The sequence below is a fragment of the Mytilus galloprovincialis genome, chromosome 2 (assembly GCF_965363235.1).
Source record: "Mytilus galloprovincialis chromosome 2, xbMytGall1.hap1.1, whole genome shotgun sequence".
Lineage (NCBI taxonomy): Eukaryota > Metazoa > Mollusca > Bivalvia > Mytilida > Mytilidae > Mytilus > Mytilus galloprovincialis.
Genome location: NC_134839.1, coordinates 112,574,739 through 112,698,384, shown reverse-complemented (window position 1 = coordinate 112,698,384; position 123,646 = coordinate 112,574,739). Strand labels below are relative to the sequence as shown.

At 33.2% G+C, this 123,646-nt stretch overlaps 4 protein-coding genes across 5 annotated transcripts; 2 read left to right on the top strand and 2 right to left on the bottom strand.

Moving 5' to 3' along the window:
* Positions 1 to 16,809: 16,809 nt before the first annotated feature.
* LOC143065421 (uncharacterized) lies at positions 16,810 to 46,045 on the top strand. Of its 2 annotated transcripts, none has more exons than XR_012975468.1 (16): positions 16,810 to 16,926; positions 19,062 to 19,933; positions 21,807 to 21,914; positions 22,357 to 22,452; positions 23,341 to 23,451; positions 23,711 to 23,800; positions 24,254 to 24,352; positions 24,776 to 24,868; positions 27,498 to 27,599; positions 32,814 to 32,900; positions 35,054 to 35,366; positions 36,018 to 36,197; positions 37,235 to 37,533; positions 38,104 to 38,645; positions 44,833 to 44,999; positions 45,643 to 45,779. XR_012975468.1 is itself a non-coding variant. In XM_076238979.1 (16 exons), exons 2-16 carry the CDS (start codon positions 19,161 to 19,163, stop codon positions 45,951 to 45,953), a joined length of 3,300 nt encoding a protein of 1,099 aa, XP_076095094.1. In that variant the 5' UTR covers positions 16,820 to 16,926; positions 19,062 to 19,160; the 3' UTR covers positions 45,954 to 46,045. The 2 variants fall into 2 exon arrangements, 1 of the variants encoding a protein (XP_076095094.1); XM_076238979.1 differs by having other exon boundaries at positions 16,820 to 16,926; positions 44,833 to 44,928; positions 45,643 to 46,045.
* A 1,639-nt stretch (positions 46,046 to 47,684) lies between these two features.
* LOC143065424 (uncharacterized) lies at positions 47,685 to 66,639 on the top strand. Its single transcript, XM_076238981.1, has 13 exons — positions 47,685 to 48,288; positions 52,693 to 52,859; positions 53,132 to 53,231; positions 54,158 to 54,243; positions 54,969 to 55,130; positions 56,239 to 56,332; positions 56,940 to 57,018; positions 57,678 to 58,047; positions 58,709 to 58,766; positions 60,148 to 60,362; positions 61,884 to 61,971; positions 64,603 to 64,717; positions 65,544 to 66,639. Exons 1-13 carry the CDS (start codon positions 48,114 to 48,116, stop codon positions 65,749 to 65,751), a joined length of 1,917 nt encoding a protein of 638 aa, XP_076095096.1. The 5' UTR covers positions 47,685 to 48,113; the 3' UTR covers positions 65,752 to 66,639.
* A 5,019-nt stretch (positions 66,640 to 71,658) lies between these two features.
* LOC143065412 (uncharacterized) lies at positions 71,659 to 86,137 on the bottom strand. Its single transcript, XM_076238967.1, has 5 exons — positions 85,989 to 86,137; positions 81,773 to 81,793; positions 75,542 to 75,665; positions 74,805 to 74,900; positions 71,659 to 73,514 (listed from the first exon to the last, which is right to left on the bottom strand). The coding sequence occupies exons 1-5, from the start codon at positions 86,016 to 86,018 to the stop codon at positions 73,378 to 73,380; spliced, it is 408 nt and encodes a 135-aa protein (XP_076095082.1). The 5' UTR covers positions 86,019 to 86,137; the 3' UTR covers positions 71,659 to 73,377.
* A 7,282-nt stretch (positions 86,138 to 93,419) lies between these two features.
* On the bottom strand, positions 93,420 to 111,279 carry LOC143065411 (uncharacterized). Its single transcript, XM_076238966.1, has 5 exons — positions 111,002 to 111,279; positions 106,825 to 107,151; positions 104,807 to 104,957; positions 102,653 to 102,725; positions 93,420 to 94,027 (listed from the first exon to the last, which is right to left on the bottom strand). Exons 1-5 carry the CDS (start codon positions 111,240 to 111,242, stop codon positions 93,677 to 93,679), a joined length of 1,143 nt encoding a protein of 380 aa, XP_076095081.1. The 5' UTR covers positions 111,243 to 111,279; the 3' UTR covers positions 93,420 to 93,676.
* Between the last annotated feature and the right edge of the window lie 12,367 nt (positions 111,280 to 123,646).

Below are 123,646 nucleotides of genomic sequence, written 5' to 3'. Positions count from 1 at the left end.
ACTAATCTCTGGAGGAAAAAGAAGAAGTTCGTTAAATATGTTTCAAACCTGAGTAACATTAACTTGAAATCTTATATCATAAAATATTATATTTTACCCGTGTGAATGAATTCTTAATCACAATTCTATATTTGATTATTCTTACTCATGTTTAAATCAGCATGCCTGTTACAACTGAAAATAAAAACAGGGAATATGTCAGTGAGACAACAACCCAACCAAAAAGCAAACACAGCAAAAAGCTGATTTTTTTTCATTGCATTTTAGCTACGCTTCGTACGGTGACATATAGTTGTTAATTTTTATTTTTTTGTCTTTTGTTGAGAGTTGTCTCATGGGTATTCATATCACACCTTCTTTTTCATATTGGATATTTTACAAAGTTGTATCATGATTTGTGTGTTCTGAATGGTTCATTAGAACTGGAATTGAATTGAAGAGTTCAGTGTCTTTTTTTTCATATTCAGTATTAATGGTAGTCACCACAGAATAACTAAATCGAAAAGTTCAAGAATGTTTCAAATAAAGAGCGATATACTCAAACATGTTTAATCCCGCTGCATTTTTGCGCCTGTCGGCCCAAGTCGAACCTTTGGCCTATGTTATAGTCTTGTAAGTTTTCAAATTTTAGTTTCTCTTTATATAATATTTCGAAGTTTAGTATAGGAAGTTCATTATCACTGAACGAGTACATATTTTATTTTATAGGCTAATGAGCGATCTGAACCTATTACACACTTTAATCTATGTCAGGTTTTTTCTCTTTCTGCTTTAGTTTTTGAGATGAAAGCCAAAAACCTCAATTGTCCCCTATATCTTTTTTTCAGAAACTGCCACCAGGTTTTTAAATTGAACTTATCCCTAAATACAATCTATTAACTAGACACCATAAGGAACATTCAATATAAGTGTTTAAGTATTTGGCCAAGAAGTTTCGGAGAAGAAGATTTTTGATCACGAAAAAGTTTAACAAAAATGTATAAAAAACGACAATTACTCCTCAAGGCGTCAATGGACTATTTTGATCATGTTGACTTATTTGTAGATCTCATTAGATGAACATTCATTGCTATTTATATTTTCTCTCTATCTATTATAATATAAAAAATAACAAAAACAGTGATATTTGATAAAAATTACTTACTTCCAACAATAACCCAACAATGGGTTGTCGAACTTATCTGAAAATTTTATAACAGAACAATTTATCACTTTTATCGCCTTTTCATTTTTGCTCTAACTGCTGTAGTTTTTGAGATATAAGCTAAAATCTGCTTTTGTCCCCTATGTTCTATTTTTAGCCATGACTGCCCTGTTTATTGGTAGATCATATAATCATGATAACTGTCGGGTACCACTTATAAACTAGATACGTATACCCTAAGGCATATTCAATTACAGTTTTGAAATATACGGCCAAGTAGTTAAATAAAAGAAGATTTTTGGAAAAAAGTAATAGACTTGCATGAAATAATGTAAAAAAAACACGTTTTAATTAAGGGCAATAACTTCTTTAAAAGGAGTCAATTTACTATTTGATCATAGACTTATTTGTAAATCCTACTTAGCTGAACATTTTTGCCATTTGCACTTTCGCAGATAATAACAAAAAACAGTAAAATTTAGTAAAATAAACTATTTCGGACAGTAACCCTACAATAGGACTGCTAAGGTGGTCCATAGCAGATAGATCTTGACTTTTTAATCACTCTATAACACTTTTTGCTTTTACTACTTTAGTTTTTTTGATGAAAGCAAAACACTGCATTTGACCCCTATCGTCGTATGTTTTGCCATATCGACCATGTTTGTTGATGGATCAAAACTTCCGATACAATTTATCATCAGTTACCCTAAAGAACATTCTGTTAAAGTTTGGAAGTATTAGGCCCAGTAGTTTCAGAGGAGAAGATTTCTAAATGTTAAAGTTGTGAATGGCAATTGAGAATATGTCAACGAAACCACAGCTCGACCAAAGAGCAACAGCTGAAGGCGACCAATGGGTCTTTACCGCTGCGAGAAAATCCTCAGATGGTCCCTAAATACAATTGTGTACTATTTCAATGAAAATGGACGTCACACTAAAGTCCAAAACATATAAATTAACTAAAATTAAAAATACACACAAGACTAACAAAGGCCAGATCCTCCAGTCCTTGGAAAAGCGGCCGGGGATAAACATGTTTTGTGAGATCTCCCATCTAGCCAATGTAGAATAAATAAACACATATAACAATATGCATAGAATAAATCAGATAATATAATGCCGAGTCCGATGTCAGAAAAGGTAACAAAAGAAGCTAAGCAAAATGACAATGATACATAAAGGAACAAAAGACTACTAGTTAAAATGATTGAATGATTATTTCTTCATTTTTATGTTAGTCTGTTATTCAGTGGTTTTCGTTTGTTGCTGTGTTACATATTTGTGTTTCGTTCATTTTTTTTTACATTGATTAGGCAGTAAGTTTCTCGTTTGAATTGTTTTCCATTTGTCATTTCGGGGCATTTTATAGCTGACTATGGGGTACGGACTTTGTTCAATTTTAAAGGCCGTACGGTGACCAATAGCTGTTAATTTCTGTGTTATTTGGTCTCTTCTGACGAGTTGTCTCATTGGCAAACATATCATATTACATTTTCTTCTTTTTAGGATGAACAATTGTTGTAATCCAATTTGACCCATATGTTCTATTTCAAGCCATGGCGCCCTGTTTGTTAATGGATCAAAACTTCAGATACACTTTATAAACTTGATACACTAGAACATTCGGTTAAAGTTTCTAGGTAATTGGTCCCGTAGTTTCAGAGGGAAGATTCTTGAAAAAGTGCACGACAGCGACGACAGACAATGGACGACTAGGGACGCTAAGTGATGGCAAAAGTTCACATGGCCATGTGATCCAAAAAGCACATTGGCTTTTTTTTATTAACAGGATTGTGACAACATCCGTTAAAATATGATAATAAAATGTTTAAATTCCTTAAAGGATTTCTGTTATTTTAGCATTTTTAACTTGATATGCAATTTTCCTGAAATCGGAATCATTTTTCTCCTATGTTTGTCCAATGTTTAACCGAATTGCAATAATAAATTACGCACAAAGTCTTGACTTAACAGTTTCCCTTTTATGTTTCGATTGATTGTGCAATTTTTGATCCGTCGAAGGGTTATCCTTATATAATATGATTGTCCAAATGCATAAAAGCTATTATTTTACTTGAATCAGAGAGTTGCAAATAGACAACAATATATCACGTACAACTGCTTGCAATTTATTGTGATGATTTAAAAGTTATACATAATGATTAATAAACACTTTTAAATTCTCTACATCTTTTAACAAAAACAAAAATGTTCTTACCAATAAATCGTTCCATTAACTATAGGACTAAAAGACAAAACTTTTAAGTAAATATCCATACCCGTTCTTGCCATTAAAATATTCAATATCATCAACTATAGTACTAATCAGTGTTCACAAATAAAAGCTAGTAATTCTGAATAACCAAAACATAGAAATAATGTTAAAATGTATTCTTGCTGCTCATGAGTTTACTGTTCTTTGACGCCTGCTTTTAAAGCTTCCATTTCCGACTGCAGTTTATTTAAGGATCCATTCAAGTTCAAGATATAAGTGCGATAAGTACGAGTTTCATCTAAAAATTGTCTTTGAATTAAGTTAATTGCTACCTTCATTTCATTCACTGAATTACCACGAGGCAAACTTAGGTCTATCTTTTCTTCAAGACTGCCCAGTCTACCTTCAATATTTTGCAAATTGGCGGGAGATCCTCGACTTTGTTCAGAAATTGTGTCGACTTTGGTCTTTAAGCTCTCGACTGTTTTAACTGTATCTTTTAAATTGTCAATGTCACGTGCATGTCTTCCGATAGAAGTGACTGTTTCCGCTAGCTGTCGTTGTAATGAACTGTAAATCGATGTTTGAACGGAGGACTGTGATTGAAATTTGGCGGCAATATCCAACATTTGCGATTGTAAAGTAGCTAGTTTTGGAGAACTTCCTTCAGAGAGACTCGATTTCCAGCTTTTAACCTCATCCATGAACCCTTCCAATCTAGCTATACTTTCTCTTGTAGAATCTAGTTTTGTCTTCATTTGTTTTGTCACTTCTTTTAAGTCCTTAGAATCAGAAGTTAGTTTTGTAAATTGACCACTGAAAACTTCAGTAATTGAGTTAAGTCGTGCATTTGTAGTATCGATCCCCGTCTGCATATGCATTATAGAATGAGGTTCGTCTTCAGCAGATACTGGTGTTCCAATGCTTTTGCATTTATTATCAGGAACAATAAATTCATACTTGCACATTTCAGCATTTGTCCCAAAGAACAGCACAATAAATAATCCACATTTAAGAAATAACATTATTAAAACTTTATCGTCAGACCCGTTTAATGTTATTTCAAAAACAAAACATGTTTCAGAATGTTCGATGCTTTTATATAAAACCGTAATCTTTAGTCTATAAAAAGATGGGGGCAAACAAAGGGAGTTAAATTCTTCCTCCATCCTACATATTATAGATATCACTGGAAATGATTGAAAGTTATTTCCTCACCCTAACACAAATCGTTCACTTTTCCTTTTACATATCAGTTTTAATTAAATTCAATTAGATACTGTTATTTATTTTTCTCATTAATGTCAGCCTAAATATGTACATGTCAATGAGAGAAAAATAACTGTAAATTTTGTAAACGAAATGTAATTATTTGACAATTCGTATTACACCTTTCCTCCCATTAAGTCAATGCGGGATTACACCGTTCCGCCAAATACCAGCATTGTCGAATTCATCGAAGGCATGTGGCAAGCTTCTCCATTAAATAATTGTTGTTTGCAAACAATAAAAAGGAAGGGCAGGATGTTTAAGTTTGTTTTGAACATTTTATCAGGTAATGTTTTGGTGAAGACAGCTTCCATGACGTTATGTTAAGCGACGGATTAAAATTACGAAAGACCAAATTCTACAATGCCATAAGTCGATTTTTTTAAAGTACGCATTAATTTTAGGAGTTTATACATCAGCATCACTGTTTGTACAGTAAAACCATAATAAATATGCGTTTGTTTTAGTAACTCGCATGTGAATCTGAAATAAGCATCTTGTTTAAAAATTACATTAGACTATTTTGCTTTTGTTTGGTCACGATTAAAGTGTTTATGCAATAAAGTAAGACTAAAATAGGATATAGGTTACATTTCTTTGCAACACCCTAAAATTACTGTCTCTTATTTTTAGTTCATTTGTACCAAAATAATCTCTAATAAAATTGGTGATTTATCATTGACTTGAGTCGTTTTCTTTGTACATAACTATAAATATTCATTAAACCAAACTGACGAGACCGACACAGTCAACACTGACTATTATCTTGCAATTGTTCGCCTTATTGATATACACATCTTCTCAAGCCGAGATCAGCCATGGGTTGAGCTTAGCTTTCCGTTTTCTGTGAACACAGAATAAAAACCATGACTAGCGAGGATGAAACATATATATGCTATGTTAGCTGCCTTTCCCTAGGGGGAAGTTGGAACTGCAGAGTTCGATGTAGCTTATCAGTATACAGACAGAACAATGATAGCATGCTGTTTGTTTGTTTTTTTTATTATTAAAATGACAATGTTATCAATGTAACATGTGTTTATTTTGTATTGAAGGACACGTACGTATGAATAACAGGATCTATTGGGTAAACTTCAATGAGATAGCTACTGAAAAACACACAGACAACAAAACAAGTGATCTAAGGTTCAACAAGTCGTCCTTTATTGTCATTATTAACCAGTAAAGTCACTGAATACGGTAACAAAAGTAAAGATACCCATACCTATAAAAACAAAGTAAAGATACCCATACCTATAAAAACAAAGTAAAGATACCCATACCTATAAAAACAGGTTCAGTCCACCATTTCCTACCTGTGCCTAGTCAGTTATATGACCACGGGTATCATTCGGTTTAACGAGATAAATGATCGTGAAAGAATATCTAACGGCGGTCAAGTATTGAGAGATATCGTGAAAGCTCTACTAACGGATCGTGAAAGACATTTAATGTAAATTCTAGTTCAGAATATTTGAAAAAATCCCTAAATTTTCAAAACGCGCAACAAATCCGAACAAAAAATTATGTCCGTCAAAATGGTTTAACTTCCTCAACATAACTGTGAAATAAGATTAAGAAAATATTCAGTACTTTATGAAAAAAACACAAAAGGCGTAATGCATGTCTATAAAATAAATTACAAATAACACACTTTATGTACCTATAATGGTCATATTTCAGTTTAGCATGATGTATTTGATATTTAATCTTTGGTGTATCTGATTGTACAGTAAAATAAAAGTATGTTTTTCCCTTAAAAGAATTAATTTGTATATGAAAACCTTGAATTTGTTGAATTTCTATCAAACTTGATCGTGAAAGATCAGGCAACGCATTATGTTGATCGTGAAAGATAATGCGTGACTAGACTTAATACTAGTAATCAGAAATCAGTATTTCTTTTACCATTTGATAAACCTGCGACTGGTTGAAGCCTGTAACTATATTGATAAGGATAAACATTAAAACTATCATTTTTTCTATTCAACACTTTATCCCGAAAGTTAAAAAACAACAACTCAAAACGTATCTAAATAAGTGTGAACGATTCAGCTCTGAGAATCGGTCAAGTGCAATTCAGGCAGACCGACATTATTTAGCCAATAATATGGATATTCAACCAAAATGATATCCATCAAACAAAACATTACAGCAAAACAGCATGCATCTTCCATGATTAATTTGAGATTGAACGATAACCAACATTTTGTGCAACAGTACTTTCTTAAGTTCTTTATATACAACGCAGATGTGGATTGATTTAACCATTTACTACAGACTATAGAATACCGGAGCGGAAATGCTGTAATGTCTCGTCTGCTTTACTTATGATAGTATATTTGTTGAACGTCTATAATATCAAGGGTTTTACTAGAAGTGTTAAATGCGCTTAAGATTGTCAATGGTTCATAAAGAGAGTTCAAGGTCAGAATACCATGCCATACAGATCTCAACTTATATCCCGTACACCAAATAAATGTGTTCCGATCCTTACAGTGCCTTAGAAACTGACTAATGTAAAAGTTATGATTGGCCAATTAATTCGGAACGTAAGGTAAAAAGCATATGAACCCTAACCGACAGCCAGACATAGACATCTTACTATCATTAAATATATAATATACAATTGACGTCATCATGGTCATAATATGAAACATGCAGACAAACATGTACACCATACACGAAATACCTTGGCGCTATAGCATACAGGTATATATCCAAAAGGCTAAACAACATAAAACGAACATCGCCGATTGATGCATGATAATGAGTTCGATGTTTTATTTGAAACCTTGTAGAAGTCGAAAATATACACCTTACAATCATAACAAATCCGCGATACGGACTTGACCACAAAAATGGATCTTTATCCATGAAATGAGGCAAATTTGGGGTCAGGTGAATCCTGTCTGACGGACATGTAGTTTATAGGATCCAATATACAAAATGTGGGTATCCTATAACTCGTGATAAGTGAGTACTTCACGAGACAATAAAAAGCTTCATCCTACAATCATCCAACTATTTTACATTTCATTTTCTGAAAATATAAATACATGTGTGTACTTTGAAATGCTTAAACCTATTGAGGATGTTAACCTATCTAGCTTTTCTCAATACCAATAACAAATATTAATTATGATATAATTGAAGAATAATTTGAACATCTTCGTAGCATCAGATCTTTCACGATCCTTTTCACGATCTTCAAAAATGCGGTACGTGATCTTTCACGATCCGAAAAATCAATGTTTGTGTAAATAGTTCTTCATTTACCAAGTTTCAGATTATGTTTATACAAAATAACTATGAGAACCATTTGATTAATTCAAATACAATGCCCTTATTCGGATAAAAGTAGTTTTTCTAGTCGAATTTGTGAAAAAATCAATTTTTGTTTACATTTTTTATGTCATTGAAATGTCAAGAAGCAATCTGCTTTTTGTTGTTTTGTAATAACTATGTACTTTTAAAACTGGATATTCTCACATACTGATCATAATGTTGAACCATTTTGACAGACAGTTTTATTTTGTCGTTAATTTGTCTGTGTAATTAATTAAATAAGAATATTTATTGACCTTTCATATGTCTTCTCGATTAAATGTCTTTCACGATCCGTTACCAGAACTTTCACGATCGTCTCTCAATACTTGACCGCCGTTAGATATTCTTTCACGATCATTTCTCTCGTTAAACCGAATGACACCCGTGATGACAGTTGTCTTAACATCCGTTCGTTTGATGTGTTTGAGCTTTTGATTTTGTCATTTTATTAGGGACTTTTCGTTTTAATTTTCCTCGGAGTTCAGTATTTTTGTGATTTTACTTTTTAAAGAACACAGTTCCTGTTTGTAAACATAATTATTAACAAAAAGATGTCGTTAAATGAGACTGGATCACAATGCATGAACGCAGTTATCATGCTTTTCAATAAGAAAGGATTAAATCGCTAAAAGACCCCTACCCCCCCCCCCCCTTTCCGCCCATTTTTTCTAACTTACTAAAAACTATCATATCTGCATTGACAATAATATCTTGGTGTAAGGAACCGGTCAAAATTTATCATCACATAGGACCGGTGCAAAAAATAAAAACATTTAATAAAAGTTACAACTCTTATGGGATTCTGACTGAAAAAAAAAATGATGTCCTATCCAACTTAGTAATAAAAAAATTGGTGTCCTATCCTACTTTTCCAATGTATTGTAAATAAAAGTATACTTAATAGAGGCGTTTAACATATGTTGTCTTTATAATATGATCAAAAGCAACAGTTTCATGTTTTATTTTGTTGATTCACATACAATTACAGGCATGTCATTATCATAAATTATACTATGAATATAGCATTGAAAAAAAAACCCAAAGACATTGCATAATGCAATCAAACCACAAATAGGTGTTTGTTAAACTGAAAAATTAATGAAGCTGCATGTATCTTTATAGAATTTTATCAATACCTTTAAATATTAATTATAAAAACAAGCAAATGCATAACTTTATTGACATTATTTTTTTAATTCAATTTATTAAAACATTACTGTTTACATGTCTATAGTTATTCCAATTATGTTAATAATTCCAATTTCATTAGATAGTTATATCTTCTTTTACATTTATATGTTATAGACTGTTATTTCAAGTTTTGTTATGATGTTAATAAAAATTATTTCAAAGTAATAGTTTGAAAAAAAACTTGTGTCCTATGGATATTATCTGTGAAAAAAGTGATGTCCCAACAAAAGCGATTCCGGAAAAAAGAATCTGTCCTACTGCACTTTGCACCGGTCCTATGTGTAGATAAATTTTGACTGGTCCCTAAATTAGGAATACGAATTCGAGCTAAGCTCTCAAGATTTATCGATGACTTACAACAACTATAATAAAAGTTCATAGTTTATACAATATTTTAAATTTCATCGACATTAAATATCGAAAAAATCATTGGCCGTTAAATTGCGGTCGGTTCTCTATATTCCGCTGCTTATGTAATGGGCTGGGTTTTTTTCGCTAACGTAGACGTTAAGGCTAAACCTGATCGAATTCCCTAAATTTGTATTGTTCATATCCAAGTTCGATATAATTAATCTGATACATGTATACAAAGTCTGAAATAAAAAGTAAAAACATTGAAATCTCTGGTCCAAAACAATGCTTTCAAAATATAAATTTCACGTTTGACTATTGTTCTTCCTAACGACAATATAAATACTTCCTGGTTACAATGAGAAGTCATTTAAAAGTCAAATATGGAAATTGTTTTGCAATCCACAATTTTGGATAATCTTCAACTATAATAATTCTATGCTTTCGGTTAAAAAGCAACGTTACCAAAAACATGACAACACAAGAACAATGTGCAATGGTATGTCAACTATGTGAAGTAGATCCAAAAGTCAAATGGAAATGTTTAAAATGTGAGTTATTGATGTGTATTAAGTGTAAAGACAAAATTCATGCTAAATTCAGGGCCGATAAGGAGCATAGAGTTATTGATATCAAGGAACTCCAATTAGATGACAATGAAGAGTATGATGAGTTTAACCTGGAAGAAGACGTAGAAATGATGACACCAAGATTAGAAGTAAAAATAACTAACATAAAAAAGTTCCCGACAATATTAGAAAATATCAAAGTTCTAGCAATATCATTGGATGATTCGCTTTGGATTGGTGATGGAAATGAACAAGAAGGATTCCATCCATTCTCTAAACCAACTGCACTACAAAAGGTCAAAGTCGAAGAACAAAAACTGAGGGTTATATCTACGTTTAACATTGATGTATGGGACATAGCTATAACCCATTGTAATGACCTTCTGATGGCTACACGGGAACCTAAGCTGAAGCAAATCATTACCTCCTGTAATAAAGTAACAGAATCTACGTATGAGGTACACGCAGATTCATTCCTAATTTCGTGTGTACACGTGACAAAGAATGGAAGAGTTATAATAGCTGCACATAAAAAAGATCCCGAGCACAGAGAAATTGTTGGTGTCATGGATACAGATGGTAGCCGTCTGACATGGCATGAAAACGATAAAAACCAAAAACCTTTATTTGAATGGCCAATGTCTATTACCAGTACAATCAACGAGAATGTATTTATTGCGGATTTACGCCGAGTTGTGGTGATAGGAAAGGTAGATGTGATTCGCGTTTACAATCCTATCATCAAACTATGTCCATTCAGACCAACATCAATTGTAACCACACCATTAGACAATGTTATAGTGGCCGACTGTAATAATCATACACTACACATACTAAACAATACTGGTCACAGCTTGACCACCTACAAAACCACTGACATTGGAGTATCACTGCCGTCCTCTCTCGCCATCGCTTCGGTAGGACAATTCACGGTTCTATTTATTGGATGCTCTACACAAGAAGATAGTTCTGAAAATGCAAATCTGTATAAAATAAACATCACAGGTTGTTAATATTCTCTATTTAATATAATACTAATCAGCAATTAGAACACTCGATTTATTAATTGATTGATTTTAACAACAGCTTAATTAACGCCACCAAAGACATTAAAGATTTCCGGTAGTATAGTCATGGTCAGAAAATATATTCAATAAAAATATTCGTAAAGGGTCCCGCGTCTAGTTGAACCAAGTATCTCGACTATGATTGCAGCTGTCGGTGGAAATGCATAATGTTGACTGCCTGCAAAACCACTTAATCTATGTTTCATTTTTTTTTGGTTTGTTGCTTTATTTTCAGCATGGCAAATTTATTTTACTATAGTGCTTCTGCTGCTTTGTGCTAATTTTAGAAACTTTATGTGCTTTTAATGTGCTTTCTATGTGCAAACCATTTTATTTGTGCTTTTGTTTTTATCTCATAATTGCATGTATCAGTATGTGTTTAACATATACGATGCTTAAAGAACTTTTGTGCTGCATGGTTATATACTGATATGAACTCTTGCTTTATATGTTTAATGTTGTGTGCATGCCTCGATATGTATGTTTTGTTTTACTTGTTGTTATGTCGGTTTTAAAAGCTCTTCAGAGCTTATGTTTGTAATTGCTTGCTTATACCGACTCTAAATAAAGCTTTATGTCTTATGTCTTATGTCTGTGACTGTCTGCCAAGAACAAAATTCATTGTTGACTGTCTGCCAAAAACAAAATTAATTGTTGACTGTCTGCCAAAAACAAATTCATTGTTGACTGTCTGTCAAACACAAAATTCATTGTTGACTGTCTGTCAAACACAAAATTCATTGTTGACTGTCTGCCAAAAACAAAATTCATTTATCAGTTAAATACACATTTTTTTGACAAAGTCGTTCTTTTATTATCTGCAGCTATATCTTGATCTTGATAACTATTATGTCAAGTTTTCCTAACATTCCGTGAAAGTTTAAATAAAGTCATTGATGTCTGAATATTTATGTGAGCAAATTTACAGCTTGCCTCAGAGTTAAATGATCTTTTTTTGTGTCAGTTCAGCGGTGTGCTGCTGTTTTCGATGATGATAGACCTCGGAAGTGACTTTGTCTGTTCCCTTAATGTCTAGTTCCTTATATCCTTGCTCGTATCACACACACCATTCTCGCTTGTATAGATCTACTAATAGCTAATGTTTTGAATCTTATGCCTCTAGAAGTCAATTTACAACAATTTTTTTTTAGCAAATTACCAGAGGGAACATAACAGATTCACCAGTATCGAAGGATTTAAGAAAAACAATTCAAACCCTTATGGAAATAAATCAAATCCAAGAAACAAGAAAATATAGGAGCATCACCCTGAACAAATATACCAGATCGAAAACCGACAGTAGAGAATCTTCAACAATTCATAATGACATAAAACCCCCAAAAGAGTAGTAACAATCTCAACACACAGATTATCATATTTTCACATACCCAAACACTTAGAAAAGTACAAAGTTCTCATCATCCTAAACCACGACTTAACATCACACTTCTCAGGCGCGACTCCGCTTTTACAAATAAAGGATCAAACATATGCTTCAACAACTACCATTCAACAAAAGGAATGATTTCACAATACTGGGAAAAAGTGTTTGTGTGATTCTGTCTTATAAGGAAATAAAAAAACAGATTTGACAATACTGGAATTGTTAATAGCTTTTGAAATAGAATCACACAAAACTTTCCACATATACAACAATATGGGATCAGAGACAAAAGCCATTAATGTATGACAAACTTTCTAACCAGGAAACAAATGAAAAAAAAAAAATGAAAAAAAGGCTTAAACCGCGTCTGGTGTATATTCTAAATTTAGTCCTGGTATCTATGATGAGTTTATTTACAACCACTGGGTCGATGCCACTGCTGGTGGAGATTTATTTCCCCGAGGGTATCACAAGCCCAGTAGTCAGCACTTTTTGTGCTGACATGAATTGTCATTGATATGGTTATATTTATAAATTTACTGTTTACAAATTTTTGAATTTTTTGAACTACTAAGGCTTTTCTACCTCAGACATAGATTACCTTAGCTGTATTTGGCAAAACTTTTAGGAATTTTGGTCCTCAATGCTCTTCAACTTCGTACTTAATTTGGCATTTTTAACTTTTTGAGATTCGAGCGTCACTGATGAGTCTTTTTTAGACGAAACGCGCGTCTGGCGTATATTCTAAATTTAGTCCTGGTATCTATGATGAGTTTATTTACAACCACTGGGTCGATGCCACTGCTGGTCGATTTATTTCCCCTAGGGTATCACAAACCCAGTAGTCAGCACTTTTTGTGCTGACATGAATTGTCATTGATATGGTTATATTTATAAATTTACTGTTTACAAATTTTTGAATTTTTTGAAATACTGAAGGCTTTTCTACCTCAGGCATAGATTACCTTAGCTGTATTTTGCAAAACTTTTAGGAATTTTGGTCCTCAATGCTCTTCAACTTCGTACTATATTTGGCATTTTTTACTTTTTGGGATTCGAGCGTCACTGATGAGTCTTTTGTAGACGAAACGCGCGTCTGGCGTATATTCTAAATTTAGTCCTGGTATCTACATAAGAAAATGCCTGTACTAAGTCAGGAATATGACAACCGTTATACATTCGTTTGATTTGTTTGAGCTCTTTATTTTGGCAGTTGGCTAGGGACTTTCCGTTTACAATTTTCCATCGAATTCGGTATTATTTTTTATTTAAAGTCATATGAAACCTCAAATTAAAAAAAAATATGCATATGTTTTTTAAAACTAAATGGTTAGTTTTCATTATACAACTTATGTACATATACTTTTTTCTGAGGAATTTTTTTTTAATTTGTCCACATTTAGAAGAAGTTTACTTATTTTTAATTGCTTGCTGCCAGGAAGCAATTCGCCGACATATTTTCAGTATGCATAGTGACCTAAGCGTGACCCTCCTCGTAAAAATCCGGTGATAGCAATACGCATGAATCTGTCATTAAAATAAACAATTACCTGATTTTAAACACGTGCTAAATACCCATGCTTTTTGTTGATTATTTACTATAAGGTGACAATCGGTAAACTTCGGCTTCAAAACACGGCATTTAATGAGTAGCCATATTTAAATCATAACAGACAAATAGAAAAAAAATTGACGATTATACGATAGATTTGCGTAAAAAATGATAAAATCGTGCACAGAGGACTAAGTTTATGATATATACATGCATTGGTTAAAGAATTGGATGAACATTATTTTTCACCAGTCACTCGTTTCTTATGACTTTAACTTTTTTGAATGTTGCAATAATTATGACTCTAAATCAAAATAATTGCATTGTATTGAAAACAGTAAAAAAAAATCGATTATACATATTTCTACCAAGGGAACTCACGAACCCATATATGGCCTTCAAATATATAATTACTTGAAATTAATGACAAGCATACACATGTCAAACCCAGTAAAGCGCCATGTCAACCATAGGCGTCATCGGATTTAAATTACAACACTGCTAAACTAGAGGCTCTTAAGAGCCTGTGTCGCTCACCTTGGTCTATGTGCATATTAAACGAAGGTCACAGATGAATTAATGACAAAATTGTGTTTTGGTGATTGTGATTTGTTTGTAGATCTTACTTTACTGAACATTCTTGCTACTTACAATTTTCTCTATCTGTAATGAACTTGGCCCTTTTAGTAACAGAGGAAAACATTTTGTAAAAACTTTACCAAATTAATGAAAATTGTTAAGAATTTTATTTTTGACTGTAAAGGGCAATAATTCCTTAAGAGATCAATTGACCATTTTGGTCATGTTGACTTATTTGTAGATCTTACTTTGCTGAACACTATTGCTGTTTACAGTTTATCTCTATCTATAATAGTATTCAAGATAATAACCAAAAACGACAAAATTTCCTTAAATATTACCAAGTAGGGGGCAGCAACCCAACAACCAGTTGTCCAATTCATCTGAAAATTTCAGGGAAGATAGATATTGATAAACAATTTAAACTCGCTTAGGATTTGTTCTAAATGCTTTTCAGAGTTATAAGCCAAAATCTACATTTTACCCCTATATTCTATTTTTAGCCTTGGCGGCCATCTTGGTTAGTTGGCTGGGTCACCGCACACAATTTTTAAACTTGATACTCTAATGATTGTGGCTAAGTTTGGTTAAATTATCCCAGTAGTTTCAGAGTAGAAGATTTTTATAAAAGATTACAAAAAAATTACGAAAATTTGGTAAAAAATGACTATAAAGGGCAATAACTCTTTAAGAGGTTAACTGACCATTTTGGTCATGTTGACTTAATTGTAGATCTTACTTTGCTGAAAATTATTGCTGTTTACAATTTATCTCTATCTATAATAATATTCAAGATAATAACCGAAAACGGCAATATTTTCTTAAAATAACCAATTCAGGGGCAGCAACCCAACAACCGGTTGTCCGATTCATCTGAAAATTGCAGGGCAGATAGATTTTGACTGAATAAACAATTTTACCCCTGTCAGATTTGCTCTAAATGCTTTGGTTTCAGAGTTATAAGCCAAAATATACATTTTACCCCTATGTTCTATTTTTAGCCATGGCGGCCATCTTGGTTGGTTTAGCGGGTCATCGGATACATTTTTAAAACTAGATGTACCCAATGATGTTTGTGGCAAAGCATGGTTAAATTTGGCCCGGTAGTTTCAGAGGAAAAGATTTTTGTAAAAGTTAACGACGACGGGCACCAAGTGATGAGAAAAGCTCACCTGGCCCAAAGGACCAGCTAAAAATTGAAGAAATATCCATATATCTTTTTGGTAAAATTTATAATGACATACAAATCATGATATATATGGAACCATATACAAAATTACCGAACCACCAAAAAAGCATATCGAAGTAAAACAAGGTTATATCACATAGGCGACGTAAGATCTGGACCTATCATCCCTATGTAAGATAGACAGAAACAGCAGAAGATGATATATTTCTGTAGAGGTTTGAGGACCACATCATGATAATCAAAGAACAAAATTACATAGAAGTCTGTGAAGAGTTTTCATCATTTTGAATGTGGGAGTATTTGGAAGAAGAAGAAAACTGTACGTGTAACATCAAATATATATAGGTGAAGGTCAATTATGAATACTTATAAACACTGTTAAAATATGAAAATCATCCAGCGACCGATATACAAACTTCCATCAAAACATTAGTACACTGTGCACTTGAGGAATAGAGAAGACAAAATTGTCAAAGTATACAGACCGGAATGGTCAAAAGCGGCATTTAATAGCCTCAAGACAACCCGTCTTATAGTAGTAGCGCTCCCCGGTCCATTGCATCAAAGGCCATAGGATTATGCAACGTATCAAGTTAGGTACAGATACGGGAGAGTGTTGCTGACTTTTTGCAATATCTATCATGCATTCATTTTGTAAACAAACTAATTAAATTTCCCTCCCATAGTCATAGTCAAGCACACATACATTTTTTTCTGTCAATCTATTAACACTTTCATGAACCCGAACTGTTTATGTATGTATTGACCAGTTGTTCGCAAAATATATGAAGTAAGTTTATCACACTTTTTGCCGATTCAGAACAAGTTTTAAAATATTGTAATATTTAGAACAAAGCTTTATGTTTTCGCATTACCACGAAAAATCAATTTTCAAACAAACAAGATTAAATCAGTTGCTATATTATATATGTCACAATGAGAAAGAATTCTAATCTGATTGTTTAAAATTATACAAAAACTATTTAATCTTAAGATTAACTTTAATACACTTGTATATTTCACAAAGTAATGTGTATTGGAATAAGACAATGAATTTAAATTGGAGTGCACAGATGAGGAAAGGTAAGTGAACTTTTTTTACATTGATTATGGCAAAAACAAAAGCATACAACTAGATTGTTATGCTAACAAAATAGACTATATTCGATATATAGTCGCAAAAAAAAAAAAAACGTTTCTGAATGAGAATATTTCATAACTCCACATATTATTGACCATTTACAGTTACTTATAACTATTGAAATATTTTGATGTTTTTCTCAGCATTTTTTTCTATAACGGTTTGCTTTTAATTTTAAATTCTCTTTTCTGAAAAAAAGTACTAGCATTTTTCTTTTTCTTTTCAAATACGAGCCTTATTGTCATGATAATTATATACATTTGCTTGTCTGGAAACGCCATTTATAAAATTAATTGATAAAATATTTTTTGCAAAATTGTTTCAACAAAATACAGGATAGTGCATATTCGGTCATCATGGTTGGTTAAATGTTGTTACTTCAGTATGACATTGAGACAACCACCGTCCAGAGTCCAAATGGCGTGGATTTAAGTAACGAACTAGTCTTCATCAAATCAAACAATGTTATAGAATATAGCATGCAAGATCAACCTTAGTCATCTCAAATCGACGAATTATAATTATCGGCCATTTTTTAAACGACCGAATAAACGAAAACGAAAAAAACTACGATATAAAGAACTCCTCAATTGGTACCAGGACAATCATGAGTGATAGGGATGATTAAACTAGTTAACTTATAAACTCAAACATTATACATCACCGCTTTGTAACCTGTATAGAACAAAGTTATTGACGGTTCGAACCTCTACTCGTAATCGTTTTGCCTGTTTGATCCTCTTGTTTCACTTTTTTACATGACAGTCGCGACAATCTGCTCACGCTAAGTAAAAACGTAGGCTCATCTTTTATTCACTTTATACGACAAAATTATGGAAATAACCGTCTTGGAATTTCCTCGGGTCCGGTGTTTTTGTTATTTTACTTTTGAATGTCCCCTTAACAATGAACAAAATCCACATACATAAGTTATAGTAAGCTATAACAGAATACGGGATGGTAAAAATTGTTATATTTAAAAAAAAGAGGGGCGAAATATATCAAAGTAATTGAGAGAAAGAAAAAAAAAGGATCCAATTAGGAATGCAATGGGTTATACTCAACCATTCACTACGACGAAATCGTTTTGTATCATCACAATATAATATAATTAGTTATGAAAGGTACCAGGATTATAGTTTTTATACGCCAGACGCGCGTTTCGTCTACATAAGACTCATCAGTGACGCTCAGATCAAAATAGTTATAAAGTTGAAGAGCATTGAGGACCAAAAATTCGAAAAAGTTGTGCCAAATACGGCTAAGGTAATCTATTCCTGGGATAAGAAAATCCTTAGTTTTCAAATGAATTCTAAGTTTTTTAACAGGAAAACTTTAAAAGTCAGTAAAAAGGAATAACTTATCATATCATTTAATATGCACATCAAAACTACCCCCCCCCCTCAAAAAAAGCTATTTCAAAGCCTAAACTAAACTAATACTTAGTATTATAACCATGTTTATTTTCAAACTGAAATTTCAGTCATTTTTCTCAAATATAGTGTAAACATGTCATTAGTAGTCAGCACGACCTTGTGCAAAACTTAGTATCAACAGGATGCAGGACTATCAGTTTTTTAAAAAAATAACTAATAAGCAATATACGTTTAGTTCTGTTGTATACCAAAATATTAAACATAAGGTAAATGCTTATTCATCCTGCTTGCTTTATTATGTGCATTATAGATAATATAAATAACTGCCTGTAAATCCATGATGAATGAAAAAATATATATAATGAAGTCAATGTTAGCACCAGTAACTACTATTTCAGAAAAGTAAGTTTACATGTAACATCAAAGAATGTGGTGACGAAATCCCTGACTTTCAAAAGATCTAAACATCACTTCAACCACGGATTGAGAGTACAAGAAATGAATAAAACACTCCGTAAAATAGTTCCATCGGAATACGGTTGCAAAAAAACGACAATTTACAACAGGGGACGAAAAACCTTTGTTTCTGACTTAATTTTAGAACAAATTTTCATTTGGTTGAACTACAAAATCAAAATCAAGAATATGTATATTAAAAAAAAAGTAAATACAAAAGTTACACTCTTTTTATTTTCTTCCAGAAACAGAAGTTCAACTCATTAGATACCTATAACTTACTCATAGTATAAAAGATCACAAGCATTATGACATTTTGATAACTGCTCTTATAAAACCTAAAAATGAGCGAAACAGGGAGAAGTACTATATCTTTGAGTGAGACAGGACAGAGTACTATATCTTTGACATTACCGACAGAAAGAACCTGGGACAACAATGAGGAAGGCGAAGACACTCAGATCACAGAACAACAAACTAACCAAACAAAATCTGAAAACATCCCATTAATCAAAACACCAGATCTACAGTTATTAAGTGATACCACTACAAAACAGGACCAAAATGTAACAACAAATTCTTCCAAGGAAAATCAACAAACAGCAGCAGATGAAACAGTAGCGTCAGGTGGGGAAATTAACGCAGAGAATATAGGCAAGCATGATGATAATATGGAGATTATTGAAAAAGTCGCGCAAAGTAATATAACTGATGACGTCTCCATAATTAATTTTACACAATCCGAAATTTCAGAGGAAACAACAGTATCAAAAGATTTAGGTTCTAACGATCAAATACCGCCTATTGACTTGAGTGGAAAGCGCAATAATAATGAAAACAATAAAAATGGAAGTCTTCGAAAGGATACTATCAAACGACACCCAAGTAGAAGGTTTCAGAAGGTCGGGTTTAGTCCTAGGCGCCAAACTATTGCCCTTCAGAGAGAAAAACACAAAAAAGAAGAAATCCGACGACAACCATTGGAATTAAAGCGACAGTCTCTCGACATAACAAGTTTGAAAGACAAACAAGAAGACAACCGTCGTCAGTCGAGACTTCCATCACTTCAAAGTATGGGATCAAACATTGCTAATCTTCTTAGATCCGCTCGACAAAGGTAAGTAAAAAACAACACTTTAAAGGAATTGTATGCGTTCTGCGCGCTTTTCTTCATTTACTTTAGTCACGAACGATCAAAGCCAAATAAATAAAAGCCAATGTTGTATAAGTACCAAAAGCAACTGAAGAGCTTTATGAATAAAAGGGACGCATACAATTATAGCACCGCCATGTAGAGAAAAAAAAGTCCCTTTAATGGCTTTATATTTTTTTATGAACATTTTTACTTGAAACCATTCCAATTAAAGTTAATTCCCCCGTTCTGTTATGTCGCGCATCAAGGACACACATTACAATATGATATTTAACCTGCAAATGACACATGGGATTAATATATATACACACATTCTAGTTTGTTCTTTTCACAAAATAAACAGGAGTGATTTTTAAAATCGGATTAAATAATTAACAAAAGAAATAAAGATATTTTGCTGCAAGTATTATGAAATCTTTGGCCTTTTTGGCAGCCAAATTGTGGTTGCATTTTAAAAACCTATATCAATTGTATGTGAAATTAAAGTGAAAACTAAGAAAATGATGAATCATTTGGAATAAATATAAAACAATTGTTTACATATGTACAAAGCTCGTTAATGGAGGAGGAATTTGATATAACATTAACACCAGATAGGTAGGGATATTACACATTGCATAATAGACACGTATTCAAGCTCTCGCCAGATAGGTAAGGAGCGTAAACCTGGCATAATAGACAGGTATTTTAGCGCTCAGCAGATAGAAAGGGAACTTAAACATGGCTGTTGTCTGTTCTATGGTCGTGTTGTTGTCTCTTTGATTTATTCCCCATTTCCATTCTCAATTTTATTTTCATTATAGACAGGTATTCAAGCTCTCACCAGATAGGTAGGGAACTTTAACATTGCATAAAAGACAGGTATTCAAGCGCCCAGAAACATCTCGTGGCATAACACACAGGTATTGCTGCTGCGCTCTTATACAGGTAAGGGAACTTTCTCGAGGTACACACGTGTTATTTTGATTAGTAGACAGACAAAATATCTAACTCATGACGTAAAAGGTGATGCAATGATGAAATAGTTAATAGGGATACTTTTGTTCATATTTTTTTCCTGTTAATAGGGATACTATGTGTCCATATTTTTCTATCAAAATTCCCCATTTCCATTCTCAATTTCATACTTTGTGTTCACAATTTCTGTTATCACGGATACTTTGTGTTCACATTTTTTGTTGTTGACAGGAATACTTTGTGCTCACTGTTCATAAGAATGCTTTGTGTTCACGTCATCTAATATAGTCGGTAGTCATTTAGTCCGTTAACTGTGATTATGCTAGGGTTGTGTCTTGTGTACTTATTTGGCTGTTGTTCTTTTTCATTTTAAGCCATGGGGTTGTCAGTTTATTTTCGATTAATGAGTTTGACTGTCCCTCTGGTATCTTTAGCCCCTTTTTTATGACTGTACATTGTCAGTTATGTTGTCTAATTATTTGTCAAAGGTACCAGGATTATAATTTAATACGCCAGACGCGCGTTTCGTCTATATAAGACTCACCAGTGACGCTCAGATCAAAATAGTTATAAAGCCAAGCAAGTAAAAAGTTGAAGAGCATTGAGGATCCAAAATCCGAAAAAGTTGTGCCAAATACGGCTAAGGTAATCTTTGCCTAGGATAAGACAATCCTTAGTTTTTCGAAAAATTCAAAGTTTTGTAACTAGGAAATTTATAAAAATGACCATATAAATGATATTCATGTCAACACTGAAGTGCTGACTACTGGGCTGGTGATACTAAACTTTGATATGGTGAAACAGTTCCTTCTTTCTAATAAGAAGAAATAAAATAGGAAGAGAAAGGGAAAGACAGATTGACTATTGATGTATCTTGTAGTGTAATACATGGGATTGGTTTAAGGAAACCGGAAGTTGACGACAATAAAGTCAAGTTAGAAGTGGATAGATTATGGAAGATAAGAACAAATCTAATAAGAAAAGAAAGGTAACCGTTTATTAGGAACTACAATTATATTTCGTAAAGGACTGATTTTCTAAAAAAAAATGTAATCTAGTTATATAGAAAATAGTTAAACGGTTTTTGTGTCTATTTTCAATTTTCAAATGTTTGAAGTTTGCATTCACAAACAAATATGCTGCTTACTTTAATATACATACAGTCAAATAGAGATAACATATAGTTAGCTTGAAGATATTTTGGTATTTGCTATGAACCTTAATCTGATTAAAATTCAGACCTATATTAACATATGATTTCATACAAGGATAACGAAATCAGAGATCTACATTTTAAGTTAGATTGTACCTACCCCAATGAAATGGGAAACATAATAAAAAGGGCTATGCTAATCATCTCATAAGAAAAAAAAAAGCCATATAAATTCATATTTACGATTTTTAAAAATTATTTCATTTATTTAACACAGTCATGGAAGAGAAAGCATTTTGAAGCTGAAGTCCCTTATAACAGACACAGTTGAACTACTGGGACGAGTCCGGGTCAACGTCAGAGAAAAGGAAATGTATGTTCAAACCACTTTTTTGTTTTCTTGTATTATTGTTTTTGTGCCTGTACCCTACATGAATGAATTTATGTTAGAGGGGCATACGCTGTAAAATTCGTGTTCTCCGAGTTGACTTCTCATATTTGATTTATAACATACTAAAACGTATCTCCAAATTACAATAAATTTAAAATAAACAGTTAGAAATGCATTTACTCAAATACTATATATCATCATTTCGTATGTATTTTTAGTCTACCATCGAGATGACATCTGAAGACTGCCAACAGTCACATAACCTGATATAAACAAAAACATATATATAAACAGATAACAACCTCGTGCAATTGGAGTTTTCTAGGTCTGTTTGGTTTCATGTTATAGGTGAACAAAATAATTTAAACATTGTTTTATCTGTAAAGAAATGACTTTTTTTGTGTGGGTCGAATCAGTCAACAAAATATTTCACCTTCGTTTTTCTTTCAATGTTGATATTGTTTTCCCTTTTAATGGCAGAACAAGAACTAATAGACACAAAACCAATATCTAGGTAAAGGGTTGAATTAAAGATCACACTAATATGGGTTCAATGAGGTCGAAAAAATCATAGAGAAGAAAATAATTAATCTATTACTTTTACGGGTGCTTCTGTTTTGTCATGGCGTCAGCTTTTCTCTCTTTGACGTATGAGTTCGAAACTCGCTACCAACATTACTGTTATAATTTGTGAGTAAATATGACTGGTAAGGTAAAGTTATTATTAACATTTGTATCAAGTTAAATCACTATTTTGTATTGTTTTTCGTCAAGTCGAAACAAATGTTTAAAATAATATTATTTATACATATTGGTTTACATATTTTCCGTACGGTACTTATATTTAAAATCTATTTATATTTTTGACAGATATTCAGATGAAGATGTAGAATTTCATGCCAGAGAGTTAAACAGCTTACAACTACTCTTTCATGGCATACTGGAAATATGGCTAAAAGTAAAAGATACGGACAAAATTGAGTAAGTTGAAGATGAATGGTAACCTGAGAAGAATATTAATTTTTGATTTCTGTAAGCATGCTCAAAGCTTTATATCTCTAACACCAGGTCAAGGTAATTTTTTTCGGTGCATTTTGTTTTAAATAAAGAGAAAGGAATATATAACAAACTTGACGTAGAAATGATTATAACATTTATTTGGTATTTAAACAACAAATCATACATACCCCTGGTTTCGTTAGAATCTATGTGTTTTGTATTAACTTAGCTTTAATTTCAGATACAAGAATATGATTCTGCCTGACATGATGGAACTCGCCACTGATATGACTTCTTTATATGGAGAGGTGATGGCCTTATTCTTACAAAGGTAATAATCATTATATGAACAATGTACATTTTCTTATATCAAGTTATTGTATTTTTATTACGAAGTTACTTATCTGGATCTGGTTTGTATAAAATAGCATTTTACAGAACGATAAAGCTTTTCATAATGTTTGATATTAGAATTCAAATGCAGGAGGAATGAGCTATCGATTAGTAACAAAAAAAACGTTAGAGAAAGAACTAACTCATTTTTCTAAATAGCAAAAGTAAAGAAGAAAACAATATCTAAATAAAGAATACAATCAAAGCAACAATCTCACGATTTACTTTATTTTACGTAATTCATAATTTATATTTTGGTATGTTTTAGTCTTCTTATAATATTGACCTTCAAGTCTGACACAACTAGTATAAATTCACCAAATGGTCAAACTGGTATATATAATAGTGATATATTCTTCAATGTTATAATAAATTTTACAATGTGTTACAGGTTTGATTTAAATATAATCCCAATGTTGCGACCTGTCCATGGATTATACTACGGGTTAGGTCTACACTGTCGATATAACTGTCTGGACAAAGATATTATGTAAGCATCTAGAAATAAAAGGAGATGTCGGGTAAACGTTAATGAAATAGCAACCTTACAACACAAGATGTTGTACAACACAAATAACCAAAAGGCGTCTTACGAGCAATCAAATCAAACACTTCAATTCGTCCCAAGTTTAAATCAGTTAACAGTATAAGATAAACCTTAACTTCTAAAACATGTCATCAAATAGAAAAATTTTGCAAAAGACTACCACAGAGGTTCATGACTCTGAGAGAAAAATAATCACACACACACATATGTAGGAACAGGGATAACTATTTTTTACCTCCAAGCTTTAGTTTTTAATTATTGAACAGGACTATAAAGTTTACCTAACGAATGACTTCACACAAATAAGCTACGAAGACATTATTCTATTTCAAACACTATCTTAATGTTCACTGAATATTATTTTAGTTACAGAGACGGTGCTTCTACGGTATACTCTGGTTTTATATCTGGTATCCTGAGCCTTTTGAGGGGAACAAAAGTACTGCTTAAAAGACTAAAGTGAGTCCTGGTATAAATCGCTTGTATGTCTTAATCTATAGAAACTCTCAATAGTTCTGGTATAGAATCACTAGTATGTCGTTATATGTAGAACCTCTCAATAGAGAGATACACGCACTTCAATGTGAACTCATTTAGAATAAAACACTTATCTTAAGGCTAAACACTTTGAATCTTCGTTATTTTGATCTGGTATAAAACAAAAATCATCCCACAGATTCACGTCTGTTCCACTTGTCTTCTTATCCTTGAAAATTTGTCGGTATGTTTGTTTGTGGCTAGACCTGGTGTTTTATTTACTTTAAATAAGAATGTCAGTATGTGGTATGACAATTTTGTTGTCTGTAATTCTACGGAACATATTTAATCGGCTTTTGAAACTTCTTTCTTGTAATGTTGGCCAGTGAAGTGTGTTAAGCATGTTTGTTACACTTTCAGTATACTGGTACTTAGAGTATACGTATCTTGCTGCACGTCTTTGGATTTTTTCTTTAATTCTAATTCCGGAAAATAAACCTCAGTTTGATGAAAAACATAACTAAGTAGAATGAAAGAACGAATATAAGTGTTTTCTTGTCTGTATGGATTCTGCTTAAGTATATGATAAAAAGAACATAACAATCTATATATATCAGCATGGACGAAATTGTCAGTCAACTCCTTATTGGAGTTATTTCCCCTAAATGACGATGTTTACCCTTATATGTGCAAGTCAAACATTATCAAACATGAATAACTGTAAACAAAGAGGATTAACACGACAAGATCTACAAACAAATAAGCCGAAATTTGCAGTCCCCTTCTTATAAAAGTAATTGCTCTTGAATGACGAGTTTTATCCATCAGAAACAACTAAAACCAGCTCTCAAACTGATGGGAAAATGTAAACATTGAAATCCGATATTTTGACGTAGGAAACAAACTCATTTTCATGGTCACCGATTAAAGGACATTGCGCACAAAAAGTCATGTGCAATATATCTTTTAATTAGTTTTCTACACTCACTTTTCTATGTTTTAGTTAATTTAAAGTTTTGATTTCCTACAGAACGGAACATCGTTCTCAGACACCGTAGAAAAAATATAGGTGGCGCTGTTTGTGGGAGTAAACATTTTACATTCGGGTTCTTTTTTGTGTCGACAGATAGACCTTTATCTGTCAGATTCAGGCGTTTGTGTTCAACTGAAACAAGTAAAATTTATCAGCAATATAAGAGTAACAAAAAGGAGATCTTAGTCATGAATTATATTCATAGTCTTCAATTTTGGAAAAACAAATAGATCCAGATGAGCAAAAGAGACTCTAAAGAATATAGATATTATCATTATCAATCATTATCATTATCATTATCATTATTATTATCATTATCATTATCATTATCATTATCATTTTTATGTTTATTGTAGTAAATAGTATTATTAATATCAAGTTGCAAACTATTTCAAATAACTTTTAGAAAACAAATGTGAAATTATTAAGTCCATTTACGATCATTTACGTTTAATTACCAAACTTGGTGTACCAACCTTCATTAAAAATACCTTTAACACTCTAATCCGATTACATATTGATTTTATATTAGAACATTTAATTCATCTCAATAAAAAATTCAAGAATGGTAAATAACTGTTTATCAGGTTTAATTTGTTTATTTAAATTTAAATGACACATGCTATATAATAGTATCTATCTCGTTATACCAATAATATCTTTCTTAAAGAAATTACAAATACACTGTATAATACTTAATTTAAACATGAACGAGGTACACTATATAGATAGATGTATGTTATTAAAGGCATTATATATATTTAGAAGTCTATAATGAAATGAAATATTTTAGTATTTTTCAAAAAAGTTTGGATTATGCGTATCAGTAAAATGGTATGTATACATTAGCATTGAGATAACTTCATTTATTATTGCCAGTTATAACACTAGTGGTACTATTTTTCTGCATCAAATGCGCTTTCAGACAATAAATGTCACGATCTTTAGTGATGATCTAAGCTAAAATATTTGAAAATCCAAAGCTTATCAAAAAGAAGAAGAGCTATAACCAAAAACGACAAAAAGTATAGCTAAAGCCGGGCAAGTAATCAGAGCTATAATTTCTAGTTCCATTTATTGCGTGGTAAATCCGTATTGATATACCTAATACAGAATTCCAGAACACTTTTCAATACTGTCTATATTGAAACAGTATATTCGTATTCAGATGATAGATTAAAACGGTAGAGCTCACACACTATTGTTACAGTATCAGTATGTTGAAGGTCCTGAGTAAACAAGAACAAGATTTGACAAAAACTGAAATCACCACTGTCTGAATACGTAATGGTATTCAGGAGTGGGGTGGGGTGGTTGGGGGTAGGGTGTGCTTCTAAAGGTAATGATATTCCGAAATGGTGGTTGCATGGGTGGTGGGGTTTTGTGCTTCTGAATAAGAAGTTTATGTCCACATGATGTCTTAGTTTATCATATTTCCGACAAATTTCCATTCTAATTCATTCTACCGTTGACTGTATTCTAATAAGTATAACCCAGTAAGTTTAATATTACATACTCATTAAGAAATTTACAATTGATTCTGTTAGTATTTACTAAGTCAAAATTACTCTTCTTCAGATTTGAAGACGATAATGGAAGAGAAAGACGACGACTTGTACAGTCAACAATATGCAGATTTACAAAAGATATACAATCGGTGTTAACTCATGGTCTTCATTCGTAAGTATTTAGCTTTTATTGTTTATTAGTATTTTATATTTTACTTACTATAATACTATTTTTTAAGTTGATTTATGTCACATGATAATTTTTTCTCATTTACTATTTCTACATATTACCTTGTAAACATCAAAGGAATGCTAATCCAATTCCATCATCAGGTGGGGTCCTCCTTCCTTGGCTGTTTCGGCGCTATTCCACAACAACCTCCAGAGGTGCGCCGGCTCAGGTGATCAATCTGAACCTGGAACTGGATGGCCTACACGGCTCCGATGTCTCAGCTGATGTCATTGCTGTTCTTCTGTAACTGAATGCTGTTCTGTATATCTAAATCTGTCCATTATCTACACAATAAATGTTCATTGTTCTAACACTTTGTACTTTTCCACACTTCGTCTCTTTTCCTCCAAATCCACTGTGATGCCACTTCTGCTTCTCTACACACTTCTGTAATCAGTTTCTTCCTCTCTGCTCCTACTACTCCCAAGGTCCTAAGTGCCCGCCACATTGACTGTCCTGCAAAGCCCCTGCATCCGACTTCTATTGCTATACACCACGTCCTCCATCCCCGCTGTTTGCAATCCTCTACTAGCTGCTGGTATTTTGCCATCTTTCTTTCATAAGCTTCCTCTATTCTGTCTTCCCATGGGACTGTCAGTTCCAGCAAGACCGCCTGCCTAGTTCCCTGTGACCAAATGACTATATCTGGTCTTAGCGATGTTGCTGCTATTTCTGCTGGGAAACTCATGCGTTGATGTATGTCTGCTGTCATCTGCCAGTCTGATGCTGTTCCAAGTATCCCTAAACCTTCTGCCTGGTTGTCTTTCTTTTCTCCAGCCCTCACAAAATTTACAAATGTGATGTTCTTCTGCATCTTTCTCTTCTTTCTCCTGGTGGTATCCAACTTTGCTGCTATTGTTTTCAATACACTGTCATGCCTCCATGTATATCTTCCATCTTGCAATGCGACTGGACATGCTGACAACACATGCTGTAGAGATGCTGGTTTGTCTTTGCATAAGGTGCACGTTGGGTCTTCTATCAACCCCCAGGTATAGAGGTTTGATGGGCTTGGTAAAACATCATACACTGATCTTAGTAGAAAACTCAATCTGTATCCCTCCATACTCCAAATCTCGCTCCAGGTCAAAGCCCTGCTTCTCGCTCCTTGCCAATTCAACCAACTACCCTGCTGTTTCATTCCTACTGCCTTAACATTCCTACTCTCTTCTTCCATCTGTCGTATTTCCTGTTGCACCAGTTCCCTCCGTCCCTTCTCATTTGCTGTATCCCACCTTGGTTTTGTTGTCATACCAAATCCCTGTCTACCAACTGCTGTTACACCAACGATGACACTGTGCTTTAGTCTAGTCTCAGCTTCCTTAACTGCTTCCTCTGCTTTCCATTTTCTTCCTGTCCTGATCTTTACTTTGGCTCCTCTCACTTTAGCATCTTTGCTGTCTCTCAACGTCATAACCTGTCTTGTCTTTGTAACTTTATACTCTTCTGTCAATGCCTTCATTGGTAATTGTAGCTTTGTTCCTGTGCTGTACAATCCAATGCTGCTGAAACTTCTTGGCACACCCAACCATCTTCTTAGGCATGCACTGATCTTTCTCTCTAAGGCCTCAACTTTGGACAATGGGAACTCGTAAACTAGTAATGGCCACAATATCCTTGGTAAGACCCCATGTTGATATATCCAGGCCTTATATCTTCCTGGGAGCCCACTTTTGTCTATCTTCGTCAGCCATTCTACCAATTGCACTTGAACTTCACCCATGTTTACCATATCTGCTAGTGTTGCATCAAACTTTTTACCTAGGCATTTCACTGGTTTCTCTCCAACTGTTGGTATCTTTTCACCTGCTAACTCAAATGTCTCATCTTGCACTTTGCCTTTCCTCACTATCAAACTTCTAGATTTACTTGGTTTGAACTTCATCCTGGCCCACTTAATCATCCTTTCCAATTCCTCTAAAGTCCATCTTCCCTCTATGACTGTTTTTGCTGTCACTGTCATATCATCAATAAAAGCTCTTACTGGTGGTTGCCTGACCCCTGATGACAATAATGGTCCTCTACTTGGTTTTTCTACTGATTTTACAATCAAGTTCATTGCTGCTGCAAACAGGACTACTGATACTGTACACCCCGTTAGTATTCCAACCTCAAGTCTCTGCCAAGCTGTGGTGAAGTCTCCAGCTGTGAACCTCATTTCAATCTTGTCAAAATACTCTCGCAGCATAGTTCTGATAGTTGGGGGAACATGATACCTCTCCAATGTCAGGTCTACTAGTTTGTGAGGTATGGACCCATAAGCATTAGCCAGATCTAGCCAAAACACTGCTAAGTCACTTTTCTTCTCCTTTGCTTCTCTTAAAATCTGTGTAATAACGCTGGTGTGTTCGATGCAACCAGATACTTCAGGCATGCCTCCTTTCTGGACTGCGATGTCTATATATTCGTTGCCAAGCAGGTACCTCGTCGTTCTCCTTGCTAAAACTGCCAGGAATATCTTCCCCTCAATGTTCAATAGGGAGATGGTTCTAAACTGTTCAACTTTCCTGGAGTTCTCTTCTTTTGGTATAAAACATCCTTCAGCCTTGTACCATGACTCTGTCATCTTTCTCCTTCTCCAAATTACTTTTAATAGCTTCCACAACCTTCTGATCAGTCTGGGACAGTTCTTATATACCCTATATGAAATACCATTTGGTCCTGGTGCTGACCCTGTTCTTGCCTTTCTCACTACGTCCTGCACTTCTTGGAACTTCAGGTCTGACTCATCAAACTGTTCTTTTGGCTCCTCTGGTGTTAACAATTTCTCACATTCTTCCAGGTCTTCTCCTCGTCTCTCATCACTGTGGGTCTTCCTGAGATGTTCTTCCACTTCTTCCCTCGAGTTTTCCAGTTTGCCAGATCCTCTCGCTCCAAATAATCGCTTCATATACTGAAATGGGTTTGCTGTAAATGTTGTTCTCTCCTTTGCCTTTTTCTTTCTATCTCTTCTATGCGTTTCTGCTCTTGTAAGTGTTTTAAGTTTCTCCCTAGTTTCCTTTCTTAACTGCTGTAATGGTAACCTTTCATTCTCATTGGCGACTTTGTACCTCTTCTTTAACCTTCTCAGGTCTCCTCTCAATTCCTTGATCTTCTTCTGTCTCCGGTTACTATGGCCTAGTTTTGTTGGTTGTTTCCCTTGTGGTACCACTCCAAATCTGTCCTTTCCTACGCTGTAAATAATGGACGTCATTGCTGTTATCTTTCTGTCTACACTGCCTGCTAATGTTGCCTCTAAGATGTTTTCCAAATCTTCGTCAAGCGCTTTCCAAGCTGCTTTGTCTGCATTCGTTGGCCATTTGATCTTCTCTTTGCGTGGCTCATTCTCTTCTCTACGGGTTGTTGGTTCTATCCTGTCTTCTTTACGGACTGTTGTTTCTATCCCGTCTCCTCTATGGACTGTTGGTTCTATCCTCTCTATCTCTTCTGCCTCGTCAAGTTGTTCTACCTCTGTAGGCTGTTCCTCGTGCTCATCCTCACCCTGGGTCACAGGGAGGCTATCATCACTGTGGTTTGCTTCCTGGATGGTCTCCTCCTCCGTCTGACCAGATCTCTCTGTGCGTTGATTGCCAGAATGGGGTTTCACACATTTCATTCTACTTTGATGGATCTTCAAACCTCGGTTCCATAGTCGTTTCCTGGTCCTGTCCTATGGGCTGTTCATCCTCCCTCGCTCTCGCACAGCCCCGAGGGTGTCTTAGTATATATCGTTCCATAGCGTGTAAAATGGGTTCCCCTTCACAGGAGATGCACTTTGACTTGCCAAGCCTCATGCCCCGGTTACCAGTCTCTCCTGGCTGCCTCCTGTCTCTCCAGGTTGCCACTGTTCTCTTCACAGTCGTCAACCAGACTTTCCTGGTGGTCACTGGGTTTCCAGAAGTTGATTACCTTGTAAACATCAAAGGAATGCTAATCCAATTCCATCATCAGGTGGGGTCCTCCTTCCTTGGCTGTTTCGGCGCTATTCCACAACAACCTCCAGAGGTGCGCCGGCTCAGGTGATCAATCTGAACCTGGAACTGGATGGCCTACACGGCTCCGATGTCTCAGCTGATGTCATTGCTGTTCTTCTGTAACTGAATGCTGTTCTGTATATCTAAATTTGTCCATTATCTACACAATAAATGTTCATTGTTCTAACACTTTGTACTTTTCCACACTTCGTCTCTTTTCCTCCAAATCCACTGTGATGCCACTTCTGCTTCTCTACACACTTCTGTAATCAGTTTCTTCCTCTCTGCTCCTACTACTCCCAAGGTCCTAAGTGCCCGCCACATTGACTGTCCTGCAAAGCCCCTGCATCCGACTTCTATTGCCAAACACCACGTCCTCCATCCCCGCTGTTTGCAATCCTCTACTAGCTGCTGGTATTTTGCCATCTTTCTTTCATAAGCTTCCTCTATTCTGTCTTCCCATGGGACTGTCAGTACCAGCAAGACCGCCTGCCTAGTTCCCTGTGACCAAATGACTATATCTGGTCTTAGCGATGTTGCTGCTATTTCTGCTGGGAAACTCATGCGTTGATGTATGTCTGCTGTCATCTGCCAGTCTGATGCTGTTCCAAGTATCCCTAAACCTTCTGCCTGGTTGTCTTTCTTTTCTCCAGCCCTCACAAAATTTACAAATGTGATGTTCTTCTGCATCTTTCTCTTCTTTCTCCTGGTGGTATCCAACTTTGCTGCTATTGTTTTCAATACACTGTCATGCCTCCATGTATATCTTCCATCTTTCAATGCGACTGGACATGCTGACAACACATGCTATAGAGATGCTGGTTTGTCTTTGCATAAGGTGCACGTTGGGTCTTCTATCAACCCCCAGGTATAGAGGTTTGATGGGCTTGGTAAAACATCATACACTGATCTTAGTAGAAAACTCAATCTGTATCCCTCCATACTCCAAATCTCGCTCCAGGTCAAAGCCCTGCTTCTCGCTCCTTGCCAATTCAACCAACTACCCTGCTGTTTCATTCCTACTGCCTTAACATTCCTACTCTCTTCTTCCATCTGTCGTATTTCCTGTTGCACCAGTTCCCTCCGTCCCTTCTCATTTGCTGTATCCCACCTTGGTTTTGTTGTCATACCAAATCCCTGTCTACCAACTGCTGTTACACCAACGATGACACATATATACATATTACGATTTTCATTTTAGAATATCTTTGGAAGAATATAGAAAGTTGATCCATAAGTTGGGAAACCTGTGTTCCGATGCTTTTTTCACTATTGGGAAAACCAAGGGGTTAGTATAATTGAACTGTAATGAGAAACATTTCTTAGTATATCAGTATACCATGAGGAACGTTTGCATATCAACCAGCCTAAGAGTATTTCCTTAATTATCAGAATATAATAAAGAACAATTGCTAATCAACCTGGTAAAAGTATTTCGTATTTTATAATTATACCATAAAAAACTTTTGCATACCAACCAGGCCAAAAGTATTTCTTAAAAATATATCAGCATCCAAGACAGTCATCAGGAGTAAGTAAATATAGATATAAGGGTAGTATCAGAAACGGAAAAACGATAGACAAATCGTAAGGACAAACACAAAACGTTAGAACAATGGAAAAATTTAAGAACAATAGACAAAACATAAGGACAATAAGACAAAACGTAAGAACAATGGACAAAACGTAATAACAATAAGACAAAACGTAATAACAATAAGACAAAACGTAAGAACAATGGACACAACTTTGGAACAATAGAAAAAACTTCAGAACAATGGACTCAACGTAAGAACAATAGACACAACGTCATTTGTTCTTACGTTTTGTGTATTGTTCTTTCGTTTTGTCTTAATAATATAATCTTTATTGCAAAATTACACCCATGAGGGTCAAGCAATACAATCAAACAATAATTTTATACTATACAATGCAATACAGTGAAATACAATGTAATACAATGAAATACAAAATAATACAATACAATATATAGAATAATTATAGAACATTAGAGTTCAATTATAAATGTATGTAAAAAACACCATCATAAGGGAGCTACCATTTGATTTTTATGGGGGGCTAGGATGCAATTTGAAAAAAATAGGCAGGACAGGAGTTTTGAGTAAAAAAAAAGGCAGGATGAGACACTTTGCAAAAAAAAAAAGGCAGAATGACAATTTAGGTAAAAAAAAGTCAGGATAAACTTATAAAAAAAAAGGCAGGACCGAATAGAGTGAAAAATAAAAAGGCAGGACAGAGATTACAACTAAAAAAAAATGCAGGACAAAATTTTTCATCCTAGCCCCCCCATAAAAATCAAATGGTAGCTCCCTAACCTTGCCTGACACGGGTCTTTACGTGTATTGTTCTTACGTTGTGTCTATTGTTCCTACGTTGTTAAATACAAATACAATATTATAATGAAGAATTTATTATTATTATTATTATTATTATAACGTAGTACAATAGACACAACGTAAGAACAATAGACACAACGCAAGATCAATAGACAAAACGTAAAAACAATGGACAAAACGTAGAAATAAAAGATTATACGTAATAACAATGGACAAAACGTTAAAACAATAGACAAAACGTAAGAACAATAGATACAACGTAGGAATAAAAGATTAAACGTAATAACAATGGATAAAACGTAAGAACAATAGGCAAAACGTAAGAACAATAGACACAACGTAAGAACAAAGGACAAAACGTAAGAACAATGAACAAAACGTTAGAACAATAGACAAAACGAAAGAACAATAGACAAAAACGTCATAACAATGGACAAAACGTTAAAACAATAGACAAAACGTAAGAACAATAGACACAACGTAGGAATAAAAGATTAAACGTAATAACAATGGACAAAACGTAAGAACAATAGACAAAACGTAAGAACAATAGACACAACGTAGGAACACTATACAAAACGTAAGACAACGTAGGGACAATAGAAAAAACATAAGAACAATAGGCAAAACGTATGAACAATAGATAGACAAAACGTAATAACAGTGGACAAAACGTAAGAACAATAGACACAACGTTAGAACAGTAGACACAACGTAGGAACAATAAAAAAAACGTAAGAACAATAGACACAACGTAGGAACAATATACAAAATGTAAGAACAATAGACACAAACTCTCCTTTATGTGCAATGACTCTATTAAAATGGAAACTTACTGTTATCAAAGTCCAACTTGAATCTTCTTCAATAGTCTTTACTAGCATGTTTCGTTTATAGAGGGTCCGAACCCTTGAGCGTCATAGATGGCTATGGGTATGCTCATATTGTACGTAATTCAATTAATTTGATTAAAATCGAACTCGTTTTTTTAAGGTTTCTAAATTAAAATAATATCTTATTTCTACTGAACATTCGTTCAAAAGTATAAACCCTATATGATATATCTTTCTCTCTTTATTTATAGAATTCTGGGTTCATTAGAAATGGGAGAAGGTGTAACAGCACTGCAGCCGACAAAATTATTAGGAAATATATCACATTGTGACGTAGTAAGGTGCGCAGTAGAAGACCGACCAGAAATTATCAATGGTCTTGTATTCCAAGAAGGACAACAATTAATGTCTGATATATTTCAAGTGACAGGAGCACCGTTTTGTACATCAGAAAAGATTCTTTTGCGATTTCCGTTATCTACTGGTGCTTTACCACCGTCTTCAATGGTTAAAGTGAAAGTTAAATATGGCACTAAGTGGACCGATCTCAATGGAGAAATTAAGGTAAAGTCAGTTAAAAAAAAAAGTATGGTAGGGTATAATTGCCAATGAAACTCTTCACAAGAGACTGAATGACATAAAAATTAACAACTATAGGGTCTATGTATGACCTTCAACAATGAGCAAAAACCATACCGCTTAGCCAGCTACAAAAGGTTTCGAAATGAAAAGGTAAAACAATCCAAACGAGAAAAGTAACGGCCTGATTAATGTACAATTTTTTTTTACAAAAAATAAATACGATATACAGCAACGTACAGACGACAGTCACTGAATGACAGGCTCCAGACTTGGGACAGGGTCATACAGAATAAGGCGGGTTTAAACAAGTTTGAAGGCGATAATCATTCACCTTACCTGACAGCTAGTTCAAAGCCAATAACAACTAAAAAAATAAGATAAAACAAGATGCATCCAAATGAGAGTGACACATCATAAACATAAAAAAAACCAATTCAGCAGCAGAAGACTAATCCAGTTGCAGTCTGTACAAAACTCGACATGAGTGACGGACACATTAGATATATCAATTAACAATGATGACTTTTTTCATCATTATTTCAATTTAAAGCTGTAGTGAAAACCGAGTGATACTGAATGTTATAAACACGCTAGAAAATGTTATCGAACTCACTGATTGGTGGTTATTTTCAGCACAACTACATTGAGTTCGAAGCCAAGATGGTATCTGCGTTTGTGGCAGTAGTAGGATTTCGTGGTATACATAGAGAAGTAACTACAGCAGGCCACTCGTTTGTGTCAGATGACGATACACGTGTTAGAATGAGTATACCCAAAAACTCGTTTAGCGTCCCTTGTATTACTAAGTTTCGGGTAAGCATCTAGATGAGATTTGAAAACAGCATGTTACAGATCTCTTTTGAGATATTTTTAAAGGCTGCCAATGGGACAACCTATTCAATATATTTATCCGTATCACACACAACAAACTATAGTGATATATCTTGCCACAACTCAGCCGTTCCCATTTATAGAAAACACACAGTTCTTTTCACTTTATCGATTGTTCTTGCAAGAAGAATTTGTATGTAGCAATGCAACGAATAAGACGTGATAAAGCGACTACTAGCAATGAACTAAGTTTTGTGTACACAATTTTAGAAAGAAAAACAAAGAAATTACAACTTGTTTTTACATATAGTGATATTGATAAGTGATGAAAACATAATTGAAATAAATTACAAAAAGTAAACAACAATTGAACAATTACGATACTAAATTAACAAACAAACACATTTTAGATTAAGTTTGTTTGCTTCATAAAGAGTAACAAGAAAGAAAAGAAAAATGATTTATGAAAGTAGACTGTAAATTATTTCCTTTAACTTACCCAATAAAGACCTAGAAAAATACTCTTTGATATACTCCCCATTTCCATTCTCAATTTTAGACTTGTTGAAATCTTAAACCTGCATATTGAAACCAAATACGCAATTAACAATCCATAAGAAAGAGTCTTGTATACGACGCAAACAAAATATTTGTTGATTTTTTAAAGATAAAAAAATCGTTGCCTTCGAATAGAAAAAAATTAATATGCTGTAAAAAAGATGTGAATTCCGTAAAGACAGTAGCAAGTTCAAAATATTAGCAATTACAAATACGATGTCGGTATCTAACCAGTGATATGGGATAGCACTGATCGTTTCTCGATGAGGCTTTTGTTTAAGAGACAGGACTTTCGTCTTTTTCACATTGAAACAAAACTAAAAACAACATCCAGAGAGTTGAAAACAATATGTCCAAAGATGACATAATCCATCTAAGGTCAACTTTGGCTGGGTGAAATGTTAAATTCTATTTTATTATTGTGTTCACTGTCTACTTTACGTCAATGTTTCTAATTTCAGTTCATTCAAATCAACAGGAACAGAATGTATGGTTATAAAGAGACATGTAAAGAAGACTGTCATGGGATTGTGGCGTGTTCTGACATTCTAAATGTAACACATGACGAGAATGTAGCGATTAATAAGCCGATTCTTGTTCATCTACCAATACTTCATGATATAGAGGATAGTAGTTCAGAAATAGTCTTATTCGAGAGAAATCTAGAAGGCAGTTTATCACTTCGAATTGTAAATGACGCCATCCAGTGTGAACCTCACGGGAATTGTTATACGTTTGCAGTGTCTTGTTTGAATAACAGGTACGACTACTACTGCTTGTATATTACAACAACAATTCATAAAAAGAGATTACAGTGTTATTTGCTATGTGCGACATGTCCTTCTTTATTTTACTGAACATAGATGTTCTCTATAGGCCAAAGGTTTGAATAACTAGAAATATGCCTAGTTATTTGCTGTGATTGGGCTTTAACTTATTCAGGTCACAGTTTTCCCAGCAGCTTGCAAGAATTCTAAAATGCAGTCTTATTCTAAATTTTTAGTTTGTAAATTATTTTACTAGTACCTTTTCACCTATATCAAGTACAATTTACTATTCTTTGGTTCATTTATTTTTCTTACAAAACTCTGTGTTCTCGATCGGCTTTTAGAAACCTTCAGATTTTAGCTTAGTAATCTTATAAATTGAAACATTAGGTATATATCCTATAAGTTCTTATTATATAAGAAGCTTATTTAGATCATTGCTTTTTTATGAGTTTACAAGAATTAAGGTCCTGATCGTTAGAAAATCATGTTAATTATTACATAATATTCTACAACATTTTGAATTGAGCTAATGTAACTGTTAAGTTATGCTTTATTTACAGTATTGCACTAGCAAAGGTGAAAAGGAAAATTCTAAAGAAGAATAAAAATAAGTTACTTGAAGAATTTGATTTATACTGTGGTTTAGAACATATATGTAATATAATGACTTATATGGATAAGAACCTTCTAACTGTTGGAGTAGTAAAATTGTGGGTAGAAATAGTGGAAAAACGATTTACAACTAGGATATTAAGAAAGCGCGCAAATGAAGGACTTTTTGAGGTTCCAGGAAGCCGAAGTCCAGATATTCGTATGAAAGAGCAGGATGTTGTTCGAATGGAAATGGATGGAACTATTCAGAAGATTCGTGAAATACCTTCGGAACATTATTCTATTGTATATTTGTCAACAGCACGTGATAATTACCGGTCTTTCCACGTCGAAGAACGCCGTGATCCAAGAGGACGGCAAGTGGGAATTTTGAATTTTATCAGTGATACTTATGGCGATGGATTTATATTACATTCAGCAACAATTGATATTAATCGATATCTTATTAGTCTGTCAAGAATTCCTACATCACATTCAGATGTTCGGCCAAGTAAGTTATGTTTATCGATATCATAATTCAGTCAAAAATCCAAACATCATATTCTGATGTCCGACCAAAAAATATTTTAATGGATATTTTGTAAGTCTGTCAACAATCCCAACCTCACATTCTCCTTCTTTTTCTTATTCTCCAAGGGACGGGATCGGAATTAAAACTGAATGTGATTGGTTCCGCAAAAAAAAAAAAAAAAAATTGCGCAATTTCGTGCAACACATAAAGTTCTCTGTTGGGTATTTACGTTTAAAAACTGTTCACAATATAATACAATTAAATTGTTTAGAACTTGTGTTGCCTACTTCCGTTCAGAGCTACATTAAGGGCAGCCTTGAATCCCTCAACTATGTTGGCCGATGAAACTGTTTTTGGAAAGATGTTCCAATCCCTGATGGTCCTCGAGAAGAAAGATTGGCCGTAGGCATCTGTACATAAACTTGTAGAAGCAGTTTTTACCTCTGGTCCGGTTATCATTTGGGGTTAAATATTTGCGAGGTCTATGTCAGTAAGATCATGCTGGAGCTTGAATAGCATGCAGTCTGTTAGTTTCCTCCTTTCATTGAGGATTCGCATTTTAGAGGTTTTACCATATTTTTGACACAGCCAGGTGTTCGGTCTTTGATATTCACAAATCGTGCTGCTCTTTTCTGTATTGTTCTATTGCCTTGACCTTATATTAGGTTATTGTATCCCATACTATTCATGTATATTCCACTGCAAGTCTTGGAAACATGTGCAGCTACCTTTAAAGGTTTTGTAAAGCCTTTGAGATTTCTGTGAATAAATCCTAAAGTTACTTTTGCCAACTGTTTTATCTATGTGTCTATCCCAGGTTGGGTTCTTGCTTATTGTTACTTCTAGTTATTTGCTAGCTTCAGTTATGTCTAGAGCATGCACATGTAGTTTGTATGATGTTTGTATCACTGATCGATTTTTATGCCCCACCTACTATAGTAGAGGGGCATTATGTTTTCTGGTCTGTGTGTCCGTCCGTCTGTTCGTCCGTCCGTTCGTTCGTTCCACTTCAGGTTAAAGTTTTTGAATTCCAATCAACTTGAAACTTAGTACACATGTTCCCTATGATATGATCTTTCTAATTATAATGCCAAATTAGAGTTATGACCCCAATTTTAAGGTCCACTGAACATAAAACAAGAATGTGTCCAAAGTACACGGATGCCCCACTCGCACTATCATTTTCCATGTTCAATGGACCACGAAATTGAAATGGAAATATAATAAGGCATTGAAATTAGAAAGATAATATCATAGGGAACATGTGTACTAAGTTTCAAGTTGATTGGACTTCAACTTCATCAAAAACTACCTTGACCAAAAACTTTAACCTGAAACATGCACTTTCATTTTCTATGTTCAGTGGACCGTGAAATTGGGGTCAAAAGTTTAATTTGGCTTTAAAATTAGAAAGATCATATCATAAGGAACATGTGTACTAAGTTTCAAGTTGATTGGACTTCAACTTCATCAAAAACTACCTTGACCAAAAACTTTAACCTGAAGCGGGACAGACGGACGAACGAACGGACAGACGGACGGACGAACGAACGGACGAACGGACGCACAGACCAGAAAACATAATGCCCCTCTACTATCGTAGGTAATGCCCCTCTACTATCGTAGGTGGGGCATAAAAATGATAGTGCAAGTTTCAGGTTAAAGTTTTTGGTCAAGGTACTTTTGGATGAAGTTGAAGTCCAATCAACTTGAAACTATACATGTTCCCTTTGATATGATCTTTCTAATGTTTATGTCAAATTACAGTTTTTACCCTAATTTCATGGTCCACTAAACATATAAACTTACAAATATAGATTTATTTCGTCGTCAAGCCATTGTTCCACTACTAAATTGTCTATTCTTCTCACCAGCACACCTGGTACAATTAAAAACCTAATAATAAATTGTTCAAATAAGGCCTTCGAAAATAGTGGAATTAATTACTTTTGGAGTGTCAAGAACTCGTTGGAAGTACTTGATAAATTGCATGCTTATATTGGTGATTTTGAATCTGTTCAAAGTTTTGATTTTTCTACCCTGTATACCACATTGCCTCACATTCTCATTAAGAAAAAATTCACACACCTGATTAAATGGGCATTTAAAAAGTCAGAATGTGAATATATATATGTTCAAACTCTTCTAGGTCATTTTTTAGTAGCAATAAACAAAAAAAACTATGTCAATTGGACATGTTTTGATACTATATATGCCCTTGAATTTTTACTAGATAACATTTTGTTCGATTTGGGGATTCCGTATATCGTCAGATTATCGGAATTCCAATGGGGACTAACTGTGCACCACTTATTACGGACCTGTTTTTGTATTGCTATGAGTTACAGTTTATCACAAAAATAAGCAAAAACCCATCGAAACAACATTTGATAAACAAATTTAATAATACTTTTAGATATTTGGATGATATTTTGGCTCTCAATAATGACGACTTCAATATGTATATTAAAGAAATTTATCCTGTTGAACTTACTTTAAATAAAGCTAATACTAACAATGACCACTGCCCTTTCCTCGATCTTGATATCTATATCACTAACGGAAAGCTGAATACTAAAATTTATGATAAAAGAGATGATTTTTCATTTCCTATCGTTAATTATCCATTTTTAGATGGTGACGTTCCCTTGTCACCATCTTACGGTGTTTATATATCTCAACTTGTACGATTCGCTCGTGTATATATGTAACAATGTTTTAGATTTTAACGAAAGAAATTTATGTATTACTGAAAAATTATTACACCAGGGTTTTCGATATCACAATTTAGTCAAAACATTTACTAAATTTTATCATCGGTATAAGGACATCATTCGTAAATATAGCTCAACATGCAGACTTCTTATACGTTCAGGTATTTCACATCCAATTTTTTATGGAAATATTCTTTATAAAGCACAATGGTGTCAGTATTCACCTCAAAAACTTACAAAACCTTTGAATAGACTTATTCTTAAGAAGGGATATAGTTACGATACTGTTGTCAGGTCATTAAAGATTGCATATTTTGGCGTTAATATTTATTCACTTATAGGGTCTTTGCATCGGAACTAAACACATTTATTCAAAAACCAGTTGTTGGCATGACACGGGTTATGTTCTTCTCATATATGTTATGATGGTATGATACTAAACCCCTAACGGGAAGGATTGTGCTTGATGTTCATATAATGAAATCATAATGTTTCAGTCAGTTCAATTGAAGTCTGGAGCTGGCATGTCAGTTAACTGCTAGTAGTCTGTTGTTATTTATGTATTATTGTCATTTTGTTTATTTTCTTTGGTTACATCTTCTGACATCAGACTCGGACTTCTCTTGAACTGAATTTTAATGTGCGTATTGTTATGCGTTTACTTTTTTACATTGGCTAGAGGTATAGGGGGAGGGTTGAGATCTCACAAACATGTTTAACCCCGCCGCATTTTTGCGCCTGTCCCAAGTCAGGAGCCTCTGGCCTTTGTTAGTCTTGTATTATTTTAATTTTAGTTTCTTGTGTACAATTTGGAAATTAATATGGCGTTCATTATCACTGAACTAGTATATATTTGTTTAGGGGCCAGCTGAAGGACGCCTCCGGGTGCGGGAATTTCTCGCTACATTGAAGACCTGTTGGTGACCTTTTACTGTTGTTTTTTTCTATGGTCGGGTTGTTGTCTCTTTGGCACATTCCCCATTTCCATTCTCAATTTTATATAAAATGATAGTGCGAGTGTGAGGAATCTGTGTACTGTGAACATATTCTTGTTCGGTGATCTTCTTGACAAGGCTTATTTTTGGCATTGAAACTCATCTGTCATTTGTTTTCCCAGTCTTCCAATGCTGAAAAGTCTTTCTGGAGAAGTTCACTGTCTGCTTGGTTGGTGATGGTAAGCGAATAATTTGGTCACTGATGTAGATGCTGTTTCTGGAATGTCGTTAATGTAGGCCAGGCAAAGTAATTTTCCAAGGACTGTGCCTTGGTGTACACCAGAAAGTATTAGTACTTGTGTGGAGACAGCTCCCTATATTACGTTCTGCTTTCTGTTATGTAGGAAGGAGCGAATTAATTTGTTGGTTTTGGCGGTTGACGCCATAGTATTCCAGCTTGTTTAGTAGGCGAAGATGTGGTACCTTGTCAAATGCTTTTGCAAAGTCTAACAGGGTGATGTCTTCTTGGCTGATGCTTTCTAATTTTGATACAATGTTGTTGATGGTTATGAGTTTGGATTCGCAAGATCGTCATTTGCGGAATCCGTGTTGTGCATAAGTAAGTTTTTAGTTTTGTCCAAGTGGTTCATGATGTTACTATGTACAATATGTTCTAAGACCGTACATGTGATGTGATATACTGGTCTGTAATTAGATGATACGTGTCTTTCGTCTTTTTTTGAAAAGGGGAACTACATGGGCATCTCCCCAATCTTGTGGGACTTCCCCAGTGTTCAATGATGCTTGGTATAAGTCTGTAAGTATAGGAGCAAGTTGTTCTGTTGCTGCTTTTAGTATAAAGGATGATATTGAGTCGGGACCAGTAGCTCTATGAGGTTTCAGGTTTTTCAACAGTTTGTAGACTCCGTTGGTGCTAATTTTTATGTCCTTCATGGTGGAGTATGGACTTCTTCCTTTATTTGGGAAGTTATTAATGTTTTCTTTGGTAAAAACTGACTGAAACGGTGCAACTCCTGTCCATTCTTGACCTTTGCTCTTGATATAAGACCAGACATTATTTGCGTTATCATTATAGTCGGCGCTGACTTCTTCCATATATTTATTTTGGCTGGTCTAATTTCTCAGTGTACTTCTTGTTGTCAGGAAAAAGACTTACAAAACGGCAAATAATGATTGAAGAAACAAGAGAGCTGAAAAGAGCATACCACAGAAGACAGAAAGAAGTGCAACAAACTAAAAGTTAATTTTTTGTACAAATGAATTTTTAACATTTATATTAGTAATCTTTCTGTTAAATTGGAAGTATTAATAACTCATATCTTTTTTTATGATTTACAAAATTACAAGCTGTCAGTAACTGCGATGCACAAGTACTCGGCCATGTCCACTCTGTGGTTTTGTTATATGTATTTGTATTCATCTGATGAGTTAAGACTTTTTCAATTTATTTTTGTTAAGATCCTGGTAACATGTTTAACCTTGCCACTTTCTGTATGTATGTGTCTGTTCCGAGTCAGAAGTCTATAACTCAATGGTTGTCGTTTGTTCATGTGACGATCATGTGTTACATATTTGTTTCTCGTTCCCTTTTTTTTTTTACATTAATTAGACCGTCGGTTTACTCATTTTACATTCGTCATTTAGGGGCCTTTTATAGCTGACTAAGCGGTATGGGATTTGCCCGTTGTTATAGGCCAAACGGTGACATATAGTTGTTAATTTCTGTGTCATTTGGTCTCTTGTGGAGAGTTGTCTCATTGGCAATCACACCACAATTTTGTTTTCACCACGTAACGATTATAATCTTTGGCATTATTATGTTTAAGCTATATGTTGTTTTAAATTGGGCACTTTGTACAAAACTCACTAATTTGTTGTTACTTGTTTTAAAGACGTTTTATTTTCAATAAATTAAAGCGCACAACTACTTTCTGTTTACCTTGCAAATAACTAATCATGGTTGTATACTCTCTGGTATACTTCAGTGGCGGATCCAGGGGGGGGGGGGGGGGTTCCGGGGGTGCGCACCCCCCCTTTATTTTTGCCGATCAATGCATTTGTATCGGGACATATGTTTTGCACCCCCCCTGCACCCCCCCTTTGCCCTGGGTTAGCACCCCCCTTTCGAAAATTCCTGCATCCGCCCCTGTACTTAATAAAGCAAGAGTTCAATTCTGAACGGCTGACACAACACATGTCTGTAATTTGTGAAGACTGTTTGCTAGGTTCATACATCACTAATTGTTTTGTCTGGTGTTATTTTGTTTTAGCCATAAACCTTTGTATGCATCAACACTTTCAGCTATGACCAAATTCATTTTACTTTCATGAAACATTTAAACTAGTTATTACCAACGTGGAGATTTAATGACATTGAACATTAACTAAATAATTATGCCATAATTGTGCTCATTATATCATTTGCATAATTACAATAATTGGCTTAAGGTATGACTTTAAATACAAGTATTACAACTGTGTTATTTATATTGGCAGATACCTATGGAAGATTGACGTTTTCCCGCCAATCGCGATCATCGAGGTCGTCAGGAAGATCAGTTAAGTCAACATTAGCATACAAAGCTATATTTGGTAAGTTTCATTCATAATGTCCACAAGTATAGTTCCACCGAAACAGGAAAATCTTAAACAGTTTATTAAAGGTAGGTTTATACTTCGTATATACACACTTTGTATTAATAAGAGCCTTCTTATATTAAAATCGTTCTTTAGATCTATCGCTAATTTGTACATACGTTAAATCGGATGCTGAATGGAGGGTAAAATATGTTCAGCTGCTATACTACATTTGAGATGTGAACAATAAGAAGTGGTGGATCTACAGGGAGGAGGAGTTCCGAAGATTGGATCACCTTTATTACGATCAATGCTTTTGAATGGGGACATATGGTTGGACACCCCCTTTTATCCTGGGTTGGAACTCCCTCCCGCTTTTAAAATTAAAAAAAATGACTGGATCTGCTCCTGATTGGTGTCGCATATTGTCAAGTAGATCTTATGCCTCGTAGTAACAAACCGTTTTTCTACAAATTTATGCCATTTTACTTTGATAGACCACCTGATGATACAAATTTAGCACAAGAAACTTTGTAACACAAAACGTTATTGTAATAAAGAATTGTTTTATTTTGTTTTCTGATAGCAATTTTGACTTGACATATACATCTTTCTTTATTAAAACATACAAAATGAATGTTTAAATGTTGAAAGTGGAGGTGATTTATCTTTATTTAATTTTTTTTTGTGGAGTGCATTCTTTAATCTACAAAATGTGTAATTTTGTAGAGGAAGTGCCAGTACTGAGTCACCAGAGCTTACTCATACTTGCCGGCGCAATGTCCGTAGAAACGGCGCAGATGTTGGGTGTCGAGCTCGGACTTCAAAATGAAGATATACTTAATTTAAAGACAGTCAACCAGCCGACCGTTCTTACCGTCTTTGAGATACTTTGGATGTGGCGAGGAAAGCAAGTCAATAAAAACGACGCTGACCAACTCATAGAATGTTTAAAGAGAATAGAATCGGTTCATTTATCAACGGTTGTAGCTAAAGCAAACAGAGAAAAACGTTATTTAACTAGAACAGACTTAAAGTGAAAAGCATTTCACTATGTATTTTTTGTATATAGCGTTTGTAGTTTTCATCTGTTCATAAATAAAAAAAGAAGAACATGTTGCATATACTTTGGTGTGTGAAATGTGACTGTCAACAAATTATTTTTACAAAACGATGAAAAGGTATATATGTCATATACAGTGTCAAATTCTATTATATTGTTACCGATGAGTGAACAAAACAAACAGACGCAATAGGTAAAAAATTTAAATGTCAAAAATAGGGGTACAGCAGTCAACATTGTGTTATCATCTTAATCACTATAAAAACAACAAATGTAACGAAGAAGCACAAAAAGGCATACATCAAATTTAACATCCTCATTTTGCTTATATTATACGATTTTATTTATCTATGTAAAATGCACCCATATAGGATGGAAGTTATAAGTACTGGTGTAAAATTGCGCGTTTAAGGGAAAACGGTAGTATTAAATTTTCCCAGCATTAGGTTGGCCTTTTGTGTACCCAAGGCAGGTGAAGGAAGTCAAATTATGAGCGCTGTGATTGGATGTAAGGGTACAATATATTTTTTATTTATCTATGAATAACTGCAGTGTGTATATTTACAATATAAATTTTGAAACCTATTGAAATATTTTCTAGAGACTTATTCGAAAAGACTTGCAAAATTTCATAAATTTGGTGCAAAATGACGGTGGGCATGGATAACATAAACAAGCTCCGTTGGAAGTTGGTCATGATACTATTTGGCTTTAATTTTTAAAACAGAGTAATAAAGTACTAACACAACATATAACTGTTTTATCCAGGTTTTTATCTTAAAAAGTGGTTAATTTAGAAAATGTTGATATTGTCGCCTATGGCAGAATAAATAGTACCGTTTTCCCTTAAAATTCGCACAGGTAGACATAAAATAATTTTGTCGTTCAAAGTATGACGGGATACATAAATACAGTCACGTAAAATAGATATAACAAAAAACAGACTTAACAGTAAAAGTAATAATGATAAATAAAATAATAGTGTGGTTCAAAGAATGACTGGATACATAAGTACAGAGTTACGTCAAATGTAAATCACAAAAAACAGACTTAACAGTAAAAGTAATATTAATAAATAAAATTATTTTGTCATTCAAAGTATGACAAGATCATTCCTTTGCAGAAACTACTAACGCCTTCCGAAAAATATAATTATTTGTAGATCTTGTAAGCTAACCTGTATAGGAGTGATCTTAGGTTATGATTGGTTTTACCCTTTTATTTTAAGCTCACCCGGCTTTTCTCATCACTTGTCGTCCGTCGTCCTTCGTCGTCGTCCGTTAACTTTTACAAAAATCTTCTCCTCTGAAACTACCAGTCAAAATTTAACCAAACTTGGCCAAAATCATCACTAGGGTATCAAGTTCAAAAATGTGTACGATGACCCGGCTAAGCAACCAAGATGGCTGCCATTTCTAAAAATAGCACATAGGGGTAAAATGTAGATTTTAGCTTATTTCTCTGAAACCAAAGCATTTTAAGCAAATCTTACATGGGGATAAAATTGTCAGGTCAAGATCTATCTGCTCTAAATTTTTCAGACAAATCAAACAATCCGTTGTTGGGTTGCTGCCCCTTAATTCGTAATTTTAAGGAAATTTTGCAGTTTTTTGTTGTTATCTTGAAAATTATTACAGATAGAGATAAACTGTTAACAGCAGTAATGTTCAGCAAAGTTAGATCTACGAAAATGTCAATTAACAAATTTGCGTATTAAAATTTTTGTAATCTTACAAAAAATTTTCCTGTTAAACTACTGAGACAAATTTAACCAAAGTTGATAGCGGGGTTATAACATTTATATATATAATTATTCAGTGCAGCATAGGTATATATGCAACTATTTTACAAAAACTTTCATTTTGTCTCAGGTGGATATTTGTCTCATTGACAATCAGTACAATCTTTTTAATCTTATTAAGAAACATCAATACAAAACCACAAAATAACCGTATGTATTCTAAAAGTTATGATAGAAATCGCTTTCCATCATGTTTTATGTAGATATAAGGTCAACAAGAACTTCAATCCTTTAAATTGTGTTTACTCTCAAAACACTTACAGGTCTCTTACTGTAGCTATATAACTTTTATGATACCATATATGTATATATATATCTCATTATCTTGAAACGTCAATGAGAGAAAAGAAATTCTCCAAGATGGCAGCGGATTGCTATTCCTCTCCAGGTTGTTCAGAGTCAGAATTTATATTTCGTAACATCAACCTTAGTCTTAACGATAACCATATCATTCGGAATGTATCAGGGATGGTCCAAAAAAGAGAAATTCTCGGAATCTTTGGACCAAAAGGTAAGTAACTGATTTTCAAAAATTGATAAAAACCTAGACACATAAATCATCAAAGGTAATATTCATAAAAAACTTTGAACGCCAGACGTGCATACCAAGACTCTTTGAAAGAAAATTGATAATGTACTGCATGTTGCACGCAAACTAAAGCAAACTATTTATTACTTTTATAGACATATGCACATTCGTGGATCTACATGTAATTGATAATTTAGTCTTAGATGCATGATTATTTTAGTTGATATTTGAACTAACTGTCAGTAACTACGAGTACTCTCAGGTCGTACTTAGTGTCCTTTTATTGTTGGGATGTACAAGTACCCGGGCACGTCCACTCTGTGATTTTGTTATATCTATTTCTATTTGTATTCACCTGATGCGTAAAGCCTTTTCCAACTGATTTATATAGTTCGTTCTTATGTTGTACTGTAAAACCACTGTCCCAGGTTGTGGAGAGGGTTGGAATCCCGCTAACATGTTTAACCCCGCCACATTCTGTTTGTATGTCCCAAGTCAGGAGCCTGTAATTCAGTGGTTATCGTTAGTTGCTGTGTTACATATTTGTTTTTTTGTGTACCTAAATTAGGCCGTAAGTTTTCTCGTTTGATCTTTTTTACATTTGTCATTTCGATGTATTTTATAGCTGACGATGTGGTATGGATTTTGCACATTGCTGAAGGCCGTACGATGGCCTATACTTGTTAAATTCTGTGTCACTTGGTCTCGCGTGTGAAGAGTTGTCTCATTTGAAATCAAACCCAACATCTTCTTTTATATATTGAACAATTATCACATTGTCTTGTGGCATGATAATTTTGACACAGTGATATCATTGTGACCGTCATCTATGAATATCATTCTTTTTTTTTTTATTTCTATTAATTTCATTAACTTTTAAGAAGTTGACCTTTATCTTTCTTTCCATTTCATCAGGATAAGGGGACTGTTTTAGATATTAAAGAACTTAAATGGCGGATGATCAAAAACACTAAATAGGAAGATGCGACAATCCCATTTGTGGATTACCTTAAGAAAGACGTATGCTTAGCTAATATTTAATTAACCTCAAAATCCTGTGACTTCTCGTGTTTATATAGGACGTAAGTCATGCTGTATTGATTATAAAATATTTAAGGTGCACTTCAAATTTGATGTGAGAAAATTGATAGTTACTTACCTTTCCAAACTTCTCTTCATTTCGTTAGGAAAATAAGGATGAGCCTTAAATGAATGAAATATACGAAATGCACTAAATTCAACAAAAAGAAGCAATGCAACTATCAACAACAGTAACGATACACAAGTTAGAACTTCAAATTATCAAATGGGGAAACTGTTCAATTATCCAACGAAAAGCTTTCATTTGCAAAGCTAATGCTTTGATTAAAAGAATCAGACCAAATTTGAAAGAGAGAAAATACCGTTATATTAAACACAGGCCTGAGGGGTCAAAATTATTTTGCGGAAAATAAAAAATCGGCACTTAAATTCTAAGATGACAATTACGTATTCATATATCATTAAACTCACTCACGGTAAAGGCATTCAAAATTTTAAGCAGACCATGTTAAAGTTTTAAGTGTTAAGTTCTAATATCAATTTTTGAAATTTGGGTGAAAATAGGATTTCTGAAATAACAAAAATTGCAAAAAAAATAGCATAATTTTCCTCAAATCAATGGTTCTGATAAGATTGATAATAGTAAATAAAAGATAGATTTGACAGCTACTTACCTTGGTTCAGTGTATCTTCTTCTTTTCTTCGTAACTTGGATGGAGAGTAATTCATTTGCACTCATATCACATCTTCTTATATCTATTCATAGGGAAGGCTAAATAAATCAAAAAAATGAATGAACAAAACAATATGAACATTGCAACATCAAATCTGAACATCTGAACATTTGTTTTAACATAATTAAAATTTATACACATTAAGACTCTTTAAAAAGGTAAGACATCGCTATAATAAAACAGTTAACATTTTATTTCATTAACATTTCATTTTGGAATATCAATGTCTTCACTTGTTTGTGTTTGAAACGTTTCCCACATATCCACGTTCATCACAGTTCCATGACTATAATTTAAAACAATAGGACAAGCCACAAGTATAAAGGGAATAATGATATTGTAAATCTTGACAAATAACATACAGACTAGGTGACTATTGTAAATCTTGACAAATAACATACAGACTAGGTGACTACTGAAATTGTTCAAATTCATACTGTTTATCATGGGATTTAATGTCATTTGACAGTAAATGAAAATAATTTAGTGATAAGTAAGGGAGAAAGTAAATGAACATCTATAAAACGATAAAACAATATATAATATTTGATATATCACCATTCTATTGACTGGTGCTCAATACTTAAGGTTATCATTCCGACCACTTCAATTGATTTTTTTTTATGAAATTTCATTTAAAATTATAAAACAAAAAGACATGAACAACGTCATGTTTTTGAAATACAATAACATACACCTATTGACTGGTTATGAGGGTAATCGCAATAGTGTTGTCCCTGAGACACCAACTGTTGCTCGAGGCGAAGCCGAGAAAAGTATTAAGAATCGAAGGGACAACAAACTTGTTATTATCATCATGACCAGTCATTTTAAGTGTTTCATTATACTGAACAAACCAACTTTTTAAAATATAAAAAAGAAGATGTGGTATGATTGCCAATGAGACAACTATCCACAAAAGACCAAAATGACACAGACATTAACAACTATAGGTCACCGTACGGCTTTCAACAATGCGCAAAGCCCATACAGCATAGTCAGCTATAAAAGGCCCCGATAAGACAATGTAAAACAATTCAAACTAGAAAACTAACGGCCTTATTTTATGTAAAAAAATGAACAAAAAACAAATATGTAACACATAAACAAACGACAACCACTGAATTACAGGCTCCTGACTTGGGACAGGCACATACATAAATAATGTGGGGGGGGGGGGGGGGGTAAACATGTTAGCGGGATCCCAACCCTCTCCCTAACCTGGGACAGTGGTATAACAGTACAACATAAGAACGAACTATAAAAATCAGTTGAAAAAGGCTAAACTCATCAGATGGACAAAAATACAAGTGGACGTGGCCCGGTACTTATACATCCCGACATAAAAAGACACAATGAACAGATCTGAGAGTACTCGCAGTTATCTGACAGCTAGTTCAAAGCCACTAACAACTAATAAAAAAATCATGCAACTAAGACTAAACAATCAATCTGTACACATCCAACATCCAATGGATTTAGGGTAAAGACGTCATAAACAGCCAGAGATAAACATGACTTTGTGCAATGCCAAGTTACAGGTATCGACAGATTGTAGATCCATGAATATGTATATACATCACATACTAGGAATATTTAGTTAGCTTTTAATTTACTGATAACAAAATCAATATTTATACCTATAAAAACAATATTCAATGATCTTATTACAGTGTTGAATATGTAACCTTTTAGAATAAGTTTATTTAAAGGAGCGACAAGTTTACATGGATCATTTCTAAATTTCCGGGCACGGTTAACAACATTTCCGTAAAAATGAGGATGTGCTATCCCGTTTGAAATAAGTTTTCTACAACCAAACTTCAAAACCAAATCTTTATATCTATAGAAAATTTAGTAAAGGTTTTAAGTAATTTATGGTAACGATATCCCTGGTTTAATAATTTACCAGTAATACATAGGTTGCGTTCGTTAAAATCAAAAAAAGTCTACAGATATCCTCTGAAAGAAAAATGTCACATAAACATGCATAAGATGAACTAGTTTTTATACAGTCAGTGTTGCATTTGTCAATATTGCATTTACTGCAATCAATACTGGGAATACTTGTGTAATGATTTATGTGCATTTAATACATTTAAGCTAAAACACTGTACACCAAACGCAAATACCGTTTATGAAAACGACGATAGACATTAACTATATTGTAGGTTTTTTTTAAATGCGTCGCGAAGATTTTTAATACTGGCTTCTGGTTAGTGATATATTCAATAAATTCTGTTCATTATAAAACTAATATTCATATTTTTAAGTTTAGTCTTAGAGTCATAAGGAAGCATCACTTTAAATAAACAGGGAATATAGAATGTTATCAAATTGCAGTTATTTTTCTATGCATTTGTATCATAAGAATGTTTTGTTGATTCTGAACTTTCTCCCAATTTGTCACATACAAATAGACTTAGAATGATATAATTACAATAATCTTACAGTAACTAGCGGACGCCTATCTCTTAGATCGTATGATGAGTTTTTAGTGTCTGAGCAAGAGGAAACTTGTTTATTTTCATAACAATAAATATATATAAATCCAACATGATTATTGTAACATAACGATAAATGTATAATGTTCTCATCTTGTAACTTGTAGGATCTGGAAAATCAGCTTTAGTATCAACACTTGCAGGGCATTTAAAGCCATATATAGGCGAAATACTTCTGAACGGGGAACCAGTAAACGCATGCCGAAACAGAATAGCCTTCGTCCAATCAAGAGACTTATTTCTTCCTACCTTGACAGTATATGAAACGCTATATGTAAGATGCCACAGTGACTTAAATACCTTAAATAACACATTTTACATGTATATTTAAGATGTGGTATGATTGCCAATGAGACAAATTACGCTTAGTCTATTTCAATTAATGTGAAAGAACGAGAGAAAACTTACATTGTAATTATTTTCCTTTTTACTTTTGGAAAGTCAACTTTTAAACACCAACCATGGACGGATTTTAAAATCAAATATTTGCTGCATCTATGGTCTGATCAATTAATTTTTGATTCTTGTAATATTACTTTTTTTTAGTTTACTGCTAAATTGAGGCTTTCATCAAACGAAGTAAACATCAAAAACAGAGTTAAACAAGTAATTGATCTGCTTCATCTACAGATGTATCTGGACTTTAGTAAGTTAACACGAGATTTCAGTTAGTTAACACGAGATTTTAGTAAGATAACGCGATAATTCAGAAAGTTAACACGATTTTTAGTGAGATACAAGATGACTTAAAAAATGCAAACACTTAGTGAAGTCAAATATTGTCTTTAAAGACAAAAATCTAAAATCATGACGTATTAAAATGTCACGTTGAAGTAACTGTCAATTTAAATATCGATGAAATACATTACAAAGTCAATTTGAAGAAGGTTTAATGTGTTTATCCTGCGTTTATATAAAACTTTAAGTCATTTATCCGACGATTAAAGCTACTCTCACGACTTTGTCATGTAAACAATGTGCTGTTATACTTCTTACTAATTTTAGAAAATAATCTCTAGGAGAAATTATTCATTGGTGTATTGAAGAATCAAGAAATTCTGAATGAATCTATAAACGGTTTACAACAAATGCCATATCGTATGTAATCTTTAGCTAAATCTAAACTAAATAAATATAACAGTTGAACTAAAGATTGACACCATCTTAACTAATGACTGTGTAATGAATAGTCTTTATTCCATACAGTGGTACAAGTCGTTAGGTAATGACTGTGTAATGAATAGTCTTTATTCCATACAGTGGTACAAGTCGTTAGCTAATGACTGTGTTATGAATAGTCTTTATTCCATACAGTGGTACAAGTCGTTAGCTAATGACTGTGTTATGAATAGTCTTTATTCCATACAGTGGTACAAGTCGTTAGCTAATGACTGTGTAATGAATAGTCTTTATTCCATACAGTGGTACAAGTCGTTAGCTAATGACTGTGTAATGAATAGTCTTTATTCCATACAGTGGTACAAGTCGTTAGCTAATGACTGTAATGAATCCATACAGTGGTACAAGTCGTTAGCTAATGACTGTGTAATGAATAGTCTTTATTCCATACAGTGGTACAAGTCGTTACTACAGCTGTCAAAAAGAAGCTTAGCATAGCTTGTGAAATGCTGATAGACCCGAAAGTTATAGTTATTGATGTAGGTATAGCTAATCTTATAACGCTATAGTTAAAAATAGCACAATGTAAAAAACCAAAACATACAAAACAGGGAAAGATTTTTTTTTAACTTAATATGATCCAACATGTATAACTGTATATAAAAAATAATGCATACATATTATCAAATCGACAAAATAAATATTTACCAGAAACAGTGTCCGCCATCTTTGAATAGAAGCAGAGACATATAATACATGTTTTGTATGTCTCTGATATAAGTAACTACAGTAACGAATATTAAATGTAACCCAGTGAAACATGAACCACAGTAAAGGATATTCAGTAGCATTATATGAATAGTTAAGAAATGTATAGCCGATGAGTATTTTTCAACGTTGATTTATTAATTTTGATATTTTACGAGCTATAATTCTTGAATTTAGTTGAAAACAATACTTCATTTACCATATAAGCATCGCACGTAGTAATACCTTTGTAATAACTGAGAGCCATAGACAAAATGTACGTTTCAATTAGCGCATATGGTACATCAACTCTTAAGACTTTCATATTATTTTGAATACCTACTGTATATCGTTGTTTGCTTCGGAATTTTGAGAACTGATATCAAGATTTTTAGGAACTGATATCAAGATTTTTAGGAGCTGATTTCAATATATTAATGTGTAATTTTAAGAACTGATTTCAATATTAATGTGTGACTTTAGGAACTGATTTCAGTACATAAATGTGTAATTTTAGGAACCTACTACAGACTTAGATTATAAAGATGCATTAGATTTGATGAGGTTTTTAAGGTATTACACGATTCAATTTGAAAAGATAGGAATTGTCTCTCTACGGGCTTGTCCAAGTGGTATATACCAAACCTGCTCCAAATCCTTGTTTCTTTATAATGGCCATGTAAGTGTTTTACAAATACATATATAAAAAGTAAAATCACAAAAATACCGAACACCGAGGAAAATTCATGTCGGAAAGTCCCTGATCAAATGGCAAAATCGAAAGCTCGAACACATCACACGAATGGACAACAACTGTCATATTCCTGACTTGGTACAGGCATTGTAGTATGTAGAAAATGGTGGATTAAACCAAGTTTTATAGCTAGTTAACCTCTCACTTGTATAACAGTCGCACCTAATTCAATTATATTTACAACGATGTGTGAACAAAACAAACAGACATAATAGTAAAAATGTCAAAAATTGGGGTATAGCAGTCGACATTGTGTACAATCTTAATCACTATAAAAACAAAGAAACACAACAAGACATATAGACAACGCACATTTAAAATGAAAGACTTACAATAGCAAATTAACACAATGACGGGATGTATAAGAACAAAGCTACGTCATTTGTAACCAAGAAAGACAAAAACGCATAAACGCAAAGCATATTAGTAAAAATGAAAAACAAGATTATAAAAATATATATAAAAAATTACCATAGCACAATAGCTATTATATTTCATATAGAATAATGAAACAACGATACAAATTGAAGTATAACAACCGCAAGTATAGAATAATGAAAAGTGTTTTAATTATGCAGGGAACAAAATTTGTCTGAATGGTCTTTCTATCACTTTATTGAAATATTTATGGGGAAATAAAAAAAAAGGCTATTTCTGAAGCATACATCAATTCCTACATTGAAAATATAATACAGTCACAAAAAGGTAGGTTTCTGGTCACGATCACGTGCGCATAACGCACACCTTTGCCTGTCTAGAAAAAGTCGGACATTCAAGATAAAAATCGCTTCCAAACGATAACAGTACTGCCAATAAAATAGAATTGATACTTATATGTTTCATTACTTTGGGGGAAAATGGGTTATTCTTACGATGAAATATAATACTTATAGGATAAATATGATATCTGCAGCAATAAAAAGAACAAAGTAAAGTTTTTGCCCGAATTTTAAGTATCTTATTAGATACTCATCACATTATACCAACAACTGCTTCTTGATTTTGATTGAACATAACATATTGTATCTAATAGACAGCGTTTTACGGAACCTCAGCACAATGTGACAGTTTCTTACAACAGTTAGACACAGCTCCACCTATTGGCCATCATCCTATGGATTATATGTGTAAGTTCATTAAAAATAGTTGTTTCAATATCGAATAGTATATCTATTCAATTGGAAAGATTGATTATTGACGCAAAATCAGAGCATGGACAAAAAATACATAAAAAGAAAAGGACCAACGCTTTTATTGCTGTTCTCTATCTCAAAGTCTCAGTGAGACCTTCAACATAGAGCAAACACGTTCACCTCGCTGCAGTTTGAAAGACGATTTGAGCAGAATTCATTGCAAGCTTATGATCATGTCACAACTGTGAATTAAAAAACGAAGCTATGAAGTATAAATACAATAGATCTGGCAAAGAAATCAAACATGTACTGTCATAATTGTATACAATACAATGTGAGAGATAGAATTGATACATAAAAATATCATTGGATCTGATATGAAAGCCAATAAAACAACTAGTCAGTAAGATAAGAAAAATGATATGAACAACTACAATTCCCTGGCTTTTCAGTTAGCAAATCCCTTACCATACAGTAAGTCGTAAAAGGTTCATTTTGAAAACATGTCTATGTGCCAAACGGAGGAAAGATTTTAATGAAATGTATTAAAGGATTTAAGGATATTAACCCTTGTTTTAAATAGTCAATTAACTCTCTTCAGTAGAACTTCTTAATGAAGATTGCTTGGATGACACAATCCCTGTCCAGGAAAAAATTGTTGAAGCCGCATACAAGAGAAGGTACTGTAAATGGCGTTATAAATTATGAATATCACACCGAAGGTAGTGTTATCAATTTTACTAGGTTTTTTTAAGCTTCAAATCGGCAGCAAATATGAGTTTTTTTTTTATAATTAACTATTTTTACATTAAGAAACATACAGTCCAACAAATAAAAAAAAAAAAAAAAAATAACCAACTACAAAACATAAGCTCTTTCAAAATGATTAAAATAATAATAAAGATAAAAACACAAAAAAAAACTTCTGCTATTTTATTTTATTGAGGAAATGCAGAGATGCTGCGGAAAGATGTTTTGGGCTTATATTTGTTTTCTGCGACGAATATGAAAATCAGGAAATCACTGTTTTTTCGAGTTCTTGTCTCGTATTGAACGAACAATTTAGCATAGCAATCAGGTATCAAAACTTTAAGGTTTTTCATTTAACAACTTCTACAGAATACAAAACAGAATTATTAGTTTAAGCCTTCGTTTGATTGTCGTTAACCGCCTTTTTAAAAATAGAATTTTGGTAAATTTTGCGCATTGACATCACAGCAATTATTTATCAATCCTTAAATGATTGGACTGACTTTGTGATCGTTTTTCAAATTTCTTTACACGATAAACAAATTCTTTAATAGGATACTATTGTTTAGTCTCCTATATATTTTTTCAGGAACACTCATGACTGGCCTGATTATTTCCATTTGACAAAATATCATGCTAAATCTCCTAAGAGTAGTAAAAGTTCACTGAGCAAGGATAATAACAACCATACCAAACCCGTCAAATACGACGCGGAGGAAATAAAAGTATTAATAGAAAAAACAAAGGACACAACACTATCCAGCCCTTCTTCAAGTCTTTATTCGTCGTCCTATTGGAATCAGTTCTGGACATTATTCTGTCGTAACTTCACAAATGCACGTAGACGAATCTTATTTCCGATCAGTGTTATACAAAATGTGTATATTCTCGTTGTTTGTATCCTGGTTTGGTGGCAACCAGAGAGAACGGAGGAGACCGTCAAAGACAGACTAGGTTTGGTAAGTGTATGTTATATTACGGCTGTACAATATAAATACTGTTAATTATGTATGTACAGTAAAACACTTTAGAAATGCATTAACCTGCGTCTGAAAAAAATTAATTAACGCTTTGATTATGTACAGTTAATAGGACGAGGCGTTCTTTGACATACCCCTGGTTCTTTCTGCTCAGACACTGGTGTCGCTTTACATAAATATTATATGAATATACAGGCAAGGTCGTACACTAGTATTATTTTAGTCTTTTAATGTCTGTTTAATGCAATGTATAAAACTATGATAATCATCGTTTTACCAGTTTTGGAATTTTTTGAAGACTCCGGAAACAAAAAGGATCTGCCTTGTTTCATTTTTCAGCCTGCTTGTCTTGAATTTAACTCAAAATGCTTATCCCATGCGTAGCGAATCCCCTTTGTGGGCTTAATTGAATACGGACGAAACTGAGTTGGACCATTCACTCGCAATCTAATTATACATCATCGATTTTGACATAATCAAACCAAAACTGATATTATTTCATAAATTCCCATTCACAAATGTTTGAAACAAAACAAAAATAATTTGATTATTTAAAAGCTCGACGTAATTCCCCTTTTATAGAATCTTTATACGTTAATTAAAAGAAACAGGAGTAAACATATCAATAACTTTATTTCAGTTCTTTTTCACTGTTGTGCAGTGGGCGTTTTTTTCATTGTTAGATGGCATCCTTACATGTAAGTAAGATTATAGATAACTAAGATGAGCTGTGGGTTTTAATGGTATCTCTTCAGTCTAACCGATATGTAAATAAAAATTCTATGATATTGTCATGTGTTGAGAAAGTGATATATCTTGATCAGATGTTATGACATAAACAAAAACGTTACCAAAGTGCGATGTAAGAGATTTTCTAAAAAGTCAATTGAGTTACGTGTATGGTTTCATGTAGACTTTTAAGTAACCATGCACTGTTAGACAAATAATAAAGTATGTTTCAACCTTGTTTATCAAAGTGCAACATTTTCACAGTTTTCGTACGTGATGTTCATCGAAAAGCTTATATTAGACTTCAATTTAATTGTGATAGTTGCTATTTTGTATAATCATGTGTTCAATTCAAGACTTCCATAACACGCCTCTAATTTATGATACCATAATTTGTTAATAACAAGACCACATGTATAAGATTATTTAAAAATGTTGAAGAATAATAACGTATTTGAGTAACTTTATTTTTTTGGAATAAGAGGATGTCGTGGGTACTAAAAAAGGACAATTTTAAACTTTGAATGCTTACACTATGAATAATTCAGAGTCAAAATCACATATTTTTTTTTGTTTTTAAACAAGTACATGTGTCAGTTGTAACCATACACATTGTTGTATATCATAATTTTTTTCGTTTATTGTTTCGTACATGCATCAGGCCGTTAGTTTCTTCGTTTGAATTGTTTTACATTCGTTATTTTGGGGTCTTTAACATTCATCTATGATGTATGGATTGTTGAAGCATGTAAGCTGACATATAGTTGTTAATTCTACTCCATTTGGTATCAAGTGAAGATTCGTCTGAATACCAAACATACCACATTTATCTCATTCTGAAGTAGCGATACAATAAAAAGCATCATGACGACCAATAATGTTCCAGATTTGCACAATCGAAGAATTTATCTTACACTTTGCAACATGAATGGGTAGAACTACTGATAACAATATAGAATATATGGAATATGATAACGGTAATTATCGGTGATTCCAGTATTGCACGAGCTTTTGTTTATTGTTACCACTATACATATTCTCGTTTCTAGATGAACTATTCTACTTCTAAGCTCCCATAGTTAAATAGAATATGCTTGTAGTCTTGTCAATAACAGAAGTGCATAACTTATAAATGTATATTTTTGAGCGATGGATTGAAATATTATCAAATTTTAGTTTGTGAGAAAAACAGGGTGGTGCGATAGTTTTTGAAGGTGAATATGTTATTACTTTGGTTCTGAATTTTATCTAATGCTTCAATGGAAATATGAACCAGCTGAGCAAATCAGGTTCAATAGAGCCGCAATGTTTGTTTTTTTTTAATTAATTTAGCATTGATTTGTATTTTAGTTCCAAAAGAAATCAAAGTTGTCAATAAAGAGAGAAAATACAATCATTACAGACTCTCGGCCTTTTGTTTATCTAAAACGTTGAGTGAGATACCCTTGACAGTTATACAGCCCTTCGTTTACCTGAGTGTTATATACTGGGTTGCTAACCTTAATAACTTGGAAGCATTCTTCGCATCTCTTGGTGTGTTAATGGCCGATGTTTTAGCAGCACAGGTAAATCTTAGTATATGACATTCAAACTGTATAATAAATACGTCAAATGTCTTAAGTTTATTTACAAGGTTAAATACAACAATTATTTCTGAACCTTTGTTTAGAGTATTTGCTTGCACTCAAAGAAGGCAGTGTTTTTAAAAATACCTTCAACAGAAATATTCATTCGTGCAATATCTAACCATTAAACTAGGTGCAACCCAAAGTCTTATTAAAATGTCCTGTACCAAGTCAGGAATATGACAGTTTTTATCATATAGTTGTTTGAAGATTGTAACACAGTGATGACTGCTGTGCCCATATTTTGTCTATTTTATTTATTATGTCTGTTTTGTTCACGCATCGTAAATATAACGGAATTTGATGAGACTGTCGTACAAGTGAGAGATTAAGCGCTATAAAACCAGGTTCAATCCACCATATTCTACATTTGAAAATGCCTGTACCAAGTCGGGAATATGACAGTTGTTGTCCATTCGTTGGATGTGTTTTGTCATTTGATTTTGCCATGTGATTAGGGACTTTCCGATTGAATTTTCCCCGGAGTTTGAAGTATTTTTGTGATTTTACTTTTTATAGTTCGTTTATATGTATGTTGGCGTTTGTTTTTGTTGCACTTTAGTGTTCCTGTTGTTTTTGTTCTATATTTGATGTGTTACCCTTGGTTTTAGTTTGTTACCAAGATTGGTTTTCTATATCTATCGATTTATGACTTTTGAACACCGGTATACTACGGTTGCCTTTTCTATATTATTGGGAATTATTTAGTTATAACTTACACAGCATTTAGTCATAAATGACGATACAAAACGATATAAAAAATGAAATGGAATGCTGAGTATCTTCTACCTCTAGTAAATAATACCTCAGCTAAGAGAGACTATAATGCCTTACAAAAGTGGGCAATAAATACATAAGGGACATTCAAACTCAAGTCGAAAATAAACCGACAACGCCATTGGAAAAAAGAAAATGACAAAAAGACAAACAACAGTATACAAAACACAACACAGAAAAATAAAGACTGAGTGACACGAAAGGTACTGCTTAACATGTGGTACCCGTCCTACCGTCTGTTAAAGACTGAGCAACACGAAAGGTAAGCAGATACTGCTTAACATGTGGCACCCGTCCTACCGTCTGTTAAAGACTAAGTGACACGAAAGGTTAGCAGATACTGCTTAACATGTGGCACCCGTCCTACCGTCTGTTAAAGACTGAGTGACACGAAAGGTTAGCAGATACTGCTTAACATGTGGCACCCGTCCTACCGTCTGTTAAAGACTGAGTTACACGAAAGGTAATCAGATACTGCTTAACATGTGGCACCCATCCTACCGTCTGTTAAATTTGGTCAGTATTATTCTATATCAGAATCAGTTACATTTATCATTCTAAGATTATCCTAAGTTTTATCGGTATACATTTTTAATTTGTTTATTCAAAAATGTCTCTATTAGCGTAGTTTATAATTGGACGTCTATCTTTGATGTGTAATACATACTTATTTTGCGGATTCAGAGTATTGGAGTGTTTATTGGAGCAGCATTACGACCGCCATGGACCGTTACTATGGTGCCACTAGGTCTACTGTCGATGATGTTGTGGGGTTTGTATATAAATATTTAACATGTTTAAATTTAGGTGTTTTTCTAACATATTCTATCGTCATTGCTTTCTTTGGAACACCAAGGTGCATATATTTTGGATCATATCTTCACATTCGTTTAATGAAATTTTGGTACACAGAATGATAGTGGTGATGCAGACAACAACTATGATTGCTATAATTAAAATTTCAGAAAAGATATGCATCGGTAATTTGTAAATTTCCATTTTCATCTTATTGACAATGTTTTTATTTATCATGAACGACAGGATACTCGAAATGTGAAGAAATGACGTCACAGGTAACCGTTTCGTCCCCGAGGGTATCATCAGCCCAGTAGTCAACATTTCGGTGTCGACATGAATATCAAAAATGTGGTCATTTCCTGTTTACAAAACTTTGAATTTTCGAAAAACTAAGGATTTTCTTATCCAAGGCATAGATTAACATAGCCGTATTTGGCACAACTTTTTTGAGTTTTGGTTCCTCAATGCTCTTCAACTTTGTACTTGTTTGGCTTTATAAAAATTTTGATATGAGCGTCACTGATGAGTCTTATGTAGACGAAACGCGCGTCTGGCGTACTAAATTATAATCCTGGTACCTTTGATAACTATTTACACCACTGGGTCGATGCCACTGCTGGTGGACGTTTCGTCCCCGAGGGTATCACCAGCCCAGTAGTCAGCATTTCGGTGTCGACGTGAATATCAATAATATGGTCATTTTTATAAATTTCCTTTTCACAAAACTTTGAATTTTCGAAAAACTAAGGATTTTCTAATCCCAGGCATAGATACCTTAGCCGTATTTGGCACAACTTTTTTGAATTTTGGATCTTCAATGCTCTTCAACCTTGTACTTGTTTATCTTTATAAATATTTTGATATGAGCGTCACTGATGAGTCTTATGTAGACGAGACGCGCGTCTGGTGTACTAAATTGTAATTCTGATACCTTTGATAACTATCATGTTCATCCATACCAAATTATCAATGAAATGCAACGGAATAGCTATCACAACGATTTCTCAGCTACCTCCTCCTTAATTATATTTCACATTCGCAAACAACAAACATATCGATAAGAAAATAATGTCTTTACAAAGAATAACGACATTCAATTTTAGATACCGACTTCATTAGCTCAAATATCAGGTCATCTTTGCGCTCAAATATCAAATCATCTTTGCGGCCGACCTCGCTTTACATTATTGCTGATAAATTCAATATCAAAAATAAAATGCCATTATTCATTCTGTTTATTTATGGAAAAAAATATACTAAAAATATAACAACAAATTAACATTTTATTCTCTCTCCGTTCATGAAAACCTACTGTGTAATTCGTAGGAAAGACAGATGTCAGCGAATATCAAAATCTTAAACTAAAAAAGTCATATAATTTAAAGTAATCTCCCCTTAACAATAAACTTTTCATAGTGTAACATTTGAACTTTTGGAATTAAAAACCGTGCGTGTTTAAATAACTGAATTTTAAGTTCTAAAATGAGAGCCACAAATAAAATAACAAAACTTGCAGGTTGAAGCTGAGAGTGAGGTGGGAATTGATGTTTTTTATAAAGTTGTTAATTTTAAAGTGTCGTTGTAAACAATTAAGGATATCGTGCGTAGGTATTATGGTATTTGATAGATATTCTTTCTTTTATACATGTACCAGTAGGCGATTTTAGTATGTTATCACTTCACATCAACACTCTAATGAAGAGTAAATAAGAATACTATAAATAAGTAAGATTCAATAAATCTTTTTAAATAAAATTTTATAAAGTTAGCCTGTAAAAAGTAAAATAACAAAAAAAAACGAACTTCGGGGAAAATTCTAAATGGAAAATCCATAAGCAAATGGCAAATTCGAAAGCTAAAACACACCAAACGAATGAACAACAACTGTCATATTCCTGACTTGGTATAGGCTTTTTCTTTAAGACTTAGGAAGCAAATTGTGGATTAAATCTGGTGTTAAAGATTGCATCATATTAAAATGCAAATATTTGTTTTGAAGAAAAGTACCACTTATATAATAACATCAATTCCACGTACACCTTACTTGCTTATATTTTACCTTTTAATATGAAATTAAACAAGCATTAATTTGCTTTATGAAATTAATGAAATTGTCTCTCAGATATGCTCTATTAACATTGACAAATCAAACGTCTACATTGACTAGAGGAATAGGGGGAGAATTGCGATCTCAAAAAACATGTTTAAACCGGCGCATTTTTGCGCCTGTCCCAAGTCAGGGGCCTCTTGCCTTTGTTAGTCTTTTATGATTTTTTATTTTAATTTCTCATGTATATTTCGGAGTTTAGTATGACGTCCATTATCAGTAAACTAGTATACATATTTGTTTAGGGGCCAGCTGAAGGAAGCCTACGGGCGCGGGAATTTCTCGCTGCATTGAAGAGCCATTGGTGGCCTTCGGTTGTTCTCTGCTCTATGTTCTGGTTGTTGTCTCTTTGACAAATTCCCCATTTCCATTCTCAATTTTATGTTAGATAGGAATATACTAATAATTAAAATCAGCAGATCTTTGCTTGAATAATTCATAACACAAATATTGAAACATATAAATTGTATTAATAGGTCATTCTATGTTTTGTTTCAGGTGGAGCATTTAATACACCACCCTCATGGTTTAGTTGGGGACGATTTGCATCGTTCTTTTACTATGGTCTGAATGCATTCATTTACCTGGAATTTAAAGATGCAAAACCAATAAAGTAAGATATGACATCCCAAAATGGTCTTCATTACACTCTTCTATACAAAATCATGCAAAACTGTCGAATCATATGAGTAAAGAAGTTTTGAACACGTCTATAATACGGCAATTAACAGATAACTGAAATGTTCAAATTGATTCGTTCACAACAAATAATGGATCCAATAAAAGGGACTACAATACATATAAGTTTTGTATGTTATAGAAACAAAAGCAAACCATTACAAGGAAGACAGTGAAGAGGTTGAAACCAATATATAATATAACTTACTAGTCGAAATTGAGCTGCCATGGCAAAAAAGAAAAAAACGAAAAAAATAGTCTACACAACATAACATATAAAAACCAAAGACTCAGCAAAACGAACTACACGAAACCGGGTTGATTTCAGGTGCTCTGGAAGGGTAATCTGAGCCTGTTTCACACGTGTGACTGGTTGTAACCTAAACCATGTTTTGAGTCTAATTTAGAAGGTCAAATTAAAGAAAAAAGGACGTGATGGTAAAGATTATTGGAACCTATCTGTCGACATTTCGGAAACAGATATTCTATAACTCCAACACTTGCAACACTTGGTTTATTAGCTTGTATGTAAGCCTCATTCACTCTTGTAATGTGTTTGTTAACAGTTAGTGTGAAAATGTAGCTTATGTTGACGTTGCATGTATAACTTTTCGTTTAACTAAACGCACTCGCTGTAATTTTTATTACCCTTTTGTCTTGTTACACTTTTTCAACGAGAATTGACTTTTGAAATTGTAACTAACTATTTCATATTTGCTTAGATTATGATATTGGAAATTTTTTTTTTTTTGATTTTACAGATGTGGTGCAAAGAGTATGGTTCCTGTATGTAATATGATTAATCCAGCAACCAATTCTACGTATACAGAGTTTGATTCTGACATAATACTACTGGTTACAAAAGTCGAATGGCCGCTTTCCTACTATCTTGGTGTTTTACTTGGAATTTTTGTGATCACTAAAATACTTTGGTATATTGCTATGCGTAAAAGAAAGTCTGACGAGTAAAACGTTTTATTTATACAAATATCTACTAGTATTGCCAAAAAAATTTCATAAAAGGTAGATATGCCTCATATGGAACATATATATTTATATATGCTGAAGACTTTCCATTTAACTGGAGAACAGTATTGTATTTTTACAGCTGTAAAAAAAAGAAACACAAAAAAACTGCACTCCGATGAAAATTCAAAACGGAAACGTCCTAATCAAAAGCTCAAACACACCAAACGAATAGATTACAACTGTCATATTCCTGACTAGGTACAGGCATTTTCTTATGTAGAAAATCTTTGATGAAACCTGGTTTAAATACTCGCGTTTGTATGATTGTCGATTAAAATTCCAGCCAGTCTTATATTGGATATACGTTCCCCTACTCATTTAGTATTCAAGAGCTTGTAATGCTTCTCAGGCTCAATAAAACTTCACTAGTGCCTGTGCAAAAAGTTAATGAACCAGGGTATGTAAATAAACTTATCATAGATACCAGGACTAAATTTTGTATATACGCCAGACGCGCGTTTCGTCTACAAAAGACTTATCATGGGCGCTCGAATCCAAAAAGTTAAAAAGGCCAAATAAAGTACGAAGTTGAAGAGCATTAAGGACCAAAATTCCTAAAAGAACGTCTCGTCTTTTTCTTAAAACAAATTTCATCGAAAGATCCCAAGACTTTGTTTTACATGTTAAATACGTGTTCTTTTTATTTGTTTTTATTTTTTTTTTTAAATTGATTATTTATTGTTGTATTGTTCCATGGTCGTTTTTTTGTATTCTTGTCTTTATTTTTTTGCCTATAAACTCTGTATTTATGGTGTCTATATGCCATTTTGTTTCCTTGTTTGAAAAAAAAATATTTGTGTTTATAATGATAAAGATTATAATACCATATTGACTGCTATTACCCATTTTTACCTATTATATAAGTTTGTTGTGCTCACACATTGTTGTCAAGATAATGAAATACTATGCAACCGTTATACAAGTGAAAGGTTTAGCTAGCTATAAAACCAATTTTCATTTACTATGTTCTACACAAGGAAATGTCTGTACCAAGCCAGGGATATCATAATTGTTTTCCATTCGTTTGATTTGTTTGTGATTTTCGATTTGATTTTGCCATTTGGTAAAGGAGTTTCCATTTTGAAATTACCTTGAGATCGGTATTTTGTTATTTAACTTTTGTCTTTCAGATACAAATCAGTTTGTTAGCAGCGTTCTCTGAGACAAACAATGATTTCCCCAATGAAAGTGTTAGTACGGCGGCTTGGTGAAAAAATGTGCACATCCTGATACAAGCATGAAATTTGGCATAGATCTTCCTCAACTATTACTCTTGTATTTCAGATAGGGAGGCATTTGAAAAAAATGTCTCACTTCCGGTTAAATCCAAAATGGCGGACATCATACTTAAATCAGCCCAATATCGAAGGCTAGATAAAGGCAACAGTAGTATACCGCTGTTCAAAACTCATAAATTCATGGACAAAAAACAAAAACGGGGTAACAAACCAAAACCGAGCGAAACGCATTAAATATAAGAGGAGAACAACGACACAACATCGAAACGCAACACACACAGAAACAGACCAATCATCAGACAAAACACCACGAGAATAACAAATGTAACATGAAAACCAAATACATGAATTTGGGATAGACAAGTACCGTGCCACGTCTTATCTCAATATCTCAAAAATAAGAGAAAACACAAACGACTCAACGTTAAAATGCAACACAAAGAGAAACGAACAATATATAACAATGACCATCTTCCTGACTTGGTACAGGACACTTTTAAAGGGGAATAAAAGTGGTGGGTTGAACCTGGTTTTAAGGCATGCCAAACCTCGCACTTTAATGGCAAAGTTAAATATAACATTGAAATGACAACATAATATTACAGGACTACAATACAAATAAATAGGAGAACATATTAGACACAGAAAAACATGATTAATAGATAACAAAAAGCATCAGGTTTAAAATTCAATACGCCAAAAACGCGCCTTGCCCACACAAGACTCACCAGTGACGCCCAGATATAAAAGATCGAAAGTGAAAAAAGTACAAAGTTGAACAGCACTGAAGATCAAAAGTTGAAAAGGTTTCGCAAAATACGGCATTGTTTTTATGCCCGGGATAAGAACATTCTTATTATATAGAACAATTCATGCTATTGCAAACAGTAAATTTTATCAAATGAATATGAAAGAGATATACACAATGTATGTGAATAGGTGTTATTATAATGCTACTATCATAATATTTGGTACAAATCTTTGTTTTTTACTACTTTTGGATATATCATATAGATTAGTGGTCTTTAAAAATCCTACTTCCGGTAAAATCCAACATGGCGGACATTGTACTAAAATAAGCTTATTTTTTTAGGGAGGGTAATTGAAATGTGTTTTAACGTATTGCTACTATCATAACATTGTGCAGGAACCTTTCTTTGGTGCTTCTCATGGATACAATGTATAAGACATATATCTTTAAAACCCTTACTTCCGGTAATATCCAAAATGGCGGACATAGAAATATCAGTTTCTTATTTTAATATTCAATTTTTTTCTAAATGTAAAGAAAATGTTTTTTTGTGCTGGTCATTATATTTTTGGCTTTCGGTTATCCCAAAAACCACTAATTCTACTATGTTGTAAAGGCTCAAATACAAACTTAACACTTCCGGTAAAAAAAAACCAATATGGCGTAAATTTCAAAGATGAGTCTTCAATTCATATCTTACTTATGGAGTTTTGGATAGACCGATTAAAACAATATAAAATCACTTAAATACTAAAACATTTTTAAAATTACTACTATTTGGCCAAAAATACATGTTTATTCACGGTCACCCCACATGCACACAAGGCAGTGCACAGGAGACCCGATTTTCCCCATTAACAGCGACCGCGTCATCCTTTCTTTCATCCACAATGTACAAGCTTCTGACAAAATGATCAGGCCTCAGAGTTTTCAAAAGGAACCTCTTTGTCTCTTTGCCACCTTTTAGCGCCTCGAATTGGTACCATAAGACCAATTCCAGACTCGTCCCCCTAAACACCTGCTTAGTATGTTGCGCGTTTTACATGCTGGAATGACTATACCAAGTTGAGGGAATAGCCTCAATTAGCCTTCCCTTTTGCCCTTTTACAAGCGAAGAGAGAACCGTATCACAACCGGTAAAGGCATGGATCACAATAAGTGTGTGCGATCATTAATTGCCTACTGCATTTTAAAGGCCATTGATAGATATTAATCCAAGTTTTTTTGCCCTCTCAAACACAATCCATAGTTCGTCTACCCCTATGTCACGGAATAGCGAAAAAGTAATGACAGCATCATCAGTAACGACTGTTCGAATCATGACTCGTTTAAGTTCGTGTTTTACTGCATCAGACACATGCACCATGATTCTAGTGTCTGCCTCTTAATGTGAACTTAGTGCTAAACTTGAAATACATCATGTGGGGGATAAGATAGAATATCCTGAGCATTTGTTGCTACAACTACCATACGCATCCATGACTTCATCCACTCGTGTTACAGTTTCAAGGTATTTTATTAAGGTAAGGACAAAATACCCAATCAGCATACTCGTTAGGCCTCAAATACATGTTTATTCACAATCGGAGAGCCGATTTTCCACATTTACAAAGACTGTGATATTGTTTCTAACATCCATAATGTACAAGCTCCTGATAAGAGTTGTCCAAAAGGGTTACCATGGATCATATTTGTTCGCCATTCATAAGCGTCTGGACTAGACCGAGTCGTGTGAATTGCCTCAATAAGTCTTTTCTCTTCCAAAAACACATGTTTTCTTGCTTTAACCCCATCTGATATTTTTTTTTCGATCTTACAAGAAAACCACGTATCATTTTATCAATGACATTATCAAATCCATAGCTGGTGTTGTTGGTTGATCAATCATCATTCTAAATGCTAAAGTCACATCTTCAAACGCCATCCATGTGAACAACGCAGTTCCTTTTCCGGCAAACGTGTAATCTCTCAATGCCTAGTGCATTTGAAAGATATACATATATCTAAAGCTTTTCCCACTTGCAAATGCAAACCAAAGTTCGTCAGCCCCTATTGAAACAGTAATGACATCAGCATAGACTGTTCGAGTCATGACTCAGTTAAGTCTGGGTTTCCCTGCATCAGAGACATCAATATTGATGCTAGTGTCAGTCCCTTCATGTAAACATGGTGATAAACTTGAAACATCATCGTGTGGTGGATAACACTGAACATCCTGAATATTTGTTGCTATAACTACCATACTCATCCAAGACTTCATCCGCTCTTGTAACAGTTTCAAGGTATTTTATTAATTTTTATTTATGTTCAGTGTTATCCACAACGTGATGTATTTCAAGTTTAGCATCATGTTCACATTAAGAAGCTGACACAAGAATCATGATGCACCGGGGTTTTACTGTAAGATCGCACAAACTTATCAGATTGAGCTAACATGGTTATCGAAGCAAGAAAATAACTATTTGCACAATGTGGAGGCCTAATTGAGGCTATTCCCTCAACTTGGTTTAGTCTTTTCCAGCATGTAAAACGTGCAATAAACTAAGGCGGGTGTTTAGGGGGACGAGCTTGGGATTGGCTCTTATGCTACCCAGCCCAGGCGCTAATGGATGGTGAAGGGACAAAGAGGATCCCTTTTAAAAAAAACTCGTTCTCATAATTTTGACAGAAGCTTGTATATTGTGGATGTAAGAAAGGATGCCGTGGTCGATGTTAATGAAGAAAATCGGGTCTCTCGTGCACTGCTTTGTGTGCATGTTTGGGTGACCGTGAATAAACATGTTTTTTTTGGCCAAATAGAAGTAATTTTATAAAGGTTTTAGTACTATAGTGATTTTATAAAGGTTTTAGTACTATAGTGATTTTATTTTGTTTTAATCAATCTATCTAAAACTATATATCGGAGAAATGGATTAAGGACTCATTTTTGAAATTTACGCCATATTTTTTACCGGAAATGTCAAATTTGTATTTAAACATTTACAACAGAATAGAATTAGTGGTTTTGGGGATAACTTAAAGCCATAAGTTGAATGACCAGCACAAAGAACAATTTGAAAAAGTTGAATATTTAAATAATAAATTGATATTTTATGTCCGCCATTTTGGATATTACCGGAAGTATGGGTTTTAAAGACATATGTCTTATACATTGCATCAACGAGAAGCACCAAAGAAAGGTTCATGTACAATGTAATGATAGTAGCAATACGTTAAAACACATTTCAGTTACCCTCCCTAGAAAAAATCAGCTTATTTTAGTACAATGTCCGCCATGTTGGATTTTACCGGAAGTAGGGGTTTTTAAGACCACTAATCTATATAATATATCTAATAATAGTACAAAACAAAGGTTTGTACCAAATTTTATGATAGAAGGATGATAATAACACATATTCACATGCTAGCCTTCACTATTGGGCTGATTTAAGTATGATGTCCGCCATTTTGAATTTAACCGGAAGTGAGACATATTTTTCAAATGCCTTCCTATCTGAAATTAAAGAGTAATAGTTGAGGAAGGTCTATGCCAAATTTCATGCTTGTAGCAGATTGTGCACAATTCGTCTGAAATATGCTTGTAGCCGCCGGACTATGTTGTCAACAGCGTTGAATAACATTTTAGTTTTATGAAAATATTTAAAATAATAAGGACTTTAATATAGCGTTTTTCATTATCAGTAAGAATTTACAACTTCTAAAGTTTAATCCTGTGAGTGAATCAAATATAGAGTGAAAAGTAAAATCACAAAAATACTGAACACCGAAAAAAGTTAAAAACGGAAAGTCCCTTATCAAATGACAAAATCAAACACATCAAACGAATGGCTAGGTACAGACATTTTCTTAAGTAGAAAGTTGTGGATTAAATATGATTTTATTGCTAGCTAAATCTGTCATTCGTATGACAATCGCATAAAATACCATTATATTGGCAACGATATGTGAACAAAACAAACATAAATATAAAAGGTAAAAATGTAAAAAAAGTAGTGCTGCCCATTTTGTTTAGAAAGAACGTGAACGTTATAAAACAATTGGCACAGTTGAAGTCAACTTTACAAGTTGATGTCAAAATAATGGTTGTTTAAGTGATAATAGAAAAGGTTTATCTTAAGACAAATATTTAAATGATTTTGTCAGAATTTGTCTTAAACGAATTGCAGTGTTAACTGAAAAGGATGAATGTCGTACATTTTAATTACACAGTAACTATTTATTCTGCTTATAAAGCATTTAATATCCTTTGATAGATATATTCAAGTTAAAGGGTTCGATATATTCATTTCTTAATTTGGCGTATACATATTTGCATATACATAGACCAATTCGGTTACAAAAAAAAAAGTAAAATCACAAAAATGCTGAACACCGGAATAGTTCAAAACGGAAAGTCCCAAATCAAATGGAAAAATCAAAAGATAAAACACATCAAACGAATGGATAACAACTGTTATATTCCTGACTTGGTACAGGCATTTTGTTATTGTATAGCTAGCTTAACCTCTAACTTGTACGACAGTCGCAACAAATTACATTATATTGACAACGATGCGTGAACAAAACAAACAGACCTATTAGGTAAAATATCAAAAATAAGGTTACGCCAGTCAACGTTGTGTTATAATGTTGATCACTAAAAATACATACAAATATGTAACAAAGAAGCACAAAATGGCATATAGACCAAGCATATTAGCAAAAATTAAAGACAAGAATACATGAACTTACTTTAGTACAATAACACAATGACGGTGATGTATAAGTACAGCGCCACGTCATATATGTATCAAAGAAACGCAAAAAGGCATATAGACAAAACACATAGCAAAAAAGAACAACAGATACGCAAACATGTTTTACAATAGCACAATAACTAGATGTATAAGTACAGAGTCACGCTATATGTATCGAAGTAACACCAAAAGGCATATAGAAAAAAACAACAAATAAGCAAAAATGACAAGAATACGAGATTATCATAAACAATAACATAATGACAGGATGTACAAGTTCAACAATTAACTTAATCACAAATAAAACCAAACAAATGTTTAACAAAGAAGTACAAAAGGCATATATCAAATTTAACAACCTCATTCATTGCTTTCTTATTTGAATTTTATTTATGTATACATATGTATCTCTCGATTCCGCTCGTCTCTATCCGAGGAACAAAAGTATTACAACAAAGGAAGAGAAAAACAATAATATCTCTACATGTATTAAATACAGAGATGCAATTGAATTGCAATTTATTAACATTATATCATATGAAAAGAAGCAACAATTGCGTTAATTTTTCGTCTTTAATATGTGAGTCAACTTCCCCAGAATTAAATATTTAGTTTCAATCTTAAAGCTCTCGATTTCATTTTGAAATCGTTCTAATATTTATGATATGGTATGTCTTCATCTGAAAAGTATAACCAAGAAGAACCCTAAAAATTACGGCAAATTATATAAAAGATAGTGTCGCACCTTTATTTTCTAACAAACATGTTTCAGCTTTGAGCTCTCTAAATATTTACATCTGTCTTTTTTATTTCGAATTAGACAAACCATAAAATGTTTAACTTAAAGAGGAAGTTGACATTTTGGGTTTTGAAAGCAGTCCATAAATTTATCGGTTTCTCTGTCAACGTAAGATTTGTCCTGACATCTAAAGGGAGCTATGGTATTATCTGCTAAAAAACTCCTAAAACATGTTAAACCTAAAAAATATAAAAATAATATATGCAATATAACTTTTACATAATAAACTTTTACAAAGACATTTCCGCGAGATATGACAAAGCACCGAGATAGAAAAATAACTGTTGCAGATTTATAATTGTATGTGTACTCCTTTTGAAATGCCAGCGATTCTCTCTGTTTCTGTTTGTTACCGGTATTTGTCTCTTCTTAATCGATCTGCGAGATTTGAACATCGGAAAAGTACTTTCGCCTTTATTCATAATCTGACTTAAATGTTTACTCGCCAATACAATTTCACATTTAGTTGATATAAGAGAAAATTGACGTAGACATAACGCCTGAAGTGCTCCACATCTTTTTTTTAAGATTAGACTTAGATCTTTGTATGATACGATGGTTGTCAGGTACGACGAAGAATATGTTTTCCCTTGAGATGCTTCTATACAACTCTTAGTTTTGGTGGAGTTCGTATTGTTATCAGGATGTCTCTGTTACGTGCATATATATATATAAAAGGAAGGTGTGGTATGATTGCCAATGAGACAAATGTCCACAAGTGACCAAAATGACACACATTAACAACTATAGGTCACCGTACGGCCTTCAACAATGAGTAAAGCCCATACCGCATAGTCAGCTATAAAAGGGCCTTATATGACTATGTAAAACAATTCAAACGATAAAACTAACGGCCTTGTTTATATAAAAAAAATAAAACGAAAAAGAAATATGTTACACATAAACAAACGACAACCACTGAATTACAGGCTCCTGTTTGTTCGACTTTGATTTATCTCCCTCGTCAGTAATCATTATTTTTAATGTGGTGGATTTGGTATCCTATTACTGTAACTTTATTGATACTATATATACACAATGTCATTTAGTCTTAAAACCACGAAGCGAAAACATCTTTAGTAAATTTTCCTGTTGATGACAACTTATAACTGCTACTCTACACACTTCTTTTTTAAATTATCGAAATATCTTTTCTGTTATGATGTACCTGATTTGATTAAATTGACTAAAATTAATCTCAAAACTACGTTTCTTTCTGTATACAAATATGGAGTTGTGACATATACATTTTTAAAATCACATTTTTCTTTTGCGTTAAAATGTTTTACTTCTCCCCAGTATTCTGCATGTAACGAATCAGTATTAATAATAGTAAGGTATACGTCCTAACAAATGAACTGTAATTGTAATGTGAAATGGAGAACGCGTATTAAAGTTGTGTCACATTTAGACGTATATAAGGGAACAAAGCTAGAATATTCGATACAGGTAATGTGCTTGATTTTTACCTTCTGTTTCGTCACATGCACATGTCTCGCCACACTGTTCGTTATACTGTGCTAATAACGGCACACAATTTCCTGCTGACTGTGGATTGTATGGTCCTAAAATTATATTAGATGTATTTTCAGATTGTTGTCATTCGGTCATTACGATCTTGAGAACACAAAGTACATGACAATATTTGCATATATTTTATAAATAAAGTAGCAGTATGAAATTCAACAAGTTTGATATTTGATTGACTGCTCCAATAAGTGATTTCAAGGATTATTTAATCATGACTAGGTTCATAACTTGACACCTTTACATAGTGAACAAACACAATCATTACCATGAATAATATCTATTTGTTATACCGTAACTAGATGTTATGTTACATGTAGCAGTCTAGTTTTCTTTTGTGTTCTTCGTAGTCAAATGAGGATCGAGATATGGCTAAAATACTGACATATGACTCATATTAGGAGCTTTTAAAACATTCTGTGTGTTGATAGCTGATAAAATGCTATATTTCATACTGTTGCAAACCAAAGATACCGATTAATAATCTTGTGTAAAATTTTAACTCAGATATAACCAATGATGAAGAAATAGTGATTTTATGCTAGTTCAGTGGAATATGTTATAATGTTAGTTTAGCATTATATATGAATTAGCTGTAGCGTTAAGATTTTACACATTGTAAACATATCCATATCATAAATTTGATAGGGGTTAACTTTTGATGTATACAATTGAATACCTATGTGGTCGAATACACCAGAATATATGAGAAGTGATCCATTAGAATGCCTGCAGCAAGAACCTGTTGGACATTCTGATGACAATGTGCATGTTTGATCATGTTGAATGGCCGCCCCTTCTACCTGTAAATAAATGATTTATTTAATTTGTATCAAATAATACACTCATGAAAGGGCTTTTCATTATGTAAATGTATAATAATTCTATTAACAATCTAAGGTCATGAACGTCAAATACGGCAAGTTCAACAACATTTAAAAAATATGATCCAGTTATCGATCAATCAAACCTGAAATATCGTAAATAAACATATAAAACTGACTGTAATTCGATAGTTAATGTTTATGTGTAAATAAACGTATAAAACTGACTGTAATTCGATAGTTAGTGTTTATGTGTAAATAAACGTATAAAACTGACTGTAATTCGATAGTTAGTGTTTATGTGTAAATAAACGTATAAAACTGACTGTAATTCGATAGTTAGTGTTTATGTGTAAATAAATAAACGTATAAACTTCAAGATTATAAAAAAACCGGTTTTTTTCTAAAGTGAACATTGATTGGTTAAATATTTCTCAGTCATGTCCTGTGTTTGAATTTGTTTGTTAGCTTTTTGGTCATGAATGTTTGTCTCTAATATTTAATTAACTGTGCATTTGTATTCAGATATCGCAGATCATATTTATTCGTTCATTGTTTAATCATACGTTTTTTGATTGAGTTAAGTCTGCCAATTGATATTTTATCGTATGTTTTTCTTTGTTGTGATGTTATGCTATTGTTTCAGAAAAAGGGAGAAGGTTTGGATCCATTAAAACGTTTAATCCCGCTGCAAATGTTTGCACCTGTCCTAAGTCAGGAATCTGATGTACAGTAGTTGTCGTTTGTTTATGTAATATATACGTGTTTCTCGTTTCTCGTTTTGTTTATATAGATTAGACCGTTGGTTTTCCCGTTTGAATGGTTTTACACTAGTAATTTTGGGGCCCTTTATAGCTTGTTGTTCGGTGTGAGCCAAGGCTCCGTGTTGAAGGCCGTACTTTAACCTATAATGGTTTACTTTTTAAATTGTTATTTGTATGGAGAGTTGTCTCATTGGCACTCACACCACATCTTCCTATATCTATGTATAAAACTGACTGTTATTCGATAGTTAGTGTTTATACGTATAAAACTGACTGTAATTCGATAGTCTAGTGTTTATACGTATAAAACTGACTGTAATTCAATAGTTAGTGTTTGTACGTATAAAACTGACTGTAATTCAATAGTTAGTGTTTATACGTATAAAACTGACTGTAATTCAATAGTTAGTGTTTATGTACATGTGTTGTGATGAATTATCACATTAATTATATACAATCTATTAGAAGTGTCTACTCAGGAATATTTTTGTATTTTTTTTTTTGCGTTATGTTACTTAATTGAAAAATGACGATGAGCTTTAAATTCACTTACAAAATATACATAATGACACGCAACTTAAGAACACCAAGGTTTGAATGTTTTGTACAGCAGTATAGCGTTAGTAAAGGTCTTTGTGTATATAGACAGATTTTAACAGCATTTTCGTTATTCCATTTACAATCCAACCACTTTCATCCCTATTCGCAGCTTAAACAAAATAGGCGAAACATTTTAAATTTAATTATGTGGGAAAATTCATACGCTAGTATTATGTAAATAATGGTGGTTGAAGATATAAAGAAAATGATATTCCAGTTGGAAGTTAGTTAACACTGACACCTGGTGTTGTCCTATAACACGAAAAATGAAAACCTGACCACTTTATTAACATAATAAATATACTAATATCATTCATTCTTTAAATCTGTAGATTAATTATTGAAATGAAATCTCATTTGTAACATTTCTCAATTGTCAAGCATATATCGAAACCATTTTATTCCTACAATGAGCTGCCCTTGATTATATATAGATAAGTACACACTAAAAACTCATATTCGTTTAAAGTTCGTTTGTGTTCTGTACATCTTAAAACAATAAAAATTCAAATTACACATATGACAGCAAGTTTTCTGCTATATGTTCACATTAACAAGGCATTGGAAATGCATGAATACTAGTTGTAATGATTGCGTGCTGAAAAGTCAGGTGTTGGAGTTTGCTCAAAAATGTGGAAACAGGGTTTAAAAAATACTACTCCAAACTCGCAACCATCACAGAGAATAAGTAACTTTTAATATAAAAATGAGATTGAGATATTTGGATTAAGTTATTCCCTTTTTTAATCATGTTCCACGATGTTTCCTAACCGCGATGGTGGTTGATTATTCATAACTTCGACTGAACCTCTCATGCTATATTAAGGTAACAAGTCACGAATGTGGAGATATTCTGACATCTTGGTTTTTCATAAATATTGTATAAATTATTGACAGCAAAATCATCGTAATCACTCATGAAATTAATGTGTCTTTATGTCACACAGTCTTAATTAATTAACGCATTCTTCTTCTGTTTTTTTTTCTCTCTTCATTTATTTTGGTGAGATTCATGTTGCGCAGTGTTTTGTTTGCAGATTTGTAAATTCATGTTTGTGTTTAAACGTTTTTGTTTTTTTTTGTTTTGCCATTTCATGGTCGGTCATAATGATAATACTAATAAAATTAATAGTTGTTTGTTTAAAGACACTTTCATTTTTAAAACTTATCGTTATTATAAAATTAAAGTAACCTGTAAGACGCTCAAGCTTTGATTGAATGAATAGTTTTATGTAAATCAAGTCATTGGTAATGCTTAACAAAGAAAAGTAGTGCAAAACACATGGATGTTTGATGATTGATAAAAGTTAGATTAATTGTTATTGTTGAAAATTCATTTTGTCATGCACTTTGTGTTCTCAATGATCTGTAAACCATTATTCCTTTTAGCTAGAATCTTCCTAAATTACTGATGAAATCGGGTATGCTGATGTATTATCGGGAGTCAAACTTCAGCAGTAGAAAAGGCCAATTGGTTTTAACAACTCGTCACACATACCATATTTATGATTTAGTCTGAAAAAAGACGACTGTAGTTTACCGATGTTCAATTCTGATCAATCAAAATAAAATAAAAACTGAGGTCATGAAATGACCCCCAAAAAGAAGCTGACCAGATTGTGTCAACAGGGTAAAAATACCAAACTCCGAGGAATTTCTAAACGGAAAGTCTCTAGGAAGAATTAAAATCTCAAACAACAACTGTCATATTCATGACTTGGTACAGGCATTTTCGTATGTAAATGGTAAAAAGTAAAATCACAAAAATATTGAACTCCGAGGAAAATTCAAAATGGAAAGTCCCTTATCAAATGTCAAAATCAAAAGCTCAAACACATCAAACGAATGGATAACAACTATCATATTCCTGACTAGGTACATGCATTTTCTTACGTAGAAAATAGTGGATTGAACCTGGTTTTATAGCTTGCTAAAATAAAACCTCTCACTTGCATGACTGTCGAATCAAATTCCATTATATTGACAACGATGCATGAAGAAAACAAACAGAAATAGTAGGTAAAATTGTCAAATATACAGCAGTTAACATTGTTATATATTCTTAATCATTAAAAAAACTAAAAACAAATGTATGTTACAAAGAAGCAAAAAAAAAAAAGCATAAATTTGCCTTAGTCAAATAACACAATGACGGGATGTATAAGTACATAGCCACGTCATATATGTAACGAATAAACATAAAAAGGCATACAGACAAGGCAAAAAGCAAAAAATGAAAGACACGCAACGAACAAGTTTACAATAGCACAATACTTGGATGTATAAGCACAGAGCCACGCCCCATGCATACGAAAATATATATTACAAATAAAACTGACAGGACATACAAGTACCACAAGCATCTCCTCCTATGCAAGCATCTTCTACCAGGCAAATTTACACTTAATTTAGATGTCCCAATCAGAAACAGTCTAAAAAAACCCAGATTTAACGATGATTGTAGAATCTAGAGATTAATATATGTCTAAAATAAACTCATCATAGATACCAGGACTAAATTTTGTATATACGCCAGACGCGCGTTTCGTCTACAAAATACTCATCAGTGACGCTCAAATCCAAAAAAGTTAAAAAGGCCAAATAAAGTACGAAGTTGAAGAGCATTGAGGACCAAAATTCCTAAAATAAATTTGCCAAATATAGCTAAGGTAATCTATGCCTGAGGTAGAAAAGCCTTATTTTCAATATATAACCATATCAATGATAATTCATGTCCGCACAAAAAGTGCTGACTACTGGGCTGGTGATACCCTCTGGGAAATAAATCTCCACCAGCAGTGGCATCGACCCAATGGTTGTAAATAAAATCATCAGGGTTACCAGGGATAAATTTTGTATATACGCCAGACGCGCGTTTCGTCTACAAAAGACTCATCAGTGACGTTCGAATCCAAAAAGGTAAAAAAGGCCGAATAAAGTACGAAGTTGAAGAGCATTGAGGACCAAAATTCCTAAGAAATTGCAAAATACAGCTAAGGTAATCTATGCCTGGAGTAGAAAAGTCTTAGTATTTAAAAATAATAAATTCAAAATTTGGTAAACAGTTAGTTTATAAATATAACCATATCAATGATAATTCATGTCGGCACAAAAAGTGCTGACTACTAGGCTGGCGATACCCTCGGGAAAATGAATCTCAACCAGCAGTGACATCGACCCAGTGGTTGTAAATTAACTCATCAGAGGTACCAGGACTAAATTGTGTATATACGCCAAACGCGCGTTTCGTCTACAAAAGGCTCATCAATGACGCTCGAATCCAAAAAAGTTAAAAAGGCCAAATAAAGTACGAAGTTGAAGAGCATTGAGGACTAAAATTCCAAACAATTTGCCAAATACAGCTTCGGTATCTATGCCTGAGGTAAAAAAGCCAAAGTATTTAAAAAAATCAAAATTTGGTAAACAGTTAATTTATAAATATAACCATATCAATGATAACTGATGTCGGCACAAAAAGTGCTGAGTACTGGGCTGGTGATACCCTCGGGGAAATAAATAAAAGTAAGGCGGAGTAAGCCGTGTTCGTTGTGTTTGTTTTAATTTCTAGTTTTAAAGAAGATACCAATGGAACCCAATCAGAAATTTTGTCACTAAATATTTATAAATATAAAAATATTGGAAAGTACGAGCAGAGGAAAAGGTCAACAAGCAGAAATACACAGTTCGCTCCGGGTTACCTTAGGAATGCTTACCTCCCAAATATTGTCATTAAGAAACTCCAGCATACTGATTACATTTCCCACTTTGTAGCATGGTTTACCTCCTTTTTTTAACTTTTAACTAATATAGCGTATGCTACCGTTTTTTAAATTGAAAAGCATTGTGGATTATTTCTTTTAGACTATTTTAAATTTAACATGGGTATTTTTAATTTTAAATTTTAAATTGGGGTATACAGGGTTGACAAATCAAAAGTTTTGATAAAATTCTATTCAGAGAAAGATCGAGATTATTTTAAATATTATATGATTTTGTTTGAACAAAAACGTGTAGAATTAGCAGTATCGTTGTCACCAGCACTGCCATCAGCGCCAATTACAATGTCAATTATTTACAGATATCTATAAGATTTTATAGAATGTAATCAGTATCATATTGTAAAACAATTATAATATGAAAGAGGGACGAAAGATACCAAAGGGACAGTCAAACTCATAAATCTAAAACAAACTGACAACGCCATGGCTAAAAATGAAAAAGACAAACAGAAAAACAATAGTACACATGACACAACATAAAAAACTAAAGAATAAACAACACGAACCCCACAAAAAACTAGGGGTGATCTCAGGTGCTCCGGAAGGGTAAGCAGATCCTGCTCCACATGTGGCACCCGTCGTGTTGCTTATGTGATTACAAATCCGGTAAATAGTCTAATTCGGTAGGTCACATTCATGAAAGGGAAGGGGATTGTAGTTACGACGTAAGGAACATATCCGATATCATTTGTGAAACGGTTATTCCATAACGGTCAACCAACTCGTGATGGCGTCCGTAAAATTTACGAAGGGATGATTTCAACATCACCATTTGGAACTCTTGGTTTAATAGCTTCCTTGTGAGCAGTAACCCTTTATCAAGAAAATCATGATAGGAAATGCAAGCACGGGAATATCGAATCTGTCATCTCTCTTTGTATACAATACATATTTTTACAAGTATAATGAGTCCCTAGTATGTAAGTTATAAAAAACAGCTTACCTTTGCAGCAATGACGATTACCTGTGAAAATAGAAATGTCATTCATTCATAATTTACGGAGCATATTATTCCAACAATCTTAACATTTCACATTACATTTATTGTTGATTTCCAATCTTGACTTGGATTGTTTATTGGTTAATTCATTTGGTTGATAGCCGCTTGATCAAACTCTATAAGATGAAAATTTGTCTTTTTTCGATCACAAACTGTACTACCTATAAGTCTTAGACCCTCTTGCTATCACTAATCAATATTGTCGAATGTCCCTCGTTTAAATGTTTTGTGCCATCAAATGCATTAGCCGAATGTCTATAACGCCACACACTTAACTTAAGAAATCGTTCAAAATATGACATCACACCCAAATAACTTTCAATAGAGATCCATAAACGACTTTTGAATTCGGGCACTTTTCCGTACTAGATTGTCTATGTAATTACGTCACAGTAAGAACCGACTTGTCAATGAAGTTATGTATGCTGATCGAACTCGGGTCAACTGATGTAACTCATTCATAAACAAGAATGTGTCCATAGTACACGGATGCCCCACTCGCACTATCACTTTTCATGTTGAGTGGACTGTGAAATGGGGGTCAAAACTCTAATTTGGCAATAAAATTAGAAAGATCATATAATAGGAAACATGTGTACTAATATTCAAGTTGATTGGACTTTAACTTCTTCAACAAACTACTTTGACCAAAAGCGGTAACCTCCAGCGGGTGAATGGACAGACGGACAAACAAACGGACGAACGGACGCTCAGAACTAAAACCGTAATGCCCATAAATGGGGCATAAAAAAACTAGAGAATGATGTGTTGAAGAAAAACATTACGCCACAGTAAAAACTGATGACCTCGGGTCAACCAGTGTAACTTATTTATAAAAATAACCATCTCAAAATTGATGTATAGATGAACAAACGTACCCCTTAAACAGCAGGAGGGTTAAAAATATTGCGTGGATTCATACATTTATGAAAAAGGAAAGTGGTCTACAAAAAGGAAAATAACAACAACAAAAACGCACTCCGAAAAAAATTCTAAACGGCAAAATCTAAAGCTCAAACACATCAAACAAATGGATAACAACTGTCATATTCCTGATTTGGTAAAGGCATTTTTAAGGTAGAAAAGGGTGGATTTAACAACGTTTTAAAACTAGCTAAACCTACTACTTGTATGACAGTACCATACAAATCCATTACATTACAACTATGCGTGAACAAAACAAAGAGACATATTAGGTAAAAATGTCAAAAAAGGAGTACAATAGTCAATATTGGGTTATAATCTTAATCACCATAAAATCAAAGAAATATGCTTACAAAGAAAAACAAAAAGGCATAAATATTATATATATATATATATATATATATATATATATATAGCAAAAGTAAATAAACACGGTGTACAGAATGTATATAATAATATTTTTAAATTTGCAAACTACATTTCACATCAAATAATAACAGTTCGTTAAAATATTGTCACTAGCGCTTTCATGCCTTCTGGCAATCTTCAGGCGACGTTTTAACAATGTCCTTGACGACACTGCCGTTGGTAACGTTTATTACGTTACAATAACGATAAGGGGAGATAAATCAAACGTGTTTAAGTAGATCCGTTTAATTTTGGCTGAAAGTCCTTTATAAAGTGTGCTTCCTTTGCCAGTCTTTTATATTTGTTCGATTCGTTCATTTTATAGAACGGATATACGGTAAATTTTCCACTACTGCACGTTTCGAAATGTTCGCTCACATCTTGCATTCGTGTGGATGGATCTCGTATCTGTTGTCTGTGAACACGAACTCTTTGACAAATTGAGTTACCAGTCTGTCCGATGTACCATTCCTTGCAAGTGCTGCATACAATACAGTAAATAAGGTTTACCGTTTTGCAATTCATGTCTGCATTTGGAATAATGGTTTGGCCGTTTTTCAATGTTATTTGCGGGCCGGTTGCCATGTATTCACAAAGACCACATCTAGGGTCATTACATTTTGAAACGTTGTATTGTATTCCATTTGGGTCATAAAACTTAGCCCTTGTTAAAATCTTTTTAAGATTTAAAGGCTGTCTTTTACTTTTCAGGAATTTTTCTGTAGGGAAAAGCTTTTTTAATTTTTTCGTTTTTTGTAAAACTGGCAAATTTGATTTTATGACGTTGAATATGTCAGGATTGTACGGGTTATGAGTGCTAACAAACGGGATAAGTTCTGTATTACTCTCTTTGCGTGCTGTGGACCTGAGTTCCGTCATTGGTATAGCTTTTGCCTTTTCTATTCCCTTTTCTATTAGTGGGTTTGGATAGTTTTGTTCTTTCAAAAACACCTTCAGTTCATTCAAACGTAATTCCTTCGTGAAATCATCACTCACAATTGTACATACACGTCGTGCTAGACAAAACGGGATGTTTCTTTTCGTATGTGAAGGATGGCATGAATGAAAATTCAGGTATTGGTGGGTGTCCGTCTTCTTATAATATATATCTGTGGTTAAGGTTGTTCCATTCTTTAATATTAAAATATCTAGAAATGGCAGTCTTTGTTCGCTAGATTCGATGGTAAATTTAATCGAAGGATGTAATGTGTTTATCAGACTATGAAACTTCTCTAAATTGTGACTTTTGTTTAAAATGATAAAACAGTCGTCTAAGAATCGCTTCCATTCCGATTTTACGTACACTTTAAAAGCTGTATCAAATTCACTTTCAACTTGTTGATACATTTTATCCTCCAGAAATCCCATCACGAGAGTGGCAAAGGAAGCACACTTTATAAAGGACTTTCAGCCAAAATTAAACGGATCTACTTAAACACGTTTGATTTATCTCCCCTTATCGTTATTGTAACGTAATAAACGTTACCAACGGCAGTGTCGTCAAGGACATTGTTAAAACGTCGCCTGAAGATTGCCAGAAGGCATGAAAGCGCTAGTGACAATATTTTAACGAACTGTTATTATTTGATGTGAAATGTAGTTTGCAAATTTAAAAATATTATTATATATATATATATATATATACAAATAACATCAGTAAGAACAAAAGACAAGAACACCAAAATTGACCACATCACAACAACACAATGGCGGGCTATCCTCAAGCAAGTACCGAGCCACGTCAAATTGATATCACCAAAAATACATTTTTTTTTATTTCTTGTTCTTGAAAATGTATTAATGGATACCAATTGGATTGTTAATGGAAAGAACATCATCAATATATCTGAATGGAAAATTAAATTATCTGACTTCTTTGATCTTCTTGTTTTTGACAAGAATCTGAAGGAACTCCAACTCATATGAAAATAAGAAAAGGTCTGCAAGAAAAGGCTCATAGTTCGTTCCCATGGGAAGGCCGAAAAAAAACCGCTAATCAGATATTATAGACTGAGCTACATGAACCCAAATACTGGGGTTATTTGTTTATTGTAACATGGCTGGGCAAAATTAATGACCTGCGTTAAGGGGAAATCGTACAGATGCATTCAGATATCTAACTAGTTATCAAAGGTACCAGGTATAATTTAATACGACAGACGCGCGTTTTGTCTACATAAGACTCATCAGTGACGCTCAAATCGAAAAAAGTTAGAAAGCCAAACAAGTACAAAGTTGAAGAGTATTGATGACCCAAGATTCCAAAAGAGTTGTGCCAAATACGGCTTAGGTTGTTTGTGCCTGGGATAAAACTTGAAGTCAATATTGAGATCCTGCATGCAACATGTAAACATTTCGAAATTTGGAATTAGTATGTGTATGATTGGGTTTGATTAGCTCAACCTTCTGTTTTGGTTATTTAGACTCGCTGTTTGTCTATATTGTCTTGCGTGTTGTATGTTGTCAACGATTCATGATTTTAATTGTTGCCTTTAGTATCATCTATTATTTTTATTACAAAAATGGTAGTTAAGACAAGAAATCCCGGAACAGATATAAAATTGTGTGTCAAACATATTGTAGATTTTAACAAGCAAAACAAACTATAGGATATGCTATTAATTTTCATCAAATCGGGTTTTCCTTGTATTGTTATAATTGTATCTGCATTCTAGAAAATGTACATAATTTAGAAAAAAACAAAAACAAAAAGCTTAAAACAAAACCCCAAAACAAGTTCTTTAAACAACAGTTATATCAAATACAATTTGGTTAATTAAAACAGACAAATGCTGATAAAATTCAAAGTGTAATTATGAAAACTTACCATCAGAGTTATAATAAAATGGTAATCCATATCTTAAGGGAGGGAATCACTTTCCCTAACTTAAAATCCAACACACGACCTCTTTACGCTGATTCCTGTAAAATAGTTCCACCCATTAGAGGTCTGTTAAAAATGACATTGAATAACCATAAAACATCAAATAAACCATAAAAACCATCATCTGACAATTGTCTAATAAATTCTTGTATGTGCAGTCAAGTGAGTCTACCTTTGTATTACCTATATAAACATGACAATTTTCTGATTGTTTTACATTGTAATAGCATTACCGCAAAACTAAATTATTATTTATGTCACAACTAATTATTGAAATATATTCTATTGACGCTAAGTATCAACCGTTTTCTGTATAATAATTCATATGATCATTTCTTATTTTTGGGCATCTCAATTAAGTCTGAACTATTTATAATTTTCATTTAAAAAATAAAAAATACGGGTGTGATTGATTCATAGTTTATCTTTTCGGGGTCCTTATAGCCAAATCAGGGGCTGCGAATTGAAAAAAAATCACTAATGACCTATTATAATTCTATATATCCACCTCATTCAAACTCTTTATTTAGTGGTTATTTTCCTGCATGTTTTAGATAATTATTAAAAGTTCTAATCAATTTGACATCGAACAAGAAATGAAAAAAAATAATTGATCAGTACAATGGGTTACCCATTTCTATATGACAGTTATAAATAATAGGGTATTTCTAATTTTCACAAAAATCAACAGTCTTGAAGAAAAACTCTTTCATAAAATTTCTTTAAATTTATATTGCTAGTGAAGCCTCTTTTTATGAATGTTTTTGATACTATAACATTTTTACTACACGTACTAGGCCTAAGGCTCGTGGTAAATCGTGAAGACTTGAGATGTATCTTTCACTTTCACACCTACATAATGGATGATAAGGTAATATCTAAACAAGTTAAATCATGTTATCATAAATGATTTATCACATGACAAATGGTTTACATGATATTCAAGTTTTTAAGAGAGCACGAAAGTCAATTACATATTAGTATTGACATGCGTTAGGGTTATCCTCTGTCAGCTCGATCATCTAAATGTTCACAATGAAAAGTAATGAAGATTTATGAAGAAAAAGATTAAAAGAAGTGTTACATATATCGTATGTCTACATACGGTACTAACCTTTTGCCTACCATATTCCTAGGTATACTGCTAAAGAAATAAATAAAAAATATAACCGCATTTGTTATTCATTATGTCTGTTTCCAGATAAGATTTTTTTTAATTGAAGATTATGGGGAAACACCCTGAAAAATAAACAAAGATGATTTAACAATAAACAGCTATTACATATGAATAATGATATATTCCTTTACATATAAACACCAACGAGATAAGCCACAAGACAGACCACAAACCACATTTATCATCACATTATTCTGACTGATTTCAATTGATTTACAATGAAACAGGAGAAAACCAAATCCATTGTTTAATATTTAAAAAAAAACCAGAAAAAACATTTACCAGGTGCAAGTATTACTTAATCAATTCTTTTTAATATATTTGACTACTTAAAGTTATCTTGCAATATGATAATCAAATGGCAATATTAAACGCTCAAACAGATCAAACAAATGAATAACAACTGTCATATTCTGGACTTGTTACAGTCATTTTCTTATGTAGAAATTGTTGGACTGAGCCTGGTTTTGTAGCTAGCTAAACCTCTCACTTGGATGACAGTCGCATCAAATTCCACTGCAATATAGTATAAAGAGTATACAAATTAAAGTCCAGTTAACCGATATAATATTTGATCATTCCTTTTCCATAAAATCATATATTAAACACACTACTTAACTTTGCAAATGACCAGTACTATTTGGATCGAAGTATGTGTTCATGTTTATGTTTATGTTATGTTCTCGTGTCATTGAACCATAATTTTATATATTTTATATGCATGACCTCCCGCAACTATCGGAGATTAAAAGTTAAATGTTGTGATTTTTTTTTATGCACACGCCGTAGCGGAGGGGGCATTGCTTCACTTGTCCGTCTGCCCATCGTACAGTCCAAAATTGGTTTCCGTTCTCTAACTTTAGTTTGTCTCAAACAAATGTTAGAAGACTTATACACAATGCTGATTACCAAAACAAATCACAGATCTAGTTTACATTTTGGTGGCGTCACTTTTAAAGTTCTTTTAGTAATATCACTTTATAAAATCATATGCCAGCCGGCGCATCATCTGTGTCCCATGGACACATTTCCCCCTTTTCGTTTTTTCACATGACATTGTCAGTATCATGGTTTTGGCTTATAAGTTTCAATTTCCCGTTGCGCGGTATATTTCGCCTCCAATATTGTGAAGTAGCAAAATTGTGGTCCAATATGTGAACATTGAATGTATCTCGTCATTCGGAGAATCTACTCTAATGATAGATCTTTTATCGTTTCTGTTCAACAAGTTTATAAACATATGTCCTTAAACATTGTGTTTTTAATCATTCCAGAAATACGTTATAAATACTAAAAGACCTCGTATGATCACCGAAAAAAAACAATAATAGGTAATCAATCCTTTTTCCAGACAGGATAATATGCTCTATAGCGCATTTGAATAAGCAAACAAATAATAATGAGGCAGTCGTTGTCTTTACAATTCTGCTGAAATAGCCTTGACGTTACGTAATCCTTTCGGCGACGTCATGATTTTTCTCTCTCTTTTCCCGTCAACAACACCCTTTCAACGGCTGATATATGAAAGAGGAGTTCGGTAACCCCATGAAAATTATATATCAAAAGAAAGGAAAATAATACCTTAAACACATTTGATTTTTATAGAAAAATCGTAGGATTGGTTTAAACTGCAGAATAAATAAAGCTTGAAATGTCTTATTTTTGGTTCAAATTTGACGTTATGTCTATGTACTTTATGTTGTTTCATTACCATTTTCAAATGCCTGGAACTCGGAAATTGGATCGGTGACCAACTTAAATTTTTCGATTTTTCATTATCTTTTAATAAGTTCTACGTGCAAACAATTTCTTTTAAAAATCGCAAGACAAGCCATTTACGTACCTGTTACCTTAAGAGTTCTCGATTTAAAAACTCAATAAATAGTTTTGAAGCTTTACATGAACTGCATAAAAGATCACTAAATTATTGTGTTGAATAGGTGAAGAGTTTTAAAATATTTAAGGGAAAATCTATTTTTTTTCTGTATCATATACCCTTTAAAAAACAAAAGGAAAGTGCTAAATTAATTAGACGCATATTAAGTTCTCATGACTTTTCCAATTCTTTAAATTGCCTTCGAAAAAGGCCACGCATTTCCCCATTAAATTACAATATATAGGTTTGCATGGAATTTCATTGCAAAAACTGTAAACTTTAAGCTTTAAATGAAAATTCAAAGAGAAAATTTTACAAAAATTATTACATATAAAGACATAAAAAGAAAACATATCCAATGTTCATCATGAAAAGTAACATGCTTTTTTGTAATGATTCATTTTAAATGGGACTTTTCTGCCCTAACAGCTACTTTAGTACAAGCAATCATCGTGACGCATATACACTCTATACTAGTTGAGATGCATATAAACTATACATCATTAAAGCTGAATATAAAATTTAATGTACATCCGTTATAATGCATTCAAACTTTACATCTGTGAAAACGTCTATAAAATTGAGAACGGAAATAGGGAACATGTCAAATAGACAATAACCCGACCAAAGAGCCGAGATAAACTGTATGTATCTGAAAAGATGTATATACAAAGTTGCTAACGTATATATGTTCATGTTTATGCATCACAACAAATGTATAATTTATATACCTCTTTACAAATGTACAGTATATATATGCATCTTATTTTACTCATTTTATTCTTAGTTACATAGTGTGCTATTTGAGGATTTTGTATGGATCATACTCGTTGTATTGGGCTTCCCATCGAGCATGATGAATAGAATAGCATAACAACATCAAATGTTTTTATATTTCAAAAAAATATGAATGTAATTGAAGATTTTGTAGTAGATCTTTAGAATTTGAAGAATCCAATTTGGAAGAATGAAGTGTATTTGCTCCTCCTAATAATAAGTTATAAAGACGGGAGATTTTGATAGTCCTTTGAATGTTAAACCCAAAGGAGAGAATAACGGCTTTCTGATTTTCTAGAATTTCCTCTTTTGTGAATGATCTAGGAGTATGTGGGATTCTGGGTTTAGCTGTAAATTCCGAGTTCTCCAATAAGAAATATCAAATAATGATTTTGCATATGAAAAATAGGTGCTTCGTCATATTTCTGGAGAGAGAATAAAGCATAAGAATGCATAATAGAACAGATTTGATCGTTTCAGAAAAAAGTGTTCAGTTGTTATTTATAATTGGCTTGTAGAATATGCCAGGTTGTATCTTAATGTTTTGACCGGTCAGTAAAAAAATGTGTTCTTGGCAGATCTTTTAGAGTCTCTGTCTTTATATACATTTTTTATATATAGATTTGTGGCGATTTAAATCTTGGTACTTTGAGCTCTTGCATCAACTCTTCATAAAATTGCTTAAAATACCGACTTATTGCATGAACCGACATTGATAAAGTTTCACCCAAACTTACAAAGTCATCTTCCGGTTTGTTGGTGGGAAAAAAAAGATTATCAGATTTTTATTAATAGAAAGGATTTTTGAGTTCGTTCGCTGTGTTCACTTTACATTGCATGGGATTGTGACTCTCCGCTGATATTTTACAAGATTAATATTCATAAAATCTGATAATCTGAAAATCTCGTTTTTTGTGTCGCTGGGCTGCTGTCTCATAAAATAAATCTATCTTTTATTAATGATTTTTATACAAATCTCTTTTTTTATATAACTTTTTCCGACATGTTTATCTAATTTTGCTTTATACATTGTTACTATTCTTATCTATCAAACTAAAACACACCCCACTTTTTAACGACTGCGTTTTAATAAGTGTTATCGTGAATGATGGGATTAAGAGCAATTGTATGCTATAGTATTCATGTTAGTATTAAAGATGCAAATTAAGACGATTAAGAAAGTGTACTATAGTTCTTGGAAGTTTAATGATTAGTTCGACATTGTTAGAACATCAAGTCACTGCTTTTGTTCGCAATGCTGTGTAAATCAAATTTATTCATTTCGTTGAAAATTATCATAATCTCTTATTCTTTCATTTTCAATTCATTACTGCCTTTTACTAAGATACAACGTACTTCACCAAACACATTGAAAATTATTACCGACATTAATAACAGATTAAACCCAATTTTCGCTAAATCTGAAAAGTAGGCCGTACCATGACCTATGGTTGTTAATTTCTGTGTAATTTGGTGTCTTGTGTAGAAAGTTATCTCATTGGCAATTATACCAAAACTTCTTTTTTTGTGTTTGATATCTAGTGAGAATCGATTACAAGAATCTTTAATACTAGTCCGTGCATGTATAAGAAGGAGATGTGAGTAAACTACAATGACAGCAATCCAAACAACAAAAAGCAAACAAAAAGCGAAATTTACACCCATGAACATCAACAAGCAGTTTAAAAACGTATTTTTGGTAATTCTAAATGTTATGATATAAATAAAATTGACATTTTAAAGTTTATAATGACCAACTGCGCAAAACTAAGTATCAGATTGACATGACAAGGGGATAACTGGTTAATGCATAGTTCTTGATGGCGAATAATTTTTCATTATATGACAGTATTAAATACATGAAATACCTGTAGCTGAAGCAGGCTTCTATGTGCGGGATTTTCTCGCTGTGTTGAGGACCCAGTGATGGCCTTTGGCTGTGTTCTGCTCTTTGGTCGGGATTTTCTAGCTGTGTTGAGGACCCAGTGATGGCCTTTGGCTGTGTTCTGCCTTTTGGTCTGGATTTTACACATTCCTCATTTCCATTCGCAATTTTATTTTACAAGACATGGTTTATTCGATTTATTTCTGGTTTATTTCGATTGTTTTTTCATAAATGCTTCGGGTTTTTTTTCGTATAAATTATCTAACATTTTGTTGAAGGCCGTACGGTGACCATGATGGTCAGTTAATTGGAATGTAGTGGTCAATTCGTAGGATCAGAACTTTTCATCTTTTTGAACATCGTAGTAATTCATCTAAACGAGGTTTTCAAAACATTGGGACAAAGCGTCTAAGATATTGGAACAGGGAATTCAATTCATTTGAACATAGTGGTCAATCAATCTGGAAGAAGTGTTCTAGTCATTGTAACAGAGGGGTAAATTTATTGGTATATAGTAGTCAATGTTTGTTTTTTTTTATAGATATAGAAAGATGTGGTATGAGTGCAAATGATTCATAAAAGTAAACCATTATAGGTCAAGGTACGGCCTTCAACACGGAGCCTTGGAGTTTGTTTAACAGGTTTTATCCTTCTTTTGTTTTTAAATGGTGTGTTTCTTGATTCCAGATTTAGTTAAAACTTATTTCAACAAGTTATGCATACTTTTCTCAAATTACTGCCAAACACCTTGCACGTGGTACATAACAGACTTACAGTATCTCAGAGCACGGGAATAATTAGCCCAGTCCGTATACTTTAATAGTTTAACATATTTTCATTTCCCTTCTTTTCCTTCTGCTGTCTTTATATTCAAAACTTAACGGAAAAGTAACTGAATAAATGAATTTTCATTACCGCTTGTTTGGATACAACTGAAAGGCATTCAGCAGTAGATAAAACAATACAACACACTCACATTTACCAGGATTTCAATTCAGTGTAATCATAAAATGTGCAAGATGTGAAGGAAGTGAAAATCAAACAAAAGATTTGAATTTACTGTTCCGAACCTTTTATTATAATAACAATACATTGAAAGTAACACGGAACAAAGAAATATGACTTCATAGTAGTATCGCAGAATTTAAAGCTAAGTCTTAACAAATAGCACAGAGGCGTTCAAGCTTTGTAAGAGATAATTTTATATTCCACATTTTACTGTATCTGACGATACATTTGAATGAATTCATATAACCCCATACATTAAAATATCACACTTATTATTGCTTAATTTCGCTACAAGTCTGTGCATTTTATTTTGATTAACTTTGATCAAATTTCTTATCAATATACACTTTTCTTCATTATGCCATAATCGCTTTTACAGATATTTAATTTATACCTAATGATTCTGTCCAATACATGCAAAATGTATTTCAAAAACAAAACGAAAAAAAAAAACGAAAAAAAACAAACCCCTTTTTAAAGTTCTTCAACTTCGAGTTGAGTAAAAATAAGATACATCTACACAGGCGAGTTAAGATTCTTTACCATACTCTAGTTTCTTCAGTTAACAAGCTTCTAAAGGAGAAACATGCAAATTAAAACAAAATTGTGATTATCAATAAACTTGGGCCCAACTTACGAAGTAACGATATGTTTTAAATTTCTATTTTTATTTAAAAAGTTAAATCGAGGAAAACACGTACACAATTTGATATACTATTGAAATTAGTTCACCATATTATTCATTATATAACTACACATGTATGAAGTAGCAGCTTTACATCCACTAGGGAACTGAGAGGAGGTACTGACGTTGTTTTCGTATAATTTTCATATCTTTGATTACGTAAAATGACTTAACCTAATAACTTTAATGGTAATTTAAATATATAAATTGATAAGCATTCATTTCACCAAAATGGATCATCTTCCTCGTCCGACCTTTTCTTTGACTTTTTACCGGAAGTCTGCTTTCTAGTTGATTTAGATGCTTCCGATGTGTGTGGTGCCGGTGCTACAACAGTGACAGTTCTCTTTCCTTTTTGGACCTTCCTACTATTGTGTGTGTTTCTAGATGTCGCAGGGCCCGCCTCTTGGATATCATTTACTCTATTATGTTTTTTCTTACAAATATGGTAGACAATGATAAAGGTGATAATTGAAAAGATGATAACGCCACCTAAAATAGCAATAGTAATCACTGTCAGCTGCCCAAGTCCAAACACGTACCCCAAAAGTTTATCAAAGATAGTACAGCCAGCCTGAAAGTAAATAATTTCTTTTGTTATCTTTAGCATAATTTACGTGATAGGATAGTATACATATGTAATGTAGTATCAATGTGAAAACTATCAATAAAGACCAAAGGACAAAAACTATCAATAAAGACCCAAGGACAAAACTATCAATAGAGACCAAAGGACAAAAACTATCAATAAAGACCCAAGGACAAAACTATCAATAGAGACCTAAGGACAAAAACTATCAATAAAGACCAAAGAACAAAAACTATCAATAAAGACCAAAGGACAAAACTATCAATAGAGACCCAAGGACAAAAACTATCAATAAAGACCAAAGGACAAAAACTATCAATAAAGACCCAAGGACAAAAACTATCAATAGAGACTAAAGGACAAAAACTATCAATAAAGACCAAAGGAGAAAAACTATCAATAGAGACCAAAGGTTAAAAACTATCAATAAAGACCAAAGGACAAAAACTATCAATAAAGACCAAAGGACAAACTATCAATAGAGACCCAAGGACAAAAACTATCAATTGAGACCCAATGACAAAAACTATCAATAAAGACCCAAGGACAAAAACTATCAATAAAGACCCAAGCACAAAACTATCAATAAAGACCCAAGGACAAAGACTATCAATAGAGACCCAAGGACAAAAACTATCAATAAAGTCCCAAGGAAAAAAAAACTATTAATAAAGACCAAAGGACAAAAACTATCAATAGAGACCAAAGAACAAAAACTATCAATTAAGAGCAAAGGACAAAAACTATCAATAAAGACCCAAGGACAAAAAGTACCAATAGAGACTAAAGGACAAAAACTATCAATAGAGACCCAAGGACAAAAACTATCAATAAAGACCCAAGGACAAAAACTATCAATAGAGACTAAAGGACAAAAACTATCAATAGAGACTTAAGGACAAAAACTATCAATTAAGACTAAAGGACAAAAACTATCAATAAAGACCGAAGGACAAAAACTATCAATAGAGACTAAAGGACAAAAATATCAATAGAGACCAAAGGACAAAAACTATCAATAGAGACTAAAGGACAAAAACTATCAATTAAGACTAAAGAACAAAAACTATCAATAAAGACCAAAGGACAAAAACTATCAATAGAGACTAAAGGACAAAACTATCAATTGAGACCAAAGGACAAAAACTATCAATTAAGACCAAAGGACAAAAACTATCAATAGAGACCCAAGGACAAAAACTATCAATTGAGACCCAATGACAAAAACTATCAATAAAGACCCAAGGACAAAAACTATCAATAAAGACCAAAGGACAAAAACTATCAATAAAAACTAAAGGACAAAAACCATCAATAGAGACACAAGGACAAAAACTATCAATAAAGACCAAAGGACAAAAACCATCAATAGAGGCCAAAGGACAAAAACTATCAATAGAGACCCAAGGACAAAAACTATCAATAGAGACCCAAGAACAAAAACCATCAATAGAGACCAAAGGACAAAACTATCAATTAAGACCAAAGGACAAAAACTATCAATAAAGACCAAAGGACAAAACTATCAATAAAGACCCAAGGACAAAAACTATCAATAGAGACTAAAGGACAAAACTATCAATTAAGACCAAAGAACTAAAACTATCAATAGAGACTTAAGGACAAAAACTATCAATTAAGACTAAAGGACAAAAACTATCAATAAAGACCAAAGGACTAAAACTATCAATAGAGACTAAAGGACAAAACTATCAATTAAGACCAAAGGACAAAACTATCAATTAAGACTAAAGGACAAAACTATCAATTAAGACCCAAAGGACAAAACAATCAATAGAGACCTAAGGACAAAAACTATCAATAAAGACTAAAGGACAAAAACTATCAATAGAGACTAAAGGACAAAAACTATCAATAGAGACCCAAGGACAAAAACTATCAATAAAGACCAAGGACAAAACTATCAATTAAGACCCAAAGGACAAAAACTATCAATAGAGACTAAAGGACAAAAACTATCAATTAAGACTAAAGAACAAAAACTATCAATAAAGACCAAAGGACAAAAACTATCAATAGAGACTAAAGGACAAAACTATCAATTGAGACCAAAGGACAAAAACTATCAATTAAGACCAAAGGACAAAAACTATCAATAAAGACCAAAGGACTAAAACTATCAATAGAGACTAAAGGAAAAAACTATCAATTAAGACCAAAGGACAAAAACTATCAATAAAGACCAAAGGACAAAAACTATCAATAAAAACTAAAGGACAAAAACTATCAATAGAGACACAAGGACAAAAACTATCAATAAAGACCAAAGGACAAAAACCATCAATAAAGACCAAAGGACAAAAATATCAATTAAGACCAAAGGACAAAAACTATCAATAGAGACCAAAGAACAAAAACTATCAATTAAGAGCAAAGGACAAAAACTATCAATAAAGACCCAAGGACAAAAAGTACCAATAGAGACTAAAGGACAAAAACTATCAATAGAGACCCAAGGACAAAAACTATCAATAAAGACCCAAGGACAAAAACTATCAATAGAGACTAAAGGACAAAAACTATCAATAGAGACTTAAGGACAAAAACTATCAATTAAGACTAAAGGACAAAAACTATCAATAAAGACCGAAGGACAAAAACTATCAATAGAGACTAAAGGACAAAAATATCAATAGAGACCAAAGGACAAAAACTATCAATAGAGACTAAAGGACAAAAACTATCAATTAAGACTAAAGAACAAAAACTATCAATTAAGACCAAAGGACAAAAACTATCAATAGAGACTAAAGGACAAAACTATCAATTGAGACCAAAGGACAAAAACTATCAATTAAGACCAAAGGACAAAAACTATCAATAAAGACCAAAGGACTAAAACTATCAATAGAGACTAAAGGAAAAAACTATCAATTAAGACCAAAGGCAAAAACTATCAATAAAGACCAAAGGACAAAAACTATCAATAAAAACTAAAGGACAAAAACCATCAATAGAGACACAAGGACAAAAACTATCAATAAAGACCAAAGGACAAAAACCATCAATAGAGGCCAAAGGACAAAAACTATCAATAGAGACCCAAGGACAAAAACTATCAATAGAGACCCAAGAACAAAAACCATCAATAGAGACCAAAGGACAAAACTATCAATTAAGACCAAAGGACAAAAACTATCAATAAAGACCAAAGGACAAAACTATCAATAAAGACCCAAGGACAAAAACTATCAATAGAGACTAAAGGACAAAACTATCAATTAAGACCAAAGAACTAAAACTATCAATAGAGACTTAAGGACAAAAACTATCAATTAAGACTAAAGGACAAAAACTATCAATAAAGACCAAAGGACTAAAACTATCAATAGAGACTAAAGGACAAAACTATCAATTAAGACCAAAGGACAAAAACTATCAATAAAGACCAAAGGACTAAAACTATCAATAGAGACCAAAGGACAAAAACTATCAATTAAGACCAAAGGACTAAAACTATCAATAGAGACCAAAGGACAACAAACTACCAATAGAGACCAAAGGACAAAAACTATCAATAAAGACCAAAGGACAAAAATATCAATTAAGACCAAAGGACAAAAACTATCAATAAAGACCAAAGGACTAAAACTATCAATAGAGACCAAAGGACAAAAACTATCAATAGAGACCAAAGGACAAAAACTATCAATAAAGACCAAAGGACAAAAATATCAATTAAGACCAAAAAACAAAAACTATCAATAAAGACCAAAGGACAAAAACTATCAATAAAGACTAAAGGACAAAAACTATCAATAAAGACCAAAGGACAAAAACTATCAATAGAGACTAAAGGACAAAACTATCAATAGAGACCCAAGGACAAAAACTATCAATAAAGACCAAGGACAAAACTATCAATTAAGACCCAAAGGACAAAAACTATCAATAGAGACTAAAGGACAAAAACTATCAATTAAGACTAAAGAACAAAAACTATCAATAAAGACCAAAGGACAAAAACTATCAATAGAGACCAAAGAACAAAAACTATCAATTAAGAGCAAAGGACAAAAACTATCAATAAAGACCCAAGGACAAAAAGTACCAATAGAGACTAAAGGACAGAAACTATCAATAGAGACCCAAGGACAAAAACTATCAATAAAGACCCAAGGACAAAAACTATCAATAGAGACTAAAGGACAAAAACTATCAATAGAGACTTAAGGACAAAAACTATCAATTAAGACTAAAGGACAAAAACTATCAATAAAGACCGAAGGACAAAAACTATCAATAGAGACTAAAGGACAAAAATATCAATAGAGACCAAAGGACAAAAACTATCAATAGAGACTAAAGGACAAAAACTATCAATTAAGACTAAAGAACAAAAACTATCAATAAAGACCAAAGGACAAAAACTATCAATAGAGACTAAAGGACAAAACTATCAATTGAGACCAAAGGACAAAAACTATCAATTAAGACCAAAGGACAAAAACTATCAATAAAGACCAAAGGACTAAAACTATCAATAGAGACTAAAGGAAAAAACTATCAATTAAGACCAAAGGACAAAAACTATCAATAAAGACCAAAGGACAAAAACTATCAATAAAAACTAAAGGACAAAAACCATCAATAGAGACACAAGGACAAAAACTATCAATAAAGACCAAAGGACAAAAACCATCAATAGAGGCCAAAGGACAAAAACTATCAATAGAGACCCAAGGACAAAAACTATCAATAGAGACCCAAGAACAAAAACCATCAATAGAGACCAAAGGACAAAACTATCAATTAAGACCAAAGGACAAAAACTATCAATAAAGACCAAAGGACAAAACTATCAATAAAGACCCAAGGACAAAAACTATCAATAGAGACTAAAGGACAAAACTATCAATTAAGACCAAAGAACTAAAACTATCAATAGAGACTTAAGGACAAAACTATCAATTAAGACCAAAGGACAAAACTATCAATTAAGACTAAAGGACAAAACTATCAATTAAGACCCAAAGGACAAAACTATCAATAGAGACCTAAGGACAAAAACTATCAATAAAGACTAAAGGACAAAAACTATCAATAGAGACTAAAGGACAAAAACTATCAATAGAGACCCAAGGAGAAAAACTATCAATAAAGACCAAGGACAAAACTATCAATTAAGACCCAAAGGACAAAAACTATCAATAGAGACTAAAGGACAAAAACTATCAATTAAGACTAAAGAACAAAAACTATCAATAAAGACCAAAGGACAAAAACTATCAATAGAGACTAAAGGACAAAACTATCAATTGAGACCAAAGGACAAAAACTATCAATTAAGACCAAAGGACAAAAACTATCAATAAAGACCAAAGGACTAAAACTATCAATAGAGACTAAAGGAAAAAACTATCAATTAAGACCAAAGGACAAAAACTATCAATAAAGACCAAAGGACAAAAACTATCAATAAAAACTAAAGGACAAAAACCATCAATAGAGACACAAGGACAAAAACTATCAATAAAGACCAAAGGACAAAAACCATCAATAAAGACCAAAGGACAAAAATATCAATTAAGACCAAAGGAGAAAAACTATCAATAAAGACCAAAGGACAAAAACTATCAATAAAGACCAAAGGACAAAAACTATCAATAAAGACCAAAGGACAAAAACTATCAATAAAGACCAATGGAAAACTATCAATAGAGACCAAAGGACAAAAACTATCAATAGAGACCAAAGGACAAAAACTATCAATAAAGACCAAAGGACAAAAATATCAATTAAGACCAAAGGACAAAAACTATCAATAAAGACCAAAGGACTAAAACTATCAATAGAGACCAAAGGACAAAAACTATCAATAGAGACCAAAGGACAAAAACTATCAATAAAGACCAAAGGACTAAAACTATCAATAGAGACCAAAGGACAAAAACTATTAATAGAGACCAAAGGACAAAAACTATCAATAAAGACCAAAGGACAAAAATATCAATTAAGACCAAAGGACAAAAACTATCAATAAAGACCAAAGGACTAAAACTATCAATAGAAACCAAAGGACAAAAACTATCAATAGAGACCAAAGGACAAAAACTATCAATAATGACCAAAGGACAAAAATATCAATTAAGACCAAAGGACAAAAACTATCAATAAAGACCAAAGGACAAAAACTATCAATAAAGACCAAAGGACTAAAACTATCAATAGAGACCAAAAGACAAAAACTATCAATAGAGACCAAAGGACAAAAACTATCAATAAAGACCAAAGGACAAAAATATCAATTAAGACCAAAGGACAAAAACTATCAATAAAGACCAAGGGACAAAAATATCAATTAAGACCAAAGGACAAAAACTATCAATAAAGACCAAAGGACTAAAACTATCAATAGAGACCAAAGGACAAAAACTACCAATAGAGACCAAAGGACAAAAACTATCAATAAAGACCAAAGGACAAAAATATCAATTAAGACCAAAGGACAAAAACTATCAATAAAGACCAAAGGACTAAAACTATCAATAGAGACCAAAGGACAAAAACTATCAATAGAGACCAAAGGACAAAAACTATCAATAAAGACCAAAGGACAAAAATATCAATTAAGACCAAAAAACAAAAACTATCAATAAAGACCAAAGGACAAAAACTATCAATTAAGACTAAAGGACAAAAACTATCAATAAAGACCAAAGGACAAAAACTATCAATAGAGACTAAAGGACAAAACTATCAATAGAGACCCAAGGACAAAAACTATCAATAAAGACCACAGGACAAAAACTATCAATAAAGATTAAAGGACAAAGATGATAACAAATATAGTTCACAGTTAGGCCTAGACGAAGAACAGAATGTATACCTTATAGTAAGCTCTAAATCTAACGAGCCTCGGATGACAAAATGTGAAACAATCAAGAAATTCAACAAAAAAACATAAATAAAAACAACGGTGTGAATTGTACTACACAGTACACTAAAGAGCAAAAACTACAAAACTAATATTGGAGACAGCAACAAACGAAAACGAATGAATTATAGGTTTCTGATATATTATAGGCCTGCATATAAAGAACATTGCTATGTTTATCGTGCTTGTGTGAGCTCAAACCTCTCCTAAATGGATAGCGAAATAACAACACAATTAAAGAACACAAACTATAAAAAAAAAACATCTCAGGATAGGGCTTATTCGGTTGGTAGTATAAAACACAAATGACTTTTTGATGAGTTTTTTTTAAGAAATGTTTTCTCGAATCGAAACACTTGATTGATATGTTATGCTTTCATAAATGTTAAAAATTGAAAAAATGAGGATTTTGTAGCATATCATGACATAATTAACTTCATGGTTTACACCTTTACTGAGTGGAAAGAAACGGTGATATAAGTAAATAATTTAATTTTGGATGAAACGCGTCTTCTGATTGGCTGACGTTATTTTGTTATGAGCCCATAGACATAATTTAGTCATGTTACCGTGACGTCATCAACGTTTTTTCATGGTTTTCTACGGTTTAAAATGGAATTTAGAATTAAATTATAAGAAATGACTGTAATATTTTTTCTGTCTATTCGAAATAACATAAAAAATGTGGTGCACACTGTTAAATAACCCGCTACGCGCGTTATTCAGTGTGCACCACATTTTTTATGTTATTTCTTCATAGACAGAAAAAAATATAAGACTCATTCCTTAAATAAAAAAGTCCGTAGTTGTCAATGTTGATTTTTTTTTCATATTTAATTGGTTGCTCACTTTATTCATTAGTTTCCGATTTTTCAGTACTTTTACGCTTTTCCATACCGTCAATGTCTTACACGAATTCATGTACTGTTTTTTTTTAAACTTGGACAATTCGGCCTAGGCAATTTACATAATCGATGAATTACCGTATATTTATCTCTAGTGTTGTTAGTGCTGCCAATATGTTGTCGCGTTGGTGTTTATACTACGAGTTGATGATACCTTTTGTTGGTGCGGCCAATATGTTGTCGCGTTGGTGTTTATACTACGAGTTGATCATACCTTTTGTTGGTGCGGCCAATATGTTGTCGCGTTGGTGTTTATACTACGAGTTGATGATACCTTTTGTTGGTGCGGTCAATATGTTGTCGCGTTTGTGTTTATACTACGAGTTGATGATACCTTTTGTTGGTGCGGCCAATATGTTGTCGCGTTGGTGTTGTTTATACTACGAGTTGATGATACATTTTGTTGGTGCGGCCAATATGTTGTCGCGTTGGTGTTTATACTACGAGTAGATGATACATTTTGTTGGTGCGGCCAATATGTTGTCGCGTTGGTGTTTATACTACGAGTTGATGATACCTTTTGTTGGTGCGGCTAATATGTTGTCGCGTTGGTGTTTATACGAGTTGATGATATGTTTTGTTGGTGCAGCCAATATGTTGTCGCGTTGGTGTTTATACTACGAGTTGATGATACCTTTTGTTGGTGCGGCCAATATGTTGCCGCTTTGGTGTTTATACTATGAGTTGATGATACCTTTTGTTGGTGCGGCCAATATGTTGTCGCGTTGGTGTTTATACTACGAGTTGATGATACCTTTCAAACAATGCAATGACTAACAAACATTAGAAACTAACTTGACCACTTACGATGTCGTCATTTTCATCAGTACCATCAACACAATGTTGGACTGTATCACACTTTAGATTTGTAGGAATACATCTACAATTTTAAATTATCATAATATATACAGTCATATAGAAAACGAGAAGAAAAAAGGATGTTTAAAAAAGAAAACAAAAAAAAACAAACTTACGTATAGCCTCCTACAACAACAGAAGCAAGACAAATGAAGTTTTTTAATTCTAGGAATATCGAGAGGATCATATAAACTAGCGTAGTAGAAAGAACAATTCCTCTGGCTTATTTTTAAATGTTTACCTCGAATTTGACATAGTGGTCATCTCAGTACCATTCTATGACAAACGAGACGAATTAAAACACTGTAGCAGCAATATAAAATTGAGAATAGAAATGGTGAATGTATCAAAAAGACAACAACCAGCCAAAGATCAGAAAACAACAAAAGGCCTCTAATAGGTCTTCAATACATATAAATGAACAGAATACATCTAAATCATACACGACTAACAAAGGCTTTCGGATTTTGATGATTTTATATGTAATTTGAACTAGTTAAACTACATCTGAACATTGAAATAATGATAGATCTAGCATAATGTATGACAATTTCTGGAGAATGATACATTATAAATCTGCCAGAAAGATTTATAATTGTATAGAATGTACGTTAAAAGCGGAGCAAAAATGCATATATTAAAATTGTTGCGGTGAATGGAATCAGCTAAGTTAAACTATTGTACAAATACAGGTACACAAACAAATATTTGCTTAATTTGTATATTTACAAATAAAGTCTCATATTACTTGCTTCCATGTTGAGCAATCGGTTATATGGATATTTCTTTTTCGGTAACAGTTCATTTTGGGATCCTTTTCGTTATCCGCGTTTCAACTTCGTCGATTTCTTTGAAAAATCAGAGGCATTACAATGGATTTCGTTGACAACTAACATTCAAGTACCGGGTATAAATTGCAGGATAAAAACAATGTATGTACATTATCAGAGATATATAATGTATTTGTGAGAGCTGTAGAAATGGGACGAAAAGCGAGGCTTTCCGACAATGTACATACGGCAGCAGTCCTTTTGCACCAATTACTGTTTCCCAAATGTATCAATTGCGCCAATATTCGGAACTCATTTGCGCCAATTTACCTATACATATATCTATCATAAATATTAACGATTTATATATATTTTTTCTTATTTTTGGCTTAAATAGTATCATATGTTCGGACTAGTTATGTTCGGAGATATTTCACCATGAAGATGAGCATCTGAAGAGAAATGACTTAAAATGCATTAGACAGTCAATGAATGTAGAGAGGGAGAATAAAACAATATTGCTTTGTTGAATATTTAATAAAGATTTACCAATAGAGAAGAAGCTTTTGCTGATTATGTTTTCGCCACATATGTTGATGACACAGTGCTTTGTTCTCAAAATGCGTATGGGCTTTTTTATTATTAGAAATTATTATGAACTGTTTTATGCATTTCAACCTTCAATGTTTGTGTTTTTGGACAATAAAATGAAGTAATAAGCTACTACATACATTAAATTGGGAAGTACTGATGCAGCAGCAGTAAGAAGAAGACATGTTTCAAGAAAAGGAAATATTTGTCGTTTTAAATGTAACCGCCGGTTGCAATTCCGAAGAAAGGAGTAGGGAAGTCATTTTTCTTCTAATTGGCGCAATCGTATGGTTTTCCTTTGGCGCAAATGATACCATGTAATTTTAAAACATGTGGCACAAACGTAGCATTTGGGTAAAAAAGTTGTGGCGCAAAAGGACGCATTTTTGGGGCAAACGTGTCTCTCCCGTACATACTTTGTATAGTTATGTTTTTGTTTTTCGTTTCTTTTTTTTTTTTAGTATAAGTGATGTTTGAAAAAAATCCTACGAACAATTTGATTTTCCAGTGTGTTTTCGTCACGAGTCGACGTTACTATTATTCTGTCGTATTGACCCAGTTTTAAGGTTCTTTATTTCTAGTACTACTGAAAAACAAATCCACTGGGTTACATTTCCATATCATTAAAACGGAAATAATAAAATTTCTAAGGACGGATTATGGAGTGAACGTAATTAAAAGGGAGAAGGTAAATCACATATTAATATAAAATAATCGAATGGATACAGAAAATTACTCTTACCTGTTTGTATCACATTGGAATTCGTTACTTGAGCAATTATCGGCCTCACGAAATGATGTAACCAGCAACTGGAAACCAGAGAAATGATTTAGACTGTTTGTGTAAAATTTAAACCGCACCTCTGATGAATCGGATACAAATGGACTTGGACCTGTCAGAAATATTGTAACCTTGTTTAATACATTCAAAAATATACAAATCAGCACTCGGGAGGGGGATAAGTGTAGTCAAGCTAAAATGATGTGTTAAGCTTTTGAGTGATGAACGAAACCGTTAACCACTTTTAGTATTGGTTTTCAAGAAATTAAGAATCCACCCAAAACCATTGGTCGGTGCCATATACGATACTCATATTTTCTACTACTATTATTCTTTTTGTATAAAATCTAGTATTTTACATGTAGATTTATTATCATCATTATTATTTCCATGTTTACTGTGTAGAGTCCATTTCATGTGTTTAAATTAATCCCCTAAATCCTGCATGCTAAATGGCAAAGCAGCAAACCCATTGTTTCCTGCATTAAAAAAAATATACTCAGAAGTATATTGAATTAAATATTTTCTATTTGAGTAGGCAGATCTTTTCAAATGTCAGAAAGTCGAGAAATATATAAAGAACGACGGTTTTCTGTGTCTGTACTTGGTTTTTCACTGATAAAACTGCTGGTGACTTATTGGTTTTGGTGTTATTTCAACCTAAACAATATCATCAATTTCTCAAAACCTTTGAAATACCGGGTCCACACATTAAATCAACCACAATGTTGTTGAACCCTTGCTATTGATATCGATCATGTTTGGTAGAAAAAAAATCGCTTAACTTGAAGGCGGTGCGGTGACATAGTTGTTAATTTCTAGAAGTCATTTGATCCCTTGTGGGGAGTTGTCTTATTGGTATTCATACCACATCTTTTTATTTTATTATTTATTCTAAATAGAGGGCATTTTTTAGCTCTACATTGATGAAACTTTGTTGTAAACTCGATATATAGTTATGCATTCCAATGTTTATATGAACATAGAGCATGATAATTATATCGTTTCAAAAAATGTTCGCAGCTACAAAAAGCAAGTTCAAAATACATAATAAATAAAAACAACACTCGATAAACTCCGAATTGTTTTTCATTCTATACCTTTAGCATGAAAGCCCAAGCCAAAATACATTGCATATACGTTTAAACATATTTACCTATAGTGGATTTGGAAATAAGTTTTGCAACTTAAAAGTTATATTAATCCCTCTCTACTTTGCGGGTGCGAGTGCTGCCTCGTAGCGGCATAAGCCTACTCTTTTTCGAAATCTACAAGGGTGTCTTTAACGTGCAAAAGATTAGCTCTCTCTTAATACGGGTCAACCATTTATCGTCCCCTTCCGAAGGACTATCATCTTTTCCTCAAGACCATACTCGCTAATTGTGTCAAGGGAGAGCCGAAAAGTCAGTTCCATAAATTTTCATCCCGGAAGGGGAATCGAACCAGAAACCTTTGCGTTAGTAGTCCAATGCACTAACCACTTCACCATGGCTATTGTTTATACATGAATGATAACCTGCTGATATGAATTTAGGCCTATTTTGAATTCTATAAATATGTGGATACCAAAACCGAGTAATAAACTCGCGATCTAGAATTAACCATGGCTTTGTTACAAATCAAGAATATTCATGTTACGTATGTCATGTGAAAAAGTTGAATTTTCAATATATAGCGTAGCAATGAATCAGACTATGAGTAAGAGTTATCTTTTCCTAGGTGTTCTGTACCCTCTTAACAAACAAAACGGAGAAGAAATAGTTAGAATGGATTTTTTTTGGGAAAAATTAAAAAGCGCCATATAAATCTTCCGACCATATGTGACATTAGGCATATGTACAATAAATCATAGAACAATTACTTGAATTCGGCACTGTATATGTATAACCGTACGGTTTAGAATAAATTTTTTTACCGGCATTGCCAATTTACTGTTACATTTGTATGTGACCTTTCTATAAGAAAAATAACATTCTTACCTGCACTTCCGCAAACTGTCAAATCGGCGGTAATTTCGTTGGTCAAGGAAGACGAGTTTTCCATCGTGCACAGGTTTGTCAGTGTTGTATTCTCAATTGAACAATTATTAGCTACAGTACAGTTGTCTAGTGAACAGTTGTTTGCCGCTGTGCAGTTGTCAATGGTGGCATTATTATTGATTGTACAGTTGTAAGAAACAGTCATGTTGTATGAATTAGTGGACGTGGTGGTGTTCTGGTGGTCAAATATCTCAAGTCCATCCAAACATTCATTTCCTGCTGCATTTTCCAGTTCAAATTCTATAAATTTTATCAAGACTTTCTTCCCTGTAAGAAAAAAAAATCATTTACATGAATATGCAAGCTATTTGTCTTAGAAAGAAAGAAAGCCATATGAGTTTTTTTTAAGCTAATACTTTTCTAATATCACAAAAAACGATCATAATTTTACATATTTTTCAGCAAAGTACATAAAAAAAATATTGACTACAAATGTAGTACCGTGTACTCAATATAAAATCTGCACTGGGTCAAACCCGGGTTAATTAACCTGAAATTTCCCTCTCAACAAAAATAGAAATGTTAGCGCTAAAATTAAAACCAGCATCTGTCCACTGTACATATTTACATTTATTTTTATCACATGAACTATTTTAAAGTCTGATTTTTTTTTTACTGCACTCCTGGAGTGCAACTTAGTAGGAGTTCGATCACCAACAACAACTTTCCATATTTTCAAATAACGTCACTATATATCCAAATTGCACACAGATGTTAATATCTTGTGAAGTATTAACATTAATCCGAAAAATCTGAAAAACTAATGCCTGAGTGCGTATTTCGAATGCGCATTGCAATGTTCAGTGTAAAATATCGATTAGGAGCGGATCCTGCTGAAGCTCTGTGATCAACTGGAGTTGACCATGCCTACCTAGTACAGAAACCGGCCTTCTTTTATGCTAAACCCTAGGATTGTTTTTTTATGCATACTCTGCTCTCTTTTTTTTTTAAATGTATACGGGATTGGGATTACATTACTCTATTTTTACAAAGTTACAAAATGTAACAATATGAAATGCAAATAAATAATGTCTTTAGTAAGTGTCAACTTGACACTATAATCTCTCAGTATTTTCGATCACTCTGGTAATTTATTCTTATCGGAATAAATAAATCTGTAACCTTCATGTTTCGCGGCCTTTTATTTTTTTAAATACAAAATATAATTATCTTCGACACATAGAGACTTTCAGTATTTTTTTTTCAACAACTTTTAAGGAAAACGAACTTTTGTTTTATGTGATTTTTATTTTGACTTAAAAATATTTGTTATAACAAAGTGTCACAACAAATGGAAGTTTTTAACGACCTTGACTGGCTATTCAGTCGGAAAGCTGACCCCGGTTTGACCCCATTTCTTAAAGCAACAATGGACGTCATGTGATTAAGGCATTAATTGAACATTCTCGAGTACATAAGAAATATATTACTCAACTCAATTATGGATTAAACTCATTTTTTCTCTCAAAATCTGTCTTCAAAGTCAAGGTGTTGACGAAAAAAATTGGTGACAGAAAATTAAAATAGTAATTTTCTTTCTTAACTTCTCGGGAAGCTATGCTGAATTAAAATTATGTTATGTAACATAACTTGGACATTTGTGCCACTTGATACGCTAAGATACGCAAATGTGCCACTTCGATGTGTCGATATTTCTGACGAAGCGGGACCGACGGTAATTCACGAGTTACGTCCCTTTGTTCGACACTATCATGAACAAACTATTGTTATATCAAGCACCATATGCTGTTATTTATATGTGGATATTATTAAAATAATCTTATTAAATATCTTTTGATACTGTAAACATGTGCAAAAAATTAGAGAAACACATTTTATCACTTTTCAGAACTCAGTCCCAGTGAAAGAGGCCCTATATGTGCCATAATAGATAATAATAATAAGGATAATATTTTAATATTAAAAAGTAAAATCACAAAAATACTGAACTCAGAGGAAAATCAATTCGGAAAGTCCATAATCACATGGCAAAATCAAATAACAAAACGCATCAAAAACGAATGGACAAGAACTGTCATATTCCTGACTTGGTACAGGCATTTTCAAATGTAGAAAATGGTGGATTGAACCTGGTTTTATAGCTAGCTAAACCTCTCACTTGTATGACAGTCGCATCAAATTCCATTATATAGTCACCGATGCGTGAACTCAACAAACAGACATAATAGGTAAAAATGTCAAAAATAGGGGTACAGCAGTAAACATTGTGTTATCATCTTAATCACTATAAAAACAACAAATGTAATTTAATATTCCAAGAGTTAATTTAATATTTCTGTTTTGGTAAGTATTTTTACTGCTGTAACCAAATTATTTTAACACAGAAATAAATTTCTACTCAATTAATACAAGGGGTAGTCAAAATATTCATGAATAATGGATAAAGACAGGATTAAAATGATAAAAAAAAGTTCCTTTTCATTACTGATACCTGGTCCTACCTTTTTCATATAAACGTAAAAGAGATCATAATGAAACTATTCTGAATGTGAAATCTTCATTATTTTAAATAAAAGGAAATTAGCAATCCTTGTATGAACAAACTAATTTAAAATATAACAATAAATGTTGTCTCATTGATTTCATGCAAGTTAGTTCTAATGAATGGACTCAAATTATAAAAAAACACTAAACCAATTGATAAATGGTGCTAACCATGAACTTGAAAATAAATAAGAACAAAAAGGACTCAGTAATATTTTTCTTCTTCTATTTGAAAAAACTAAGTATTTGAACTATTTCAGAGCGGTTTCTAGGGGCTAAGTCAACAATTATGTTTTAGATCACAAGTCAAAATTAAGTCACACTTCATGTCAGTATGATCATGCTTTGAATAAGATTGATTAAAATGCTACTATGAAAGATATTGTTTTAAGGCAGGAACCATTTGATTTTCGGGCATGGGGAAGGGGGGAGGTGGGCTATGGATTTTTTTCCAGACAAACTTTTTTTTTCGCCTTTGGAAACAATTTTTCTCTTTCAATGTTTTAGCATTTCATTTAATGGCAGCTGAGTGTAAAACATTTTTTTTTCTCAGGGTCAAGAACAAATTATTTTTTTAACCAAAAATTGGAAATAAACTTTTTTTTCCATATAAAAAAACAAAAGCCCCCCACCACCAAAAAAAATGGTTGTTGGCTGCCTAAGTTCAAATTTACTTTTGCAGGATTCCTTTATCACCAAAAAAAAATTATTATTATAAACAATGAATGAGTTTTGTGTCAGTCATCTTAAGCAGTTAAGGTTGTGCAAAGACAGTATAATATTTCCTTACCTTGTTTTTAGTTAAGTCAAACATTTCACCGACTTAAAGAGAATTGTTAATCCAGTCAAATATTCACAGCTGAACTCACCATTGTGTTTTTTCAAACAAACACACTAAATGTGTGTACATGTACATTGTGTTCAGATGCCAGTTGACAGCAATGTGTATTAAAGATTGAAAAAGTACAATGTCAAAAAATGTCTTTCGTTTGGAATTTAGTTCCAGTGGGGGATTCCTATCAAGGGGTAATAGAACGTTAGACTTGTTTTTTTTTTTTTATTTCTAGATACGTATTAGTTATCTTTTATACAGTATATATATAATCTTTGTTTATCTGTGAAAAAAAAAGAAAAATAACACTATTAACAGACAATTTCGCATAATTCATAAACGTCCATCAAACGGCTTAACGTAATTGTTAAAAGACGGCCAATTTAACATGTTTAAGTATCATTTTCTGTAATAAAAGGAACCATGATCAGCCATGCTTTAGAAAATCAAAGGAAATCTATTTCTGATCTTAATGGCAATTCAAAAACAGACAAAAGAAAAAATTCCAAATTGGCGCCAAATTATTTTTTTCCGCGAAATTAACGCAATTTCAGAATGGCGGGTTTTAATATCAGTCCCATTGTTGTCTTAAGAAAGTAGCAACAACGGTCGTTTCTAATGGCTTGCTTTCCGACTGATACCAGCCATTGCACGGTCGGAAACCAAGTGTGATATTTATGCGCGTCCTTGATATCGTGAATAATTCTGAGTTTCATAATATGGTAAATTTAAATTGATATTTTAAAAGCTCGACTTGATTTTTATATAACGGTAGTATACCTGTCCCTGCGTTGAATGTTAGCTCACAGTTCTCGTTTGCTCCGTAGTTTATGATACTTCCAAGTTGATAAGCTCCAGTATGGGACCTGATATACACGTCTTCTTTGTTATTGATAGTTTCACCACAATTACCCAAACCTCCACTGTTCATAAAATAATCGGGAATGATATTCAAACAAAATGAAGAACCAAAAAATGCCGTTAGGACAATGACAAACGTGGAAAAACGTCCTATCGACATGTTTTTTCCAAGTGTACATGAACCGGAAATAAATGAGGTAAATTATGACGTTTAAATGGCGCGATTAGTATTCTTGACGTTAAGCGCTAATGTAAGACAATTCATAACGTTAATAATGATTAAGGGATACATAGATCTACGATTAAACATAGAAAACATGAGATCATATCAAAAACATGCAACACAAAAGTTCTTTAATGCATCCCAAAAACACACACTAATAACATGCACTTATGGGTTAAAACAGAAAAGCAAAAGTAAAAAGGTTTGCAACATATTAACACAAAATAGCAGAAGCACTATAATAAAGGAAACACAATAATGTTGTCATGCTGAAAATAAAGCATTGAACTATAAATAATAAACATAATTAACTGGTTTTGCAGACAAAACGTTGACATGAGCTGCTAGAACAAATATTCATCAAGTTCTCTCATTTCAAAGCGTAGAACCCGCGTACCAGATCGTAGGCCGTATGCAGTTGTGATCAGTTGTAATCACATGTGGTAGGTCTGCTCTATTCTGGTATATACAAGAGTGCATGATATCATGATTTTCCCCGACTGTTTAATATGTCTGTATCGTTATTATGCGATGAATTTATACTGATATATGATTAAGTCTGGAAATTGGTTTATTTATTAGTTGCAAATGGCCTTGAACTAGTTTTCAGTATTTACGAGTAAGTAATCTTATGTCGTGCGGTGTATTGATCAGAGAACTTATACATACAAAGCAACCGTTAACAAACGGACCCGTTTAAAATTTTTCTTCTAAGTTTTTTTTTTAATTAGTTGTTGTTAGCTTTGAACTGTCAGTTACTGAAAGTTCTCTCACATCTATACTTTATTGTCTTTTTGTTGTGAGGATGTATACTATGAATACCCTGATACGTCCACTCTGTGTCGAGATGTATTTTCGCTTTGTATCGATCGAGTCAAGCACTTTTCAATTGATTTGCATAGTTAAATGTTTGTGCTTATGTTGAAGTGTTACACAACTGTCCAAGATTTGAGGGAGGGATGGCGCGACTAGTTTAACCTCGTCACATTCTGTATGTGCCTATCTCAAGTCAGGAGCCTGTATAATTCAGTGGTTGTCGTTTTTTGTTCATATCATATTTGTTTTTCGTTTATCATTTTGTTCAGAAATCAGGCCGTTTGTTTTTCTTTTGAATTGCTTTGAGCCTCGGTCACACCTTACCGGATAGCACGAACGGACGCCTAACGGATGAAAATAAAAGTTGTCCGTTGACAAAATTGTTATCCGTTGGGAGTCCGTTGATGAACTGACCGAATAAAACGGACGTGTAACGGATGCGTAACGGACACACACCGGATATGTAACGTACGAGAAACGGACACGTACAGAACAGAACGGATGTCGAACGTACATCCAACGGACGAGTACAGCATAAAACGGACACATAACGGAAGCGTACCGGATAAAACGGATGAACAAGATATACGGACAAATCAAGGGCGACAATAATAATACATGTAAATCGCATAAATATTCAAAATGTTTCTGTGTAACTGGTTTTGGTTTGTTCTTCAAAATTCCGCCAAAGGGCAGTGTCTGGCCTGAATAAGAACTGCTAGATTGTGTTGACGTGCCTATACTCTAAGATCGATTATGAATAATAAGAATTCATGAACTTTAAGAAATCTGACATACCAATAATTGGCATTTCTGATGTGAAATTTTCAATTGGCATTTATCCGTTTCAGATCCGTTGAACATCCGTTTTATCCGTTACTCATCCGGTAGAAGTCCGTTGGTGAATTTATCTTCCAGACCTCCAATGGATAGGTAACGGACACGTTACGGATACAAAACGGAAACGAAACGGACGAGTACCGTACAAAACGGACGCCTCATGAACGTTCAACGGACATTTTATCCGTTGGACGTCCGTTCAAAGTTTTGAACACACATGCTCAAAATTTTCCACCGGACAGAACGGACGTCGACGGATAAAACGTACTCTAAACGGACATGCAACGGCAAACTCCGTACAGTGATCGTTTCCGTTCCGGAACCTTTTTCCTTTACTCCATCAAACACTGCAACCGAAGGCAGTGATTAGTGTAGAGTAGTATTCGGGACCGTATGCGGATCGGAACTGGAACTGCCGGGGAGTTTGATGCAACGGATATCGACGGACGTCTAACGGATAAGAACGGACGTCTAACGGACATGAACGGATTGAAAAAAGTTATCCGTTAGGCGTCCGTTCGAGCTATCCGGTAAATGTGACCGAAGCTTTACATTTGTCATTTCGGTGCCTTTTGTAGCTGACTGTGGTATTGGTTTTGCTCTTTGTTGAAGGTCGTACGGTGACCTATAGTTGTTATTTTCTGTGTTATTTGGTCTCTTGTGGAGAGTGGTCTAGTTGGCAATCCAATATCTTCTTAATATTATGTGGTTTTATCATTAGTATTATAAAATTCTTAACAATCATGTTTTTACCATTATATTATGTTCCCTTTATACTTGGACAATTTTCATGATGCACTTTTTAAATATTCTTAAAAGTGTTATAGTCTAATTGAAGTGAAAACAATGATGGCGTTACAGTCGTATAATAATTATTTTTTTAATGTTACCTTATTTCAAATCAAAACGGTCTGCAAGTTATTGACATTCAAAAAAAAATAATAATCCGGAAAGACATTTTTCAAATGAGTTATTGAATAAAATACAGTAGAAAATAAAATGGAAAATGGAAATTGGAATGTGTCAAAGAGACAACTCGACTATTTTTAACAAGATTTCGGGATTTGCAGTGAAACACAGTGTTTAAGAGTCGCAGAATCTTCTACAAAAATTGATATTCGTTAATTACATTATATCAACTTTTTTTATCATAGTAATTAATATATCGTCTTGAAACTATAATCCCAATATCTTGTTAAAAAAATTACGTTAACGAATGATCATTTGTCGTTTAGAATTGTTCACCGAATTATGAATATACTTTACTATTTATAAACATATTATGTCTGTTTAGGTAGCCCACCAATTTTTTTCAATACAACACAACCATGAACAACTTTGTTCCAAGTTGAAATGTAGCTATAAATCACCATGTATTTTCAGAAATTGCCTGTTCTGTAGCTAGAATATCTACTAAGTTGAGGTTTAGGAATTGGTGTCAAATTTTCGGACTCCTTGTTTTTTCCCAATCAATACAGGGTAATATATTTTGCCCATTACATCCATTTTCCTTTTTATATAAGATTTCAATATTATTAATACAATCGCAAATATTAGGTCAATGTCCGAGTCAGCTTTTCCCATGGGGTACTTGTCCTTTATGAATTTACCTCTTAGTTATATTTTTTGGCCTATTTACTACGAAATATTTTCGGAAATGAATATAAAGGCATATCCCGACAGGGTAAACTAGAGATTCTTATCATTTGGTGAAACAATACAATGTTTGCATTTAAATTGTAAACAGTACTGACTAAAGAGAAATACAATTGAAAATGGAATTGAGGAATGAGTCAAACAGACAACAACTACAGAGCCAAAAACAGCCGAAGGACACCAAATGGAATTGAGGAATGAGACAACAACTACAGAGAACAGCCGAAGGCCACCAAATGGGTCTTCAATACAGCGAGAAAATTCCTCCCCAGAAGGCGTTCTTCAGCTGGCCATATGTATGTTATATATAATATGTCAACATAAACTATATTGTATTGATACAGTTGCTAACTGCAGTGTATGTGATTCGTGCATATTCGTATTTTATTGTTTTAGTTCGATAACGACTGAAATAAAATATACCAAACACTATTAATGTAAATGATCAAATGAGATTTAAAGTCTTTTCTAATTTGTCATCTTTTGAATCTTTTGGAATTTAACTAGAATGAAAAATGTAAAACTTTTAGGTGGAAATAAATGAAAACAATTTTGAAAGATTACCAGGATAATTAATTAAAATTTTTAAAGATAGATAGATAGTTTATTCTCATAAAACCATACAAGAACAAAGGTTACAGAGAAGTTAAAAAATAATATATATAAAATTCAAAATTTCGGATGAGATAACATATAAAAGAATATATATATATAGACTTATATAGTCAACTGTAAAAGTAAAATTGTATAAAGAAATACTTTCTATAAGTATAAATATGATAAATAATTTATGGTTGTTAAGAAGGAGTAAGCTTACTATAATTGATACATCTTATAAAATTGCAGAGGTTTCTTAGTGTCTTTGTTTTTTTTGAATTAAACAGTTTGTTGAATGTAATAATGTTATGTCTTGGTATTAGTTCATTAAAAGTACATGACTTAAATTTAGGTAGAAAAAACCCATAATCCCACGCGTGTACACCCATAACCCATGTGTTATTATCGAAATGGAATAAATGAACAAAACATAATTCCTGTTCTTTCTATGTGATGTCATGTTTGCTTTTTTAATGAGGTCACAAGTATGAAATAACAGTGAAGAGAGAGAGAGAGAGTTTAGCAATTTATAATTGATTTTTGACAATGAAAAAATTAGACAAAACTACTGTTACAAAAGAACTAATCCTTCAGCGAAAGTATAAATTAAGGCAACAGTAGTTCATTAATGTTCATAACTCATAAATGTATAGAGATGAAGATAAATCAAAGTAACCAACACAAACTGAAGGAACTGCATGAAATCTAACATATGCGAGACCGGATGCGTTCATATGGTAAGAGTTGGCTAATTATAACAGAACTTCCGCTATATCATTGCATCGAGTGTATTACGACATTTCTCCTCTCGAATCTTGTAAATGTTCGTATGACATAATTATAAATGGAATAAGAATATATCTTTGAATTACCAGTATAATTCAATAATTTTGACAAATATTTAAAAAAAAAAAAAAAAAATTTAAAAATGATATTCTGAAATATAAATATCAAAAGTGAAAAGATAAAACTTAAATATCATTTGAAATTTCTTTTTTTTATTTACATTTTTCGTTGTTTAATTTTTATAATTACTTCGTGTAAAATTTTGACATAGAATAAAATAATACATTCTAGTAATTAAATTCTGTTCAGTAGACGAGCTTAATAAATGTTATAATGTGAACCGTATTCCTTATCCAAGCTTGCATTTTCTTGCATCAGTCTGGGGAAAATGTCAAGCTGACAACGTCCGACTTACCGACTCAGTGACGCAGATATTGCTCTTTATGGACCAAAGATAGATAGATAGATAGATAGTTTACTAACGTCTCACCATTAATATACACAATACAATATTTACATCTATCATAAAACATAAATACATATCAATGCCATTCTTAAAAGAATTATGTGAGACAAAAAGTAAAATTTCATCAAACAATAAAAGGACTTTATAAAACTAAAACAAATTACAAAAACTTTACAGTCTAAAAATTATCGATATAAAAAACGTCTCCTTCTGTCTAAAATAGATTTGCAGGTTTTGGCACATTTGTAAATAACATTAACGTTTTGGCATCCCAACACAAAAGACAGTTTCTCACGGTTCGTAAACATGTTAAAGTTCTCATCTACACTGTTTATATATTCATAAAGTTCGTTCCTTAAATCGTCTTAAAACGGACATTCAATTAGTAAATGCTCCTCAGTTTCAGTTTTTTTTTTTCACACATAAAGCAAGTCCGTTCATGCATTGGTAAACGCTCGAAGCGGCCGGTTTCGATTCGTATAGGTGCAACCGCACATCTGAATTGCGAATATGCTCTACGTTGAGCAGGAGATAATAGTGTTTAAATAAAGTTCACAACTAATTTCGGTTTTAAATGTTCTATATGTCCTTAATTTGTTACCACCACCATCCATACGTCTTGCAGAAACTCTATGGAGATTTTCCGTCCACTTATTTTTAAAATCGGTTAAAAGTTTATCTTCTATTTTGGCTAACACTGTAGTTTTGTGAATTTTCGTGTCATTATACCTGTCACTAATATTACACGACTCAAACTGCTGATACAGTCTATAATTTGAATTTTTACATGCTTTAAAACGCCTAAAACTATTTTCCGCCCAGTTGTGAATTCTTTTATTAAGTCGATCAGTGCTCATATACCTTAAACGATTACAATGATTTATAACAGTTCGCCACTGCCTTACACAAGATGGTTTCCAGACTGAATCTCCATTCACTGCTACATTAGGTATATACCGTTCGACTCCCATATAAAAACGAATTGCCTTATTTTGTATCGAATTTATACACTGACGCTCCGTATACGTAGCTGATTGTACTCCAAACAATCGAGTTATATAATTTTGTGAAAGATTCAAACGGTAGTCCGCCAGCTAACAATACAAGGTCATCACCGTAAAGTAGAATCGACACATTTTCCTCGTCAATGTTTATTCCAGCATTTAATGAACATATATACGTAACAAGACCGTTCACATACACATTAAAAAGTAATGACGAAAGCAAACAACCTTGTTTTAGACCACATTGAACATTTAACCAGTCCGTTAATTGTCCATTTATTCGAACACAGCACTCTACTGACTTATATAACGACACGATAGCATTATACATATTCCCGCATATTCCAATATCAAGCAATTTCGGACATAACAAATTACGGTCTATCCCATCATACGTCTTTAAAAGCTGTGAAAGTTGACAAACGTTTTAGCTTTCTTGTTTCAATAATTGACGATAATGACTTTATATGATGAATTGTACTACGTCCCTTCCGGAAACCATTTTGACAATCATCCAATAACATTTACGGTACCAATTTTCCTGCATCAGATGCGCATTAGGACAATACATGTCTCTTCAGTGATGCTCGTGGCCAAAATATTTGAAATCAAATATTATTTTCCTTCTCCCATTCGAGCAATTGGTTTTTCAATATGTGACAGTACAGCTTGTAGCAAACAGGAACAAATGTTAAACCGCGGTAACACATTTGGTCTTTTGGATTCGACGTCGACGACTTGGGTATTGGATTAATAATTCCTTTTCCCCAGATAGTTGGAATTGTACAACTGAAGAAACATTTATTAAACAAACTTAGTAGGAAGTTCAACAAACACGGATTCTTGAGGACTTCCAATGGAATTTCATCTACACCAACAGCTTTGTTAACTTTCAAACTGATCACTGCTCGTCTAACTTCCTCATGAGTAATGTCATAATTCATCGTGGTACCATTATCAGTATTTGTGTCCATTGGAAGATTATCAATACTACCTTCTGGATTCAACAAACTACAGAAAGATCGTTTCCATTCATTCAGGACAGCGTCTCGATCATGTGAAATACTACCATCCGGTAGTTGCACAGACATAGGTATAGCTTTCCTTCTCTCTTCGCCTACTCCGACCCGTCCGATCTTTTTTCCAAAATTCAGTTTGATTAATTGATTCCAAATTGTCAATTGCATCTAATTCACTGGCGTCAACGTGATGATCGTAACTGCAGTTACGATCATCCCAATATGGCGGACGAAAATTCAGGTAAATTTTATATTGCCAATTTCTCCACTTTAACAACTTACTTTCGGATACTTATTGTGTCAATCAAATTCTTTATAAGCATTACAATTGGATGTTTTTTTCCTAAATGACGGAAAAGCAAAGAGTAGAACGAAAATCGTGATACAAAAAAACACGATGATGATCGTAACTGCGTCTAGTGATGATCGTAACTTGGACTTGTTGTAATATAAAGATGATCGTAACTCAAAATTCACAATCCGTTTCTTCGTAAATAAATCATTATATTTAGCGGTCACGATATGTTGGTATCACTGAAAATAGTAAGATGCTAATTGGTCTCTCCAGTAACGTAGTTTCGAACGTTGTGTTTCACGGTCGAACAATTTGCGTTTCCATATGAATTCTTGTCTACATTGACGTTTCCTAGTATCTGGTTTACTTTTCAGCATCTCTTTTTCCATAGCGCATACATCATTCCATAAATTCGTGAGATGATCCGTCCTATGGCATGGTATTGGTTGCAAAAATTCGATATTTTTCATTTAAATACAATATTTTATATTTAATTGGTATATTTCTTCATTTAAATTCAATATTTTTTCATTTGAATGGTATATTTTTTCATTTAGATGCAATATTTTTTATTTAAATGGTATACTTTTTCATTTAAATGGTATATTTTTTCATTTAAATGCAATATTTTCAATTCAAATGGTATAATTTTTCATTCAAATGGTATAATTTTCATTCAAATGCAATTTTTTTTTATTCAATTGGTATAAAAAATCATTTGCATACAATATTTTTTATTCATTTTATATTTATATGCAATAATTGCCTCATGGGAAATTCTTTGACGTCTTAAGGTCAAATTTGCAACAACGTTTGTGATTGGTCGGTATTTATTTGGATTTTCTCCCCTTTCTTTCTAAACTTGAGTGACCAATAATTAAAAAAACGCTTCAGAATATCGCCCCTCTAACTAAATCTGCCGTTCGTGCGAGTCCTGCACTGGCTGTTGTATTAAAATCTTGTGGTCCTGACTAGTATTTCTATTGCAAAATTTCGATGGTCACAACGTTCGGGCCACTTTTCAAAAACTCCCATTGTATATAGATATATATGCAAGTACATGGTATACTTTTTTTTAAATAGGTTAGACTTTAAATGGTTTTACACTAGTTGTTTTTGGGGTTCCTTTGTGGCTTTCTGTTCGGTTTGAGCCAAGGCTCCGTGTTGAAGACCGTACTTTGACCTATAATGGTTTACATTTACAAATTTTAACTTGGATGAAGAGTTGTCTCACCGGTACTCATACCACATCTTTTTATATCTAAATACAACGTAAACTAGACGTTTCTCAGACTGTTTTTTATCCTTTGCCGTGCGTTGTGTACTGGTTGATAACTCAATCAGGAAAAACAAGATTTATTTCACTTCTAGTTGTTACATGTATTAGCTTTTAGCAAATTTCCAGTAATTGCAAATACTCTTATGTCGGTGCTTTGTGTCTATTGTCTTAAAATTAGTTTTGTGTGTGTGTCTCGTTCCGATCTTTTGAGTTAATCTAATTGCAACTGATTTTACAGGTTGTTAAATTATTGTACTGTTATACCACTGTCCCATATTCGGGATGGATTGAGTGCTCACAAACATGTTGTTGTCACAGTACTGTTACACCGCTGTCCCAGATTAGGGGGTGGATTTGGGATCCCGCTAACATGCATGTTTAACCCCGCCACATTCTGTATGTATGTGCTTGTCCCAAGTCAGGAGCCTGTAATTCAGTGGTTGTCGTTTGTTGCTGCGTTATACATATTTGTGTAAAATAACATTTTTTTGTACATTAATTCGGTCGCTAGTTTTCTGGATTGAATTGTTTTACATTTGTGATTTTGTTGCCTTTTATAGCTGACTATGCGATTTATGCTTAGCTTATTGTCGAAGACCGTACGGTGACTTATAGCTGTTGATTTCTGTGTCATTTGGTCTCTTGTGGAGAGTTGTCTCATTTGCAATCATACCACATCTTCGTTTCTATATCAACCCTGCCATATTCTTTATTTACCTGTCCAAGGTCAGGAGCCTGTTGTTTAGTGGTCGTCGTTGGTTCATGTCTGGACTCATATTTGATATTTTGTAAATTGTTTTGTTATGTATAATTAGGCTGTTAGTTTTTAGTTTGAATTGTTTACATTTTCATGTCGGGCCTTTTATAGACGACTTTACAGTATCAGATTTTTGTCATTATTGAATGCCTTACGATTGTCTATAATTGCTTACATCCACTTCATATTTGAACTCCGGTGGATAGTTGCCTTATTTGCAATCACATTCCATCTCTTCGTTTTTATATTATATACCTGACTTCTAAACTCGTGTTTTCATGAACAAGCATGAGATTTTTGTCACTGGGTGTTAAAATTAGCAGCATACAATCAATCAATTTAAACTTGTGTTAAATAAGAGCCATTTTATATTTATTTATTTGTTCGGGTGGGGGACAGAATGATTTCATATATGAATATGGTTGCCTGGTAAGAGCTGAAAAATATGCATGATTAGAGACAGATTGAAATGAGTAATAATGCTCTCCCTTCTCTTCCCTATCCTTCATTTATCTATACTATTAAACGAGAAGACCTCATTTTGTCTGTCGCTTCTCTTCCTTCCACAATAAACCAATCATCATGCCTCTGTGTCCTATAGGTAACATGCAAAGTCGCATTTGTCATCCATTCTTATGATTATTCAGATTGCGTTATTTTGGGAGAAACACGACAAAAAGGAGTCCGGATATGATTCCGTCATCAGACTGACAATTAGTCATAGATATGATTTCCGGTTTGAGAACATGCATAGATACAACCAATCGTATGATAGATAACAAAAATGAAAAATAATAAAAACCAATCAGAGCGTTCTCCATATAATGGTGTTTAGGTCGCAAGAACCACAACTATTATACCTCCTTATAGAGGACAATTATTTTTCGCTTTTATCTACATGTAAACCACGATTATACTACTTTAATATATAGATACTCTCTGTATTCTGTCTACTGTTTTCTTTGAAATGTTTACTATTTAAGGGGTCATACCAGTTGTATATATATAAAAATAAGTAAAACATGTGACACAAGTACAACCAATCGTATGATAGATAACAAAAATGAAATATAAATAAGCCATTTAGAGCGTTCTCCATATCATGGTGTTTAGATCGCAAGAATCACAACTATTCTACCTCCTTAGAGAGGACAATTATTTTTCGCGTTTCATATATATCATGCTCATGGTGTTCGAATCGCAAGAACCACAACTATAATACCTCCTTAGAGAGGACAATTATTTTTTCGCGTTTATCTACATGTAAACTACGATTATACTACTTTAATATATAGAGACTCTCTGTATTCTGTCAGGGATCATAGGCGGATCCAGGGGGGGGGGGGGGGTGGCTGGGGGCCCGGGCCCCTCTTTCGTGGGAAAAATTTGGTTGATTATATAGGGAATCATTGAAGCATGACTGGAGCGGGCCCCCCTTAGGTCAGTCAGCGGGCCCCCCTTAGGAAAAGTTCTGGATCCGCCACTGGGGACTTTCTTTGTTAGTATAGAAAGTCCCTGATTATGTCTAATGTTTCTTTGAAATGTTTACTACTTAAGGGGTCATACCACTTACATATATGTATATTAAAATAAGTAAAACATGTTCAACTTCGTCTAAAACTACCTCGACCAAAAACTTTAACCTGAAGCGGGACAAACGGACGGACGGACGACCGAACGCATGGATGCACAGACTAGAAAACATTATGCCCATAAATGGGGCAAAACAAAATATTGTTGAAAGGAAAAAATAGTGATTTGGCAAAAATGAAAGTAAAGTAGAGATTAGAGGGAGGCAGGACCTTTTTCGGGGCGTTGGGATCGGGTGTTTTTAAGCTCGGGATTTGGGGATTGATCCTTACGGGATCAGGGAATATATTTTTCGATTTCGGGATATGAATTTCTTTAAATTCTGCATCTCGGGATTTCAGGGTTATAAGCCCGGGATTTTGGGATCAGGACCCCTCCGACCACCCCTCAAATTAGCCTTAGTCGGTCTTAGTCATTTAAACATGATTCATATCCTACCAATGGCATGTTAATAAGGCTCTTAAAAGAAAAAGCACTGATGGGTTGTCCTAGAAGCATATTTTGTTAGACTCCTAATGGTCTATATACAAGTAGTTACATTTATTACATGTTTGAAACGGTGCAAATTTTTAATTTGATTTAACGAAGCATTGTAGCAAAGGAGAAGAATAATTGTGGTCTGAGGCCAGAAACACGAAAATGAATTGAATTTAACAGAAAGGAAACAAATATCGGACTTTGGAAAAAGGGAGAGGGCTTTTGGTACCTTTTATGAAATTCTTCATACATAATATCTTTTACAAAAAATCATCCTACAACAGTTCACAAGCTATATGCCCGCGAATGTGTTCTAGTAAATTTAAACTGACCACCACGAAATAGCCCAATAGTGTTGACAGTAGCGTTAAACACTAATCAATCAAAAAACCCTTCCCTAGAATATCAAATAATTGTCCCTTTAAAACAGTTATTGTCCGTGTTGTTTTGATATTTATCCAGCTTATCGTCATACTGTCATAACATTCTTATATATCTGCATTCATAAATTAATAATTTCATTTAGACTAAACGACGCCATGTTTGTTATGTGCCTCTACCGTCTTAACAACCTATCAAAAAAGAAGAGGTAAATGAGAGCCAGAAGATCTTCAAAATGTAAAAAAAAAACAGAAATAGACTCTTCTGGCTCACTTCCGAAGAACAAAAAAAAAAAAAAAAAAAAAAAAAAAAAAAAAAGAACGCGACCCATTAATATGTTTTTCAAAACGCCTTGCCCCTACCTTTTTTCCCAAAAAA

Bases quoted from the DNA above. Each gene is read 5' to 3' on its own strand.
- LOC143065411 (XM_076238966.1), bottom strand. From the start codon at position 111,242: ATGTCGATAGGACGTTTTTCCACGTTTGTCATTGTCCTAACGGCATTT. The intron at 104,958-106,824 runs GTAAGAATGTTA...TATTTCTGACAG, and splicing joins GACAGTTTGCGGAAGTGCAG to GTCCAAGTCCATTTGTATCC. The intron at 102,726-104,806 runs GTAAGAGTAATT...TTAAAATTGTAG, and splicing joins TTCCAATGTGATACAAACAG to ATGTATTCCTACAAATCTAA.
- LOC143065424 (XM_076238981.1), top strand. From the start codon at position 48,114: ATGAGAGAAAAGAAATTCTCCAAGATGGCAGCGGATTGCTATTCCTCT. The intron at 53,232-54,157 runs GTAAGTTAACAC...TATTCCATACAG, and splicing joins ACAGATGTATCTGGACTTTA to TGGTACAAGTCGTTACTACA. The intron at 54,244-54,968 runs GTAGGTATAGCT...GTGTAATTTTAG, and splicing joins CGAAAGTTATAGTTATTGAT to GAACCTACTACAGACTTAGA.
- LOC143065421 (XM_076238979.1), top strand. From the start codon at position 19,161: ATGAGCGAAACAGGGAGAAGTACTATATCTTTGAGTGAGACAGGACAG. The intron at 32,901-35,053 runs GTTAGTATAATT...CTTTATTTATAG, and splicing joins ACTATTGGGAAAACCAAGGG to AATTCTGGGTTCATTAGAAA. The intron at 35,367-36,017 runs GTAAAGTCAGTT...GGTTATTTTCAG, and splicing joins ATCTCAATGGAGAAATTAAG to CACAACTACATTGAGTTCGA.
- LOC143065412 (XM_076238967.1), bottom strand. From the start codon at position 86,018: ATGGATTACCATTTTATTATAACTCTGATG. The intron at 81,794-85,988 runs GTAAGTTTTCAT...CTATTTTCACAG, and splicing joins ATTTTATTATAACTCTGATG to GTAATCGTCATTGCTGCAAA. The intron at 73,515-74,804 runs GTAAAAATCAAG...TATATTTTTTAG, and splicing joins TGCATGTGACGAAACAGAAG to GTTTAACATGTTTTAGGAGT.